This window comes from Hesperophylax consimilis, chromosome 27 (genome assembly GCF_061612785.1).
Source record: "Hesperophylax consimilis isolate HC1 chromosome 27, BYU_Hcon_1.0, whole genome shotgun sequence".
Taxonomy (NCBI): Eukaryota; Metazoa; Arthropoda; class Insecta; order Trichoptera; family Limnephilidae; genus Hesperophylax; species Hesperophylax consimilis.
The window spans coordinates 2,835,121-2,960,361 of NC_142862.1; the positions used below are offsets into that span (position 1 = coordinate 2,835,121).

Consider the following 125,241-nt stretch of genomic DNA (forward strand, 5'->3'; position numbering starts at 1 on the left):
CGTTTTTAATTTTTTTTTTGAGAATAGCTAATATTGTCTTTAATGCGATAATATATATTTTTGTTTGAAAATAGCTAATATTGTCTTCAATGAGATAATACATATTTTTGTTTGACAATAGCTAATATTGTCTTCAATGAGATAATACATATATTTGTTTGAGAATAGCTAATATTGTCTTCAATGAGATAATACATATATTTGTTTGAGAATAGCTAATATTGTCTCCAATGAGATAATACATATTTTTGTTTGAGAATAGCTAATATTTTCTCCAATGAGATAATACATATTTTTGTTTGAGAATAGCTAATATTGACTTCAATGAGAATATATATTTTATGTAAATACATTACTAACTATCACGCCGTTTCCTGCATGTGTAGGCAGAGAGGACAGACCGCCAAACAGTTTGGTCTTGGCACAGTCTTTGCTTCAGCCACATTCATACATCATCGTCTCATATATATACCCTTCTGTTATTCCGACTATTGACATGACCCGACTCTTGGTTTACATGATCATGCCATATCTTTCTCAGGCGTCCTCGATTTTTTCCATCATTCACATTCGCATCATATATTCTCCTTAAACTCCTTTCTTCGTTGATCCGCTCTACATGCCCTAACCATTTAAAGCTTACATCAACCTTGAAATTTTTACGGATCCCTACATTTTTCAAGCAGTCATGCATAATGACCGGTCGGTGGCTGAGTTGACATCGCTTTTGGATCCCACCCAGGCGTAGTGTATTCAATTCCTCGGCTGGAAAGTCCTCCATCACAACACAAGCAACATTTTCCGCTTAATGAGCTGGTAGTTGGAGATTTTCAAATATTGTCAAGTTATTCGTAACCTGGAAACGTTATTTAAAAAAAATAAAGTAGCTTCAACACACATACGCCTCAGGGATCTAATTTCTACAGCATACCAGTTCAATGCCTTACTGCGATACATCATATAAAATTGTCATATTAAAAATGATCTTAGATTAATAACATCCAAATGATGTGATTTTTTCGGGTAACTCTGTACAACCCTTGAATACGATGGAACCCCCTCCAGCCAACTGCGATTATTTTCCTTCCTCCCCCTCCCCCTCCACCACACCCCACCCTCGAGAGGGTAGGTACCTAATTCCCTCTCGGCTTTATTCCGCCTTTTACTTTTTAATATCGTAAATTTGATTGTCTGGGAGGGTTCTCCGAAAAAAATGTGCAAAATGGCAAAGAACGTTATCCAGATAGAAAGGAACAACTACCAAGTATTTAAAAAAAGATTATAATCGTCATTCCTTTAACCCCTTAAAGCACATATCATTAGTTGTGAGATGGGTCAAGGTACCGCCGCCCCGGAACCATTCATTAGTAACCAACACAGGTCATACTAATTGATTCGCTACGTTTTATTACTTGGCAGGGGTGCTCGTGGGGTGAGATTTGTCTAGGTCCTGGCAGCGGATGCGTTTGCCCACCTACTGTGTGAGAGACTGGTTGAGGAAGATCTGATGACTTCTCTAGCAGGACTCCCTCGATCCATCACATTGTACCACAGTGGGAGGGATGGATTCATACGTCTGACTCAGGGCTTTCTGTGTGGAGCACATATATATATATTTTTTTAAACTCCGAGGATACTCGCAATACTTATAAATATCAATCAACTCCTTAAATCATATCCCCTGAACGTCTTATAATAAGTTGTAATAATAATAAATACCAACACAGACCTACCTATCTATCATTTCATTCGTTAAGAGAATGCAATCCTAATTTTAACTGGATTACGAATAATTTGAAGAGATTCTTAATAAATTAGCAATTTTTCATATCAGAAAGTATCTACATCATGAATTATTATAAGCATTAATTACTCGCCTGAAATGTCCATACAAATTGAAAATATCTTCCGGGTAAAAATAAATGCCGCCAACGGGAATTGAACCCGCACTGAGCTTCGTCGGCTTATTCCCAACACGCCAAATAATTCAATATGTACAAGTACTTCAATCGACAATTGCTGCGTATTATATTTTTTCACCTGTAAACAACCAAATTTATTTTTGTAGGAAAGGCTTTGTTAGTGCTGAATTCCCCACTAGATGGCGTTGAGATATATTATATCTACATTTGTTTTTGAAATATTTTTACTTTTTAATGATACACTAATGTAAATAAGATAAGGTTTTTATGCATAGCACAAAGGATAACAAATTATTATAAGCTTTAATTACTCGCCTGAAATATACATACAGAAGGTGCGAGTTCAATTCCCGTGGGTTGCATTTATTTTTACTCGGGAGTTATTTTCAATTTGAATGGACATTTCAGGCGAGTAATCAATACTTATAATAATTTGTTATCCTTTGTGCTATGCATAAAACCTTGTCTTATAAACATCAGTTTATCATTAAAAAGTAATCTACATCATGATTCATTATCAATTTTATTTTCTAATATTAAATATCTATACGACACTAATACGCATGTTATTGACTTGGTCTCTTTTTCCAAGATTCTGTGGAATCAAAGAGTCTATCGCAGTGTGTATTTGGCTAATCATTTCCACTCTTTCTGTGGAACTTCGGCTCATTGATTGGAATCATTGGAAAGGAGGGAATTCAGAGAGAAACTTTTTCAATTTTATCGAAATGTGATAATTTGATAAAATACGTATTTAATATGAAATTTTTATCATTTTATTTTATATTTATAAATGTAGTGGTTTTATTTTTGTGTAAGTTAAATGTACGCCATTGATTAAACATGAATTAAAAGGTTTCCAGATAAACTTTTAGTAAAATACCAATATATTATCAAGATGTCGGAACACATGTTCATAAAAATCCTTATATTTTCGCATTTCTTCCTTATATATTATCAAGACAAACACAGGTGCATGAACACGTATTTCGACATATTAGAATTTTACTCAAATTTTATCAGGCAATCCCGTTTTTAATCGGATTACCAATAATTTAAAGGGATTCTTTTAAAAAATAAGAAGATGCTAGAACGATGACGTCACATACGACCTCTCTTCGGGACTAGTATATATACACCCCTTACTAATAAACGTGGTTTAAATTTTACACAACTTATAAACAAGTTAAGTTTACAAGTTTACAATACATTAATGGTTATTTATCAGTTGTTTATAATTTAATTTCATGAAATAAAATTAAATCCTTTATTTAAGCTTAAAATACCTACAGACTTGTGATAGATAATTAAATTAATTTGATGGCATCCATGGTTGTGTGTTTACGATCCTTAGCTACGAATCCGGAGGTCGCAAGTTAATTAAATTTCATTTGATCGTAATTTGTGATATTTCACAATTTATTAATTTTAAATAATACATACCTAGTACATTTTTGATTGTTAGAGACTTTCAGTATCGCCCTGGTAAAAAACCACCATTCAGAATAGAAATGTTGCTTGAAATGGCTGTAGCCGTGTTGCGTGACAAGATCTGAATAATCAGGTACTTTCTCCGCTTCCTCTTCTCATCTCAGTCCCCTCTCCACTGCGTTCAACCTCACGACTATTGCATCCCAATTGGGGATGCAATAGTCTCACTGGCTTCGGATAGTTGGGCGCAGTTGGACCTACTCATTGGGATATTAACCATTTCAACAAAGTCTTAACAATAACCTTTAGGTCTCAAGAAATTATTTTAATCTGTATGAAGTTACCTACTAAGTAATGCATAGGTAATTCTATTTGTAGTTTTTAAACCAGGCTTCAACAACCCTCTATATAGCAGTCAGAAACAAATCTGCGAATTTCATGACGCTGTAGTTCACGGTTTAAAAGGTGTTGCTGCTCCAGCATTTGAGATTACAGATTTCGGCTACAAAGCTTTTCTACTATGAAATATGTTTCATAATAGAAAAATGTCACTAAAGTTAAAGAAAAGTTCCAATAAAATTTGAATATTCATTTAAAGTTTTAGAAAAAAGCCAATAGGTGTCCCACATTAAACCCGTTATTGAAGGCACAGAAATCTATTTTACGTGTTATTATGAAGAAACCTTTCAGATATTCGAGTGACGCTCTCTTCAAGGAATTTAATGTACTAGTTGTCCGACAGTGCTATATAAAAAAAATTGTAATCCATGTTCATAAAAATAAAAACAAAATGAAAACAGCCGAACACAAACATCAAACCAGAAGTAAGGGAAGGAATGACCTTTCGGTTCCAACAAGCAACAGAGCGGCTTATCAAAAAATATTCTCATATCTCGGTCCTAAAATGTATAATAAAATCCCCTCTCAGCTGAAACTGCGTGAATTGTCATTCTTCGGTCCAAGAGTGACAAAATGGTTGTTGGATCTAGGCAGGACTGATTCCGAAATGATACTAAAAAATTTAATTTGAAATCACGAACGCCTCTATGTATCTTTTTTATGTATCTTCGTTTTAACATACTTATTTTAGCTAGTTTTAAATCCTGTATTCGTCTAGGATAACTTGAAACTTGTAAATTTGACTGTCCTGAAACGGGAATCCTTCCTAGTTGGACAGTCAAAATCATAAAATGTAATCAATATTATATTATAAAAAAATAAATAAATATACATTAAAATCGGATACGTTTATCTGAGAAACTATCTAGGTTACAGACCAATTCTATAGAACTGTGTAATCATTCAAAAATATTGAAAAAAAATGTTGCAAGATAATATTTTCTATTCTCAATTTAAAATATGATATAGACAAAAATGACGTATAATAATTAGTCCCGGTAAGACAAAGATTCTGGGCTCGTTTCCCAGTTGGGACCGTTACATTTTTATGGGTGTTGTTCTTTTTCTTGTTTCGTTTAGAATTATTATTATTATTTTTTTTTTTTTTTTTACAGTATTACCGCACAAGAGTCCCAACTGCTTCCCGTCTGGAGCCAGTGAGACTATGGCATCCCCAATTGGGGTATGTTGTGAGGCTGAGGGTATTGGGGAGGGGAGGGAGATGGGGAAGAGGAAGGTGGGGAAGTACCTGGCTATTCAGATCTGGTCACCAAACACGGCTAAAGCCATTTCAAGCAACGTTTCAATTCTGAATGGTGGTCTTACACCAGGGCGATACTGGTAGTATCTTCCACTCTGGAACGTGCCGCAAATATACTATATATTATTTTAATTAATTAATTGTGAAATAACACAAATCAATCAAATAAAATTTATTTGCGCACGCCGGGTTCGAACCCGCGACCTTCGGATCTGTAGTCAAAAGCGTATACCACTAGACCACGCCGGCCGTCGATTATTATCTTCTTCAATAAAATTTCATTTATTTACTAACCCTTTTTAAACCAGCGTGAATTTAATTTCTTTGTATTTCTAGATTATATTAATAAATGTATGTAATCGACGTCGATTTTTGTTTTTCGTATAAGCACTTACATAAAATTCGAACGCGAGTAAGAACTTTATAAATAACTTTTAGAGGGTAGGTACTTACTTATGATAAATAACTCCTTATAATAAATTAATAATAATAAATTGCATTTAATTCTTCGAATTATCTCTTCTAATACAATAAATCGCATATAACCTCTCATCTTATACACTTCTCCTTCTCCGTTTGTCCCCGGTGTGGTGAGGGAGAGGGGGGGCAAGCGGGACACTGGTCGATACGTCACAGATGTCTCACTTGAGAAGGATTGCGCCCCCACCCCCACAAACACCACCCCAACTCCCCCCAACCCCCGGCCGAGAGGGGACGTGCGGGCAGCCGTCATTGTTACAGATCTACGATTAGGGGCGTTTTGCTTTCATCAAACAGAAGATGAAAAATAAAGAAAGGATTTTCTTTTCCATATTATAATATCATAGAATTAGCTAATCTATGTATATATGTATTTAAACACGAAGAAAAGTTAGTATTGCTAAATTGTTAAGAATCCCTTTAAGTTATTAGTAATCCGGCTAAAAACGGGATTGCAGGCCCTTAACGAATGAATTGATATGTTTCCTGTTAAACTTTTAGTAAAACAAGAGTGTATTATCACGATGTCGGAACACGTGTTCATTAAAATGTTAATATTTTCGCATTTCGACTTTATACATTATGAAGACAAGTGAATGAACACTTGTTACTATATTTTAGGAATTTACTAAAATTTATTATTTTATTAAAACGGTCCGCAATCCCATGTTATAACCGGATTACCAATAATTTGAAGTGATTTTTAATTAATTATCAATACTCATTATTCTCCGCGTATGTCTGTGGCAGACGGCGTGGCATTGTTTATTGTGAAAATCTATTGTTTTATTTTAAGATTGATGAAATTTTGCAAACTTGACCTATAAAACAAGAGAAAGGTCATCCCCTTTTTCCACCCTCCAAATCAGAATTTTGATGAAATTTTGCACACTTCAAAATAAGACGAAAATTACTCTCCACGTCTGATTTACAAAATCTTCAGCAAGGTTATTAATTTATTTATTAATTTTCATTTGAATACATAAACAAAACAGTAAAAATATTAACATTCAAATATTTATTTTTAACTTTGAAAACTTTAATTCATGGTGGAATCCCTTTAATGGTTTAAAATATCATTATAACTTTCTTCCATAAAAAAGGAAGTTTTATTTTTTGAACGGATATTACAAAACCACCTAATCATGATATATTTAATGTTTCTTTGCGAGATGAAAATATGTTCGTCGTAGCGAAATTCTTGTAACCGGAACACAGCGTTCAAGATTTTTGTTGTACATAACACAAAAATATTTTTAAGTTTTCACTGTTAAAAAAATCTTCGTCATACCGTCCTGTAACGCAGCGTTACTCTATGGGTTTTGGATTTTATCACGGATTTTTTCTAAAAATATTTGATGTGCATAATTTATTGAAAAATGTGTTAAACGTATTTAAGGATATATTAAATATTTATGAGTATGGTAGGCAATCTTTACATCGTGGATATGGCAGGGTTAAAACCGGGACCTAAAACAACTAAAAAATAAATAAATGCCCGTAAATTTTCATCGTTTTTTTATTAGCGCTTATCAAAGAGCCAGACATGTATCGTTCTAGCATGAAAGTCAACAACTTTTTCTTGCAATAACAATTCGAAGTACCAAAACATAAATTGTAATAATAACATCCCTATCGACGCAAGAATAACCATAGATAACGCAGCGTGTTGCTTTCACATTATTTTTCCAAGGCGACTAAACGTCATCTCCATTACCATCACTAAAGTATGGAAGACCGTAAACTGGCCGTCCCCCGCTAGATGGCAGCATGTGTCTCGATCGATTGCTCCCTAGTCCCTGGTCCCTACTACTACTGTATTAAGACAACTTAGCGATGGATTTATCCAGAAATCTGACGTTTACATTATTGCGAAAGGGGGTGTCTGGAAATCTAATAGTCGAAACGTTTTGGTAGAACCTTTTCGATGTGAAACATTTTTTGGCGCTCAGAGGGGTGAAACCGACTCTTACTTAGCAAGCGTGGCAAGACGGGATGACGCTCTTGCACTTAAATGGGATGACGCTCATGTACAGATCTACGATTTATTCAGCAAGCATCATTAAGCATAATTAAATTAAGCCAAGTACCTATGTCCCATTAACACTCTGTATTTTAATAATAATTAAAATATTACTTTATTATCAAAAATATTTTTAAAAAAAACTTTTTTACTTCCTTTTTAATAATTATCAATGTCGATGTTTAACATCTACCGGGCCTTTCGTCAGGGCTATTAAGTGTATATTAAAATATTAAATTTGTCGATTTTTGTTACAAATAAAATTTTGAACCGATAATCAATTTTATTGACCTACGAATATCAAATTTTCTTAAAAACCATGTTTTTTTTCATCAGAAAAACAATAAAAAACGGTAAAGATCACACTTATTGCTTACCGAGTTGAAAGACAAACAATGTCGTCAATTTAAATGAGACTTTTTCAATTCAATTTAATAGAATTAGAGCAACTTTGGCCACATGGACACCCCCACAGCACACTTATACTACCAGTTATCTCTTCAGTGGTCAGAATAATAATATTCCGCAGAAAAAAAGAGAATTTCATCGGCAAGATGAAAAAATCAATCCGTAAAAAATAACTTTAAAAAAAAATTAAAAATGGTTTGACTGGGGATTGAACCTTCCTACCCTGGTACTGGAATCCTCGCCAGATGACGAGCATGTAGGATTGACATTTATTTCGTATACCTATCAACTGCTTTAATGTGATCCTATTTCAGAAAAATGCGTATATGTCCACGTATGTGTACGCACCACAAAAAGTTGATAGAATACATTGACATCGACAACGAGTCTATCTACCGAGTTGCAGCTCGATCAAATATCAGAAAGTAGGTTAATTTCCGCTTCCAAGATGAGCATTCAATCATTCTTGAAAACAAAAGCGAAATTCAAAAAGATATTTTTAAAAAGGAACAACCAGATAAAAATTCCATCAGTATCTAGTAGAAAATTCCGCTGGATAGATTATCTTCTTCTTTATTCTATGGAAAATATGTTCAAATTCACCCCCATCTACAATCAAAGCGGAACACCACGTAATCCCTAAATATTCCCAACAGATAAATAAATCAATTATCTGGCGGGGACTCACATCCAGATGTTGTAAAACAAAAACACAATAAAGGGCCGCATCACAATAACATATTAAAGGATCTGGGACAAAGGTGGGCAGTTAATTCGGGATTTCACGCACGTGCGCCGCGCGTGGCGCCATCTTGCGCGCGCGACGTGACGTATAATAACAAACGCGATAAATAATAATAACTAAGTCCACGCGTCGCCCCCGCTCGCGAAGTGTTAACTGTCATCGGCATGTTTCCGAACTGACCCTTTGCTAGCGGACCAAATTGTTATTGATAAAAAATTGCAGTACCTACTTATCTACTACCTACATATCTTTTACAAATACACATTTTTCAAAAACATTGGAACGTAAATAGGAGGAAAATTTTATTATCTATTAGATTCATTGCTTTCTCATTGTTTTTTTTTCCCCAACAGCTTCAAGCCGTCTGGAGCCAGTGAGACTATGGCGTCCCCAATTTATTGGTGGGTGTTACTATGTAGGTATGTTATGAGGCTGAAGTAGCGGGGAAGAGAAGAAGAAGAGGGAGAAGTATCTGCCCATTCAGATCTGGTTACCATACATGGCTAAAGCCATTTCAAACACCGTTTCAATCCTGAATGATGGTCATTCACAAGGGCAATAGTGAGAGTATCCTCCATTCTGGAACGTTATTTTTGATTAATTAATTATCGACAGATAATTATTACAGATTAATTTATAAAAATATACTTGAGCGCTCCAGGGTTTGAACCCGCGACCTCTGGATTCGTAGTCGATAGCCTTACGCCTCCACCACGGAGGCCGTCGACGATTTGAACGATTAAAAAAAATATATTAACTAAAGTATTTCTTTAATTATCACACTTTTAAAATAATATCATAATTCTCTAAAATAATATTAGATATCCTTTTTTCTGCTTTCTTCTTTTTTTCTCTCCTCCTTTTTTCTATTATTTTTTACAACAATTTTCTGTAAATTGTATTTTATTTTTCTTAGATTTTTTTATATTGTTAAAATAGTAATTAATTACGTTTCTCCACCTTTTTAACACGAGCGTTTGCTCAAAGAAAAGATGTGTTTCTTTGCTCTTTCTGATATTAAAAAAAAAACAACTTTGTAATCTGTATACATTATAACTGTACCTATTTAAACCAATAAATAAATAAATAAAAACTTCGCTCCATTCGGCACACCAAGGAGCGTATCCAACAATGAACGCATTTTTTTACGACCACGACACTCCTCACAACATCCCCAAAGAAGACATAACGGAAACCTGAGGACCACCAGCACGGCGTTAATATTTGCCATTTATTTATTTACATACGGCATAGACTAAATACGACATCATAATATAATAAGTCATATTATAATACATAAATATCGTTACCTGTGTCAAAATACTATGTTTTAACGAATCAATTCATTGCACGTGCCACTGGGGCCATTGTGGTTGAAGGGACCTGGATATTCAGATTGGTTCACTTAGAAAAATGTAATGCCATTTGGAGCAATGTTTAGTGGTCTTTCATCAAGGCAATACTGAGAGTATGTACATGCAACTTAGGGAGGGTTGTTTCAGAGAATTTTAACAATTCTTCAAATTTCCGTTTCTGTCAAAGTTCTGTCAAAGAATTTTTCAAGTTCAGTTATTATTTCAGTTTTTCAAGCGACTAGCCCATAATGATATAAAAACAAAACTTGAAAAGGACTTTCATGGAACCCGAAAATGAACGTTGAAATTTTATGAATTATTCAAATTCTTTGAAACAGACCATCCTTAGTCTTATAAAATTACTGTAACCAAGTGTGAAAATAAATCAGCTAGCATTTGATAGGTCCCTCAGGCCTGCCGTCACGTCTCAGGTTCGAACCCCGTAGAAGTAGAACGGGGGGCGTCATTTGCAGATGACGACCAGTTAATACGGGGATATCCACCCTATGAGACTACCGCCGATAGCTCCGTTGCCCTCCTCTCCCTCTTTCTCGTTAAATACGTGTGTAACAGAAATATGTTTCAATGATCCTCTCGGTAGCAGGATCGTAATAGTGCCTTCAGTGATTCGTGTATTATTTGTTTTTGATTTGTTCATACTTGCATACGTTTGAACCATGTTCGTAGAAGCATCACTAAATGAGAAATCGGGCGTAAAATGTTAAAAATCACAATCACGGTTGAGGTCACCAATTATTATTTGACTTCATAACTATATCCTTATGTCTTCAAAAGAATTCTACGTAATTATTTGTGTATTTATTATGAAACTCTAGTAGTTTTTTTTAGTATCTATATAATATAATATATTTAGTAGATCTAAGTAATGAGGAATAGATGGTAATATATGTAGATGCTAGGGAATTACGACAAAGGAATGAGGACTAGGGAATAAGGTGTAAGAAACGGGGACTTTAGAATTTGGATTAGATAAGTACTAGGGAATGAGGACTAAGAAACGGGGACTTTAGAATTAGGATTAGATGGGTACTAGGGAATGAGGACTAAGAAACGGGTACTTTAGAATTAGGCTTAGATGGATAATAGGGAATGAGGACTAAGCAACTGGGACTTAAGAATTAGGATTAGATGGGTACTCGAGAACGAGGTCTAGGAAACGGAAACTTTAGAATTAGGATTAGATAAATACTAGGAAATGAAGACTAAGAAACGGGGACTTTAGAAATATGATTAAATTAGTACTATGGAATGAGGACCAGGAACGGGGACTTTAGAATTAGGGTTAGATAGGTACTATGGAATGAGGACTAAGAATTAGAATAGAATTAGGATTAGATGGGTTGATACGCCGCTTACGTTAATTTGCTTGAAGAACAGAAAACACCTTTACGCGTCGCGTTGAGGACAGTTTAAAAACTTTTGGGATATCATTTTTTTTTAGTTTTACAACCGGTAGGACATTAAATTAATCAAAATTTTCTCTTGCTTTTTTGTGAAATTTAAAAATATTTTTTGTGTTATTACTATCGGATACGAGTTAGTTTTATAAATGCTTCCCCATGCTATTACACCATACTGCAACACCGACTGTACCAGAACAACGTATACCATTTTAATATTTCGAAGTTTTAGGATTTTTCTTAATCGTGTAAATATATAAATGAGTTTTCTAATTATATTTACACAGTTCTACGTGTTTATTAAATTCCATATTACTTTCTAGTGAAATCAGCACCAAAGGAAATCGAACCTACAAACTCTAAACTCTAACAGTCAAAACGTTAAAAAGAGACAAAGTTACAACGTTAAACGCAAAAAAAAATCAAAATATGTTTTTGCAATAGATATGAAGTTGAACTTGCGTATTTTATACCGTCGGTAAAATGATATGCTTTGATAGGGTATTTGTCCATTAGTCACAAATTGTTTTAGGGGGAGTTTATTAGAGTTTCCGCAATCCCAACCCCCAGTCCCCTTTTCTGTGATGGGCACCTTATGGTTAACTCAGGGATGGGAAAAACACCCTCGCCTATTTCGTAATCACATCCTTATGTATGGCGGTGATTATTCAATTACTTATCTTATATATTTCATAATTATATTGTAATGTATCTTTCTGCGCGTACCTATCGGTTATTGGTAAAACGTACACAGAGAAAACATATTGATAAAAAATATTGCTAATTTATTGAAAATCTAGTAAAATTATTCGAATTCCTGTTGAAAACTGGACTGCATACCTGTAACGAATGAATTGACAGATTTTCTAAAATATACTATCAGCTAAACACGAATGTGTTGTGAGTAGGTATGTCGGAACACGTGTTCCGCTATATTCTGAATTTACTGATATTTGGTTGGGAAATGGCTTGCCATCACGTTTTTAACGGGATTTTAATAAATCAGCAGTAATAATTTCCATTTCTCACCCGGATTTTTTTAAAAATATATAATACTAGTTGAAGTCCCCGGAGTTACTCGGGCTTTACGAAAAAAATTTCAAATTCCCACAGTAATTATTACTAGTATTTTCCTCTTATTTTGAACGTCAAGTGTGGAAAACTACATCAGGAAGTATAAAAAAATATATTTTAAGCCTCTGACATTTTGAAATGTTACTTCTCATATGTCAAATTTCAGAGGGAAAATTGCGCGAAAAATAATTTTGCATTACATTCAATTCCAGATAAATTCACTGTTTTTAAATGTATTTCAAAATAAAATACTGTTTTCGACAGCTGGTAATGCAATTGACATATATATTTTTTTAAATATATATTTAAAATTTACAGTCACTTCACTTTTATCATTTTAGAAATAAATATTTATTTAAAAAATTGCAAACGGTAAATGTTGTTTCGTAGAATTATATAAAAATTCTATGGTGTTCAAATCGAAAGTCAAACATTCAAACTCTCTTTCTCACAATGTTTAAATCGTATATTTTAAATATATTTACAAAATGAGATAGCATAACTTTTATGAGATCGTATCAGGCTGGGAGATATAAGACTCTGGGTGTGTGTGGTCCATGAAGAATATCTTCCTAAATTGGCCAAGGGCTTAAGATGATTTTTATAAATCTCATTCAAAAGCTAACTCTTGTTTTGAAGGTCTGAATTTCTGAATAAAAATGGAGAAAATAAACGAAGAAAAGCCACCCGCCACAGACAATCATTATTATATATGTAAATAGAAGAAATATGATCAATTGATGATTATATATATTTAATTTAAATTCGTTTATTATATATTTTATATCAGATTCATATTTGTTACACTGCTTACGGTTGGAATCGACCCTGAAACCTCGCTATGCAACGTTAAATTACGCAGTAAACGATATTTCAGCTTATCAGAGTTCTTATTAAACGGTTATCAATGTAAAGTAAATAAGACGTCGCTAATTAAGAGAGCTATTAACAATTCATAGCATCAATGTTCGTGTTAAACGGTTTTCACTATGAAGTATCTAATTGATTGCAAACTAAAATGTTATTTAACACCTCATAATATTACGATACCGACCAACAAATATTTCCCACGAGTTATGCGACATTAAAATATATTTGCCCAACGATCGCAATATTCACATAAATGTTATATTCATCAGAAATAGCCAATGGGACTTAGAAATCCCCAAGTGGGGTACGTTGTGGGGATGAAGGTAGGAGGGGAGGGGAAGGAGACGGGGAAGATTAAGAAGTACCTGGCTATTCAGATCTAGTCAGTAAACACAGCTTAACCCAATTCAAGCAATGTCACGATTCGGAATGGTGGTCATTCACTAGGGCAATAATTTAGAATATTTTCCACTAGAGACTAATGGCATCCCCAACTGCGGTGTAGAAGATTGCGAAGATGAAGGTCGGGAAGTACCTGGCTATTCAGAACTAGTCACTAAACACGGCTTAACCCAATTCAAGCAATACATACTTTACTTTTTTTACTTTAGAATATTTTCCACTCTGCGCAAAGAAAAATGAGTATTGCCAATAATTAATCTTTGATATAAATTGTTGGTAATCCGGTTAAAAACAGAATTTCAGGCCGTAACGATCATCATCATCAGGAATAAATTATCGATGTTGGAACACGTGTTCATGAAATTCCGAATATTGTCACATTTCGTCATGATCAAAGAAAACGCGCGTTCATGAAGACGTGAGTCCAATATATTAGAAAATTACTAAAAGTTTATCAGGAAATGGCCTGCAATCCCGTTTTTAACCGAACTACAAATAATATGAAGAGATTCTTAATAAACTAGCAAAACCCATTTTTCTCCGTGCAGGACTGTGGCATCAACCTGACCATTCAGATCTAGTCACTAAACATGACAACCCAATTCAAGCAATGCTTTGATTCTGAATGGTGATTTTTTACTTTCCACGGTAATATCATTGCAATTTAACCTTCATAAAGTACATCGCACTTACAAAATCTATACTGTGTAGATAATTTGTGCCCAGTGTAATGACATACATTTCCACACTTATCTTCCCGGCGTGGTGCGAGCGTGTAAGTGACAGATACTTACGTCGTCCGCACGCGCGCGATTATCCGCGCCGCTCCCTATTATCCGGCGAGTCTGCAACTGACTTCAAAGGCATTTAAAACTCCCCCATATTTCGCGGGGCGCTGGGTACCGCAGAACTAAAACGCCAAAAATTTAAATATCAATATCATTATTAAGTATGCTTGTAAGTAACGGCCTTCGTGGTCGAGGGTTAATGCTCTCGACTAGCAAGTCGAAAGTCGCGGGTTCCAATCCCGGTATGAGCAAGTAAATTTTAGTTGATTTTGTAATACCATCATTCAGAAATGAAACGTTGCTTGAAATGGCTTTAGCTGTGTTTGGTGACCAGATCTGAATAGTCAGGCACTTACCCACCCTCCTCTTCCCTTTATTCTCACCATTGAAAAAATTACTGTTTTAGAATTATCGGATTCTACCGGGCAAGGCCGGGTGTCACTTTATCCGATTGTAAAAATTAGTGTTTTTATATTTGGAACATCTGTTGACATTTTATGGGCTTAGAATGAATATTCAAATGTATCAAGGACTGGCGCAGACCCGTTAAAAATCACGGGAAATTATAATTGAAGAATTTGTGAGTATTTTTAAAAAAATTGCCTTTAGAAAAAAAAACATCATCATACGTTCAGAAATTTACCTTTCGAATGAACACCGTTATTAAAACTTAAAATTAAGACTGCTGCCAAATTTTTAAACAAAAGAAATACACACTTCAAATACGTATATATAATTATAAATTAATAAAATAATTTTGGTACGTACTTTATCGCTTGTCTGAATCGTTCCAAATTTTGAAATTCAATGCAAATCCCGTTGAGAGAGGTCATTGAACCAGAGTTACACACAGACACAGAGATATGCCACTTAAATATATTGTTTTTAACAACTTATTTAAGCTAATACATCTTATTGTAGAAAGAGAACTTTGTAATCACACCAAATGATGGAAGCATAAAAATATGGTTAATATTTTAGTAATTAAAAATTGAAGTATGAGAATTATGAAAATGGCGGAAAGTAATGAGGTGACAGTAGCTCAGTTGGAAGAGATGTCAGTCCAGGTAAGACTAGACGATCTGGCCCAATGGAACAAGGACGTGCAATGAAATCAGGCTACCAAAAAAGGACAAGGCAAATACTCAGAATAGTATACTATATAAAGGGATGAAATACTATAATGCACTGCCGGAAAACCTAAAGTCTGCACAAATTGGAAAGTTCAAGATGTTGTGTAGGAGCCACAACAAGAAAGAAAAAACATAGTATATTTATATGTAACAAATTAACTAGTAATTTGTAAACTTAAATTTACAAATTACTAAAATAAAATTAATAAATAAAATAAAATAAATAAATACAGTTAACTTTTATTTAAATTTCTTTGTTTCTGGTTTCGTTTAGTTTTATTAGTATTTTCTTCTTAAAAATATATATATTCAAGTGCATAGGGCTATAAGTGCTTGGACAATATTTGATCTCTGCATACCCACAGGGGAAGATGAAGATACGACGTGTGTTTGAGAGAGCAGTGGTAAAGTGATTTAAAGGGCTTAGGGTTCGAAAAGTTTGCGCTCAAAAAACGCGTGTGTTTCGTATTACGAAACACCCTTGCAACGTTAAAAAAAACTACTACGAGGGGGAATAATCGTTCTACATTAGACCTATTTAGTATATTGTTTGCTTTGTGGTTTGTGTATTATTTGTTGATTGTAATGATTTTAGAGATTATCAGTAAAAAGTGGTTTTGCGAAAGCGGTGCTCAGAAACACGTGGATTAAAGATTATATTTTGTCGCTTTTTCAAATACATCTAATTGAAATTGTATTCGGTGATGAAAGAATGAACATCTTGGAAGCATAAATTAACCCACTTCTCGACATCTAATCGACCTGAAACTTGGCAGATAGGCTCGCTGTGGCTCCCAAATTCAATGTTAGTAGTAGCTGGTTACTCTTGAAGAACCAGCTATCCTCTATATAAGACGCCCAGTTTCTTAGAAGCCAGATTTTCTTGGGCTTCTATAGAGCCCCGATACTAGACCAGATCTGAAATACTTACTCCAAGCATTTCAATTGAGTCTTTATTGGGGAGGGTGCTTCCATCAAATTGCACCAGACAGTCCTTGATCTCCCTCTTTGCTGAAATCAGACACGCTTGGGTTTTTGAGACGTTGAAACTGCCCAAGTTGGCATCACCCAAGGCACGAACCTCCTCGAGGTGGTGGTCAGCTTTAGACCATGAAATCCCCAGTTTTTGTGGGGCTGAAGGTAATGGGGAGGGGAAGGAGATGGGGAAGAGGTAGGAAGGAAGTACCTGGCTATTCAGATCTGGTCACCAAACACGGTCAAAGCCATTTCAAGCAACGTTTTAATTCTGAATGGTGCTGAGTATTTACCACTCTGAAACGTGCCGCAAATCTTAATATATATAAAAATCACGTGTCACTGTGTTCTTACACGCTAATCTTCGAAACTGTCCAACCGATTTCAATAAAATTTTATGAATGCGTACGGTTGGTTCCAGCTTGAAATATAAGGTAGTTTTTGACCCGATAGGTGGCGCTGTTGTCGAGATTTCTCATCCAAAAATACATACAACCACAAAATTTAACTTCCTTACATAAAACTCTTATATTATAAAATGCATTCCAAATGGTTGAGTTAAATTCTGGTTTCTAAATAGTATAATGGTTTCTTGTCTAGATAGTATAAAATAAAGTCGCTATCCGCGTCTGTCTGTTTGTGCGCTTAGTTCTTCTAAACTACCCAACGGATTTTAATAGAGTTTTCACTGATCATTTAGAAAATTTCCTCTGAATTGTTTAAATATATAACACAAGTATATTATACTTATAGAAAGTAGAGAAAAGTCCATGTTTTGTAAACAAGTCGTAAAAAAGTATTTATTTATATTGGCTATTACATTGAGATGCATAGAAACAATGTACCAAGGAATTGTACAGATTAAAAAGGCCTACAGGAATGTCTGTGATGGTATATGTCTATCTCCTAATATATCTATCTCCTAATATGTCTATCTCCTAATATATCTAATCTCCTAATATGTCTATCTCCTAATATGTCTATCTCCTAAAATGTCTATCTTCTAATATGTGTATCTCCTAATATGTCTATCTCCTAATATGTCTATCTTCTGAAGATATTGAGAAAGACATTAGCAAATTCGAAGCACTGCAGAAGATACACTAGTACACTACATATTATTATAAATCAGTAAATTGTGAAATAACATAAATTAGACAAATAAAATTTACTTGCGCACGCCACCGCCGGGATTTGAACCTCTGGCTCGCTAGTTGAGAGCCTTATCCCTCGACCACGGAGGCCATCTGTGGCCTGAATAATTATTAAATAATCTGGAATAAATACCATTATTGTTATTATTAATAATTGTCCATCCATCATCGCAGAACACCCACTGTCCCTGCAACTGCATTCCGATCAATCAACAAAGAGAATCTCAACATTGAACAATATCCGAACATATCTGATAATTCGATACTTTTCCTCCATTTGTAATAGTGTTGCCATACGTGTTTATTTGCTGGGAAGGCATTCAACAACAGACTAGAACTAGCAACACTGAACACTGTATGACGAGACAATATTCTGCTCAACTCCAGGCTCTGATCATTGTAGTTCGGCACCGTTTGGTGTATAGACCTCCCTCATATCATGTGCCACCAATTTGTCTTAAGTGGATGCAGCAAGACGATGAAAATTGATATAATCATTTTAACAGATGACTACACTGAGTGGTGAAAAGTCTCTCAGAGGTAATCACCAAACATACTAACTTCGATTGTCTGTGATGTGCAATATGTGCATTATTCCCGCTCGAAATTATTCACGTTCAATGAACTCAAATTTTGCTTTGAATTTATGTCTTTTTTCAAAATTGAATGAAAAATAATTCAGACAAACGATTAAGTATGGTGACCGGGTATGTCATCAAAATGACAATTCAACACACCTCCAAAAGTGATATAAAGTCATGAAAAGTGATAAAACAAAAACTAGGTTACATAGGTAACTATTAAACCCAGTTTTTGTTTCATCACTTTTCATTACTCTATGTCACTTTTTAAAGGTGTACTGAATTTTCATTTTGATGAAATATCATGGAACCGTTGTGAGGGTTTAGGTAGTGGGGAGGGGAATTAGATGAGGAAGAGGAAGGTGGTGAGATACCTGGCTATTCAGATCTGGTCACCAAATACTTTTCATACGCATGAGTTATATTTTTAAACGCGATAAAAGAAATTGTATTGTTTAAAAAAAAGTTTGCAAAAATTGGTTTGTTTAACACAAATCTTCATCGTAATAGGGTTCAATATAATACCGTTATAAGTAAAAACACAGTGTCTTACACAGTATGGGATATACGGCACTGCAAGTGGTTTAGACGTAATTTATTAGTGTGTTAGTACTTTTAGTGTCTTTATATTAACGTACACAGGAGGCCCTGACGAAAATAATTTCCCTCTTGGGATAATCTTTGGGGATGCTTTGTGGAGGGTCTGTTTAAGGAAAGAGAGGAGAGGAAGTTCTGGGAAGGAAAAAGGTATTATGGGTGGGTAGGAATCTACCAGGAACGATCTATCCCTCCCCCAGTAGGCGCAAGGTGATAGGTCAATAGAGACCAGTTGGAGAGGTCGAAGGGTCACCCCAAACCAGTCTCTCCCGATCTGGCACGCCATGCAACTGATGGGCAGGCACATTCTGAACACACCTCACCCGATGAACCCGGGCACTCCTGCTAAGTCACCAAACGTGGCAAACCACTTGGGGTGACCTATAGGTCTTGGCTATCCAATAAATGGTTCCTGGGGCAGGGGTACCCAAACCCTACTCCCAAATTGTAATGTGCATTATTTCTGCTTGAAATTATTCACGATCAATGAAATCAAAATAGCTTTGATTTTAAGTGTCATCAAGCTTTTCAAACGTTCGCTTTTTTTAAAATATTATTTGCAGACTGATAATTACAACGCAACGCATCCTCTTTACTTCTTTCACCCCCGGACCACCCCAAAATCCTGCCTACCTACCTCCTTGTACATCATACATCAACTAGGGGAGAAGGAATAATTGATTGAAACACGACTAAATGAATTGTTTGAGGGGTGAATTAGGAACGTGGCACTATATTGCGTATTATCCGATATTTCTTCTTATCAATGTTCGTGCTAAACGGTTTTCAATGAGAAATAATAGATTGCTAATTAATGAAGATCTAAAAACAAAGCAATAATAAAACTATTAAAGGATTTAGCGAAATTTAAATAAACTTTAAAATACTAAGAAACTGCTTGTTCATTGATGGCGCGAATTTAATTATTTTTGAAAAAAAAAAACACTTTCTAGTTATGCTTCAAAATTTAAGAAAAGTTAAGATAAATAATTGTTTGTTTGCGGCTGTACATACCATAGGTATATGAAAAAAAAAAAAATTCCATTTAAAAACTCAATTCTTTCAAGGAAAGGCTTACAAATACAATAATGTATGGGTAAAGTAATAAAAATAAAATAAGCAGTAATTGTTGATTGAAGTACTAGTACATATTGACTTATTTGGCGTGTTGGGAATAAGCAGACGTAGCTCAGTGGTTCAGAGCACCTGACCGGACATCAGAAAGTGCGGGTACAATTCCCTCGGTGGCATTTATTTTTACTCGGGAGATATTTTCAATTTTTTTGGATATTTCAAATGACTAATTATTACTTATAATAATTTATTATCGGTGATTCAATCCATTATTGTATTTGTATGCCTTTCTTTAAAGAATTGAGATTGTACAGCGACAAAACTATTTATTCATGTTCATGCAGGATATTGTTAATATATAAATTATGTTACTCGTTATTTACATTACATTATTGCGATGCACAACGCCGTGTAATATTTTAAATTGAGCCGCCATCAATAACAACCCTTACGTAGATGGCGATAAGGTTTAAATTCCCGCTTCACCATCCGCCTGTTTTGATTTATGCAAGAAAAAAACATTGCCAAAAAGTGCCTTTTATTTTATTTTGTGGATGTTCAGACATAATATTTAATTTTTTTGCAATCATTTTATAAATAACTTAATTTTCCACATTATACAATAAAATCATAGTCGAAAATGGGTTCGTAAGTAGGAGATTTTGAACTTTAAACCAGTTTTCATAGGCCTATACATCATTTTTTTCTGGGCTTATAAAAAGACTTATATAAAAAATACTCGATTATTTCAAAGGCCAAGATGTATTCTACTCGCAGTATTTAATTAAAGCATCTGAAACATTTTTAGGCGACCAAATTTTCAAACCAAAAACACATGATTTTGCATTAGTACGTATGGCATCACCTCAACTAAAAAGTGCTGTGTCAAGATTTTAAACGATAATATCAGTGGCATCTGTAATGAAAAAGCATTATTAGGAAATTCTTCTATATACTCTATACTCTAATACACCCCTGTTTCATAGATAAACGTTTGGCTAATTGTTTGACATAGACAAGCCTCTGTTAGAAGTTGGAACTACTTCTGTGATTCGCGACTCCGGTTACAAAGTGCTCCGATACAATGAGCATAGCAAACACTAGCAGACACCATACACTGGGTTCGCACTGTACACTAGGCTGGCATGATGTAGCTACAGTTCAGTAAACTGGCGCCATATAGTAGGTTGACACTGTGTAATAGGGTGGCACTATGCAGTAGGGTGGATCATCGAGTATGCAAGTTTTTTTTAATAAATATCGTCTTCCCAAAAGTTGCAATTTTGTATATGAATACCGCACAAGAGTCCCAACTGCTCCTGGGGCCATTAAGACCATGGCGTCTCCAATTGAGGTATGTTGTGAGTATGGTAAAGTGGGGAAGTACCTGGCTATGCAAACCTGGTCACCAAGCACAGCTAAAGCTTTTTCAAGAAACGTTTCAATTCTGAATGGTGGTCTTACACCAGGGCGATACTGAGAATATCTTCCACTTTGAAACGTGACGCAAATATACTGTTTAATGTTTTTAATTATTAATTGTGAAATAATACAAAATATTGAAATAAAATTTACCTGCGCACGCCGGGATTTGTGCCCGCGACCTACTTAATTATAATCCACATATTTCGTGCAATTCTCAATGAAATTTTTTTCATATTTTCTTCAAGCATAAAAATGTGAATTATTAAGTCCAAATATCTATTGAAAAAATAATCTTTGATGAACGATTAAAACGGCCACCATCTTAAAACAAAAACGGAAGACACAAACAAATTTATAGACAAATAAAATGCAAAGCGGTCGAGTTAAAACAGGACAGTCAATAATTTAAAACTTCACCGATCGCAGTTTGTACATTGTCAGTAATTGAACTAGGAGACCTCTTTTGAGACCCCTGACGTACCCACAAGCTTTGATGGCCCACCCTACTAGACAGGCAAACACAACAGGCAAACATATTAGATAACCGAATGTTTGTTCTGATGTTAACATTGTTAAACTATGTACCTACTTTACTACTGACATTTGCAAAGTTTTGTTTGCTAGCCAAATATTTAATATAAGTTTGTCTCGTTACTTATACACGGGGTTTGGTAAATCGTGGTTGAAGCGCAATTGCTGTTATTGGCGTTAGGTTACCGTTTTGTGGAAAACATCCATTTATTGCAGACTAAAAGAAGTGTTCGATATTAAAAAAATTAAAATTATTTATTTTTCTTTGGTGCAATCTTCACTCATATATGGAATAATAGGATGGGGTGGTGCGCTTCATGCACATATAAAACCTTTACAAATAACTCAAAATTATATCATCAAAGTTATGTATAATCGGAAAAGAACATTTTCAACAGATGAGTTATAAAAAGAATCTAAACTATTCTGTCTCCGTAAACTATTTATTTTGCAAACTATGAAATATATCTTTAAAAACAAAAATAAATTCGAAATAAATGAAAACAGAATCAACCTTTTAAATTAAAATGTATTTTATGCTTCCCAAACGAACACAAAACAAATGCAAACAAACTGCAGTTTCATTGGACCTCGTACTTTCAATCTTTTACCGAAAAATATTCAAATGATTACTAAACTTCCTCAATATTTAAAAGTGTTAAAATTATGGCTTTTCAATACAGCAGTTGAAACTTTTTTTATTTAATTTGTATCACTTTATGTTTCTCATAAACTATTCACTTAATATTACACTAAACACTTACAACTTCACTAACACTTTTTTATGCAAACCGCTTAGACAAATTGTAATCTTATTTTTGTTTTATATGCCCACAGTTTGTTTCTTTCTAGGTACAATAATATAATGTATTTAACTATATTACCCACGCACAGGCTGCGCCTTAGTGGGTTCCCATTATTCTTATTGATTTTTTAAATATGTATGCAATTAATGTAAAAATTGGGAAAAATAAAGGTATTAAAAAAATACCGTTCCTAAATATTTCTAGGCAACAATCTCTTTTTTTAATGTTAGTACCGCACAAAAGTACCAACTGCTCCCAAATTGTCTCGAGCCAGTGAGACTATAATATCTCGAATTGGTGTATATTGTGAGGCTGAAGGTAGTTGGGATGGGGAAGAGGAAGATGAAGAAGTACCCGGCTATTTAGATCTGGTTACCAAGCACGGCTAAAGTCATTTAAGACTACGTTTTGATTCTGAATGGTCATGGTCTTTCTTCAAACAACTCTTATCTTGACACACATTCCTTGCTTCCTTCACATTCATACATCGTCTCACACATACCTTTCTGTTAATCTGACTCTTGGCACATTCGCATCATAAATTCTCTTTACACTCCTTTCTGCGTTCATTCGCTCTACATGCCTAAATCATCACTACATCTTAATCTTACTCATTACCATCACGTTTACATCAGTCTTCGAATCTCCACATCTCTCACACGATTATTTGACTTTTATTTTTTAAATTATTAATGGAATTATAGACAGACCTGATTTAATGAGCCTAATCACCTTCGACATACAACGACGTAAATAACAATAGGACCGAGTCATTTTGATACTCGCTTGTAGCTAGACTGCATGCAGTTGGAAATGCATTAGCAGAAATTGTAGATATGTTCAATTGCACGGAATATAGTTACAAGAAGGCTATAATGACAAGCCTTAATAATAGTTATAATTCGTGACTTCTATATAATTTTAATAGAAGATTTTACTTCACAATTCCCTTATGGACGCATAGTATAAATAAATAAATCATACGTGGTTTTATACAAACATTTCTACATCTAATTGAATCTACTTTCATCCTTTACATAAGTAAATAACATGAAATTTCGTTGTAGGAGATAACCTCATAGGCCAAAATAGGAACTATCAAATAAAAATCAGAGAATTTAACTGACTTGATTAAAAAAGCGTCAGATAAAAAAATCCTAAATAATTCCCTTGCATATTAATTCCAAAAATAATATGCATACAATTAGGTTGGGGCTGTTTTAACCCTTTTTACCGCAGTGGAGGGACACGCCGTTCTAACTGCCCCACATTACAACCCTTTATACTTTTGGCGTATTTTTAGCCACATTTGTATAACAGTGCCCAATTGAATGGCCATAAACAACATTGACCACATAAAGCTACACAGACCTCCGCATTTATTAATTCACACGCCAAAAATTAAAATAGTTAAAAGGTACCTACTCCAAATTCGTAACAGTAGGTACCTACCTATTTAACGGTGCAGGCTGCCAAAATATGAATTAACAAAAAAACTGTTATCCAGAGTTAAACTTAAAAGTCTTCTTTTCTGACAATCACATCCTTAAAACCATTACAATGACGTTACTAGCCAATTTAAATAAATTCAACATCTACACAATCAAATAAATTTTTGCCACGTTCGTACATGGTGGCGACACAGGGATACAGTGATGCTGGTATATATACATCGAAATCCAGCCCTCCATTACAGACTACATATTACGACGATTGGTGGCTGGAAGTAATATGTCTTAAATTAAATTTCCGAACAGAAAAAAAATCATTTAGCCAGAACTCAAAGTAAGAGAGCGCATGATTATTTTGCTTAAAACATCAACTCGCATACTCTTTTTTCGTCTCACAAGAGATTCATACAAAAGCAAGGAATCTTTTCACCTTTCTACCTAACTTGTATTAACTACATAAAATACTTAAGTTGAGTTATCAGGATGAAAAAAAAACAATTGAATTGAACGGCAGACGACTTTCAAATTATAATCGCGGGCGGCGCCGGGCGGCTCGTGATAAATATTTATGGAGCTATATGAAAATGAAAATAAAATTTGAATAAACAAAACATGGCGGCGAGATTCGGAATTTCCAAATTTGAATTTTAAACAGAGGCGGCCGCGTAATTGTTTTTCAAGAGAGGGTTTTTATTAGAGGGCACCGGGTACTTTCCCGGTCGTGGGTAGGTACCAACTTGCAATGAACTCTGTGGCCACAAAAAACAATAAACATATTTGTAATGCATTGTCTATGGTTATTGTTTATTGGTTTTATTTTTAGTTTGTTTGATTCCCGTTCGGGGGCAACGTTTGTAGAAAACGAATTTAACAAGGTTAGCTCATCGAGGGTGTAGAACGGTGATTAGCTAGAAAATTAGACTTATTTTTTTAATGATAAACTAATGTTTATAAGACAAGGTTTTATGCATAGCACAAAGGATAACAAATTATTATAAGGAATAATTTGTCGCCTGAAATATGAATACAAATTGAAAATATCTCCCGAGTAAAAATAAATGCCGCCGACAGGAATTGAACCCGCACCTTCTGATGTCCGGTCAGATGCTCTGGACCACTGAGCCACGTCGGCTTATTTCCAACACGCCAAATAATTCAATATGTACTAGTACTTCAATCAACAATTACTGCTTATTATATAGGAGATATTTTCAATTTGTATTGATATTTCAGGAGACTAATTATCGCTTATAATACTTTAGAAAATTAGACATAGCTAGAAGTACGTTTTCAACTGGAAGATTTGCATTTACTGCAGTACAAGTGGCGTCAAGCGATTCCAAATGTTATTCTAATTATTATATTAAAACTAGTGTTCGGAATAAAAGGGAAAAACCCAGAAATATTTACAAGTTTACTTTTGCATTGATGATGTGCAATCGAGGTTATTAGCGCTTTGTATGTATTGCCTTTGAAGACATTCAAATTTTCATATTGAAAGTTTCATTTATCATGACAAAGGATAAGACAGGAAAAGTGTTGGGAATAATAAATTGAATTCGTACAAAGAGTCGCACATGGTGGTACGCACTCTCAGCATCGCCGTGGCGAAACAAATCCTAGAAATTGGCTATTGGTATAGGTAGGTATTCACTCTGCACACATCGTTATTGCTCACCCCTTTTATTTCGTCATATTAAAAAAAAATCATAAAGTTAACATTTGCCGCATAATATTTTTACGTCATTAGCACGAATTTCATCACAAGTCATCGTCGAATATGGGCATCGATATTATATATAATTTTATTACCTATTGGGTCGTGGACACGTAACACAATGGAGATGCCCCTCTGCACGCATTTTTTCCGCATTTGTGTAAAAAGCCCGTCTTGTTCCATTGTAGATTTTGACAAATCACTCGTTTCCCGCCCAGTGCTGATGATCGATTGTTTGTCGATCGGCTGACGAATGATTTCGGCCATATTGTGTCGTGAATAGTGACATTATTGCGTAAAATAATGATAAAATAGTGCTGTCAGCGTTGAAAATACAAATTACCACCCAAGATATAATAGGTATGTAGGGTAGACCATAAATCAACTATCTGGGTAGACGACAGTACCTACCTACTTCTTAATTTTACATTGTTCCTATCTACGCGTTTTCTTTAGAGACAAACATTGCAGTGTTACAAACCTGGCAATATTAGAAAAGCCCTTAGCAGGTGTGAGTAGTTTATTTATGATAAGTACCATCATTTGCGCCAAACATTTCTTGTGCAATGATGGAGGACTTAGCTAACAGAGGAATTTAACCCAAGACGCTTGAGTGACAGCCAGACACATTTGTTCACTAAACGGCCATTATAACATACATTATATTATACTTTTTCATGTAACATAAAGTACCTACCCAATATTAATATGTTTTGTATTGTTTCACCCGCCATGCTTACGATTTATTGTGGTATCAACTATTATTGATTCAAAAAGTTGATGTAATACCCACAAACCTCTTTTCTTCTTCCTCACTATTTATCATAACATTATCGATCGATTTTTATTTAATAAACTAAAATTTGTATTAGCGATTTTAATTTAGAAATTAAAATATTGAAATCGAAAGAAAAATGGATTCATATGTTACTGTAGCAGATCTGCTTTCAAATTTTTGCGAGTTATAGCATATACCTGATCTGCGATTGAATCTAACATCGTAACAAGAGATGGAGGGCTGGCCCTACGTATTTTTGAAAACAACTTATTTATTCTTCAACAAAGACACTCACCCCCTTGCTTTTGTAGCGTAGAAAACCACTTGGTAAAATTTTAACTAATGGTGCATTACTGGCATCGTTAAAACCTACCTTCTCAACTTTAAAAAAACAAAACATCATCAATAATTTATAATAAAAATAACAACATAATACGCCATCTGTTAAATTTAATGTTTCCGTGACAGATCGGTTCAAAGCCACCGACCCACCGACTGACATCTATTAATCAAAACCCGAATCACCGATTGACATTTGACAGCACCAACCATTCAAACCGTTTGTCAATCGATGATTTTGGCCGTTTTTTAATTGATTCAAAAGCGTATCGGTGCCATTTTTAACAGACAAATTAGTTCAGTAGTTATTACTTGCAAAATGATTTGAAAAATGATAGATTCCGTCCGATTTGAAGGTGATATTTTTTCTGTAGTGAAGACATAATTAGGTTTCAACCACAGACATAGGAATTAATAGACGAGAAGATAATGGCGAGGGGTAAAATCAACTGTTGAAGAACGAAGGGAGTAAGGCTGACTGTGATTCGTCAATAAATCAATCTGACAGTAAATAGACATCTCGCATTATAATATCACCATTTACTTCTTAAAAGTAAAATCTGCTTTTGAATGAATAGACATTTTTACATGGGAGCGCAAATTACTCGCCACGTTATGAACAAATTTGCGAAGTCCAAATTCGGCAAAAAAATTCGGTTCTATTTTCAGAGTCGAATATTTCGTTTAAGTATTTAGTTAAGACACTTTTATAAATGTTCATAATTTACTTCCCAGCAACCAACCAGCTTTGTGTTTCGCGTCCAGACGTTTCTCGATGTGATAGTAACAACTGATTCATATTATACGATGTGAATATGCTTAAAATAAAGTAAAATAATGCTTATATATGGAATGTAATACGACAATTGGGTTTATTCTCTTTTTCAAATCTATTTTTACAAGTTTTCATAGTACAAGTCAACATTTTGCCGTGTTATTTCGTAAAATGAACCGATGATGCCTCGACCATAGTTCGCACAAGAATGATGACGTCACGTTTTCAAATTTCACTTGAGGCCATACGCGGCGAGCACAGCCGGCTCCAATGGAACCGGTATGGGGAGTGGGGATGATACGCTTTTAATCACTTAGGGCAGGTCTACTAATATTCATATGTCTATGGTTTCAACCGATTGAGAAAAAAATCGAAACGTTACAGTTTACTTTGCAATAAATAATTATTATGCATGCTGTCTCCCCAAAGGAATTATAAAAACAGATTCATACCACCAAAATTAGTCGTTGTCCATTTTCTCCTCAAGTCAATTTATCATTATACTCGTATACAAATGGCTTCCGTGGTTGAGGGGTAAGACTCTTCAACTAGCAAGCTGGAAGTCACGGGTTCAAATCCTGGCGTGCGCAAGTAAAATTAATTTGAATATTTTGTGTTATTTCACAAACTACTTACTACATATATAGTATAGTATATTTGCGGCACGTTCCACAGTGGAAGATACTCTCAGTATCGCATTAAAGAAAGATCACCATTTAAAATTGAAACGTTGCTTGAAATGTCTTTGGCCATGTTTAGTGACCAGATCTGAATAGCCAGGTACTTCCCCACCTTCCTCTTCCCCATCTCCTCCCCCCCCCACTACCTTCTGCTTCACAACATACCCCGATTGAGGATGCCATAGTCTCACTTGGCTCTAGACGGTTGGGAGCAGTTGGGACTCTTGGGCAGTTTCGCATAAATATATATAAATATGTTAATTTTTTATTTTTAAATCACATATCTTCCACCATTCATTCAACAAAAAGTTCTAGGTTGAAGGAAGATAGGTAGGTATCTACCCAAAAAGTTAGTTTTACAGGTTTATAAACATTTCTGTGCACCTAATCTAACTTTAACACAATATCTACGGCAATAGGGAAGTATACAGGTTAGTAGCCGAGTGGGTAAATGCCTCAGGTTCCCGTCCAGGCTTAGCGGGTCCAATCCTCTTAACTGAGTCCTTCACCATTGCACAAGCAACATTTTCCGTTTGTCCCGTAGCAGGAGTTTTTCGGTTCCATGATAACTCAACACAGTAACAATTCAACACACTTTTAAAAAGTGATATAAAGTCATTAGAAACGGTGAAAATTTTTTTTTTTAACCTAACCTAACCTAACCTACTTAACCCCGTTAATAAAGTTTTTGTTTCATCACTTTCCATGCTTTTATTATATAATCAAAGGCTTTTATATAACTTTTTAAAGATGTGATGAATTATCATTGTGATGATTTATCCGGTCACCGAGTTTTTCACATATTGTCAGGTTATTCGTGACCCGGGAAAGTTTGTCTTTCTTTTCAAAAAAGAAGAGGAAAAAGAGGCACATTTTTATATTTGTACTGATAAGTTTGGACATTAGAAGTACCTACTTGTCATCCATTTATGATCTTTATGCCATTAGAATACAATGTAAAACATGAAAATACAATGTAAAACAAAAAAATATAAGACCAAAGCAATTAATTAGTTGAACTTGTTAAAACTGTTATCAAATTAAATTGATTCACCAATTAATCTGCTCAAGTTTACTGTTGTATAAATTATTGTCTTTAGTAGTTGCATCCAAAAAACTATGTTTTATTTTATTTTTTATTCTTTATATTGGCTTTCACCCATTAAGAGTGATCTTGGCCATACATTACAACATTATTCTTATTAATAAATACAACAAATTACAGGGTAAAATTGATTACATAACATAACATAACGTTACATAAATAAACCTAACATAACATAACATAAACATAACATAAACATAACATAACATAACATAACATAACATAACATAACATAACATAACATAACATAACATAACATAACATAACATAACATAACATAACATAACATAACATAACATAACATAACATAACATAACATAACATAACATAACATAACATAACATAACATAACATAACATAACATAACATAACATAACATAACATAACATAACATAACATAACATAACATAACATAACATAACATAACATAACATAACATAACATAACATAACATAACATAACATAACATAACATAACATAACATAACATAACATAACATAACATAACATAACATAACATAACATAACATAACATAACATAACATAACATAACATAACATAACATAACATAACATAACATAACATAACATAACATAACATAACATAACATAACATAACATAACATAACATAACATAACATAACATAACATAACATAACATAACATAACATAAATATAACATAAACATAACATAATCATAACATAAACATAACATAACATAAACATAAACATAAACATAACATAACATACTAAACAATGTTTCTAATTTTCTTATATTCAATAAAACAAAATTTCAAAAATTCAAAAAGATTTGTAAGACAATTGTTTTTTCAAGCTTTCTTCAGACAGGTAGGTCCCTTGTATGGAAAAGCTTAGTCCAAGTTAGCCATCCAGTCACAGTAAAGCTTGCTTGAATAATACATTTTATGCAGCAGATTTTCAAAATCGGAAACGGAACTTACAAACAAATTAACAGACAGATGAAATTCCAAACGGTCGTGTTAAAACTGAGCTTCGCTATGCTCAGTCAATTATGAAATAAAAATTGTAATAACTAACCTATTGCTATCTCTTTCCAGGTGAAAATATGGTTCCAGAACCGCCGCATGAAGTGGAGGAACTCCAAAGAGCGTGAACTCCTCGCCAGCGGGGGCTCGAGGGAGCAGACCCTCCCCAACAAAAACAACCCCCACCCTGACCTGTCCGACGCGGAAACTGACCGCCCAAAACTGTCTCCAATGTCCCCTGCTTCCCCCAGCCAAGAACAACAAACCCCAGAATCTGAAAACGTTAAGAAAAATAATAAATACATTCCAAATTCAAACAATCAATTCGATTCTCAGTTTGACGGGTCCAAACTCTTGAATAATGAAGATGGAGTCAACTCTTACAGGCATTATGTATCGGCCGACGGTAGCGTTTCGGCGGGAAATAACTTCATTGGCGGCAGGAGTTATTCGTTAATGGCCGCCGATGATGCCATGGCTGATGATTATGATAGTGAGAATGCTAGCGGGAGCGACGAGGAGATTAATGTCACATGACCTGTGTGTTAAATGATCTGAATAAGTATAATAATTAAATACTTAGTTAGTAATTGTATAAATATAAATATCTTACTTTTAAGATGTACGTAGGTATCTATTGTTATGCTAACACTTGTAAAATATCATGTTATGAAGTAATCATTATTAGTAACTGGTACAGTCTATCGGGACAGCCGATTATTTGGGCCAAAACCCAAGGAACAGTAAGCAATCGACACCAAATGCCAAAGCAAAACCTGCGCAGAAAAGTTCCGCACTGAAACCGTGCTGCAAACCATTAACATTACTATAATGAACATAATTTTCTGCGGAGGTTCTTGCAGCATTCGGTTGAAGTCAATTGCTTAGTGACCCGTGGGACGACAGCCTAATACTGATTTACTTAAATACGGTTATCTGGGACACCATTCCGTTTAATTGGGACAAATTTCAATATGAAGTTGATGCAAAACGTGTCTCAGCAAATCAATTTTAGTTAAGAAGGGCGGGCATGCAGTTGTGGCGTTGTGAGGGAAAAGGATGCACCACGCTACGGAAATTTCAAGTTATTCAGCCAGCTATTCGCCGTCCGCCGACATTCGTCAACGTAAAGGTGTTCAATTCACAGTACACTGCCCCACGTGTACGAAGTCATTTTTTTGGGCTACTGTTATTATAAAATGTAATTGTTTGTTCATGATTTTTTTGGCAACCCCAATATTTGGGAATAGCTTGAAGTCAAAGGAGGTAAGAGGAACATAGGGAAATATTTTGTTATTCACTAATGCAGAACTTATTACAAATATAGTTAAAGCCATTCCAAGCAACATTTTTGTATTTAAAAAAAGATAAACACTCTCCCCTTACTAAGAAACTTATTAAGAGCGATACTGTTAGTATTTTCCACTCTGGAACATGACGCTAATATACTATACATTTGTGTATACTATTTTAAATGAATAAATTGTGAAATAACACAAATCAATCAAATAATATTTACTTGTGCATGCCAGGATTTGAGCCCGCGACCTCGAGACGCGTAGCCAAGAATCGTAATCACTTAATCCGAAGGTAGTCAGAATGCCGTCTAAATGGTTTCGGTTCTGAATGCTGGTCTCACGTGTGGCGGTTCTGTGATTGCATATCATGTGCTCAAATTCATGTTAACAATGAATACATCGATGGTCTAGCACACACGTGTGTTAAGTAAAAACAATTACTGGTTTTGTATAGCATAACAAGATTACTTACTTTATAAATAGACGTTTTGTGGGAAATTTACATTACTTATTTCACCTAGACTGGATAAAAAGCGGATATTTATATTAATTAGTTGCATTACATATTATAATTAATGTGGTTCATTCTTATAAATTGCACTTAGCACATGTGTGCGCTAGGCCATCGATATTATATAACTTTCAAGTCAAATGTTTTCTTTGTTCATCCACTCTAAATGTCCAAACAAACTAAGCATCTGCCATTACTCATCAGCAATCACCTACTCTTGAACAGATCAAACAGTAAACTCGCCAATTACCAGAAATATATGTGTGTATTTAATATCATCTGCTAAACATAATATTTATAAATGTAAATGCTTAGTTCATAATTTTGCCACTAGATGTAGATCAAAGCACCAAATGAGGAAGTTGAGGGTTTATCACACAACATTTTTGTATTTACTCAAAGAAATTCTTATTTAATGGTTGTACTAAAACATTATGAGTTATTAAAATAATTCAAGCTTCTAATTATATCTAATATCTATGTATTCTATTGTGAACTATTCTACATTAAATAAATAATAGGTATTGCTATGTTAAAATATTTATATACGTCTTAGTCCGTCGTCCCATGGGTCAGTCAGCAATCGACATAAACCAAATGCTGTAAGACCCTGCACAGGAAAGTTCCACGCTGAACTGAGCTGCAATCCGTTACATAGCGAACCTAGTTTTCTGCATCGGGTCTTACAGCACTCGATTTATGTCGATTGCTTACCGATCCTTCAAACGACGGGCTTAGTTTACCAGTGTAAATAAATAACACCAAACCATTTGTACATTTTAGCTTAAGTTATTGTAGTCATAATTATTACTATACTCATTAGTGCTTTACTAAAAAATATTATTCTCAATGTGTATGTATAAATATTTTATATTTCTGTAATAAAATCACTGAGTAGGTTAATTAAGGTGATCTCAGATAAATTAAAATCTTTTATGCTAAACAGTAGACTAAATTATGGCATTAAATGTACAAAATCGCTACTAATCATTGCTCAGACTTTTTTTTTATCTTACATCTCACGAGAGCTCCAGTCTGTACAGTATAAAGACAGGGGAACTATATAGTAACCCGGTTGAGCAGCGTTGTGAGGCGAGTTAAGGTAGGGGCTTTAGGAAGGGATTTATTAATGCAGGTCTTGAAGAGGTCAAAAGAGGCAAAAACGTATCAGAGAAACGACCACTTCTCAGGAAGTCGACATCAACTGTGAATGTGAGATTATCTCAAATCAAAAGAAATCATGTAAAACACAAGAAGAGTTATACGGATTGCAATTAACTGCAGATCGACATACTTTACTGTACAGTCAGGCATCACTATTATGAATATTGATTTTACCAATGAAAAATAAAAATCAACTCTGGCTTTATTTGGACTAACAAACGTTGGTCTATTTCACTTCAAATAATTCCTCGAAGTAAGATCTGTGCTGATTTAAAATAAAAAAGATGTTGTCAATTTACATAAGTCCTTTCAACTCCTAGGCCTCAGATAGGACAACACAATTGAATATGTAAATAAATAAAAAACTTTACATTTAGATGAACAATTTTACAAAACTGCGCAAAAAAAAACTTTGTATTTATGTAGTATGTTTTTTTAGCAAAGCTGATATTTATCAAATTATTGATGCTATTGTAGTTTTTCAACGTCCATGAACTCACAGGTTTTACTGCTTTTAATTATAAAAATACAAACCAAACACAATTAACGATAGCAACTTGAAACTAATTGTCAGCGAAGTAACAAATATGTAACATTGTTCCTCTTTTGGCCTCCTGAAACATGAAACATTTTGACAGCGAATCAAAAAAGATGACAACTTTAGTTCCTCTTTTGCCCACCTGCATAAAGAGGTATACATAGCTGTAATGGCACGTTCCCACCTCATCTATTCTATGATCTACAGTAAGAACAGGCTTTCTGTGCTATAAAAATAGACACCCGATGCTGAATCAACATCGACTTTCGTTAGTTTGTTTCGTTACCTCATTCTCAGTATCCTGGAATATAGCTCCATTATTTCAGCCCCTTCTGAACAATGCCGTATTCTACAAATAGAAAAAGGACAAAACAGGTTTATGCGTTTTTTTTTTTGTGAACACCGCACATGAGTCCTGTTATACAGGGTGTCCGAAAACTCGTAGTACAAGCGGGAAACTGGTGAATCTACATCACATTTGGAGTCGATTTTGTAGTATATTTTTTTTTATTTGAGCTTTCGTTATCGAGTAAATCGAGTTTGAAGTTGATTTTTTTTTTTTTTTTTTTTTAATCAAATTCTTATAAATTATTACTGAAGATCAAAGTACCCAACTAATTAAAACTATTTAAAAGTAAAACAAATGAAGAAACTCGGATTTGAAGCATTATTTTGAAATCACCCTTCATTTAACCCGGTGTAATCATAAAATATTTCTGCTCTGCAGGGTTAAAACATCTGTTATTCAACCCTAAACACCAGAAAAAACTTTAACCCTAAAATAGCCGAAAAATATTTTTTTTTGGTTTTTTTTTTTTTTTTGAAAATGCTCAAATCAAAAAACTTTATGTTTTTTTGGGTTCCCCATGTGGTGTAGATTCTCCAGTTTCCCGCTTGTACTACGAGTTTCCGGACACCGTGTATACAGACTTGGTGGTACTGTGAGGATCTCAATAATTATATGCGTGTGCGGATAGAATGTTTATTAACACTTTAGAACGGATTGTCTACTACTATCTTCTTAGCTGTCGGTTGGGAAAAGAGAGCGAGCAGATGCATCCATCATCTTTTATACGTCGATCTGTCATCTCGCTCTTACACATTCAAAAAGCAGGCGTACCACCTAAAACCTTTCTTACAAGTCCCAACTGCTCCCAACCGTCTGGAGCCAGCAAGACTATGGCATCCCCAATTAGGGTATGTTGTGAGGCTGAAGATAGCAGGGAGGGGAAGGAGGTGGGAAAGGGGAAGGTGGAAGAGTATATTTGAGAGAATATACACACTATCCATTCTTGTTATTTTTAACGTTACCTACAGACAGATTAGGAACTATCTTTTGACGTATGTCACAAAATAGTAAAACTGTCTTCATGACCTTTTACACTTATATGTACCTCAAATTTGTAATTTTCTCCATAATATATTGGTGCATAACCGTTTTATGAAGAACATGAATAAATTAATTAAATAAATATAGAATCAATCATAGAATACAGCAGGTTTAAACGAAATAAAAAAAGAGCATTGTGTAAACTTGTGCGCAACAATTCCTTTCCATTTTCAAACGGTTCGTTCTATGAAATAGATCTGGTGGGATCCCAGCTTAACCAATGGAATGCATAATGTTGCACACAAAGAAAATGAGTAGTATCTACTTACTTAATACAATCCGTATAAAGTAAGTACTTTTAATATATTATTAATAATTGCAATTCTTCATAAGCATTATTGTATGCACCGGTCAAAGAAAAATGCACTCAACACATAATACATATGACCATTTTCACTTTGTATATTATTCCCTTTGATAAAACTTACAGTTCTCTCGAGCAAATAAAATATTTTATTATAATAATTATTTCTATGTAAGTACTTAATTCTTAGATTTTGGTTGTATGTATTGTATAAGAATGATTATCAGAAATGTAAAATAATATTATTGTGGTTAATAAATGTGTCTATGTCGGTTTAAATAAATAAAATATTTGAAATGTATAATTTGTTATGTGTTTTATTTAAAGCTATTGATAATTTAAAAAAAATCAATGTCTGAACTCATAATCTTCATAAAAGGCTTGGATTTGACCTCCCCCACAAGCGCTCTTTATTGACTATGGTCCCTCATCATTCGTCTCCAGTCCTCAGTCCTTACCGTCCTGCTTCAATCCTCTTCCCCGCATTCTATCCACCTCTCCCTCGGTCGGGCATGAATAATAATTAAAATGTTTCTGCTTACGTTATTTCACCATATTTACTTTACCATATTTATTTAATTTACCAACTACCCAAATACTATGCTTTTGATGTAGTCAGTTCAGTCAATGTCCAAAGAAGCAAAGCTAGCAGTCCACAAGGGGTGCTGGCACCTACCCTGATGTACGGCAGTGAAGCATGGAACTGGCAGAGGAAGGATGAAATTAGATTGAATGCTCTAGAAATAAGATGATGCTTTGTGTAGTAAAACCATGAATGATTGTGTTAGAAATGTAAAGATTTGCAAAGAATGCAAGGCTCATCTAAGCGTAATGAGTAAGATTATGAAAGGGACGCTTTGATGGTTTGGGCATGTAGAGCGAATGAACAGAGAAAGGAGTGTAGTGAGAATATATGTATATATTTTTAAAGCGAAAAGCTCCCAACCGTCTGGAGCCAGTGAAACTATGGCATCCCCAATTATTGGGGTATCTTGTAAGGCTGAAGGTAGTGTGGAGGGAAAGGAGGTGGGGAAGAGGAAGGTTGGGATTCAGATATGGTCATTAAATATTGCCAAAGCCATTTCAAGCAACGTTTCAATTCTGAATGGTGATCTTACTCCAGGGCGATACTGAAAGTATCTTCCACTCTGGAACGTGCGGCAAATATGCTATGTATTTTTTAAAATGAATTTATTGTGAAATAACACAAAATAATCAAATAAAATTAACTTGCACATGTCGGGATTTGAACCTGCGTCCTCCAGCTTGTTAGTCGAAAGCCTTACCCTTCGGCCATGGAGAAAGTCTATATAATGTGAATGGTAGAAAAAATCATGGACTCCCAAAGGAAGATCAAATGAACGAGATACGTCAAAAATCAACAGGAGAGTATGTATAAGACTAGTTATTTAGTTAGTGTTAGTTGGAATGCATTCAATCTCTTTTCATTGGATTTCTTTTTGCAACAGGAAACTTACAAAAGAATGATCACTAGCCAACAGATGCTACTACTGTTTCACTGTTTGAGATATTTTAAAACCTCTTGCAAAGAACCAATCTCTATAAAGCACTTATCAGACCAGTCTTAAGCTACAGCTGAGTGTGCTGGGCCTTAACAAAGAAAAATGAAAGCATAGGTATTAGAAGAACTTTATGAAGAGTTGTTAATCAATACCAAAATTCATATAACTGAGACAGCTCTGCTAGGTAGGACTTGTAGCAAGGATGTAAGATAGCTGACCGCCAAAGAGGAAAAGAAAATATTATATCTTTATTTAAAATTCCTCCTACTAGCATCATTATAGTTGGTGCATAATGCTTGTGCAATGATAGAGGATCAGGACCGCCGCTAACCGCCTGAACGCCTGCATGTAAAACCGACCATGCCACCCCCAACTGGGAATAGATTAATTTCCGGTATCCTAGAGGGGTAATAATGGCTAAAGAAATTCTGAAATTAGAGAAAAACAAGATTTCAATACTAATATGATCATTTTACATGTTGGTAGCACTAGGCCCAAGGCTGTAATGATTAATGATAGTGAGTTTGAACATTATTACATCTCTGTATTTGCCGCTCCCTGAGCGTGCCGCCCATGTGCGGTGCACGCCCTGCACGCCCACTTAACACGTGCCTGAGAAGGACCTAGCTAGCAGAGGATTAAACCCGCAATATCTGGATGGGAACTCACCGCTTTGGGCTACTGGGTATGTAACTAATCCGTATCTTTCAACTCCCGTCAGATATAGATGAAATTGTTGACCGATGTAAAAGGAATCGGATTTATTTTAATTTTATCATTCACTAGGGAGTGTCACACCTGGTATTACCGGTATACAATGGAAGCCCTAAGTTTAAAGCATGTCTCCACCATGAAGGATCTTCGAATCAAGTTTTACAGTAGGCTGACTATTTCATGCTCATATTGAGATGGCTTGTAGCACTTCATTGAGAAAGCTGGACTTTGTTCTATGCACTGCAAGGAATTTCAGAGATATCTGGCCTATCTTAGTTTTATTTAAATCCTTAGTAAGGAGTGTAAACTTACAAGTGTAATTTGGAGTCCACACCAGGTAAAGTATTCACTTATGTTGGAGAGAGTTCAGAAGAAATTTTTGAGATACGGCTACTACCCGTGGCTCTATCCCACTGACTTTCTTTTGGGTATGCTCGGAATGAACCATCTGCGGGTCGGAATGGATGTACACATTACTACACACTTCTTCAGACTGATTTGTGGATAGTTTGAAAACTCAGCTATCATGGAGAGCGTTAATTTCAATGTTCCCAATGGTTACCTCCATCACCAATAGACTGTTTAATCGCCCAGTTTGCAGGACTAACTTGCCAATGGTCATGCCTGTGGGGAGAGCAATCTTGCTGTAGAACAGAATCAATTCAGATATCAACATATTTAACATCAATGAAGCTGCCTTTAAAAGGCAAGATCTGCTACCACTAGTATAGTTGATATACTACCTACTTTTTGTATTAAACTTTTAACTTACTACAACTCTTCTTCACAAATGTATTTAAAAACACACTAAAAAGAACAATTTTGTAATGTTTTTAGAATAATATACTGAATTGAAATTTAAAACTAAAGTAAATTAAGATGACTGTTGTTGTGTTCCCACAAACAGTTCTCCAACTCTTCGTCGAAGGAGATTTTAGAGAATAAGTTCTTTATATTAAATCAGGGATTTATTCAATACTTCGCGTATTACAAGAGTGACTCCGATGGTCGACCTAACTAGGAGCTGGCTAAATGCAAACACCATGTTTGTCTGGAAGCAACCTAACTGGCCCTGGCAACTACTGACTACTAGCTGCCATCTTGCGGACTTCCAAGCAAGCTCTTTGCACTGCCCTCTATGAGTACATCTGTGAAGCTCTTAGCTAACTCACTTCCCAAAAACTGTTAAGTGTCTTTGGCCGTTTGGTCAACACATCAAATTGTAATGGGTATGCTTTGAATAAAAATAAGCAGGTAAATTCAATAGGAGGAGGAAATCCATAATTGGTTTTATTTTGGCTATACTACACATGTTCAAACTGATGACTTAGAAGCCCGACATACCTCCCTGTAATCGGTGACAATATCAGGTCAGTGGTGGGGAGCGCCCTAGATCGCTTCCTTGATTACCGTGTGAGAAGAGAAATCGTTGCAGTAATTATTATTCCCCTCAACTCCGAAATCAGGATGGGCGAACCCACAATATCAGGTTGGAGAGCCTAAGTCACCCAGTTTGTAATGAAATCTATTTGATTTTAGAGACGGTTTGTTTTTTTTTCGATTCTCGCTTTTTTTTCGATTCCCCTGTTTTTGGATTAATGGAGTCACCATTTTGAGTAACTCCTCAAAACACTCCATATCCATTCTTAAAAAATTCTTCAAGACTACTGGCTCCAATACTCTCTTTATAATCATGTGGCTTAAATTACAAGTTCTTCACTCAAATCTTCTTTTTCTTTTTTTTTTACATAATTGCACACTAGAAAGTTCCAGAGCCAAATCTTTTTTGATGTTTGGAAAAGTGTTGGCGCCATCTTGATCGACGAGCTTTTAAAATGTAATGGGTCTGCTGCACAATCAGTTTCACACTGCGACAGGGTGTGTGTGTAGAGAAGACGGTAATTTTATCCCCACCACAAGTCTCTCTATATCGCTACAGATTGTAAGAAGCTGTGTAAGGGCCTTTAGTGAAAAGGTAAGTCAGTTTTTTGAATAATTTTTTAAGTTTTCACAAATGTTTGATCATCAGTCAAAGATAAATAGGAAGTGGAGAGCCAATAGGTATATGGTATCATATTATCCTCTATTTGCGGTAAGCATGTATCAAACAAAACGGCTGGTCCTGTGCAGGCGCAATTGGAGCAGTCCGCTCCGGGCGCCGACTTGCCAGAACGCCAAGTAGCTACGGAACCAAGAACCTAACCTAACCTTACACCTAATATAGAGCCCCTGAGGTTTTTACAAGCGCCAAGCGCCGTTTGGCTCAGGACTGGCCCTGCAAAACAGGATCCTTTCTGCATTACATAATTATGACATAGTAATCTGTGTAGCCGGGGGCGTCGCTCCCGTGGATATTTTGGATTGAAAAAAAATAATTTACTTACAAAAAAACTATTAAGTAGCTAGGTACATAATTCTTTTTTGGTCTCCTGTACAGAAACATTTTATGGACTTGTACAAAACAAAATATTGTGTTATTATTAAATAAAAGCAGTGCAGTAAGTATAAGGAGCCATAAATTAATTTTCCATTCCCCTCTAAATTTATTATAAGTATAATGTACAAGGTAGGTACCTGCCTACAGCCTACCCACAAGTAAATAATTATTATGCATTAGTATCAATGATGTTGGAATTTTGGGAATAATAATAAATTATTTGTTGGATGGTACAAATGGACCCAGATCGTGTAATTAATCAATTTGTCGAAAACTAGAGAGAATTTGACGTCTCGAGATAATAATATCACGAACCAACGAATCGGCGAATTAAATATTGATTGACTTTGTATTCGAGCTTGCGCAAAAAAACGGCCTATTACGAAAGAATTTTACGAGACAACTTAGTAACAATACTCGACCAAAAATATCTTGTTGTTATCATAAAAAAGGGAATGTATGGTACTTTTTTACTTGGTGTCTTGGTATTCCAGCCAATCAGTGGCCTCGCATCGGTCGAGCATCGAACGACAAGCCTGTCAAACAAATATTCAAATACTCTGGATAACGATACGAGAAGCTGTCTTCGGTTCGCATACGTTTGAGGGATCGTCATGTTCGGCAGCGCCGTCTTGCGGAGTGTATTATTTGTATTTTGTACCGAATCGACAAAAGATTGTTTAGTTTTCTAATTTTATTTATCGTGTAGGTAATACTATGTAAATAATTTATAGAAGTAGGTAAGCAAAAATGATCCCCATTGTATAATATTTTGGGCAGAAAAAATTATACGAATGTTGTTGTTTTGGAAAATTTGAACAATTCGTCAAATTTCAAAGTTCATTTTTGGGTTCTGTTAAAGTCCTATTCAAGTTCTGTTATTATATAATTATAGGCTAGTTGATTGACAAAACTGAAATAAAAACAGAACTTGAAAAGTGTTTAGGGAAATTGTAGTCAGTAGGAAATTATCGTTCGCTACGTTCAGAACCAACTTTTCCCTGATGATGCACACTGTAAGACTGTTCGTAATATTGACTAAATAACAACACGGCAGTAATCCCAAAAATCAGTAAAAATTTATAATCGCTAACACAATACGAATACGCCAAATAATAAAAAAAAAGAATGGCCGCAACTGTAAAAACAAATGAAATTTTGATAAAAAATGAAAATGCCACTTTTATTATCTCCCCCGACGTAAATAGTTGTATTTTTTAGTAATTAAGTTAAATCTAAGTTTTATTTCAAAAAATTATTAGTATTAAGCGTGTCCACCTACTATGAAAAATTACTTAAAAATCAATCTTTAAAATCCTTTTGTCGTTCTGCAACGATATTCTTCCATGTTCGTGAAGTTTTCAGTTCTACTCCGTGTCGTACGGATCGCTGTTATAACAGCTGAGCTTCAGTCCAGCTGCGAGCTCTCCGAGTCGTCATCCAAAGTATCAGTTTGAGATAATCAAGATGGCGACCGTATTCCGCACCCGTGTCTCCGGTAGCGACTGAATCACTTTTATTGACATTTCTCAGAGCGCAATGAGTATTTAATAAGTGTTAAATCGAAACATTATGTTGTCGTTATGAAATGCAGTGCCGCCGCGGGTCTGTCCGAGTGCCGCTAGCTCTGACACAAAAACAAAAACATGGCCGGAAAAATATGTATCTAATCTAAATGCCTTTTCTGGTGCCGATTTTTAGTGTAAAATGTTCCCAAACAAGGTCGAGCATGTGGATTATGACTTCCTAAAGACGGACAACTACGAAAAATGGAAGGGCACGTTCTCAAACTCCCTGGGAAAGGTAAAAAATCCCTTATCTTGTCCTTCCAAAATGTTCCCACTGTCAAAATAAATACAATGAAATTCACCGATTGATCGGATTTATTATTATCTCTAGACGCCGGTCTTTCCAGTGGTCGGTTAATCAAAACCAGAATACGAGATTAAACCAAAATACCATAAAATGTACAGGAAAACTACATTCCAGACTAGTCGTTTTACCGAATGAATGTTTTTTTATGGCAGATTTTGATGCGACCTAATATAACTAGCGATATAATGATAACTTCATCCATTCTTCACTGAAATATCTACAACATTTCGCCTTATTATTCCGAAATAACTATAAGTTGATTAAAAAGTACAAATTTGTACCTCTCCAATGGCCGAAGGTTTATTTATCTATCAATGTCACCAGCGACAGCTGTATTACCATTTTGTAAAGTCCATCAAACTTCGCAGCTGTCGTAATGGAGATTGACGTTATGAACATCTTAAGTACATTGGTAATCATGACAAACAAATGAACCTTCTGTCAGATTACAATGAAATGGCACCTGTTTTCAATTTTTATGACATTTTCAAATTAAAAGTAATACATAGTACAAAGTTATAATTCTTTTTTAAATTTATATTTATTTTGTATAATTACTACACGCCAAATATGACATCAACACTATAATAGATTGTCAAGACCATTAAAAATATACATCTGTACAGCGCCCTTTAAGTGATGTTTCACAAAAACGGTTGGCTGGATGCTTCTTGCGTTATAGTAATTAACACCACTTACATACCAATGGCAGTCGGTGACTTTGTAGAAGGGATGCTGGACAATAAGTAGGTATATATCTACTGTCAAATATACAGACTAGCCCACAAACAAGATGCAATTACTGATATAAATGGTAATGTCTAATTAACTCTATAAATCCTTTATGATCTGCAACATCAATTACATATCCTAAATTAAATTACTAATTGAAGTATATTCAATGCATCAAAAATGTTTAACTACAGTTATTAAAGCCAAACTGTTGAATGCATCACGCAAGCATAAACTAAAAACAATCCACTCGATTTGTAATAAGGTATGCTATTCTGTGCATTATACACGTAAGCATTAAAATCGTTTTTCGCATGTTGGATGCTCTAGCCAAATCCGTGTTTGGCCTTGAAAGGCCTAGGCAGGCAGGAGTGAATACGCTTGTGCGAAATTCGAATTCTTTGCAGCTTTTTAGATACTAGGGACAAGATAGCATCCAAACTGTTGCTGGTTTGTGTGTACGCAGTTCATAGATATTCAAACATTCGCGTTGTGTTGTGTGTGTTAAGCGTGGCGAGCCTCTGAGTACGCTGTTGCTAGTATGTTTGTATTGCGCTGTGCATTTGCGCAAAGATATTCAAGCATTGAGAATGTATATGTATTTTGATTTGCTCCATGCATCATGTAAATTACTGTATTTCTGTTTACGGCTAGAAATTTTTTTAAAGCTTTTTGTCTCTACAGTCTAGAACAAGGGATGCGGTGAATCCAAAGCTTGCATGGAGCGACCGCGCCTGCTATAAAGATTGCAAATACACATACATGTAACAAAATCTAATTTATATTGTAGTTTTATACCAACGTACATAATTATGATAATAAATATCGTCCTTGTTTAGGGAAAAGTCACCAAACCACACTTATTTTTGAGATACTGCATTTTAAAAGATAGGATGTCAAGGTAAATTCAATCATAAACCAGCAAAACAATAGAAAAAAGTGATAGCATTATTTCTCTAACATTAAATTTCAATGTCTCAAAATTTGGTTTGTGGTGTTGTGACTTTTGCCCGAATGGCGGCAATATTATGTCTATTCTCTGTTAAATATTATGCTAACGGTCTGTATTGTTATATATAGTAACTAGATCTGAATAGTAGACTCTTACTTTTTCCTTCCTTCCCCCTTATTTCTAACATTCCCAATATTGAAAACTGAAAAAAATTATTGTGACCAGATCTGAATAGCCAGGTACACCTAAACCTACCTCTTACTCATTTCCTTACACTCCTTTAACCCACAGGAGCCAGCAATATTATTCAATACATAAAAATACATTTTTGTTAATGCCAAAAATGAAACAATACTAGATTTTTTTTTTTTTAATTTTAAAATTATTAAAGAAAGACAAACATTCCCGGGTTACGAATAACCTGACAATATTTGAAAATCTCCTACTATCACCAAAGTAAGCTGAAAATGTTGCTTGTGTTGTGATGGAGTAGCCAGCCGAGGAATTGAACACACTAAGCCCGAGTGGGACCCAAGCGCAATGTCAACTCGGCCACCGACCGGTAATGATATTTTATTTTTGTGTTTAACAAACGCAGTACAAGTAATAACCACAGGCAAAATTAATGTATAAGGTCGACACTGCAATTGCTGTGCTTCGTGACATGCGCGGGCACAATTCTTTAACACTGCAATTGCAGGGCTCCGACTCCTAAGGGTTAAGCAATACAACATACCCTGATTGTCGATGCCTTAGACAGAGGCGGCTCGTGACAGAATTTGCCAGCAGTGCATTTCACAAATAATGGTAACATGTAAAATAGGAAAATAAAGTGATTTAAAGGGAACTACATACCCAGTACAAATAATTCATTTGTAGAGAAAATCCATTCGTCGCTCTTTCATTTGAGAAAATTCTTCAATTACAAGATTATCAAAGTCTGGTATAGACGAGATCATCATTGAGACGATCTTGGGACATAGTATTCCTCAGAAATGTTTTTACACGTTTCAACGTAGAAAAACACCTTTCGCACTCGACAGTTTTGTCATCGGAATAGTACAAATTATTTTTAACAGTTTCACTATTTCACTAAAACACTCCACCAAGTTACACTTGTAAAATAATTGTAAAATTGATATTGCTCCGTCAGCATTCGCAAAATCATCTCTAGTTTGTTGGGAGTAAATGAACTTCGGTTACTTTTGATAAAATCAATGTTAACCGCAATGTTTTCATTAGCACTCATTTTTAAAAAGCTTTTTGCAGAGCAAAACTCGCAAAAACCGTCAAAACGCCGCGTCAATCGCCAAAACTGAATACTGTCAAGTTTGCAGATATGTAGATCGCGCCGGTAACGCTAGAATATTATAACATTGTTAATTAGTTCGAAATATGTCAATCCTAACTAATGCATTCCAAACGTTTTACGCATGTTTAAGGTATTTGATAAAGATCAGGATGTTTCGGCGCATGCGCCGATAATGCACCGACCACCTTCTATCTCCACTGCTCTAACACATCAACAGCCGTTATGGGTCTCTACCTGTCTCGCTCATTTCACGGTTCCGGCCTCTAGAGATAGTGCCTATAGAAGGTACATGGCATGCCTCGGCAAAGCGAAATATGCACGGGTTGATACCTATATTACATTGTTTTTCGCATGCGCGGGAGTCTAGTACAAACTTTGATTGGTAAGAATATTATGATCTGGCGGGAATTCTTCGTGAGTGGATATACGATTTTACATTTCTGACGTATATCGATGTTTGGCAGTGCAGTGCACAAATGCACTAAGGCAGGGACCGCCTCTGGCCTTAGACGCACTGGCTCCGGACAGTTGCAATTCTTGTGCAGTACTCGCATAAAAAAGGGATTACTTACAATCAGAGATGTACTTTATTTCAAATAAATCCATTTCAAATGGAAATGCAAAATGCAAAATGGGTATTTTCCATTTTGCATTTTAAATGCTTTTCTAAAAACCATTTTGCATTTTAAATGCTTTTATCAATGCATTTTCCATTTTAAATGCTTTTTTGCAACATTCTTCCTACTATCTCCACTCATCTTTTTTTCATAAGCCCCAAATATCAGTCGGTTCTCAACCTCGCTATGAGAGATAATTTACATTTGTCAAGTTGCTCACTGGTAGAAGCCCTGGCAATTGAGTGATACCATTACAAAAAAATACTGAATCAAATACTGAACATGGGGGCATGACGCTGTAATAAAATGTTAGATAGCAGTTTCTATGTTTTTACGTTGGCAACATTTGTCCCGCGCAAATTTTTTGTGGTTCATAATCCGTAGTCGTGGCATTTTTTGATTTACCATCATGTAATATGTTTGTTCAACATTGATGTCCATTATTAAATGACAAAACTGTTTAAAAATTCTATAATTATTTTAATTGTTTGACCTGAGAAACCATTTTGCATTTTTAATGCATTTTGAAAATAGGTATTTTGCATTTTGCATTTGAAATGCTTTTCTAAAAACCATTTTGCATTTTGCATTTTCAAATGGAAAAGTTTAGACCCATTTCCATTTGAAATGTTTTTTCAAATGGTTTTGGGTACCCATTTTGCACATCTCTGCTTACAATCCCCATTCAGCCATTTGATTTAATTAATATCATACTCCGAATAATAATACAGAAACATATTAACTGCTTATAGCGGTTTAAAGCCAATAAATCTGCCTAGATTTCACCATTTATCTCAATTTAGGTGGCAGGTGTGGGTACCGCCGCCCCGGGAACAATTCATTGCATAACCAACACTTCTACATAGGTCACCCCAAGACAACAAGGGTGCTTGGGTTCATGGGTTGAGGATTATCTAGGTTTTGGCGGCGGATGCCTGTGACGGGCCGGATTTGTAGAGACTTATTGATCCAGACCCTCGACCCATCGGTTGCAACGCAGCGGGAGGGATCAATTCAAACGTCCGTCATTCCTGGACAGACTGACTCCCAAATTCATACCCTCTCTTTCACAGATCTTCCTCTCTTTTGCAAGTTGATTGAGATGTCGATTAACAAGCTAAGGCTATATTTGCTATTTTTGTGTCATTTCTCTTTGGTGCATGTTATTATTGTTCAATGGCTTTTGTGGGAACTCTTATCTCAAAATTAGCTCTCAATGATAAGATAACTCTGTCAAATTATGATAGTTTTCTAAGAATTTTCAGGCAAACCTAATTTGATCTACTAGAGATTACAAATTATGATCATTATTTGGTATTGAAATATCCAAAATGTGCTAGGTTAATACATGAATGTTTATAATATATAAAGTATTGGTTCCTACAAAGTAAATATTTCAATAATCATGAATATGTACAAAGTAAATATTTCAGTAATCATAAATATTTACAAAGTAAATATTTCAGTAATCATAAATTAAATATTTCAGTCATCTTAAATATTTACAATGTAAATATTTCAGTAATCATAAATATCTACAAAGTAAATATTTCAGTAATCATAAATATCTACAAAGTAAATATTTCAGTAACCATAAATACAATATATTAACGTTAATCCGGTGTTGTTCTGGGTTATGAACGGTTTGGAATAAAATTTTGATGTTGTGAATTCTAGTGTATCTGAAAACTGAGTGCATTTTAAAAGTAGAAATAATAGTATTGTAAAGAATTGAAAAAGTTCTTCGTTCATCACATTCGTCACATTTTTTTTTTTTTTTAGCAGTGGTACTTATTCATTTATTTGTTTTGTAAGAAACAAACAGCTTTTATATAAAATACAATGATAGATATAAATATACAAGTTAACTGAAGTCAAGCCACAGAAGATTTTACCACACTTAACCACTCAGAACATTAGAACGTCAAAAGACGTAAATATGATAATAGCGGTCAAGACATTAGAACGTCTTTTCACGTAAACGCGCGAGATTTTACAAAAATCGATTTATTTCCATCACTAGTATACGGATTGCCATGATTTAAAAAACAGAGTATCGATAATGAATAACGCTACGCGTCTGTATTCAAGAATATCTATGGAATGTAGAGGTGCATTATCTAAGTCGATTGGATCTGTCATCTTGTTCGTTCATAATTTATTGCGTTTCTAAATAATTTATTAAAAATATTTTAGTTTGGACGGTTAATATTTTGAGGTGACTAATAGTTTTTAATTATATTTCTTCAATATATAAAGTGTTATTTCTTTATGATACTCAGAAAAAAGTACATTTTTCACAGCTTTGAAATAATGGTCAGCGATTTTTACATATTTTTGAAGTTTTCAGAAAATGTATATTTAGAAACGCAAATATTTACGTATAACAATACAATACGATAGTGAATTTCATAATCTTTCCAAAACATCTTTTAGAATGAGGCTACGTTTCCCAAAACGTGAGTTATGAAGCTTTTAACAAAACTCGTAAATATCACAAAAATTTTCACGTTTTGACAGATCGCAAAGGAACACAAAGTAAATAATAGTCTTTGTCCGAGAGGTTAATTGATTCATTGGGCATCTCCGACTTTTTATACCATTCGCTACTGTATACCACATTGTTACTTTTAAAAAACAACATTAATCCAGACTTTAATTCGACTCTGTATCTCATTCCAGTGCAGAGATAAAGCGTTAAGTCTTCCTCGAGCGTCCCCGACCTATTCTACGATTCAAACCACTCTCTAAACACTCCCGGCAAAACTGGTTCAGTAGTTTTTGAGTATATAGGACATATACATACGGACATTGCCATTTATTTATTTAGATTAAAACTAAGATTTTTGCTGTGTTAGTTGTACTGATATATAAATGTGAGGGTCTCTGAAAATCAAGCATCATCAATTCAGCACCGGTGCCTGCCAACAGCCAGGAGACATGCTAAATGCTTGTCCAACTTTTGTACACAGTTCACATCAATTTTATATTTGGTAATTTGTACAACTAAGTGTAAGGCCTGAGAGGTACAGCGTTCTGCGGGGCAGGCGGCGTGCGGAGCGTGCGACCATTGAACGTTCGCTGCCTTTCCTCAGTGAACAGACATCGTTCGGTGAAAACAGCCGTAATTGAAATTGCCATCATGGCTTCATGCAATATTATCGATATGTATATTTAGAAGACAATTCATTTTTAAAATTTGACTACGTCTAAGGAAGGTCAGAATTAAATTGTAAAAATGAAGAATTTTCTACATTTTTTAAAATTTCACGGTTAAATGAAGACAAATTTCACAAGAATGTCCTTGTCAAACCTTTGATCATATATCAGAAACGATTGATTTGCATTTAAATCTTATTATTAAATACTACTAACTTCCTGATCCATACTACTAAGATTCCTGCATTATTTCTTCCAACGTTGTACTAAAAAAAAAATCTTTTTTGAATTATGTGTATTACAGATTTATATAATCCTATTACAATAAACACCTACTAAAAGCAATTAAATACAATGTAAAAATACCAAAATGATGAAACTATCTTAAATAATAAATAATAATATTTGGATGATTTGTTTAGCGCCGTTTTTGTGCAAAATCACCCCAATTAACTATAAATTTTATTTTGTTTATTTACATATATATTTTTTAATATTCATATTTCATTAAATCATAACTACAAACACTAAATATTCTTCATCTTGATGCTTACCACTCTTCTAGACATAAGTGCCAGCTTCTATAGAAGAGAAACATTAAAAAATCAAAAGCAGTGAAAACTAATTTTAGTTAACTTTAATGATTATGCTCTGTAAATTGATTAATTATTTAATAAAGAAAAATTAAAAAAGTGCACTAAAATATTTAACAATAATATATTTTAGAGTCTATCATACCTCTTGTCATGCTATGCTAGGCCCGAACGTCCGTTCTGCCGTGTAGAATATAGAGCAAGTTGTGATGTCGACCCAGGCGGTAGTTGTTCAGAACGAACAATTTATAGCATTCCAAGAGGAATGGGGCTGTCAATAAAATAGTTTGTTATTTTAAACCCTGTTACTGTAAGGGCCCCATTAACACAAACTGATGTCTACCTGGATGCGCACACCCCGCTAAACGCAAGCAATCATACTCTCCATCGCTCAACCGGCCGTCACTTGGGACACTTACATGTGGTTGATTCTGGTTCTTGTCCTTGTGTATTGTGTGTTTATCCGTAGAGATTGAGTTTTGAAAATGCCCAGGAAAAATTACTTTTTTCCCTGTCACCGTTTTACATTTAACACAGATTGATCGTGTAATTAAATATTTGTATAATTTGTCACAGTAATAAATAAAGCCTAAAATAATCATGGTATTGAAATCACAAGAATTCAGACTTTTGTAATTTATGGACATAAGCACTTTTTATATGAATTTTACTTGTGGTGTTATTCTGAATTCTGGGAAGAACTTTGCGTGGTATGGCTACTATCAGAAATGTAATGAAAATGTTAATAGTTGTCCTGCTACCCAATTAACTACTTGCAACGGGAAAAAAATCCAAGTTGTAATTGACCATACTAGTAAAGCTCTTAGATATTGATCCCATAGGGCTGGGTGACTTATTGGTTGGTGCTTATTAGGTGAAGGTACCCTACGTAAGCAGCTCCCACACATTTCATCGACACCGGTTCCGTTTCAAAAAACAGATTTATTTTCTGTGAGGATTTAAAAAAAAAAGTCTTGTATCATCTGGGTTATAAAGGGTTAAACTATGTTGTGTTTACATCTTCTTTTATTGTCTTCACCTATCGGAGGTTGACTAATGTCAGGGCAATCTTCGTTGTGCAGACTGCAGCCCGAAACAACTTCTTTTGTATGATGGGATGGGAATATCTAGGTCTGCGAGCAAATCTAAGGTCTCAAGAGTTGCCTTGTCAACCTCATTAATTCCGCCTGGGAAAGAATGAAGCCCGCATTCATTGGCCGTATGTTTGGTGGTCTGTCCCGCACCGCATTCACACATCTTCAAAACCCCACCTAACTAACCTATTGAGAGGGTCAGAGTTTAGAAGCGGTGAGAACCCAGGCTGCCTCTCAGTGGGGTTAAGTTTGAGATGGGCATTTCTGCAGAACTGAAGAGTGCAGTATGAACCAGTATAAGAAGGTTGTGTGTATTAACTGTGCTGTTCTATCTTCGTCAGGTGCTGGAGCAGGTGCACCCGTCTCTCAATGCCGCGGAGGAGGCCCTGCTCTACGTGGAGGAGCTGATCCTCACTCTCATGGGCAAGCTGTGCGGAAAACCATCACCGCACACTGTGCAGGTAAACCTACAAAACACACCCCCGTACACTTATTCTGAATCGTACATTCGGCAGAGTATTTTTTCTTGCCTAATCATTACTATATTAAATATAATTATATAAATACAAATGTCAAATTTCTTTTAAAAATTATAAATAACCATGTATTTTCTTCCCTCTTGGCCACAATCAAAAACAATATCAATGACCGTCTACTAAGAATCTCTTGTGCGAATGTGGCGAGATTCCAGATATATTTAGCGATAGCCCCCAGAACTTTACAAAATTTTTTGAATCTCTTGTTTTCACTTGACCTAAACTTCTTTGTCTATTGTTTTTGCTGTTGTTGTTTTACATACATTGTTGTACAACATTATTGGATAGTTGGTATTTAATATTTATATATATTTTTAATGGTTATCCTCTGTCTGTTGTGTACTTTATAAATTAAATTAATTTATAAACTTACGAGGGGCGGCTGATGGAAAATGAGCTTAACTAGTAAAAGTTGACCGATTTCAAAATCTTTCTTTTTTTTTCAATGTAATCTCTTTTTTGAACATCAATGCATTTCTCACATCGTTGATACAGCATCAAACCGGTTTGGCTATTATAAACATTTGTTGTCATGTCAAAAATGACATGGCGACGCTTGGATTTATATATAATTTATTTTATTTTTATTGAATACAAAAAGATTTATAAATTATGCGCACAATGTCTCTATAACTTTACCCGTGTCTGCTACAGGATGTGGAGGAGCGCGTGGGCAAGACGTTCCCCGTGCCCATCGTGCGCTGGGCGCTCGGGGAGGCCCGAGATGCCACCGACAAGACCAAGAAGAAAAAGCCCGTGCTGCCCGTAGATAAGATCCACCACATGCTGCAGAAGGTATGCTTATTTCTTCATTAATTTTTTGTACGCGTACACCAAACTTTGTGACGGACACCATGGCCGCATTGTTGCTTTGCCATTGTGGTTAGTCAAATAACTGCTTTTCTGCCCTGTTCTAAATAACAAGTATGTTACTCTTATCAAGGCGCTCTCAAGGACTTTATTTATTTTTTTATTAAACAAAGCAAATATATGTAAAACTAATCTAGAACCTCAACTCCCCCTGAACGGCAGGAATTAATAAAATGATTATGGGTGTGTTAGCATTTATGATGTAATTTGTAGATGAAGTCTGACGACAACATATTGGAAACAAACAAAAAGAAACAGCGTGGCTCTTTGCATGGTTGCCATTTAAACATTCTCAGGGAGGGTCCCAGTGGTGTATCTACATTTAAACATTCTCAGGGAGGGTCCCAGTGGTGTATCTACATTTAAACATTCTTGGGGAGAGTTCAGTGGTACACCTACATTTAAACATTCTCAGGGAGGGTCCCAGTGGTGTATCTACATTTAAACATTCTTGGGGAGAGTTCAGTGGTACACCTACATTTAAACATTCTCAGGGAGGGTCCCAGTGGTGTATCTACATTTAAACATTCTTGGGGAGAGTTCAGTGGTACACCTACATTTAAACATTCTCAGGGAGGGTCCCAGTGGTGTATCTACATTTAAACATTCTTGGGGAGAGTTCAGTGGTACACCTACATTTAAACATTCTCGGGGAGAGTCCTAGTGTTATCCCTGCATTTAAAAAATCTTGGGAAGAGTCCCAGTGGTATACCTACCTACATTTAAACAGTCTCGGGAAGAATCCCAGTGAAATACCTACATTTAAACATTCATGGGGAGAGTTCAGTTGTACATCTACATTTAAATGTTCTCGGAGAGTCCCGGTAGTATACCTACATTTAAACATTCTCGGGGATAGTGTTATCCCTGCATTTAAAAATTTTTCTGAATAGTTTCGGTGGTATACCTACCTACATTTAAACATTCTTGGGAAGAATCCCAGTGGAATACCTACATTTAAACATTCTTGGGGATAGTCTCTCTGGTACTCCTACATTTAAACATTCTCGGGGAGAGTCCTAGTGGTATCCTTGTATTTAAAAATTCTTCAGAAGAGTCCCAGTTGTATACCTACCTACATTTAACCATCTCTCTCTTTAATCCAATTTAGCTAAGCTTGTTATGTTTGTTAACTAAAGATGTCCTCCGACACTTAATTTGAGAGCCTTGGTAGCACATGACTGTATTTATCAAAATATACTATCGGCCTCTTCCTGTTTAAATGTAATAACAAATATGATTGATTAAAAAAATATCTTGAATCCGTTTCTAGGAGGTGTTCATGTACAAGATAGACACGCTGGTGACATCCTTCATAGTGGCCATCGTGGAGTACATAGCGGCGGACATCCTGTGGCTGGCGGGCAACTACGTCAAGAAGATCGGCGTGTCGGCGGCCGGCGACGGTGGCTTCCAGGACATCTCCAGCACCGACATCAAGACCTCCATGAACGCGGACAAGGTAGTTTCAACCAATCACTCTAACCAATAAAACAATTCATTAACTAACTGACACAACAACAACACAACCAATTATTACTAATTTTTCAGCTTTGTAATTATTTTACAACCTAATCTAACCCAAGCACTTCACATAACAAATTCATGAACTAACTAACTCTTCAATTTTGCAACATTTCTCCATCTTGAACACATTGTTTACGGGAGATGAAGAAACACGTTTTTTTGCATATTTCGTAATTATCTTAATTTGAATAAAAAATTGTCAACACAAGGTTAGAAATTAGAAGCAATAGTTCAAAAGTTTAGCTATTTTATGTGAAGAGTAATTTTTCTTACTAATTGTTTTTAAAAAATTACCCATTTTCATTTTGGAATGGCGAACAAACCCCCGCGAACAATGTGTTAACCCAAAACATTAAGGGCCATCTCAAAACATTTTTCGAAACTTTACGCCGATAGATGGTGTTATTTTCAATATCGTCTAATAAAACACTTTTAACACGTTATGCTTTATAATATTGAGATGAATTATTGGTTTGCGAACGTATATAAGTAATATTAATCTGTATAAATTTTTTATGGTACCTATAATTACATAATCGTAGAAAACGGCTGAAAAATACACAATTTCATTGCAAAAAATACGTACAAAAGACATTTCACGCAGCTCCGCGCGCGTTGGTACAGGAAATTTTTATTTACCCAACCAAAACCATTTGCGAAAAAGACTCCATTTCAAAAAATTTACGATGTTTCGCATGAGTATGAAAGAGACACGAGATAGAGGTTTGTTCAATTCACTAAACTAAATCAATGCCTGGGAAGATTAAATAATTTATAAAAGGAGCCGGCTAGGAACAACGGTATGTGTGCCGGGAGCTGGCGTTAACTGGACCTTTTTTTTAAATGCCGCTTTTGCTAAATGAACATAATCATACCAAGCGATGTAGGTATATACCTACATAGTAACCATGTATTCGCGCTTTTGCTTGCTCACAAATATTTCGCGAATAAGTCAAAAGGTTACACTTTTTCTTACATTTCTATGGGGCGCATTCATCAAACCAACGAAGTGGTTAGAATTGCCAGACGGAGAAACAAATTTGTCATATGCATAAGTCAGAAAGGGCTCTCGTAATATCAAGCATCTAAATAATATAGGCATTGTTTTGAAATCAGCTCGCCACGTGCGTCGTAATATATGAGTGTCCACAAAGACGATGCCTACAGTGTGCATATGAAGTCGCCTTTTCACATTAAAAAACTTTTTGTATTTTGTAAATGGGTATATTTTATTTTCACAAATGACAAACATGTCATGTAAATAATAGTAAATCCTTTATAGGGCAGAAAGGTGATTGAAAAAAAAAACTTTTTGTACAAATATCTTATACACGGTGTCCATAAACTAGTTGTAAAACTGCCATCACAGTAAGCGGAAAGCGTTGCCTGGGTCGTGATGGAGGAATTAGCCAGCTGTGGAATTGAACTCACGATGCCTGGCGGGAACGACGATAGTAAAAGATTTTTTATTTACTTATTTATTTATTTTTTATTCTTTTCACATATTCTGTCCATATTTCTTTTTTTTGTAAGATCCTTTTTCTTTCAATGTTTGTTTTAATATTTTGTCCGATAGCTTGAATTGGTCTACTTTGTCCAATTAATTCATCATCTTTCTCACAGAGAAGCAGTCCTGGATTTCTCCACAAAAATTAATTTTAGGGGTCTCGTCATTCGAACACTTGTTTTCTTTATTTCCGCGCCAGTGTTTGTGGGAACTAAAAGATATAATATAAAGGCATTAAAGGAGTATAATTTTTGAGCAACATTACATATGAATCACCCTATACCAAACGAGCGACATGGGTCATAAAATAACAAGCGTGATGGTTAGTTAGTTAGGTAGGTACCGAGAAAATATTTAAAAAATAATAAAATATTTTGAAATAATTTCATAATACTTACCTGTATTCCGATTCGCCGTGCTGACGTTTCATCCCGTTCGCACTTAAGCTGCTGCCACACGCAAAGCTCACATCAACAGATAATATAAAGCACAATAGCGCTCGCCATACAATCCCATACAGACCCGACACACGTAAAAATATAACGCGCTATAAGTGTGGTTCTGAACTTCGCTAACCGAATTTATTTTACGTAACCGCTCCCGACGCGATATTTGAAAAGTTATGCGTCCCCCTCTCCGCCGTAAAAAGGAGAGGGGGTCATTTTAAATTACGGAGCTACCAACAAAGTTCCGTGTTCCCTTTGACAGCCATGACATAAGGAGCCTAATAATGCATTTCTTTTTTATTATGTTAGCTCATATCGTCATGTGTGCTAGTAAATTTAGGAACATAAAAAAAACTTTATTTGGCAAACATACTTAACATATATTTAAAATATAAATATAATCAATATTTGAATTTGAAGTAAACAAATTTTCGCCCTTTCAAAATTAATCATATTTTTAATCTCAGTATGTTTATATGGTAATATCATTCGGTTTTTTGATAAAGTTGGACGGCTTGGACGAAAGTTGAGCTTATTTTACAATAATTTATTATATGTCGCTTTCGTCGATCGGCGTGCGAACTGCGAATTTCCTGATTCGACGGAGAGGTTATGTCAGGTTATGTGAAAATGCGCTATTTACGCGCAGATTGTTTAAAATCTAAAAAGTTTTTTAAATAGCATTTATAACTTATAACTATATAGTTGGCGGCATCTTCATCTGAGGATGAGCTGTCCAACAGATCCAGCAATAGGCGACAAGTATCATCCATTTCGAAAACGTGCTCAAGCTGTCAGTAAGTAAAGTTGTCACTTTGACAAATGAAATTATGTTCCTCGGCCGCTCTCGAATTCAACTGACCCCCTCTCCTACCATAGGAAGAAATATTTGATAGCGTCGTGTGTCGGTAGAAAAGATGATGCGCTGTACATTAACTTTTGATGTGAGCTTTGCGTGTGGCAGCAGCTTTAGTCTTGGATTCACTCTTTTCCCGGAATACTGATGATTCTTATAAAGGGCACGCCTCATTTTTATGGAATAACAATGCTGTACAAAATCGAAAAAAGTCACTTCAAACCGCGGCAGACAATGACTGTTGTAGCCCAGCTACACTACTCGCGAAGTTGATCGAAGTTGACCGAATACGATAGTGTGGGCACGAACTTCGCTTCGCTTCGGTCATCTTCGCTTCGCTTCGCCCGACTTCCGATTGTTGTCGGTAAATGCGCCCGAGTCAAAGGACTCGAAGTTCGAACACGAAGTTTCTGCCCACACTACTCGGTTCACTTCAGTTCGCTTCGAGACGTCGTGTTTGGTGGTTGTGCGTGCGCAGAGTCATAGTGACTATACGTAATAAAATATGGCTTCTACACTGTGGTCACAGGACCTAATTTTTTTGTTCCTAGAAACACTCCAATCCGAGGCGGTTATTTGGGACCCAATTGAAAGGGACCATAAAGATAACTAACTAACTAACTAACGTTGAATAAACTTGACGGCCGGCATAGTCCAGTGGTAACGCATTGGACTGCCATTCCGAAGGTCGCGGGTTCGAACCCGGCGTGCGCAAATAAATTTTATTTGATTGATTTGTGTTATTTCACAATTAATTAATTAAAATAATATATAGTATATTTGCGGCACGTTCCAGAGTGGAAGATACTACCAGTATCGCCCTGGTGTAAGACCACCATTCAGAATTGAAACGTTGCTCCAAATGGCTTAAGCCGTGTTTAGTGACTAGATCTGAATAGCCAGGTACTTCCCCACCTTCCTCTTTCCCTTCCCCACTTACCTTCAGCCTCACAACATCCCCCAATTGGGGATGCCATAGTCTCACTGGCTCCAGACGGGAGCAGTTGGGACTCTTGTGAGGTATTCACTATAAAAAAAAAAAAATAATAAATAACCATCACGCCGTTTCCCCGCAGGGGTAGGCAGAGAGGACGGACCGCCAAACAACTCGGTCTTGGCACACACTCCTTGCCTCATTCACATTCATACATCGTCTCATACATACTCTTCTATTATTCTGACTCTTGACATGGCCCGACTCGAGTATCTGATTCACTTGATCGTGCCATGTCTTCCTCGGGCGTCCCCGACTTCTGCTACCATTCACATTTGCATCATATATCCTCCTTACACTCCTATCTTCGCTCATTCGCTCTACATGCCCAAACCATCTAAGCGTCCCTTTCTTAATCTTACTCATTACGCTTACATCAGCCTTGCCCTCTTTGCGGATCTCCACATTCCTCACACGATCAAACATGGTTTTACCACACATACGCCCTTGAGGTGATTTTTCACAAAAACGGCGCTTTACAAATTATCCAATTATTATTATTATTATACGCCTCAGGGATCTCATTTCAACAGCATTTAATCTACTTTCATCCTTTATTTGCCACTTGAACGTCCATGTTGCCTAGTGCACGGACTCCGAGAGACTGAGCTACTCGCGAAGTTGCACGAGTGTGTGGGCACGCACTTCGGACTTCGGCTAACTTCGTCGAGGACTTCGTCGAAGCGCCGAAGCGAGTAGTGTAGCGGCCGCTCAAATGAATGAGAGAATGTGAATTGGCGGGCGTCTAGCTAGTGATAGTTACAGATTTAAGAAAGTTCTAAATAATTACAACCGCTCTCACTATAATTATTATACAGTTAATTTTGCCTTTTTTACTGCGTGCCAAAACCGCAAATGTTCCTTGCGACGAGTAATACTGGAACATTCGTAAAAAAGCAAAACGAACATTCTATCAGAATAACAAATCAAGCCGCGCAAATTGACATTTTTACTACAAATTTACTGACCACTTTAACACCGTAGGAATGGGCTAATAGCGTGCACGTGAAACATATGGCTCGCACATATGTTTGTCTCCTTCTAACACGGATTCGGGCATTTCGGCTGGCGGTGCCCGCATAAAATAATTACTTTTGTTAATTTAATTACTTGGTTATTATAAGTGATAGAACAGTGAAATTTTCGTTCGCGATAAACTCATTACGAGTATTATTTTTCGGTACTAAAATAAATAAAATATTATCTATAGTTTTCAAATGTGGCTGAAAAATAGATTGTATGGGAATTGTCACATCTGTTTCACCTTAACTGATTTTACAGCTTTGTGAATATTTAACAAACCAATTTAACAACTTAACCTGACATAATTAACTAATTTAACATACGATAATCATTTGACAACGTTTTCTGACCTTATTAACAAAACTACATTTTTTTTTTTTTTTTTTTTTTTTTAAAAAAGAAAGACAAACATTCCCGGGTTACGAATAACCCAACAATGTTTGAAAATCTCCTACTACCACCACAGAAAGCCGAAAATGTTGCTTGTGTTGTGATGGAGGACTTAGCCAGCCGAGGAATCGAACACGCGACGCTCGGGTGAGACCCAAGCGCTATGCCCACTCAACCACTGACCGGTCGACATTTGGTCGATATTTGTGTATTACTTAATTTACAGTTTTATGATTACAATAAAACCGCTTTATGGGGTTCTCAATTCAACCCTTCATGCCTCTGTCTATTCTCCAGTTCCCTGAAAGAACTATAAATATGAGTTACACTTATTTTAATCTATTTATTTACATCTTAGCTCCTCAGGCCTCTGGCATATTTTGTCAGAGGGTCGGAGTATTTCTGCTTTGCGATAAATTGCAAATAATTGTAATATTTCTGAATGTATCCAAAAACTAAAAATTGTTTTTGAAAGGTGATGAAATACACTTTCAAATTTTATTATTAGAAATATACATAATTTTTTAAATGTTAAAATGTTGAATGTAAACTTTAAAAATGGCTCACCTTACGATTTTTCTAACCAAAATTACTGACAATGAAAAATAAATGAAATAATAATTTAATGAAAGACAACGCATTATAAATGTTTTAGTCACCTTACTTTTTTGTCGTTTCATATAAAAATAATTCATAAAAAGTTTAATTTTTTTTATTCAAATTGCGGTCTGAACCTTTTGTTTCATAGAGGTGTACATTTTCATTCTTCTGTGGCTAACTTCTAGATTTAAATACAAAGCGTGTTGTTTTCTCTTTTTAACACCGTTTAGATCATATTTCTTACCATGAGAGTAAGGGAGACAATGATTTCTATGAGACCATATTGTATTACGTTATTATTGTTGTTTTTATATTATTATTATTAGTTTTACTACATATATGTATATGCTTGTGTTATTGTATATGTCATATGTTCTTATTTTTATTAATGTTACAGGCTGTTACCTAGTTTGGGGTATTTAAAAAAAAAAAACACGTTTATGGCTACAACAACATCAATAATGCCATTTTATATCAATATTAGCACTCTATTACTCAATCAGGAGTCGACACTGCTTTGTGGTATTACAAAGTAATTCACAAAATTTCCAACTTATTGCAATTTACAGTACAACCTCCATAATCCAATCTAACGAGTTTCAGGGAATTTATACAGTACTTGCTGAAGTCCGGCTTTATGCAGAGCTTTTCGAAATCAGATGTAGACAGCGACCTTCCTCTTGAAGGTCAAGTGTGCGAAATTTCATCAATCAGAATGAAACTAGATTTGTATAATAAAAATCAAATTCACGCCGCTAGCCACAGACATTCTTCTTTATACAGGGTGTCCGGGTTGTTGTAATTGTTTGTATGGATAAAATAATAATCTACTTTGAAAAAATATTTATGTACTGAAAAAAAAGCAATGGTATATCGAAAAAAGTTGTTCACCTTTTTTACTTCTACCATCATGTAGAATCACCCGTCGAAGTTGGTGCACTTTACCCTCGGACACCCTGTATAAATAGATAAACCCAAGTTCTAACACTGTTTATCTGAAATATATTGAACAATAATTGAAAAAAATATGGCATGTTGTCTTATTTTTGACAGTTAAATAAATGTTACAAAGCTTCATAGCTCTTGATGGAAACGATCTTGTAACCTGAAAATAGTTGATAGCATAACAAGCTGTGTAAATTTCATGACATTCTGCTTTATGGTTATAATTTGGATTACTTGAAGTTGTGATTAATTGGGGCTGAAATACGAAAAGACAAGCTGTGTAAATTTCATGACATCCAAATTTCGGAACGGACTTTCTGCTTTGTTATGTATTTTGATTAGTTGGGGCTGGAATACAAAAAGACAAGCTGTGTAAATTTCATGACATCCAAATTTCGGAACGGACTTTCTGCTTTGTTATGTATTTTGATTAGTTGGGGCTGGAATACAAAAAGACAAGCTGTGTAAATTTCATGACATCCAAATTTCGGAACGGACTTTCTGCTTTATTATGTATTTTGATTAGTTGGGGCTGGAATACAAAAAGACAAGCTGTGTAAATTTCATGACATCCAAATTTCGGAACGGACTTTCTGCTTTATTATGTATTTTGATTAGTTGGGGCTGGAATACAAAAAGACAAGCTGTGTAAATTTCATGACATCCAAATTTCAGAGTGGATTGGTTATAATTTTGATTACTTGAGGTTGTGATTAATTGGGGCTGGAATAAGAAAAGAAAAACTGTGTAAATTTCATGACATCCAAATTTTAGAATGGATTGGTTATAATTTAGATTACTTGAAGTTATGATTAATTAGTTGGAATACGGAGAGTTGTACTGTGTTGTGATTATTATTCAAACATGCAAAACTTATTTGATGGTGTTAATAATATAATGCTTTACTGTTTTTATGTGAGCACCAACTAACTGCTTTTTAAGCTTATATTTCAATATGATATTGCATTATTGTTTATAATTTTGAAAGATTGGTTTAGGCTCAGTGAGACGTTAAGGCGATGCATCTCGATGTGTAACATTTGAATTTGGGCAAAATCAAGTATTCCTTACGCAGATGTCGATAGGGTTAAATTACCCACTTACCACCAACCGCCTGATGTATGCAAAAAAAGAATCGCCAAAATGCATGTTTAATTTTTTTTTGTGAAGTTCATCCAGAAATTAATATTAGAATGTTTTACGATCGTAATATAAAGGACTTAATTAATATTAGAATGTTTTCCGATCGTAATATAAAGGACTTAATTAATATTAGAATGTTTTCCGATCGTAATATAAAGGATTTAATTAATATTAGAATGTTTTCCGATCGTAATATGGAGGATTTAATTTGCCATATTATCAAATAAAATCATATTGTAAGTAGGAGATTTCACATTTCAAAGCCTTTTTTATAGGGCTGATACTTTTCTAGGCTTATTGGTGTCGCGTATCTGGGACTCCACTCTATTAGTTGGTGTTGCTGGAATAAGCCCTACGCAATGCACCCAAAGGACCAGTCCCAGAACTATGTTCATCGCAACATAATATGGAACAATTAATTTCAAATGCATCCGCTAAACTTGATAGACAGTATTCCCCTATGTTTTAACCTGGGCTTCTGGAACATAAGAAAAGCCCAGATAGGATTATAGGATAAAAAGGGAACTCACCCGTCGCAGTTGGGGCCTGTCTGCCAGATTCTGGATGCACTCAAAATATGAATATTAAATTATATTTACACTAATTTATTCCACTATTGTGGTTATGTTATACGTCAATCCTCCCTGTCTGAGGTACTACTTTATACTGAGCCATAGATAAACCACTCACTAGATCGATACCTTCGGGCTTTTTGTTTGAAACAAATTGGTCCTAAAAAACCATAGATATGCCAATATATAGACTGTAAAATTATCATTCGGAGCCTACTTATTATACTATACACCAATGAAAAACTCTACAATTAAACCGGTCATGGTGACATTTTGGGATGGGTTAGATAGGTAGGACAATTGCAGGATTTGAGACTTCCTATCCAGCAAGTCTGCGAATGCACACCTACCAATCCCATATATATTGCGTGAATACTGCTACATTATAGCAACAAAGCGCAAGATGTGTTCCACTCGCAGTATTTAATTAAAGCATTTATAACATTTCTAAGCAATCAAATTATAAACCAAAAACATTGGTTTTGGTTAGGCTCTGATCTTCTCAGCCCACCCTTTGGGAACAAGGGTAGTTGGTGAGAAACTAACTAGATCAGTAAAATCTTTGACTCTGGAGTGAATGGATATACACGATATCGCCCTAATGAGAGACTTTTGAAACATCAATTGAAATGGCTTTAGCAGCTACGTGTAGTAACTGGATGTGAATTTACCATCCTTCCTCTTACCTTATTTCCTTCAACGTCACAACATTCCTAATAGGGGGCGCCATAGTACCACTGTTTCGGGCCAGTGGGACTCTTTTTGGGATATTCACATTTGTCAGTTGCTTGCTGTTTCAATAAACCTTAGAATCGAGGAGCATTGAGTGCACTTGATGCGTACCTTCACAAAACTGCGCTGCATACACAAATTAACTGTTATCATTATTATTATTCCTCGAGAATTTCTCTTTGATATGGTTTAAATTCTAATTTAGTGTCAGAAACTAAGTAATGTTTTGCAGTAAAGAAAATGGCTTTTGATGAATAAATTTTAATTATGTTAGTATGTACAAAACAATAACTGAAGGTCAAAAATGACCTGAGGCATTTATTTATTTGATAATATTCTTACTAAACTGTAAATAGCTTTATGTTGTAAAGCCCAATTTATCTAGGCCAGTATATTGCCCAGAATATTGTACAGAAAATTGTACGAAAAGTCTTTTGATTTCATTCAATCAATTCATTCAATCTTGAGAGATTCTTGGCAGTAAACTAGCTCGTTTATATTGGGCTCAATGTTTTTTCATCTATATCTACTATGTACATTGTTCTTTTTCACGCCAACTAACCAAATCGTCGCAAATTCAGCACAAGGTATGTACATTCGCTTTTGAGGCAATGTTTTAACACATTGACCGACACTTGCCGGAAAACAGAAGTTCGTGATATGACACAAGCTGTCACACATGTCATATCGCATGACACAAGATGTAAATAAAAAATGTAATCCTTGGGTGTGACACTATCAAGTATAGAAGTGTACGCATTGTGACACAAATGGACATGGACACAAATACATAATTTCACTTCTCTGTCCGTCCCTGACTAAAAGATGTATGTGCACATTGTGTCATATCACGTCTCCTCTAAAACGACATCAATTGTGTCCATGAATATGTTAATGCATAAACGATTGCGTATTATGATTGTAAATAAAAACAAATGGAGTAAATGCAAAAGCGCCCATCGGAGTTGGCAGAAATATCTGGCACAAATTACCGATGGTTAGTAGTATCAACATCACTGTTGCTACAATCTTTGGTAGAGTCTTGCCAGTTGCTAAAATTCTTGCAATATTAGTTTTTAATATAGTGCATAAATTTATTGATAGCCCATTCCCCTTGCAATGATAGATCACATGTGTCTGAAAACTTCAGTCATAGTAATCACGACAACTTGTTAATGATATCACTTTGCAGAACAGAGGTTTTAGCACATCATAGCATGACAAGAGGAATGGCTCTATAATGAAATTCTTAAAATGGCAAATTATATATTTAATTACTCGATTTGAGATTTTCACCCCCTAAAAGTGTTATAGTGATTTGTTTTTGGGGTATTATTCCGTGTTGCATTACCTCCTTCTTTAGCTAACGTTTCGGACAGCATTGCAGTATCCATCATCAGGGCAGACTTCCATACTGACGCAACACGGCATAATACCCCAAAAACAAATCACTATAATTTAATTACAAATTTTTTGATTAATCTTCCAAAAAAAATGTTTAAATGTATGATTAATCTCTATTACAATAATTTTAATTGAAAAGAAACGCATTCACTTCTTCTGTCTCTCCTACCGAGAATTCGGAGCTAATCTCCACACCATTCGGTCATCCAAGTTTAAACTTGCCAAGTGTCGACACTCATTTTGTGCGACATTATGTTTATGTGACATTTTTTTCGCTCGAATACCTCTTCTATTATTATGTCCTTAAATATTTTGCATTAATTACCAGTCGTCCTGTATATCAATGAAACCTTTAAATACTGACTTTCTCATGCGTCCCAATATTGAATATTTTTGATATAAAAGTTATCATGTGTAAAATAAATACTTCAATGTAGATATGAATGTAAATTTGATGTTGCTAGTGACTTAATACATTTTGGTTATAGCTCATTCAGCACACGCCCTGTCTCTCTCACAATACTTGCCTGACTTTGCATATCTCCTATTGGATCTTGAAACACGCCCACACCTCATTTCTTGTATTCATCTTTATTTTATGCCCACTCAGAAAGAAACCCAGAAGAGAAAGAGAATTGTGTTGAGGGCGTGTCCGCATACCCTGAGTAAGCTCAATTGTTCCTTACTTTTGCTAAAATTGATCACATATCAAAAGTCGAAAGGCCTTTCATTGGGCGACATCACTTTTCTTTCAAATCTGTATTGATCGAACTGGGGATTGTCCGTTCGGTGTTTCCCTGGTTAAACACAGTGAAGACAAGAGACAACATAAAAAACACTCCGTTAACACAACATAATGCACATGATTCCAGGCGCTGATGGAGATGTTCTACCAGGAGCAGGTGGTGAGGCGCGAGAAGACCGCGCGGGAGGCCACCTTGGCGCGCCCGCTGGAGCCCTCGCGCACGCCCCGCGCAAGCCTCACCTACGAAGATCTGGTCAAGGACCTCATGAGCGACGAAAAGCACTACCTGCGCGACCTGCACATGATCATCCGTGTCTTCCGCGAGGAGCTCACCAACAACATCCTGCCGCCGCATTCCAACGTAAGTATTCCTTTTACAGAGACAGTTTGCCAAATGTAGTACCCGTGAGCAGTCAGGCCATTGCCCATTGTACCTCATTCCTTTAACAGTAACCTGGTCCCTTTGATAAAGTTCACCACAGTTATCATTGGATATACGGCTGTCTCCTGGTTCCACAAAGAGTCTTCCAAGGTAGCTGAGCTTATTCCCGTCGGGGCCGAAAATCAGCACCGTAGGTGAATTGGAGTCTCTTCATAAACCTGGTCCGCCATCAATAGGTTAAGGTGCTCCCATAGCCGCTGTGCCCACATGATGCACAGATGGGGCCTTAAAGAGTCGGCGATGTGTGAATGTGGTGCGGCCCACCATAAGAAAGAAGAAGAAGTCTCTTCATCCTTTTTACATTTCCTGCATCTATTGTTTTCCATTCCCAACAGCTGCATGTGTCTAGACAACTACTGTCTCAGGAGGTGGTAGTGTCCTGTTAGTTGTCCTACCAGTTCCCTCAATAAATTTCAGTCCATATAGAGTAGTTGCCTGGTTCATCTAGGATCTGGTCCATTTATGAATACTTTGGATTGTGTCATTCCAGGTTCCCTCTCCCTTTCCTTCTAGTGCAAGGAATTGATCCACCATTCATTGGTGCGGCAAGCTACGGTCGGCATGGCTCCTGCAAGCGGTGCTTCCACCCTTCCTTGCTAGTCCGTCAGCCCGCTCGTTAGCTTCAATATCATTCATTGTGTTACATGAGGTGGTGCAGCGCTGAAAGATCGCCAGGGAGCACACCAAATCTATTATAATAATTGTGTTTTCTTGTTTCCAGGATGTGGAGTTGATCTTTGGCAACCTGGTGGAGATTTATGAGCTGACGGTGACCCTTCTTGGCTCTCTCGAGGATACGGTGGAAAGCGCCTCCGAAACTCAAATGCCTCACATTGGGATCTGCTTTGAAGGTGGGTTTCTTAATTTATTTATTTTTCCAATAACATCAACATTAATTGGTATGCCAAGCTCCCGCAATACAAATACAAACCCCTCTTGTATGCCAGCCGTAAAATTACGTTTTGTGCGCCATGTGACAGTCATTTCGTAATTACTCACTGGTGTGTTGCAAAACAACGTTTCTCTAAACTGTATTATCATGCAACCCGTGTCGAAACACTTTTCTCGGACAAAATTATTTTGACTAAAAGCCCCGTAAAGAATTCATTGCTTTTATTTTTAAGGACAAATGGGTTGGAATGAAAAGTCCTTGCTGAATTTATTGATACATATTTGACTGTCAATACAATAAAACATTATCTTACAATGTTGTGCAATAACAAGTTATTTGTGTTCCAGAGCTGGCCGAGGCGGAAGAGTTTGACGTGTATGTGCGATACGCACGCAATGTAACCACTCAAGAATCACGCGAGGCACTACAGAACATTGTGGATAACCCAGAGGTAAGATTTTGCTACATTCATTATTATAATAAACCTTACCCATTCGAAATTATTTTGACTGAAACTGACCACAGCGACTGAATTTATTTTGGCGCTATCTTTGATATCGCAGTATCTCACAAATCTTTCCATTCTCACACTTCAGTATCCGTTTTTCGCACTTTAGAAGGGGGAACATCACTTGTACTCGCCACTGACGTCGAAGATTAAAGTATTCATTTCCACTTGTTTCTGACTCCGAATCTCTGGTATCCTCCACAAGATCGTCGAGGCTACAGTCTTGGATATCTGATTCATAAGACTCTGCCAGAATATCCCTGATTTCATTAAAATTCAATCTTCTTTCAGCCATGTTTGCGAAGCCTATGCAAAGTAAAATCACAGACCGCGGGAATAACCCATAAACACTTTGGTTTCGACCTTAAGTAAAAGAACCCTTTAACTTTAAGCTATCTTAGTACAAAAAACAACCGTAAGATGTTAATGCATTCTACTTTTTACGTAAAAATAAACACACCTTAAATTGTGGCGGCTTGGACGGAATCGGTTAATCACTCGAGCGATGGGTGATACTGGGGTACTGCGCTTTAAAGCCAATGAATCCACCTAGATCTCACCGTTTATCCCATATTTTTAGGTTCTGTTCTATGGCCAAGTGATCGCTCAAGACGTTTTGAAAATTTGCCATAATATGCCTAAAATCATTTGAGTGGTTAAAACAACTGATCATTTTTTTGAACAGATTACTTGAAGTATGTTAAGAGTGGAACCTGTTTGTGTCGAATACTTTCTTATATACGTGGGAAAGAGGAAATGAGATGTCAATTATTGATTTTGCAGTAATTGACTCTAGGTTGAGAGCTGTTACCGAAGACTAAATAGTTTTCAGAGGGGCTGAGGTTGAAACTGACCACATTCTGGTAGTGTAGAGACTAAACCTCTTTCGCGGTTGGTGCTCTAAAGTGAAAACGGTATTAACTTCAACAAGAGTCAATAGAAAAACTGCAAAACGATAATGTGAGAAGTAAGGATGCATAGTGGGATGGTGAGATTAAAGAAAGAAGGAATGAAAGCAAGGTTATGTCTGATTGCAGCTTGCAGTGCTTCCGGTGAAGAGAAGGATCGAGCAAAAGAAGTGTATAAGGGATGTAAGAAAAAGGTAAGAGTTGGAGTGAAAGAACGAAAGAAACTCCTGGAAGAGGAAGAAGGAATCAACATGACAAACCACTTCCAAGAAAACATTAACTTATTTTGGAAGGAAGTCAAAAGGTCCCGAAGTGGTCCAGAAAACGGAAGCATGAAAGTGATTAAATCGAAAGTTGGGAAAATGTTGACAAATGAGGAAGAAATAAAAGAGAGATGGATGAAGTATTTCGAGGAAGTCTTCGAAAGCGACCTGAGTGACAGTGATTCCAGCGGCGAATCAGACATGAATGATGAATGGGTGAATCTTACCGAAATCAGCATGGATGAGATAAAAAGATCGATTAAATGTAAGAATGGTAAGGCGTAATCGGTTTCGATAATATTGCTGCTGAATATTTTAAAGGAGATTGCCGTGTAAATCTCACATGGTTGTGCAATCTTTTTAACCAATGTTTAAATGAGGGTTACACGCTTTTAGATTGGAGAAGGGCTATGATCATGCCGTTATACAAAGGTAAAGGGCCACGTATGGAACGTGGGAATCATAGGGCTATTAGCCTGCTAAGCTCAGTTGGCAAGCTGTATTGTAGAATTTTCCTCTCTGCCTACCCCTGCGTGGAAATGGCGTGATGGTTAGTTAGTTACTGCACAAAAGTCTCTACTGCTCCCAACCATCTAGAGCCCGTGAAACTATGGCATCCCCAATTGGGGTATGTTGTGAGGCTGAAGGTAGTGGGGAGGGGAAGGAGGTGGGAAAAAGAAGGCTGGGAAGTACCTTGTTATCACAGCTAAAACCATTTCAAGCAATGTTCTGAATGGTGGTCCTACACCAGGGCAATACTGAGAGTATCTTCCACTCTGGAGCGTGCCGCAAATAAAAAAGCTTAAATTACTTAAAAATCTTTATTAAGTTGTGGGATAATATGGGAATAAATTATGAAATAATTAATTTATTTGCCCACGTTGGGATTTGAACCCCACGACTTTCAGAGTTAGTCGAGAGGCTTGCCCCTCGACCACGGAGACCATTGTTAATAATAATCATACAAACCCCAGCTGCTTCCTTGAAATGGCTTTAGCCATGTTTTTTGCCCAAATTAGCCAGGTACTTGCCAAACTTCTTCTTCTCCATATCCTTCCCCTCCCCACTAACTTCATCCTCACAACATACCCCAATTGGGGATGTCACAGTCTCACTGGGCCTTTCGCTTTATTACACCAATAATTATTTTATAAATATAAATTATTCAGGTATAAATGAATCAGATACATAGGAGGGAACGTTTTGAAGTTCGCGGAATGGGGGGTAAGGAGTGGAAATAAATTTATTTTTATTTTTCAATATATTTACCAGCTACCCTAATACATTTTTCGGATCTTTTAATTAAATTATGTATACCCTCAAAAAAAAATATTTGTCTAAAAAATACTCCGAAACTGTATACTTCACTTCACTTGAAAACTTTTTCCCACGAAGTTCTTTTTTCAAGTATGGAAAAAGGTAATAATCACTAGGAGCCAGGTCAGGACTGTAGGGTGAATGTGGCAAAATTTCGAAGCCCATCTTCTGCAGGGCAGCCATCGCAACACGGCTCTTGTGAACAGGCGCGTTGTCGTGCAGAAGGAGGACACCTTTGGTCAATTTTCCCCTTCTTTTCTCCTTGATGGTTTCCTTTAATTGGTCTAGAATTGAAGCGTAGTAAACTCCGGTAATCGATCAACAGGATTCCTTCGGAGTCCCAAAAGACTGCCGCCATGATTTTCCCAGCCGATTGTGACACCTTAAACTTCTTGGGTGGTGGTGTGCCTTTCTTGTGCCACTGTATAGAGTCCTGTTTAGACTCAGGTTCATAATGATGAACCCAAGTTTCATCACCAGTAACAATTTGAGCCAACACTCCATCTTTGTATTCCTTACAGAGGTCCAAAAATGCACGAGAACACTCCACGCGCTATTGTTTTTGAAGCGGCGTGATCATTCTCGGCACCCATCTTGCGCTGACTTAGTTATGCCAAGATGGTCGTGAAGAATTTTGAAAATGGATGTATCTGATACTCCAACCATTTCTGCGAGCTGTTTCTTCTTTAGTCGGGCATCTTCTATTGTTAATATTTCGACTTTTTGAATAATTTCCTGAGTGGTCATCTCGATAGGCCTTCCTGGCCGTGGGTCGTCTTCAAGCGACTCCCTGCCTTGTTTAAAGAGGGTTTGCCACTTGTAAACCATAGTTTTACTTGGACAAGAGTCCGTAAATGTAAACGTATGACATCTCTTCCAGTATGATCTGAACTGATTTTCCTTGCTTGGTAAGGAATTTTATAACAGCGCGGAACTCGATTTTCCCCTTGATTGACTTGTTTGGTCTACGATAGCTCATAGTCTAATGACCTAATTATGATAAAACCCGGTATTTATACTAATAATGAGTTTCTCAATTAGTACCTAATTCAGCGACACCCCCACTAATCACCTACCTATTCCGCGAACGCCCCCTAATTAATTACGCCCCCTCGTATCATATACATCAATCAATGATTAGATGATTCTAAATATTTCGCTATGTGTTAATCAAGATATTTTTAACAGTTAGTCAATCAATTCTCATTATAACTGTGTAGGTATTGGGCATTTCCGTTGGTCATTAATTCTGTGGTCACAACATTACCATTGAGGAAAACATTCTGCCTCTGAAACTTGGAAAAAAACTAAACTAGTTGTCTTTAGCATTTGTTTGTTGTTGACTTATTTAGCTACTGGGTGGTTCTAGCTGTGTTGCAACTTTAAAATAAAATAGATACAATTCTAGAGTTGTAGATACTCTTGGGATCGCCCTAGTGAAAGAATTAGAATGATTTTAGCCATGTTTGGTGATCAGATCTGAATAGGTACTTCCCAATATCTCTTCCCCATGTCCTTCGTTTCCCCACCCACCTCACAACGTCATAAACAAAGTCTGTTTGGTTTTGAAATGAGAATATGTTTGGTTCCTACCGGAATGTCATTTATCCAGCTGCTACCTTCCCCTAACTGTTTGAATTATGGAACACAGCAAGAAAAGCATCCTAGTTAGAGACCAGCTCAGGTACGCAGGCTCCATAGAAGCTGGGTTTACTGTACAGGGTCCGCATATACTTTAATATAACTGCTAACCCTGTACAAATTACAAGTGCACCCCACGGTTGAATTTGGAAGCCACCTCTAGTCTGGAGCCCTAAAATATCTGAAAAAACCCTAGACTCTGTGCAGAAACTGGCAGTCCATTTGATAGATTCTCCTATAAACAGATTGCAATCTTTAGACCACAGGTGGGAATGCTGTCCTTGTTCTACCGGTATCTCAATAGAAGATGCTCCATGGAACCAGCGTCATTGATTCCTTCGGCACCGGTGCACAGTCGGGAAACACGCCAAACCCGCTCCCAACATTCATGCACAATTCACATTTGTCACATGAGAACTGATCTTTTCTACGACTCATTCATGAGTGCAACACCTCGGCTGCGGAATGATTTGAATATGAAGCATGGTGTTTTCTCTTTCTAACCCTGTTTATATCATATTTCTCACCACAACGATAAGGAAAACACAAAGATTTCTGTGAGACCTTATGAATTGTTCCCAAAAGTGAGCAAATTAGCCGAAAGAGTTGAAATACGATTGTATAATACTTGTAAATTAAGAGGCCGCAAGTGGTTAGTTTTATTTTTACATTTATCAACGCTACGTAGTATTAAATTCGACTCATGTAAAATTCTAATTACGGAAACTTATTCAGAACAAATAACCCCTCCCGCGTTTTAGGGTCAAATATGACCGGGCGTCCATATTTTATAAAAGTATTGCTATCTTTTTTTCTGTCATGCGGAAATACGTAATTTTTTTGACGTTAGAAAGAGAAATAATAATTCTTTCTAGTTTGCCTCAAATATGTATACTGGATGCCATTAATAAAATCAAAAAAAATGGCCAAATGAATAATTCATATTTCGCGTCGCTATCGTAAAAATTGGTCTGACTTTAAAAATTATTTTTTATTATATGAACGAGATAAAAGTGTAGTAACAGTTTTCTTACAAATTGCTCAAACTAAATGAATGTGTTTTTGAAATATCGAGTTCTCTCAAATTTTCTACTATTGGAGTAAAAAATTAGGTAAAAACGTGGTTAACGTTTTTGATAACATCTTTCACGTTTGATATTAATATTTTATAATTTGGAAATGGTAATATTTATTTTAAATGCGTTCACCGGAAAGATAATTTTATCTGGTTTCTAAAACAATATTTGTTTTTAAGGAAAATTAAAAAATAAAATGTATATAGCGCATTTGAAATACACAGAAAAGGTTTCAAATTGAACAAAAGTTTTGAAATTACTGAATGGTTAACATAACTTGAAATATGACTATATATCATAACAGTTAGACTAATCGTTAGATAAGACAAACGATAACAATATGGCGCTTCTCACAAATTTCTTCACGTTCAGGTAAATTTTTTAGTACATTAGCACATTTTCAACGTTACTGTATAAGGGTTCTTTGACTGCATCGCGCTATGCAAGTTCGTGCTCTATGACAACGTTAGAATTGCAAACCCAGCGTCATTGTTCTCAGTTGTGGTTTTAAAATAGGTTTTTACTGTCCATCCTGTGATGTACATAGATTATTTAAACCACACTGATAACAATGTAGATATCTTAGTGGAAATTTACTGTTATTCATTATTATTTGTTCTTCCTTTCGTCGAGCGTATTAAGGTAGGCACTAATCCTTTAAATAAGCTTTTAATGTTTCTCATTATTATGTTTTCTTTTGTAAAATTCTTAGAAATACAGTGAAACTCTCTAAACCCTTCGTCCCACAGGCTCGGTAACGGTACGAAATCGATAAAAACCGGAGACCCGCATAGCGAAGTAAAGTTCACTACGGTTTCCACTGTGGGATTTTTCCGTGCCAGTGGAACAACGGGGCTTAGAAGGTTTTACAAGGTACCAGAAAAAACTCATATTGGATTATTTGGGTCATTTTTGAATTTCATTTCAAGAAACCGAAAAAACAATAGTTTTTAAGGATAAAAACTTCTTATGTGGAACTTAGGTAAGTTTTGCTGTACTGTTGTTTAGGGACGTGCTTGACTTACTTTCACCAGTGATTCCTGACATTATTTGGAGTAAAACTTTGATCTCCGGTGACACCTTTTTGATGATTTTTTTTTTCTAATTTTTTTCTTCAAAACTAAACCAAAAAAAAATTCTTCCAAATTTCATCACTGGTCGCTCATCCGAGCAACAGCCCAACACCTCACACCGCCCGTAACTGTCCAATACCTACTGATTTTTTAAATTGAAAAAAAAAAACAAAAAATGTCACCGGAGACCATAATTTTTTTAACATTTTTACAGTCAAGTAAACACCCTGTATATAAAATATAAAATTTCGCAGTTTTCATTCCAAAATGGTATACAGTGAAACTCGGTTAAGAAGTTCCCACTTGGGAAGTTTTCAGGCTTATTTTGTTTTTTCGGTCCCTTGAAATTCCATCCAAAAACCGCAAAAAATACGGTTATGAAGTTGTAAAGTTCGGTGGTGAATCCATCACAAACGAAAACTAGTGGCAAAATATACCTGAAAATGTCCCTTTTTCCTGCAAAAGATAAATTATAACTAAGTGAAGTTATTCTCTGCATCCCATTTACAAGGTTTTAGAAGTTCGGCAGTAAAACCATCATAAACTAACGTCACAACATAGGTATCTGAAATTAACCCTTTTTCAATAGTCATAAAATGCACTGAAGCTGATTACGCAAGTTACACAGTTGCAGCTTGGGATTTTTGTTTGCTATGATTGAAAAAATATGAAAACAGCCAGAAACAATAACACTAATAACTATGAACACAAAACTAGTAAAAAAAAAAATTCTTTTGCAAATATGTAAAATTTGGATCCCATTTAAGAAGTTTTTTTTGTCCGGTTAACTTCTTAACCCTTCAGTACTTTCATCACTTTTGTTCAGTTTGCAATGTTTTCTGTGTATTTCAAATGCGCTATATACATCTTATTTTTTAATTTTCCGTAAAAACGAATACTGTTTTAGAAACTAGATAAAATTATCTTTCCGTTGAATGCATTTAAAATAAACATTACTATTTCTAAATATTACAATTTTAATATCAAAAGTGAAAAAAAAATTACAAAAACGCTAACTGAGTATTTCTCAAAATAAATGTACGTAACGAAAATGTAGTTACGAAATAGTGTTACGAAATAGTCATAAGACGTAACTAAATAGTAAACATAAGGCTTGTTTACACAATGGCAAATTTTATTTTACTTTTTTTATTATTTATTCAATTTAATTAGTTGTCGTCTTTTTTAAATGTAAGTAATTATCCTTTACTTTTTTTTATTTATTGTACATACTACAAACATACATAAACTCACGACCCAAATATTTGTATTTTGTTATACCAAAGGGGTTTAAAAAAAAACAAGGGAGTATAAATAAATGTTTTTTAATCAAATTATCAGCTCCCAAATTGAAGTACCTAACACAATATTCAACAAATCTTAAGAAATTAAAGAACAGGCACTGTTTAAACTATTAAAAAATTAATAACATACAATTATTTAGTTTGAATCACTATCCATTAGCGTTTTATAAATTTCTTCCTCATCTTTATAATAATTGAAATCTTTCCGAGACACATTTGGTCAGTTTTTCAGTCTTTGGTTTATCACTCCGCTTTGGCGCATGAATATAGTCATTTAGTGATAGAGATTTAGAGATAAGGCCCTTACAAACCACTTTCTTTTTTGTATGAATATTTTCCAGTTTTTCGTTTTTAAGATAGTCACTCCACATGGTTTATCTTTGATTTTGTTAGAATCTTCATTTTCACTATATTTTCACATATTTTCAGTATCAGTGTTATTTTCTATGGCATTATTATTTCCTATTATAACATCTCCGATTTATTATATAATCCAGTTTCGATGGGAATAGCATCATTATTAGTCTTAGTTTGTTTATGCAATAATATTTTCAGAATATTCACTTGCCTTTTCATCCGATTACAGCACTGTCTTAAATTCTTATTTCGACTTTTTAATCGAGTATTTTCTTCAGTCAGCTTTTGTAGTCTTTCCTTTAGGATTTTTTTATTATTTTTTCTACGTTCAAATGTATTATTGTCTTGTGTCGTAGGATTAGCCTTTTTCTTTCTTTCAGCTCTTTTATCATTGGCTTGTCTCCACTTTGCCCGTAGCTCTTCTTTTTCTTCTTCTGTAAGAATTTATTTTTTTATTTTTGATATTTTCTATAACTTTTGTTAAATGCTTAATTCGGATTTCCTCATATTTATTTGTATTTTCCTTTTTCAGTCTTTCTCTGTAAGCGTTTTGCTTTTTGGCATTGGTTTTTGGGGGCATTCCTTAAAAAAAATTATGCTGTAGTTATGGTTTTATCAGAGTAAATAAAAATAAATTTATATTTAAATAAGCTTTTATAAAAAACTTAAGGCACTTATAAATATTGTATAGAGCGCCTGTAGAACGGATAGTGTGTATGAGTGCCTCACGCTTATTTAAAATAAAACCAGTATTGGACGGCTCAGCTTGATCTTCAAGTACTTGTCATTATGTATAATGCCATATAATCGCGATGATAAAACATACAAGTCCGACGACACCTGCTCTGCCATTGACCATCAGGAATTTCCAGCGCATCCTATGTATTACAACCTACCTACTTTCCAGCGCCATCAACAGATCTGCTCTATGGTATAATAATATTTATTTTTTTCCTATTATATCTAAATACATATGTATATTTGTGCATTGTGCATAATATATTACATTATTACTAAACTTACATAAGACTTTCATAAAAATGCTAGACACACTTACAATATACTTACTTTTCTTAATCACGTTGTAACTGTGTACACTCAGCTTTACATTGAACTTTTTCGTTACGTTACGAAATTCATAACAAACGTTACGAAATTGTAATAAGAATTTATGTTATAAAAAGTCAATGGTTTGATAAAATTTAAAAGTGTTAATATGTAAGCTTAGCAATGTTCGTACCGCACATGTTACAAAAAGATGAGTAGAAAAAGACTTACCGTTTTGTGAAAAAAGGCTAAAATATTTTCTGTTACGAAATAGTGGTCCCACTAAAGAAACACGTTATTACTGATTTTAACAATTAATGTTATGGCGGAGAAGTCAGACCAACAATTAATCAGAAAGAGGCTAGTGTTGCCCATGTTAAATTTTACAAATGGGTTAAAAAATTACGGTGGAAGTACTAATAAAACGTAACTAAAGAGTAGTTACTAAAAAGTAAATGGTGATGTCTCATTTTGTTTTTTGTGCATAAATTATTAATTTATTATGAAACCCCATAGAAAATTACCTTTTTACAGAAACTACATTTAATTAAGACCCTAAAACTTACAAAAAATCACATATTATAACGTTATTATCGCATTTTATGAAGTATAAACAAATGAAGTGGGTAGGGTGGCAATTTTATTTTGTATGGAAGGTAAAAATCGATATTTAAAAAAAAATTAAAATGTTTGCGAATTGATACGATTGTAATGTTTATTTTTCGATATTTTAAAGCCTAATATTTATTCTACAAAATGGTGCATATTTTTTTTGTATGATTAATTAAAAACATGTGAAATTTTTGAACTGTTTGTAGGCACACTTTATTTTTCCAAAATGTACACTTTTTTTGAGAAATACTCAACTACATTTTTACTTGCTAAAAATTGAGCGAACTCGATATTTCGAAAAACATTCGTTTTGTTTAGGGAATTTGTAAGAAAACTGTACCTTCACTTTTATCTCATTCATGTAATATAAAATTAGAAACAATTTTTAAAGTTAAGCCGATTGTTTTTTATTTATTTTTTTTATTTTATTTTATTTTTTAATTTTTTTTATTTTTTATTATCAATATAAAGTTTTTTTACAGGTTTTTTTTTTTCGATGTCTGTGTCACTAGGATAAACCTGTGTCGAGACAGACGTATTTGATACATGAATTAATGTTTACATATTTTTTGATACACAAAATATTTCATTACATTAAATGACATTGTGAAAAAGATACAAAATAATAAATAAAAATAATAAATGATAAATTTGTTAATCAGCATCTAGTTGGAGTACATACTTATGTTGGGATTTTTATAAAATTTTTGATCATGGATCTGTCTTGGCTGATGATCCAATACTTGATGTCTGTTTTATATTTCAAAAAAAATTCGTTCAGTCTAATGGCTAGTGGGAGAGCATTATATAGCCTTGTTGCAAAATATCTAAAATTTCTCTGGCCAAAAGTTGTTTTAGCGAAAGGGATTTGTAAGAAATTATGTCCTTTGGTTCTAGTATCACGAGCAGTTTGGATATTGTCAAAAGTAGTTTTGTGTTTGAAGAGGTATGTTAGTATGTTTTTAGCATAAAGTTGCCTAATGTCCATAACACAGATTTTCCTAAAGATTTCATCCGAACTGCTTGTGATTGGTAGTTTGAGGATAATCTTTATTATAAGTTTCTGAGCTTTAGATATTGGATCAATGGCGGCAGCGTTTGCTCCTCCCCATGCTATGATACCATATTCTATTAAAGATTGACAAAGTGCATAGTAGATTGTTTTGAGCTGGCTTAGGTTGAGAAAGTTGCGAGTTTGTCTAAAAAAGTAAATGAATTTTCTAAGTTTGTTTGCTGTAGTGGTTATATGTTGTTTCCACTTTAAATTGCTGTCAAAAATAATACCTAAGTATTTAATTTTAGTTACCTGTTCTAAATAAGGGCAATCACATATTATCGTATTTGTCAGGTTGCAAGCACATATTTTAATTTGATTTTCTGGGTTTCTTAAGGAAGGATTAATACTAAATTCAATGTATTTAGTTTTGGTCACATTCATTGTTAGTGTATGATTGTTTAACCATCTTTTAACCACAGTTATGCCCCTGTTAGCTTTTATGTATACATCATTCCAATTGCTTGATTTGAAGAGGAGAATCGTATCATCAGCGAAACTTACAATTTTGGCATCTATTTGAAGATTACATAATTCATTTATGTATATTAAGAACAAGGTAGGACCTAAAACACTTCCTTGAGGCACGCCGTAGCTAATTGGTAATTGATTGCTATTGCAGTTGTTGATTTTCACACTTTGCTTTCGGTTTGACAGGTAATCGCTAATAATAGCAAGTTCATCACCATTTATACCAATATTATATAGTTTTTGTAAAAGTTTAGAGTGAGAGATAGTATCGAATGCTTTGCACAGGTCTAAGAATATTGATATGCATTTTGATCCCTTGTCTAAGTTTTCATTTAGAAAATCGATAACTGTTGCCAGGGCTTCGGAGGTGCCTTTATTTTTCCTGAATCCAAACTGGTTGAGTGATAGTATGTTATTTTGTTCAAGGTATTCGATTAGTTGATTATTAAAAGTTTTTTCAAAGACTTTAGATAGTGAATTTAGTAATGTAATTGGACGATAGTTAGTTATGTCCGCTCTAGAGCCTCCTCTATGTATTGGGATTATGATTCCGTGTTTTAGTTTGTCAGGGAATCGGCCTTTTAGGATGCTTAGGTTAATAAGATATGTTAAGGGAGTGGTTATTTCTGATACAAGTTTTTTTAAGGCAATATTTGATATATCGTCCAAGCCAGTTGAAGACGAGTTTTTTAATGAGTTTATGATCAATCTAGTATCTTCATTTGAAATTTGTTTTAGACTAAAATGCAAGTTGTTGGGCAAATTTGTATTACAGCTTAGTGAACTGGAGTTAGTATGGTTTACATCGATATTTTTTGCGAGTTGTTCACCTATTTTTGAGAAGTATTTATTTGCATGATTAACAATAATATCGGGATTACTAGAAAAACTAAATATTTTATCATTTACTTTTAGTTGTTTTAAGTCATTCGTAGGATTAGGTTGAGAGTGAGTGGCTTCTTTAAGTGTTTTCCAAAGTTTTTTAGGATCATTATTACAGTTTTCTATTTTCTGTTTGTAATATATCTCTTTAGCCTTTCTTATTATTTGGGTACAAATGTTTCTATATCTTTTATAAAAGTTTCGAAGTTGTATATCATAAGGATTGTTAATAACGTTTTTGTGGAGTTTGTTACGTTTACGGATAGATTTAATAATAGTGTGGTTAATCCATGGCTTAATTGGTAAAATATTATTTGGTATATGTTTTATAATTATGTTTGTATGTTCGTTAATGGTAGTCTGTAAGTAATTGATAAAGTACGTCCAGGCGTCTTCTGGATTTATGGTGTTAAGTAATTCTGACCACGATTTACTCATCAGAGATTGGCGAACACAATCATAATTGATTTGAATGATTTTTTTCTTATTTGTTGTGTTTTTATGTTTGTCTTTTCTGTTGCATGTTTGTATGGAAAGAATAGTGGTGTAGTGGTCGGTAAGTGTAGATTCATATACAATAGATATTACTGAGCAGTTGGATTTGACCATGATGTGGTCAATGCATGAAATGGAGTCTAATGTAGCACGTGTGGGACTGTTTATGGTGCTTTGGAATCCATGGTATGTGAGCGTATTTAAGTATTCTTGGCACTGAGAATGTTCGTTTGTGGGCAGAATATTTATGTTGAGGTCACCAGCAATAATACAATTTTTAATATTACATAATTCAGTTAAACAGTTATTAATTGATTTTAGGAATGGTGAAATATTATAAGAGGATGGAGAACGGTATATTGCTAAGATACATGTGTCATTATTGAGAGTTATTTGCAAACAGTTTGCACCGCTGACTTGGATTTCCTTGACAGATAAACCAATCAGGTCAGTTCTGGTATAGACAACAACTCCATCATTTTGTTTAGTATGTATTGAAGTGCTGTAGTGATCATACCCTTTCAAAATTTTAGGAGCATAATTTTTTGGTATCCAGCATTCAGTAAGAATAATTATATGAAAAGAGGTTCCAATATTATCAAGTTGTAGCAAGAATTCGTCAAAATTCTTGGAAATTGATCTAATATTTTGCTGTAAGATTTGAAGAGAGGATGAGTGTGTTTGTAGTACATTTTTACAGAAATTAGGATTTGTTACGATAGCAGTGCGAAATATGAATTATTCATTTTGGCTATTTTTAGGATTTTATTAATGGATTCCAGTATGAATATTTGAGTCAAATTGGAAAGAATTATTATTTCTCATTCTAACTTCAAAAAATTAAGTATTTCCGCATGATAGAAAAAAAGATAAAAATACTTTTATAAAATATGGACGCCCGGTCATATATGAACCTCAAACACGGGAGGGGTTAAGAAAGTTTCACTGTATAATTTTACATGTTAACACACTTCGGATGGGTAAGGTATTTCTACCTGTTCGGTCCATTGTTGCTTAAGGAAGGGAAGGGTATTTTTACCTTTTGCGCCGGCTTCATTTCAATGGCAGAAAAGAATAAATTTTTCAATTTTTTTGTAAGAATATTATATGCCAATCTCTTTCTAAAGATCCCAACTATATGTACATATTTATCAAATCGCAATACAATTCTTCTTTTATATTTATATTCGAGTCTTTCGTATACATCTGTATTTCAACAAAGGGACCTTTTATTATTGAATTCCTTTTTTTTTTTTATGTGACACCTCACAAGAGTGTCCCTGCCTGTGCAGTGTACAGACAGGGGAACTATGTCACCACACGGTTGGGCGGTGTTGTGAGACGGAATAAGGTAGGGGCTGTAGGAAGGGATTTGTTAATGTGGGCCTTGAAGAGGCTCGGATTATAGGAGGGAGGAAAAACAGATGCCGGTAGCTCGTTCCACATACGAGCCGACTTACACAAAAACGAGTCGTAAAAACGGCCCGTTCTCATGAAGCCAACGTCAACAGTGAACGGGTGTTCAGTTCGTGTCCGTCGAGTTTCGCGCACGTGCACCGGTGCATCAGGAATCAATGCTGCTAGCTCCTTGGAGCAGGCTCCATTGAAATACCTGTAGAACAGACACAGCATGCCTACATTGCGTCTATGCATTAGAGAAGGTAATCGGTCTGTTAACAACGGATTGTCAATCAGACGGATCGCTCTCCTTTGCACAGATTCAAGCAAGGTTATTAAGTATTTTGGGGCACCAGCCCAAAGGTGGCTCCCAAATTCAATAGTTGGGCAGACTTGAGACTTGTACAGGGTCAGCAGCTGGTCACTGTTGAAGAATCTCCTAGCCCTGTACAAGACGCCCAACTTTTTGGAGGCCTGATTTACTCGGGCTTCTATGGATCCCCGATACTTGAGCTGGTCTGATATAGTAACTCCAAGCTCCAGGTATAGTAACTCCTGACACTTGACAAGCAATGATTAACGAAATAAGTAATTTTTCGGTCATTTTATAGCTTGCGTATGCTGAGTTAGTATGTAGAAATTTTTTATTGAAATATTTTCACTATTTTCGAAGATATAGCGATTTAAAACAAATTAAAATAATTTGTTCGGGACCTTTATTTTCGCTCGTCACCAGCGGTCTGCCAGCGCAAAAGGTATCCACCTGAAGTGTGTTAATATTCTTTATCTCGTGTGAAAATTCATATGTATTGTAATTTAAGTTAGTTGCAATTTTTTCTAAATCTTAATCTGCTATAATTCAAGTGTTGAATCAATAGATTGTCGATTTTGATAAAAATTTAACTGTTTCCTTTTTAGATGTCCATCCACACAAATTTAAATACATATTTTATGATTCATGATAAATATTATTAATGTGATTAATATTATTAATCACATTATATTATCATGATTCAAGCATATTGAAATTAGTGGTCACATTATATTCCTCCGTCATTTGTGAATATTTGTCTCAAGTGTCCAGTACTACTATCAACATTTTTTTAAGTATCTCCAAAACCATGTGGTTATAAGTTCAATTCAAGCCATGCAAATGAATTATTTTTCATTTGTGCGTGTCAAATTATTTGGTTATTGTGGTTGCCCATCGAAAGGTTTGTCTTTTGTGCTTTGTTTATTTATTTTTTTAAATATTTTTTTATTACAGATTTTTATTACCTATTACAATACACATCGCATAATTTACATTACTTTAAATAAATAAATGAAAAATTTAACAATATATTTTAGAGTCCTTGCTTAAAATTTAACAAGAGTATATTTTAGAGTCCTTGCCTAAAATTTAACAATAATATATTTTAGAGTCCTTGCCTAAAATGACTCTTGAAACCTCCAACGCCAATGCTGAAAATGTCAAGAAACCTAGACATTTCATTTAGCAGAACCATTCCTCTTGTCATGCTATGCTGGGCTAGAACTTCTGTTTTGCCACGTGGAATATAGAGCAAGTCGTGGTGTAGACCCTGGCGGTAGTTCTTTAGTACAAACAATTTATAGCATTCCAGGAGGTATGGGCTGTCAATAAATTAGTTGATTATCTGAATGATGTTACTGTAAGGGCCCCATTCCTCCTAGATTGGAGACATTCGCAGCGTATATTGGAGAGCTAATCCATGCGATGCATAAATCGCGTGTACCCTCCATGCATTCTCATATAAAGATATCTTAGAAACTTTAATATTATGGTTGTCTTCGGAACACGGTCTGGTTCATATGTAATATTATAATTATTTTTGTTCAGGAGCTTTCTGGCATTCAGCTCTGTCCAACATAGGCCTCCCTCCCAGGTTTGCGAATCCTGAACGGTTCTTATCTATCTGAAGCCTGCTGTCCGTTTAAGATCGTCAGTGCATCTCGTCTGTGTGCAACCTCTGCTCCTTTTTGTTGTTCCAATGGTCATCTGTTAATCGTGCCATATGCCCGGCATTCCACTCGAGGTGGGAGATTTTGGTTTTGTCGACCGTCTTAGACTTGCTCGTTATCCAATCGTTAGTTGTTAAATAGACACGTCCGGAGATTAACATAAAAAAAAGAAACAAGAGACAACACAGTGATTTTTAGTAAACTTCTCGAGGCTATCGCTAAATATGTCTGTAATTTTGCCACTACAAGATGGTTAAGTTGGTTCTTTGGCAAGAAATATAAAAAGTTTTTGGGATTTTGTTTATTTTTTTATTATAAAGCGGACGCAGTTTGATAGTTTCCGTGAATACTTGTTGGCCCATTTTATCTCATTCCTTTAACCTGGTCTATTTGATAAAATTCACCAGGGTTATCATTGGATATGTGGCTATGTCTTCTGGTCCCACAACATGTCTTCCCAGATATCTGAGTCTTGTTTCCATCAGGGCGGGACTTTGAGTGTCTTCATCTTCTTCACATTTCCTGCGTCTATTGGTGTGTTCTACTATAACAACTGCATTTGTCTCCTGAGATGCGGTTTCTTAGTAAAAGGTGTTTGGTGTAGAGATATCTTCCTAAGTAAGTTTGCATAAGGTAACCCTTACAAATCTTCTCTCAATTTTGCTGGTCTGTTTTTTTTTATATCTAGTTTTATAATTTGACCCAAATATATGTATTGATCTACATAATATAGTAACCCAAATAAATATATGTATCTGTTTATTGCAGTTGTCTGAACGCTTGGACACGGCTGGCCACGGTTTCCGCCTCGCCGTGAAGTACTACCTCCCCAAGCTGCTGGCCTCGCCCATCACGCATGCCTTCCTCTACTTCGACTATGTGGCCATGCTGCTGAAGCTGGCCCCCTGCACCGAGGATATGGAGAGCTTTCAGCAGGTACTGACTACGTCATCATCAAACAATGCGTCAAATTATCATCAAATCCATTGAGATCTTTTATTTAAGGCGAAGCTTAATGCCAAATCACTATTTTGATTAATCTTACATATCTTACACCAGGGTTATACTGAGGGTATCTTCCACTCTGGAATGTGCCGAAAATATACTATATATTATTTTAAACGAGTGAATTGTGAAATAACACAAATTAATCAAATAAAATTTACTTTCGTATGCCATGATTTGACCCCGCGACCTCCGGTTTGCTAGTTGAGAGCCTCACTCCTCGACCATGAAGGCCGTCAAATCCGGTTAGATTAACTTGGAATTTAAACTAACTGTGTGTATTATTTGTTTTTTTAGGTTGAGGGTCTGATGAGGCCAATCCAGAAATCTCTTCTTCTGGCACTGGGGAATGGTCCCAAAATGTAAGTTTTCATTATTACAAAATTGGTTATCCCGAATACATCAACATGTTATTATAATCTTTTATCATTCCATACTCAATTTTTTCAATTGTTTTAACTGTTCAATTTGTGGTACTTTCCAGCGAGGCCGCCAGCCGCATGGCCTCCAAGGCCCGAAGGCAGGTGGCCCTGGAGAAGACAAACGAGCTGGCCAAGCTGATAGACAACTGGGACAATAAGGACATCGTGGGACAGTGCTGCAACGAGTTCATCAGGGGTAACACTTTCTATGATCCATTTTCCTCCTTATTACTATAAGGGGGTATTTCACTATGTCGGGCTAAATATCTGACTAGCTATCCGTTGGCTGGCTTTAAAGATCAGAATAACTTCGTTATTCAATGGCGACCGTTTCACCATTGTTTCCGAGCTTCCGGATAAATAACACTCGAAATAGTCTGGCAACATCGCAAAATGTTTGCAGTTACTCCATCTACTGCCACGGCTGTCATGCGTCACAGTCCGCACACCATGTTATGTTGATTATCAGGTCATTTTAGATAGATTCGTGTCGAATTAATACATTGTTTCTTATTTTGAACACAATCAAATAATTCAGGATGGATCATACAAGCATTCAAATTCATTCAACAAAATTCGACTCACTTCTCCGCTGTCAAACTCGGAATGTTTTGACGCCATCTTTGATTCGAGGAATAGCGCCTAACGTGAGGTTCGAGCACTGATTAGTCAAATCGAACTTTAACCCGAGCGTTAGCGTTATTCAGATATAGTGAAAACAAAAAAATGACTAATCCGCGGATTAGTGCTTAGTCAGAACATAATCAGAGATAGTGAAATACCCCCTAAGACCATTTTATAATTTATAATAACCAATATTAATGTAATTTGCAGAAGACACCCTGGGCAAGGTGGGCCCCGGCCGTCGTGTCAGTGAGCGTAGGGCCTTCCTCTTTGACGGACTGCTGCTGCTTTGCAAGCCCTGCCCCGCCAAGCAGGACCTGAAGCTGAAGGAGCGGCTCTATATACGCAAACTGGACATCATCGACAGGCCGGACACTGAAGGTTCAAATAATTACATCCAATATTCTGTACTTGTCAAGTAAAGGGTACCCTCTAAGCACTGAACAAAGCTTAGATAATAGAAACGTAGGAGATATGGCACCGAGCTATGACATTTATTACTCTACATTACTGAAACAAAGACAGATGTCACTGTCTTTAGATGCGTTTTACAGTAGTGTAGGTGAATGATGAATGGTTCATGGCCCATCTCTCTTGTTTCTATTATCTATGGAACAGTTAATCCTTATAATTGTAATCTATGACCACTGAACAGATAACACCCATTAGAACTGCCTTCCATGTATATTTGATTTTAAACCAATGTCGCTACTGACTTAATACCTTTTGGTTCTAGCCTGTTTAAAAACACTGTGTCTCTTTTACTTGTCTGACATTGCATATCACCATCCCATTTGAATTTTATAATGATAATGAAACGCAGTTTTGTGTTGGAAATTTAAGGTCCGATTAGCCAGAATTTTGGATTACGAAACATGCCCACATCGCATTTCTTGTGTTCTTCTTTTTTCTGTGTCCGTTCGAAAGAAAACTGATGTCACCAATTTACAGAAAACCTCTCAACTCATAGACCCCCAACGATAAATGAAAGAGCTTATTTTTTGTTGAAATCTGCCTTTTTTGTTATTTCACAAACAGAGTCTTAACATAAACTGAACATAAAATTGGTTGCTTAGTTTTAATTAAACACCTTTATTCATACTAAGTAGATGTTAACTTCGTTTATTTATATCAATCAGTTTTTATCAATGTATAGTTCAATTAAGTAATAAAATACTTTCATGAGCATTTTGCTCGTGCGTCTTTTCGTGTAATGTTTTTAAGGCTTCGTCTCTTCATGGGTTAGTAAATTATTGTTTATTTCCAGAGTTGCGAAACTGCCTGGAGCTTTCTCCGCGCTACGGCACCTCGGTGGTCCTCTGCTGCAACGGGGCCATAGACAAGAACCGCTGGATGGCCGACCTGGTCATGCTCAACACCAAAAGCATGCTGGACAGGACTCTCGACAGGTATAATAATTGATTAATATCCCGTACAAGAACCAACAGAAGGATAATGCTCAAATGTATTTATAGCATGTCAAAAAGACGAATCACCCCGGCCAGTAGATGCTTCTACTTCTACTGTCTCACAAATTTCAAATGGAGACTCCTCTCTCGAAAGGACCAAATTTGATATCTGTAAAAATCAAACCCGTGTTAGGCTGTGCGCTCGTCCCTCACAAAGAATAGCAAAAGAGTTTAGAGTATTATTGAGAGGAAGATCTGAAAAGGAGCCTCGTAATGCCCGCAACAGACAAATAATAAATACCAACCTTCCAATAACGGTGTACAACAAAATGTAACAATGAAAACAAGAGATTCGAGAAATATTATGAAATTCTGTGGGCTATCGCTAAAATATGTCTGGAATCTTGCCACTACAGTGGATGGTATGTACATAGTCGCCACATTAATAATAATATAATATCTTTATTGTGACAAATTTTCAAACTATAACTATAGAAATACATGAAAGACTGTTTTGTGTACATTGGTTTATAAATTAGATGAGTATATAATTTTATCAACGGAAAGTAATATATAACCCTTTACAACCGGCTTCACACGAGAGTGAGTTTGTGTTTGAAGACAGAAAATAAATTTGTTTTTGTGTCGGTGTCAATTGAACGTGCGGGAGCTGCTTATTTAGGGTACTTTTAAGCGCACATGTTTCAACCAGTAAGTCGCTCAGCCCTATGAGATCATAACTAAGAGCTTTAACAATGTGGCCCATCACAATTTTAAAAATTTTTGCCGGTTGCAAAGGGATAAGCAGTAGGTAAAATAAATGTAAATAATAGAAATGTTAATGTAGTTATGTGTTAAGGTTTATCGTTCTCATTTGCACTAGAAGTTGGGAGGAAGGTTAAGTTGGTTATTTGGAAATTAAATATGGAAAGTTTCGGGGATTCTTAGTAGGCCGTGATTGATATTGATTTTGATTGTGGCCATATTCCTTAGTCTAACTTTTTTTTTCACACAAGAGTTCCAACTGCTCCCAATCACTTGGAGCCAGTGAGACATGATGGTATCCCCAATTGGGGTATGTTGGGAGGCTGAAGGTAGCAGGGAGGGGAGCAGGAAGTGGGGAAGGACCTGGCCATTCAGATCTGGTCATCAGGCATGGCTAAAGCCATTTTAAGCAATGTTTCAATTCTGAGTGGTGGTCTTACACCCAGGGTGATACTGACAGTATCTTCCACTCTAGAATGTGTCGCAAATATACCTTATATTATTTTTAATGATTAAATTGTGAAATAACACAACAAATCAATCAAATTAAATTTGCTTTGTACACACCGAGATTTGAACCTGCGACCTTCGAATTGCTAGTCGAAAGCCTTGCTCCTCAACAATGGAGGCCATCAGGATCCATGGTTGAGGAGCAGTTGGGACTCTCTTTGCAGTATAAACATAAAAAAAAGAATCATAAAAGTTGTACAGCGTTGTAAATTAATTCATATGTATGTACATACATGGAAAAAGAATGACTGAAGCATGTGACAATTAGATTTCATTAGCACTCACCTGACTTGGACTAATGCCAATGGCTTTCTTCCTCCCAGCATACTCCTGGACCTGGAGAAGAAGCACCCGCTGAAGCTGCCCCCGCCCTCGCTGTACAGGTTTGCCGTGGACGACTCTCCTGATAATATAGTGCTGGAGGAAAGGCAGAACTCGGGAGTTCCGCTTATAAAGGTACATCTATTATTATAATAACTAAAAATCATTATCTGCAACCAATTGAAAAAACCGCTTGTGTGGTAATCATCTTCTATTCAAAATAATTTTTAAACTAACTAACTAACCATCACGCAGTTTCGCCGCAGGGGTAGGCAGAGAGAACAGACCGCCAAAGAACTCGGTCTTGTCACACACTTCTCGCTTCATTCACCTTCATACATCGTCTCATACATACTCATCTATTATTCTGACTCTTGACATATTCACTTTATCGTGCCATGTCTTGCTCGGGCGTCCCCTACTTCGGCTACCATTCGCATTTGCGTCATATAATTTTTTACCCTTTATTAATTGGTATGTATTCCTATAAATGAAATCAATTATGTAAATTTACGAATTTACAAACTCAATTTATCGAAATCATCTGAAAGGTGAAAAATATTTGATCTCCTTTTATTGTTGTTATTGTTAATTGAAGATTTGACTGCCCTGACGCTATAAATTTGCCGTCATTACATATACCTCCGAAGCGTACTAGATGGAATATATTATTACACAGCAATAACTTTGTGTTCAATTCTTTTATATACCGGGCAATGAAATAGTAGATTCGAATTAAATTTCAACAAATTCAAAGCCAAATTAGTTCAGCACTGTTTAGTTAATGTGAATAACGAGTAATCACAATATCTTCCTAAATTAATTTTTTTTTATTACCTGTGTATATTATTCCATAAATTTCAAGGGTTCTATCAAGTTAGTATAACAATAACTTAACGAGTGTATTGTATTCTATTTTTTTTTTATATCTTTTTTTATTTATGTTATACTGTTGTTTACAACTTAATTTATAATCGTTATGTAAAAGCCCAATAGTTCTGTCACTGACAACTCTCCTAAATGACACGCTAAATTGTTAAGGAGGCCGTTTTTTTGATTCCGTTCTCCTAAAAATGTGCCTAGGGGAAGAAAAGGTTAAAAGTTATAAAAAAAATATTCTTTGCGGGTCATTTTATAAGTTTATTTTATTAGTTGTTTAACCCTTAGGATACGACCAACTACAATAGCAGTTTAGTGAAATCATGACTACCTTCAGATGCACTGCAATGTGCAGTGTATAGACCTAGGTTTTAGAAGTTTTGAATGCATTTCAATATTGTCCATGAAAATTCCTTAGTGACACGTTGACATTGTAGATGGCTGTCAATTATTTCAAATATAATTTTCAACATTATATTTGACTTTGAGATATTTACAAAATATTAGCCGTCTTCTAAGGGTTGAAGAAAATTGGCATTTACGACTGCTCACTGATCGCGGAAACCTGTCATTCTTGACTGTTCACTGGCTTGGGCTGATCACGGAAACCTGTCATTCTTGAGTGTAACTCAATCCTAACCGACATTGCGACGTTTGGGATTGTTTTACGCACGCCATTTCAATAATAACTTAAAATAAAAATATATAGGTGTTGAGTGAAAACCAAAGAAAACTTTGAATGTAACACTGTACCAAATATATACTAACATAAAAAACTATTATCTAGATGAATGTTAGCATAGTTTTACAATATACCCGGTTTGTTGTTTAGGAATTTAATTTTGAAGGCTAAAATACTCATTATCCATACATACACCAACATGTTTACAATCGACATTTAAATTTACACTAGCTGAGTCCACGGCGTTGCCCTGGCTTTACGCAGAATTTTTCGCAATCTCATACAGACAGAGACCTTCCTCTCGTTTTGAAGGTCAAGTGTGCAAAATTTCATCAATCTCGGAATAAAACTGTAGATCTATATTAAAAGCAAATACACGCCTTCTACCACAGACACTATTCTTTAAATAAATGGAAAATTTGTCCTGAATTCTCGTAGATCTGTTTCAATTTGAAACATGCCGTTTCCGCTGTTAAATATTTTTTTAACTTTGATTTACTGGATTTTTACAGGGAGCAACTCTTCTGAAACTCGTAGAGAGACTAACGTATCACATCTACGCGGACCCGGCATTCGTACGCACCTTCCTGACAACCTATCGCAGTTTCTGCCGCCCGCCCGAATTGCTCGATCTCCTCATAGAGAGATTCAACATACCGGACCCTAGTTTGGTATACGATGCTCCAGGTATGTCATCCTCTTGTTTAAACAATTTTTGGATTTATGGTTCTCGTCTGTTTATTTTCTATTCAATGACAAATAGGTTCAAGTCAAAGTCATTTAGCAAGTTTTATAAAAGAATGAATAATTCAAAATGTTGATTGATGAAAATAACAACTTGCTTTACACGCTGCTAAGCTCCCAGGAAAAAGAGGTGTTCAGAATCTAAGCAGGGCTCACCGGATCTAGGTAATAAGACTTCATACTTATATAGAAAAGTTTATTCTGTGTCCTAAAGGGTTTTTACTCTAAATGATCATCTTATTGATCTCTTTGTCATGGACTTGTCCTTGTGGTCATGGAAGCTTTTTCTGTTTCCTCCCTCTTATAATATAATAAGTATATATTTGCTTTAATATTTACAGAGAAAGCAGAGACGGTGGTCGCCGACACTGAGAAACTTAGCAAAAACTCATCGAGGGAAGATTTCAAGCGGTATAGAAAGGAATTCCTTCAGCCCGTGCAGTTCAGGTAAAGAATGATACTAATAACTCTTGTAATGCACAAGATGAAGCCAATTGGCAGTTTATCCCCACAGTCTCTGTTAACTGATGATTCTCCACCCATTTCAGTTATTGATCAAATTGTGATCAGCCGTCAAGCCTGATAGTTTGACAACTGACGGAAATTTTATTAAACCCTGCAGGGGGCTGAGAATCAGCGTTTAATGGGGACCGCTTTTAGGTGTCTAAAATTCAGCACGGTACTGATTGTTAATCATATTAATTTAACGAAGGTTGATGGATTTATGTGAAAATTTGCTTTTCTTTCCTCCCTACCTTAACCTTCCAGCGGACGCGTTGAGAAATTTCCCTTGAGCGGGCGCTTGTCGTAAATTTTACGTCATAGAGTTTTCTCCATGTATGTGGTGTTTTCTTTATACAAATTTTAGGGAATTTCTTTAAGGTTTTTGACGGCCGGCATAGTCCAGTGGTAACGCATTGGACTGCCATTCCGAAGGTCGCGGGTTCGAACCCGGCGTGCGCAAATAAATTTTATTTGATTAATTTGTGTTATTTCATAATTAATTAATTAAAATAATATATAGTATATTTGCGGCACGTTCCAGAGTGGAAGATACTACCAGTATCGCCCTGGTGTAAGACCACCATTCAGAATTGAAACGTTGCTCCAAATGGCTTTAGCCGTGTTTAGTGACTAGATCTGAATAGCCAGGTACTTCCCCACCTTCCTCTTTCCCTTCCCCACTTACCTTCAGCCTCACAACATCCCCCAATTGGGGATGCCATAGTCTCACTGGCTCCAGACGGGAGCAGTTGGGACTCTTGTGAGGTATTCACTATAAAAAAAAAAAGGTTATAAAAAATTATAATAGACTGTACTTTAAAAAAAAAATTTTTCATTTCTTAAAAAAAAAACGAAGCAACACTCTAAACGTGTTAGTATTTCAAAACAAAATATTTTATCGACTTATTTAGTCAGAATCAATATTCTCATCCTTACAATTGTTACAAACCACCTCAACTGAAGAATGGTTCTTGCATGTAAAGGTCTGGCAACGGCAACACTTCATTGATGCTGAGGATCTTTTCTTATCCAGTGCACATAACCGACAAACACCGCGCTTTGGAAAGCTTCTGTTTTCTTCTTCTGTTATCGGTTCAACTGCCCAACCGTAATTAACTTTGAGAAAAGCACTTATATCTTGCGGTAAATGTTTGACATTTGATTTGACTCTAGCATAGCTCGAAGCTCGATGCTTACGAATAAGTGGTAAGAGTGGGGGAAGCGATATGGCGCGTCTGTCGTAAATTTTACGACAGTGCGCCCGCTGGAAGGTTAACAATACAGTGAAACTTATAAGTTTTTCCGAGGGACCAAAATGAATGTTCACATGAAAAGTTATTTATTATGTGAGAACTTGTAGAGAAGTGCGTTTCATTGTAATTACCGTGCTAAATATGCGTGCCACGCAATAAACATGTCTAAAATATGCACATACAGTAGAACCTCCTAAATTCGAAATCCACGGGAAATCAAAAATCAAATTTCGAATTAACAAATTCCCACGCAATTCGAAATTTTATGAAAAAACGCTGTAACGCTGGACGCTGAAAATCGAGGTCCTCGGACGCCCCTTCAAATTCGGGTAGTATCTTTGGAGTAAATTCATAATGATACGAATTATTCCCGTGTTCAGCTGATTACCTCTGCGGTTGGCCTTTCAAGTTAAAGTAAATTTGTAAAAATACCACACATTTCCGCATATTTTAACTAATTTTCTAGGCCCTTCAAACACGGATGTTCGAAATTAATTCCAATAAATATGACATTCCAGTGTAAATCGATTCAGATTTACAAAATAATAATACTAATTAGGACGATGTATAACCACATAAAAATACATTTTTCGCCATTTTACCTCCACGGCTGTATTTCAGATTGAGATTTACGAAATTTTATGACATATTTTTGCAAATTCGAATTTTTTCGAATTACACAAACAAATTTTTATGTGCGGACAAAAATAAATTTCGAATTGTGAATTGACAAATTTCGAAATAAAAAACCATTTTTATGAAAAAAAATTTATGGGGATATTTTTTTGGCGAAAATTTAGAATTAAGCGTTTTTTCAAATTATCGGGGTTCGAATTAACAGGGTTCTACTGTTAATTATGATCCCAAAGGAGTGGGAGACTTACTGGTTGAAACGCATGCTCGTGAAGTTGCCCCACATAAGCAGCTCCCGATCGACACCAGTTTTATTCCTAAAAACAGATTTATTTTCTGTCAGGATATTTTCAAATTAAAACTCACACTCGTTTGAAAACCGTTGTAAAAGTATAATGCTCATTAGTGGAATATTATGTTGGAATGTACAAAATATAACGGGCTGTTTATGAATATAAACTACCTCTATAAATTACCTCAAGCGGAAAGGTGGCACTCTTATTCGCGACAGCCGTGAACAATGTGATTTTGGATAGAGATAACTCTCAGTGATTCGTCTATTCTGTTTATATTATTTGTGGGATGTGTGGATTGAGATTTGTTGATGGCCACGTTGAATTGTTTAGCGAAGATGTTGTGTAATTGATGAGAATTATTCCATTATTTTGTGCAGGGTACTCAACGTGCTGCGCCACTGGGTGGACCAGCACTACTACGACTTTGAGAGGGATCCGTCTCTGCTGGACGCGCTGAGGACCTTCCTGGCCAGCATCACGGGCAAGCCCATGAAGAAATGGGTGGAGAGCGTCATCAAGATTGTGCAGAGAAAGGTGAGAGAACTCTTCCTAAATGGATAACACAGTTGTGCTGTATTCTTAAATGAACGAATCTGTTGCATTACAAAACAGAACATTGAAGAAATGGAACCTAGAGAGAAGAAGGGAACCTAACCTGTTATTTTATCAAGTTCTGTTTTATCCAGTTACGGAATGAAACAATCTGATCATTTAGCGCAAAAATCATTGTTTTAATTATTTTTACTGAATAGGTGGGGGCTGTTTTTAATAAACTGCTGCGGTATGAGAACGTAAACTCAAGTAGAGTCCCGTTATACCATTTGAAGAAAAGCTGAAATAGGCCGAGAACTGGAGTTTAATGAGGAGCGTTTAAACGTCAATCAAAAGTGGTGGTCGATTTGATGGGAATCAAATGTGATTATTATTAGTTATTAGATGGTCAATTGAGTGCTTTCATCTTTATTGTGAATGTTTGTTTTCAGAGTGGCTGCCTCGACCAGGCCAAGCTGGGTTCGCCGCCCGGCGCGGGTGGGGAGGGAGCGGACGCCGGACCGCCGCCCCCTGCGCCCGCTCCGGCGCCCGTGTTTGACCGGGTGCCCCCGCCGCTCGAGTGGCAGACGCGTAAGCCCGAGCGCCGCGGTTGGCACATTCTGGCGCTGCACCCCATCGAGGTGGCACGTCAGCTAACGCTGCTTGAGTTTGACATGTACCGGACGGTGAGTGGATTCTTCTCTTTCGTACGGTGGAAAAACTGAAGCAATCTATATATTTTTTAAGTTATGGCTATTACAAAAATGATTAATATTTTGTTTGTCTTTTGCTAGGTCAAACCTTCAGAGTTAGTTGGCGCTGTTTGGACCAAGAAGGACAAAGAAACATCCAGTCCCAATCTTCTCAGAATCATCAAACACACCAATAATGTAAGTGCCTTCATTGACCTTTTTCAATTTGATCTGTTGCAATGTATTTCTCTTGAGTGAACTATCAAAATGCTGATTGCGCGGGAAATAATTTTTTATGACATCCTGATATATTCGGGAAATAATTTCATATGTTATTCAATTCCAGATAAATTTGAGAAATAATTTTGTATGTCATTCGATTCCAGGTAAATTCGCACATTTTTGAACGTAAATTGAAATTTTGAACACAAACAAAGATAAAGTTTTTAAAATTGCTTACCGATGGTTTTTATTGTGTAAACTGTAATTACCACTTTACACGAAACAAAAAAAATACTTATAATTAGATAAAGATATTATTAAATAAGTTATTCACTTCATATAATTTTTATTCATTATCATCATAAATTATTTTTAATTTTTCTTGAGCGTCTATAGATCTTTTGTATGCAAACTGTAGAAAACCTGGTGTTCTCTCTTTCTAACACTGTTTAAATCATTTATCTCACCGTAATACAAAATGAGTATGAATTTTCCATATCAGGCTGGGAGAAATATCTCCTAAAAAGACTATGGATGTTTGACGTCTGGGAGAAATTTATTCTCAAAATAAGGAAGAAGAATAAATAATAAGTTGAGTCCATTTTTATTATTTTTTTTTATCAATGTTCGCATTCAAACTTAAATACTGGTATTTTTTTTTTTTTTTTAAAGTTTGTTTTCATAATTAAATTAATTCTCAAAGTTTAAATTTTATTAAGCCCGCCAAAACGAGCGGAATCCGAGCGGTAAGAGGCGGGGTGTGGGTGTGACGTCATTCGAACTGTGAAAACCACGTCGCTTAAGCATTTTGTATGGAAAATTTTTTAATTCTTCAACGAGGAATTCCAGTAATTTTTTTACCAATGTTAACCGTCTATTAGAATTGATGTTATTAAAAAAAAATGAAAATTGATTAAGATTTCATAGTTAAATTAATATTTTAAGTTAGAATATTTGCTATTCCCGCCCGGTACGGTATTCCCGTCGATATTTGTTGAGGTGCCCCGCGCGAATTCAGGACTACTGCGCAGAAAAGTAAAGACCAAAAGTAAAATAACTGTTTACAGCCCAGTTCACTGTGAGACTTTTCTGGGCGGCCGGCGGCCTGAAGTGTATCACATGCTATGTGACATGTATAATAATAAAAACTTCGAATATGTATCTTTAGAAATCCATTTCATATAATAACAACAACAAATACGTACATATATTTGACATACCCAAATAAACGTTTGGCCTATACACCTCTCTCATCTAAACCGACCATCTCTCATGTAATAGAAAGAGATGCACCATAGTAGAACTCCAAGATTCATATCAAGCTAAGCAAATAATCATAAATAATAATAAATAAAAAGAAATAAAAAAAAGAAATAAACTGAAAAATGGCATCAAAGTTAAACAAGATCTCACGGAGCTGCAAAGGAAACAAATGACGGATGTTTGGAAAGAGTTTGAAACGAGAAAAGCGGATGGGGAAACAAACATAACAATTAAGTACATAAACTCTGTTCCAAAAATAATAAAAAACGTGCCAAAAAACTTAAACAGCACCTAAAATTGTTTGGGTACTACCAAAATGTTCGCGGAATGAGAACCAAATTACAACATCTCAAAATAACTTCTCCCACATTCCCACATGATATTTTGTTATTAACAGAAACATGGTTAAATGAGGACATCAATTCATCGGAATTAGGTCTCAATAAATACAACATCTATCGTCTTGACCGTAACCCCATTACAAGCAACAAATCAAAAGGAGGAGGTGTAATGGTGTGCATATCTAAAAACATTTCATCTAAAAAATTGCCAGTTAAACACAAAAGCGTTGAACAGATGTTTGTAATGCTAAATATTTCATCCACAAAAATCATTATCGCTTGTACTTATATTCCACCAATGTCAGATCTGCAAATATACAAGAACCACATCGAGGATGTAGAAACACTAAAATATAAATATCCTAAAGCCAAATTTATAATTGTAGGCGACTACAATCTTCCGAAAATTGACTGGTCTTTCGATAAGAACAATGAAGTGATTATTAACGAAACAGAAGTGCAGTGTGTCAAATCTAAGGAAATGCTTGATATGTCTTTTTTCCTAGGACTAAAACAGTTAAATAAAGTGCATAATTCTTATAACCGAATGCTTGACCTAGTATTTTCTAGTGACTTAAGGACAGTGGTAGAACAATCGGATGAATTGTTGTTACCTATAGACCAACACCATCCGGCGTTAGATATTATTATCACAAATGAGTCTAGAAAATTGCAGAAATTAAAAACTTCATCGTACAATTTTTAAAAAGCTGACTACCCAAATATAATTGATTATCTTGACCATATAGACTGGTCATTTCTAGAAGATGAAAACAATATTGTGAATCAAGTCCAACAATTTTATTCAATCCTAAACACTTCAAAAGAACGTCATGTTCCAAAAGTTAATTTTATTGCATCCCTTTACCCTACATGGTTTTCAAAAGAATTAAAAGAATTGATTTATACTAAAAAACAAACTCACCGAATATATAAGCAATCTAGAAACGTCGATGATTATATAATGTTTACTAACATAAGAAAGCAGTGCAAAGAATTGTCTAAAAAATGTTATAATGATTATATTAGTTTAATAGAAATGGAGGTTCATGATAATGTTAAAAAATTGTGGAACTTTTCTAATGCTCAGCGAAAAAATGATTGTAGTTTACCAAATATTATGTATCTGAATAACAATTGTGCGGATAATACCGAAGGCATTGTCAATCTTTTTGCAGATTTATTCAAAAGTGTTTATGATGATAATATTACTGATAATGAAATCCCAAATGATATATCACTTGAAGAATCACTTAACCTAAACCATTGTTTTATTGAAATAAACGCTATAGAAAAGGCTATAAAAGCATTAGATACTAATAAATCCGCTGGACCGGATGGTTTCCCTCCAATATATTTAAAATCTTGTGTTCGCAGTTTGACTTATCCATTATTTTTACTATTTAATAAGTCTTTGTCGTCAGGGTGTTTTCCAAAACAGTGGAAGAAAAGCTATCTTACGCCTATTCATAAAAAGGGAGATAAAAGCGATATATCAAACTACAGACCAATATGTATATTGTCCGCTATTCCCAAACTATTTGAATCGTTAGTCCTAGATGTAATATGTAAACAAATTAATAATATTATTGTACCCAACCAGCATGGCTTTATCACAGGTAAATCCACCCTAAGTAACTTGATCATATACGAAAATTACATAACTGATTCTCTTGCCTTGAAGCATCAAGTGGATTCAATATATACTGATTTTTCCAAAGCTTTTGACAAAGTTAGGCGACATATCCTTGTACAAAAATTAAGTATGTTGGGTATCAAGGGTAATCTGTTAAGTTGGATTAATAGTTATCTTAGTAAAAGAGAGCTATGTGTCAAAATAAAATCTGTGGAATCTTACATTTTCGAAGCCACAAGTGGGGTCCCTCAGGGGTCTCACCTGGGACCAATTCTTTTTTTGTTATTTATTAATGATATTGTTAGCATATTTAAAGATGTTGAAGTTCTTCTTTTCGCAAATGATTTGAAAATATATAAAACAATACGCAGTCTAGACGATTGTTATACTTTGCAACTTAATTTAAATAAACTATATCGTTGGTGCATCATCAACTCTCTGTTTCTTAATATTAAAAAATGTCAGGTCATTCGTTTTTGTAAAATACGAAATCATACAATTTATGAATATTCGCTTAATAATGTAAAATTGACAGCTGTCACTCAAATCAGGGACTTGGGTGTTATATTTGATGAACAGTTAACATTCAATCCGCATATAAATGAAATCACAAATAAAGCCCTAAAAATGCTTGGTTTTATATGTAGAACCGCATGTGACTTCAAGTCACTAGAATGTTTGAACACACTGTACACATCTTTAGTAAGAAGTCAAGTAGAGTATAATTCGCCTATTTGGTCCCCGTTTTATAAAGTACATTCCAACAATATTGAAAGGGTACAACACAAATTTTTAAGATTTATTAACTTTAAACTGAATATTCCAATCCAAAATATAAATTATATCCAACTCATGCATCAACTAAATTTGATTACGCTGTCAGATAGGCGAATTATCTCCGACCTTGTTCTACTAAATAAAATTATTAATTATAGAATCGACAGCCCTGAAATTCTTGCCACAATAAAATTATTTGTACCTTCCAAAAATACGAGACAAAATTCCACCTTTTTCTGTGACAATTTCAAATCTAATTATCAAGCGCACATATCGTTAAATCGAATACAAAATTTTGGTAATAAATTTGGTAATGTTGTTGATATATTTAGAGATTCCGTAGCAGTGCTTAAACGAAATCTACATAAACACTTTGCTGAAATGTATGACTTATCCACTCCATAGTGAAAAACCCATTTTTTAGCTTCTGTTTTTTCACTCTTTTCTTTTATGACTTTTTAACTTTAATATATATGTTTTAACTTTACAAATTAATATTGTAATTTAAATAACAATTCGAATATGATTTTAAGTCCCTATAAATGCTGATTAATTTCAATCCATTTATTTTTCTAAGTAAGTAAAAAAAAAAAACTGTTCTCCGTAATGGTATTCTGTATTATTTGTAAAACATTTATGTACTACAGATATAATAACTATTTTATTTATATATGTACGTAAACTTTTAAATGTCACATAGTTAATGTAATAACACTAATAACAATGTATGTAAAAGCCCAATGGGCGTTTAAATAAATAAAATAAAAAAAATAAATAAAAAATAGGTGATCCGTTGTACGTACAAGTCACGACACATGTGACGTCAGAATTCTTTCGACCAATCGTGGAGCGTATACAGTCTATTGCTATTGAATGCTTTTTCAAGAACGTTTAACTAATTCTAAGAATAATAATATAGAAATATATTTATATATTTAGAATCGATATTTTTTGATCTACATGAACATATTTTTTATAAGTCAAAATATTTTTCACTCAACTTCCTTATTGCTCTATGGGTTATTGCTTATCCCATATCAAGCCTCCTGTCAATCCGAATTTCATAATTTTTTGTAACCGGGCATAATAAATCACACCGACAACTATATTTTAAAAGCATCAGATTTGTATAAAATCATACCAATCATTTTATGAAGTATACAATATGTGCCTGATCTGCCGATCAGGTACATGTGTAATTCATGATATTAAATTTAAGTTATTACTTCATGCTCCGATGTTTTCTTTAAATTAAAGAAAAGGAAGAACCATTTAGCCTTCTACACATGAATAACAAACGAGGTTCACGAAAGAGAAAGTCATCGGTAATGTGCTGTTTTAAATAACGGTTTTGTTTTGGTTTCAGTTCACCCGCTGGATAGAGAAGTCCATCGTGGAGGCGGAGAACCTGGAGGAGCGCACGGCCGTGCTGTGCCGCGCTCTGGAGGTCATGATGGTGCTGCGCGAGCTCAACAACTTCAACGGCATCCTGGCCGTGGTGTCGGCCATGGCCAGCGCCAGCGTCTTCCGCCTCAAGTTCACTTTCCCGGTAAGTCTAGCAAGCAAGCAACCACTAACTGACCACTCTCCCGGTAGGTCTGGCAAGCAAGCAAGTAAGCACTGACTGTCCATTCTCCTGATAGGTCTGGCAGTTAAGCTATACTCTTACTGTCCACTCTCCCACGATATCCACAATTACACTCGCCCATCTGTAATTAATTATGCAGGGAGTTACTTTCCTTAAACGCGTAAAGAGACGTACCAAATCTACACAATCCCGTCATTCATATGCACCTTTCTGAGGTAAGTCATTGGTAGCAGTTTCTTAAGCTTTTAGCAGCTGTTTGCCATGTAGAGAAGTTATACATTTGCACTGATTTTGTTGTTGGATGAATGTTTGGAAGATCGTGTCTGAACACGTTATGTTTACCAAAATGAAACATTGTATCCAATGTTTTCCAATTATCTCATATTTGACCTATTGGCACGAACAGATGCTCCCTGCCCGCCTGGAGCGAGCCCTGGAGGAGTGTCGGGAGCTGAACTCCGACCACTTCCGGCGCTACCAGGAGAAGCTGCGAAGCATCAACCCGCCCTGCGTGCCCTTCTGCGGCATGTACCTAACCAACATTCTTCACATAGAAGACGGCAATAAAGGTAATGATCACTTTTTCCCATACACCACTCAACAAATCAGCTCAGACATCCACTTTGGCATTTGCTCCATTTTGACATCTTGAATTTTTAATGACAATTATCTTGTAACTCCGGGTTTGTCTCACAAACTCTTTAAATAAAATTTCCGGGGTCAACAAACACTTTATTTGTGATTACGATTAGCTCGAATTATTATTAGCCGGCGGTAGGAATTCTTTTGGACCTCGACCTTAAAGTTGCAATCGTATTTATTTAAGTCTCAATAATATATATGGGAAACCTCTTAAAATAATATCTAGGATATCACAATAACATAAACATGTAAGCTACGGAACCATCACATACTAAATTTACGGCCATCATTCAGACAAAATATTAAATTAAATAAACAAAACTGGAGTGAGAGAGATATACTTATCGACTAAAAGGCGGGAGATCACCTTCCAGCTGCTGAGAATCGGGGACTTATTTCATGTTTCTGGATGAACTAAAGATATAGGAGATTTCAATGGAAAAAATAATAAGCCACATTTTAAACCTGGGTTGAGTACCATTTGACATATATTAATTTTTTTCCGAATGTATATTCTGCAAAATTTTGGTTTGAATCTTGGGTGCTGCTCAATGCTCAATCACATACAGTAGAACCCCGTTAATTCGAACCCCGATAATTCGAACCCCGATAATTCGAAAAAACGCGTAATTCGAAATTTTCGCCAAAAATATTTCCGCAGAAAAATTTTTTCATACAAAATTTTTTTTAATTCGAAATTCGTTAATTCGTAATTCGAAATTTATTTTTGTCCGTTCACGAAAATTTGTTCGTGTAATTCGAAAAAATTTGATTTTTTTGAAAATAAATCATAATATTTCGTAAATCTGAATCTAAAAGTCAGCCGTGGCAGTAAAACGCCGAAAAATGTATTTTTACGTGGTTATACATTGTCCTAATTAGTATTATTATTTTGTGAATCTGAATCGATTTACACTGGAATGTAGTACTTTTTCAAATTTAATTCGAATATCCGAGTTTGAAGGGCCGAGAAAATACGTTTTACGCCGATATATGTCGTAGTTTTACGAGTTTACACCAAATATCTGATTTAAAAGGGTCGGCCGCGACGAAACTCGGCCCCGAAATTTCGATTTACGCGTAAATATATCGTATTTTTACAAATTTATTTCGAATATCTGAATTTTAATGGGCCCGCCGCGACGGAAATCGGACGCAAAATTACAATTTACGCGGAAATATATCGTATTTTTACTAACTTTACTTCGAATATCCGAGTTAAAAAATATGGCGCGACGGAATACGGCGCGACGGAATACGGCCGCGAATTCTCGATTAACGCCGAAATATGACATATTTTTACGAAATTACTTCAAATATCTGAACTTAAAAGGCCGGCCGCGACGAAAAACGGGCGATGAAATTCGATTTACGCGGAAATATTTCATATTTTTACGAATTTACATCAAATATCTGAATTTAAAGGGTCAGCTGCGATGGAAATCGGCCGCGCATTCTCGATTTACACGGAAATATATCGTATTTTTGCTAATTTAGTTCGAATTTTTTCGAATTCGCATTTAAAGAGCCGGCCGCGACGGAATACGGCCGCGAATTCTCGTTTTACGCGGAAATATATCGTATTTTTACGAATTTAAATTCAGATATTTGAAATAAAGGGCCGGCCGCGACGGAAAATTACCGCGAATCCGATTTAAGCGGAAATATATCGTATTTTTTACGAATATCTCAATTTAAATGGTAGGCCGCGACCAAAATCGGCAGCGAAATCTAGATTTACGCGTAAATATATAGCATTTTTACGAATTTATTGCGAATATCTGAATTTAAAGGGCCCGCCGCTACGGTAATCGGCCGCGAAAATAAAGAAATAATTGGTATTAATACGAATTTACAGTTAAAATACCACCGGGATTCGAAGAGGCGGCCGAGAAAATCGATTTTCGGCGTTTTTTTTTTTTTTTTTTTCATAAAATTTCGAATTACCTGGGAATTCGTTAATTCGAAATTTGACTTTTGATGTCCGCTGGATTTCGAATTAACGAGGTTCTACTGTACTAGTTAATAAGTCAAAAATATATAAGTATGTATTGATTTCCTTACCTACCTAATGAGTTTATTGTAGACTGCACCCATAGATAAAACGAAGAGAAACATGGAATGGCTGTCAATGGCTGATCAAAGCGGCTATGCAACGAAAATTATGCTTTTAAACGAGGTCCCACTGTGTTTAGATGAGTTTTGTATTAGTATGGGTAAAGGATGAAGGCGATAGGCATTGTGTGTATGTATGATTCTTCTATATCTATGATTGTACCTGTACTTAACTAAATATAATCCCATTTGTGCTCATAACACTTTTGTAACGTTTTAAGCAAACTGACATACTGTGTACAATGTTACTTACCATGTTCCCTCCTGCAGATTTCTTGCCCAACTCGGAGCTGATCAACTTCTCCAAGAGGCGGAAGGTGGCGGAGATCACTGGAGAGATCCAGCAGTACCAGAACCAGCCGTACTGCCTCACCGTGGAGCCGCGCCTCAGGGTGAGTTCCAACACTCCATTATGTCGTTTCATCATCTTGTCCTGTGTTATCTTGGCATGTTGCCTCCAGGCGTCCCTGTCCCTCCATCCATAGCAAGCCTACCTATCCTCGCACAATCTCTGGAGTTGCTTCTCCATTCCTTTGTATCCAAGAGCTGTATATGATGTATGCCATTATTTCAGGGTTTTCTGGAGACCTTGGACCCTTTCCCTGGCAGAGATGATAATGAGATTAGGGACTATCTGTACAGCAAGAGTTTGGAAATTGAACCAAGGCATGCCAGACAAGCACCCAGATTTGTAAGTATATTTTTCCTTTATTTGTTTACCTTCGTAATGGCATATTTCACTTAATTTGTTAATTTGTAAACCCTGAAATTTATAGTACAGACCTTATCACTGATCATAACTTTTGTTGAAAAGGGAATAAGGCGGTTAACCACTATAAGTATCACCCGTCCATCTGCTAACGAAAGTTTTACCCACACGGCTATCGCCTCTTCATTAGCCAAGTATTTAATTATGTAAATATTTACATTTACGTACAGTGAAACTCGCTTATACAAGTCTAGTACATCATCGACAAACGTCCTTTTCCTTTCACGTGTCTTGTATACCACTCATTCGGAGCAGTATAAGAAGTTACCACTTTGCTTAAGAAGTTTGGTTTTTCAGTCCCTTGAAGACTGAGTTGGAAAATGGCACAATGAATCCCACATATATGGTTTTTACAAGTTTTTTCATTCCAGTCTTTTGGAAAACTTCTTTTTCACTATCAGTGGCGGCTTGTACTCACAAAAATTGATAGTACCCTAAAAATATTGCCAATCTATCCCTACATCAGATCAGATAAACCTTTACTGGTGAAAGATACTAGCAATTGGCAATTTTGTAGCTTATACTGACCTGCTGGAATGATCTGTATGCGAACTGTAAACTAAAGTGGAGAAAATTTAACCAAAGAGTTTAAGAGCGCTGTACACGTTTCGTAGAAATTTCAATACTATGGTCGACATCCACTCTGTGCGCATATAGATAATTGATGTTCCCGGGTAACGTTTCTCGATGAGCGATATGGTATTCGCTCGCACCACGTGACTTATGACACGTGATACAAAGAACGAATATTCGAGCCCGTTGAATTTAACTTAATACTTTTATGGTATTACTTTTATTACTCTTATTTGCTTTGATTTTCGATGATACTATTATCTGTTGATCATTATTATTTTTAGATTTACTGAAATTTTGGGAGTGCGTTGCTCCAACGCTCCTTAGAGCTAGCCGCCACTGTTCAGTATATGTGCAAACTTTTATTTAGTGCAAATTTGTGGATTAAGTGATTTTGACTACTTTGTTATTGCAGACGACCCACAAGAAGCCACTCAGATAACTAACTTTTGATGACTTGCTTAATTGTATGACAAATAGACAGCCTCCTTTACCTGTGACACTGAGATAACATTCTCCGTGTCTTAACATTTCAGCCGCGGAAGTGGCCCGAGCTGTCGCTGAAGTCTCCCGGCATCAAGCCCGCCCGAGCGCGCCACGGCCACATTACGACCAATAGCGCGCCTGCCGCCGGCATAGTGAGCGGAGACTCTACCGGGGACGATCAAAGCAGTAAGTGGCTTCCCTAACCTAATCATTATGAACTCGTTTACGAGTTGAAGTCTATCACCCATCATTGGGAAAATGGTGAATTTATTTATAGGGGACAATCCTAACAGTGATGTCTATATCAGCGATGCCGTGGACTGAAGTATCAGAGGTGTCCGAAACGTCAGTGTCGACCGCTACCAAATTTAACTTAGGTGCCTCCTATTTCAATTCTTATTTATCTAATAATAAAAAGGAGACGGATTAAAGTAGTCCGTTAACTTTAAAAATATTATATAATGATAAAATACTTTTTATCATTATATAATATTTTTAAATTTAGGATTCATTAAATAAATATTTACTATGCAATAACTATTCTTCCCTTCTTTTTACAGGCACATCCCAACTCTCCCCAACAACCTCCGTGTGGGACGGGGGCTCGGTGGCCTCCTTCGGTTCCATGGCCTCGCTGCAGCAGCAGGACGAGGAATTGTCTCCGAGGCCTAGAAACCACCGACCACAAAACAGGTACACTAACAAAAACTAAATTTAAATAATTGTGTGTTATTGGAAACAGAAGGAATATAATGGTGATGTTTTGAAAATACAATATGTGCTTAATTTTTAAGTATGAAAAACGAGTAAGTCAGAAAATGAGATTCAAATTTGACCCATCCGAGTCCTTACCAAACATCCTTCCGCACATCGCAAATAATAAATCTTAATGTTTTTTAAATTTATCTTTTTTCAGGCATTCAAGTATGAGCTCCATGTGCACGTTTGGCCCCGAGTCCACCTCGCCTCGTCTTCCGTCGACTTCCATCACGGAGCTCTCCTCGCGCATGTTGGACAACTTCAGCAATGCCCCGCCGCCTGTGTCGCCCCGCCCTCTATCCACACTGCCCCGCGCGCCCCTCAACTCCCCTCGTCTTCAGAACCCCGCTACCACCGCCCCCAACAAGGGCTCCAACGACGCCGGGGCCATGTCGCTGGCGCGCGAACAAACCCCGCCTCCCCCACCTAGATCCTTCCCCTCGCCAGACCACCAAATGGTCGAGTTTAGAAACCCCAACGGTCCCAAATGGCCGACTTGGATTTCAGACTCCGCATTTCACAATGATTCCTTACCGCCCAGATTACAGAATATGTCCAGCGAAGAAAAACATCACAAGATCGTCAACGATATCATTTCCAACGCTGGCGGTTCAACTGACCCTGCGCAACGCACACACAAACCTCCCGCACTGAGCCCGCGTAATCCCATCGTCGACGCAAACTCTTTCTATGGCACAAACAACAGCGTCTTGCACGTCTTTGAAAACGCATACAAGAAGCAAATGAAGACCAACGGAGACTGTCTAAACAACACTTCCGACGGTGACATGAGAATGGGGGGAAAACCACCGGCAATCAGCCCGAGGAATTGTGTCAATCGGATGAGTAACGACGAAACGGCCGCGAGAAACAACTTTAATATGGAAGTCGACCGGACGACAAAACCGACGCTCTTGCCGAATAGTCGAACCAACGGAGAACTGAGCAGTGTCAGCGAAGGCGACAGTGAAGATCCTCCGTTGATTTTGCCACGGTTGCGCGGTCTTTCATGCAGCACTGTCGAGTCGATCAATTCTGCCAAAGAGCCGATATATTCAGGAACTAATACCTTGAGTTCCACCGGTTCCAGTATAACTTCGAATCTAAGCAGTATGGTTTCTACAAATGTGACGAATTCAAACATAACGGTTTCATCTAGTGTGATCAGTTCCTCGGTGATTGGTTCGATTAATGCGGGGACTGTTGGTGCGGGAGACGGTTGGAGCAATGAGGAAGAGCAGCCTCCCACTCCGCCGGAACGCCCGCCGGCTCTTAGTCCCAGGGGCAACATTTACGGCAACAGCGGGCTGACGAAGCAGGGAAGTGTGGACGGGGAAGATTCTTCAACATCTACACACAGTCAGAGCCCCAAAGTGTGCCCGAGTGATGTGTTTGCTAATTTTGGAAGGTAGGTTGTATTATTTACATATATATGTAACTCAATTCGGAACTAATGAAATGTTGTTGCTGATTCTTTGTTCATCAACTTCTATAAAAGCTTGTTAAATAAGTGATAAAGGAGTGGAGCAACTATATTTATGTAGCTCTTTCTCTGTTATAAGTTATAAGGATCGTTCAATTAACTTAGATCATGTTGAAGACGATTCAAAAAAGGCAATATAATATAACTGTTGTTACAAAATAATACCAATTTTCTCAAAAATAATGCAAAATTTGCCACAAATCATCACACAAAACAAAGCGAAATTTTGAAATCCCAGCAATGAATTGATTCAGGTGATATATGATTTTTCCAACAGGTTCATGGAGACCTCTCCCAAACTGCTGCCCACACAAGTCAGCAATGAACTCTATCACCAGCCACCGCTGAGTCCACACGTCAACGTCCCTAACTCCGTGCAAAACTACGAAAGGTATTTTTACAATCCAATCAAATTAATAGGGTGTTCACAGCACTGAAGTTATATAACGTACTATAGTTTAGTATAGTAATATGAGGACCAAATTTTACTTACTCTAATAGAGAAAGTGCAAAAGAAGTTTCTAAGATGGTATGATTTGAGATTTTCACGGCCAAAAGTATTATAGTGATTTGTTTTTGGGGTATTATGCCGTGTTGCGCTACCTCCTTTTTTAGCCAACGTTTCGGACAGCATTGCAGTGTCTACCATTACACATCTACCCTGATGATGGACACTGTAATGCTGTCCGAAACGTTGGCTAAAAAAGGAGGTAGCGCAACACGGCATAATACCCCAAAAACAAATCACTATAAAATTTTCTAAGATATTTATATCTTGAGATTTCCAGTATTATCCCTGGTTATAGCCTCTCTGTCCGGTGTGCTGGCTATAAAGAGCCTCGCCGATAAAGGAAAACTGCTTGCTGACAACAGCACATAATCTTCTAAACAGTCCTGATATTATTAAAAAAATTTAGTTTTTTTGTTCCTGACAACTTCACGCTAGCTTGCAGTCACACGACTTTTGTTGTTCTGACATGCAGAACTAACCTACCATTAGTAATGCCGCTCGGAAAAATGATTTTGCTTTTAAATAACTTGTCCCCTGACTCAGTTATTTATCAAATTGTGATGAATCAAGGTCTCTCCCGAGGTAGATGATATAATCCGTCATAGTAGCGCTATCTGTCGGCACAGTCGCATATGAATTACAGGGAACTGCATACAAAGGTGGGGGAGTTTCCTTTAGGGTTGCGACGAAAGGGGTAGGCGTGACTTTCTGACAGGACAAAGGGAATTACAGATAGGGGGCGTGTTTAGGTTTTGATTTATATAGCATCGACCTTGGAAATATTCCCACAAAATGAATAGGTGAACGAACGGGGCTAGGATCAAGGTTAAATCACTTGACATTCTAGGAGTTCACAACCTTTTTTGAACGCATAACTGCACTCGGACGGAGCGAGATTTGGTGGCAACAGGCCTGTTACTCGAGGTTAAGAGAAGTAAGAGGGTTGCCAATTTCAGACACTTGAGAGTGTTGATTTTGGGAAAATTTCGAACATGGTTCTGCGTCATTTAGTCGGTAATAACCATTATCGAAAGTACTTAATTTTATACGTGGCTTATGGAAGACGAAAATACATTAAAATTAATGTATAGACGCTTGGCAGAGGAATTATGACCGAGTACATACGGGTTTGTTGTGAAGGGAACTTGAGAACTCTGATTGATTTGAAACGAGTTGAGGGACGAAGAGAGAAGATAGGCGTGTGACAGAATCATTAAGGCCAACACCCATAATTGCAGAGAGGAATCGTGAAAATTCAGTAATAGTTCTTAAAATGAAACTGGCCAAAGAAATAAACAGGTTATCAAACCGATGCGATCTCGGACGAAAGGCAAAGGGTGAGCGATATGATGTGTACTGGGACATTTCAACTAGAACAAGTACCGAAAAGGCCTTAGGAACTTGGAATAATCAGTGGAAAGTGTGATTATTATACTAAACTACGAAAGGGGAAGGTGAATAAATGTGCAATGTAAGAGGCGACCTTACGCAAGGGACTTATCATACGGAGGAAGGGGAATGGTTGTCAGAAGTGATCGATTCGGGAGGTAAAGGGAGGAACGGACGTGTACAGCATTCAATTCGACAAAAGGCGAGTTGCGAGTTCTATTTTCACACGGAAGAAAGAAGATTGGAGGTAGGCTGTAGGATATATCCACGAAAACGGAAAGTTAAGAGGAAAATTTTGATTAATTACGCGTAAGAGGACGTCTTAGCGCACTAAAGGAAAGGTCATCAGAACACACATCACGGACCAAATAGGAACGCGAAAAATTTAAATTAGAAAAACAGGTCAATTTTGACGGATTATAAGGCACCTGCAGGATGGGGCAAACTTCAGAATTTCACCAGTACGGGCCTGTGTTGTGAGACAGCAGATGCCCATTTTTTCTGAGAAACGCAGAAGGGTAGGTCTGATAAGTTTTAAGTCACACAGAGGATAGTGTGCGAGAAATATAAGACCGTAACGCTTCAATAAAGGTTGGATCGCAATGACAAGCGTAGTTAATTACTGCTATAAAACATCATGCGCGGGCACAAATCGAGATAGTTTGTCACAAGTCGCCGAGGACCTTTTAAGGGAGTATACGCGCCGCGCTAGGAGAAATTATCACTTTGATAACTTATCCCGGACTTAGAGATTTTCTGGTCAAAAACATACAGTTCAATTCAGTGTTTGAAGAAATTAGACTCAGTGTCCTTGACGTAATAATTAAATTCAGGTTGAAAGGTTTTATTGGTTTAAATTCAGTAATTAAAATTAATAAACGCTAAAAATTCCTTCTCGAATAAAGTTGAACGCGATTTTATGTTTTAAATAAAGTCACGGATTATAAACGAGTTGTAATTAAAATTAATAAACGCTAAAAATTCCTTCTCGAATAAAGTTGAACGCGATTGTTATGGATTCAAATAAAGTCACGGATTATAAATGAATTGTATTAAAATTAATAAACGTTAAAATTTCTTCCCGAATAAAGTTGAGCGCGATTGTTATGGATTCAAATAAAGTCACGGATCATAAACAAAAGATTGTAGTCAAAAGATAATAAACCAAAAATATTCTTCTCGGAGAAAATTAAACGAAAGTGATAAAACTTTAATTGGGGGCTTCAATGGAGCCTCGGATCGAAGTCAAATTATAACTGAAATCTATGTACCTAAGTATCTTGCTACCGCGCTTTGGGCTCGATCGAAGCCGTGTTACAACGAAATTTTTCAATAACTACCAGGTTAGGGAGGAGATATCGAAGCACATTCGTTACAGCCGGTAGAGAGGGTAACACAATAAAAATTAGGAAAATAAGGTTGAGGATGTATCAGGTGGAGGTAAAGATATTATGTATAAGCTCAGGGTAAATCTAGTGATATTCGCGAACACCCCGCCCAAAATGGCAACGGTTGTGTAAAACCCAACCCGGATGTTGTTATTTAGCGGATAGGGACTGGGTAAGTGTTTTTATTTCCAATTCAATTCAACCAAATTCCCAGATGGACTTGGAACGCGTGAAGCTGATATTTGCCGACTGACAGTTACTACTAATCCACTTTAATATGTACATAAAACCAACATGTCAATTTTCAGGATTCCCCGACAATATCAATATAATTACCCTCAAGCCTTACCCCATTCCCAAATTTACCCCTCGAGTAAACTTCATAGTTGGGTAATGTCTGATAGCGTCGCTGCAAATCCGTTTCTCACAAACACGGACTAGACAGAAGGATTTTTTTTCTCACGCTATCACGTGAGAGGGGTTGTCAGCGTGGACGGATCGGGCCAACGAAGCGCTGGATGGACTACACCCTCTGACGGAGCCGTGTGGAGTTATTGGGCACGAAAGTGGAATGGAAATAGTGATGCCAATTGGTAATGAACGGGAACATGGCCTGCAGTTGGGGCGTGTAGGACGAAGGCACTTTGGACGTCTGTGAAAATCCACGTGGAGGGCGGCGGCGTGAGATGACGTGGGGATAAGTCCGCAGCACTATCACATTATCCAATGATGTCGACCGAGAGGCTGATGTAAGCCAACTGGAACGCTCCCTTGGCGGAATTACAGCAGCTTCTTTGAGGTGAACTGTAGGTCTGACGGCACGTGGGAGTTTGAGCTTCATCAGGCAAAACCTACACGACACACTTATCGCGTTAGTATCATGATATGGGATGCAATTACCTTCCCCATCTAGACTCAGTAAAGTAGCTCGTCCGGAGGAATGGGCGTTGGAGCGATTTCGGAAGTGGCGTGATGACTTAATTCGCTTTCTCTTGGACGTGAATGGATCCGACAGGTCAGGGTATCTTTATGAAATGGATCGCCAGCTGTGGGGTATAGTCTAGCCACGTCGGAGTCAGCGTTTGATTTCTGATCACCATCCACCGTTCTCGTATTTGGTCAGCGGAGGAGCCAACGTAATTTGCAAAAAAAAACATTTCGATCACATAGTTTACCCTTCCTCTCCCCCCCCCCCCTCTCGTCCCTTCCATATAAAAGATTAAGTGTCGAATAACAAAATTAATATATGTAAAACAGAATGAAGGCGACCCCGGAGCTGAGATGGTGAAAACCGTCGCACTATGCATGTCAATACCATACTATACTAATTTGTGCAATAACGAAACTATTTCATGTCCTCGGATTTATTTAAGGTAGGAAAGAGCTTAAAAGGAAAGGTTTACAATTGATTACTACTGTATTAGAGTTAGGGGTACTGTAGGAGACGAGAGTAGGCTAAACGCGCGGTCTTATAAGAAAGTTTTAAAATTTCAATGGTAAAGGGATCATTCACTCTAATTTAAACGAACCAGGATTACCACAAATATATGCATTAATAGCCCGTTCATATCTCATATGAATTTCAAAACCAAAAAATACACAACGCTGAAAAAGAGGCATTATTGCGAATTAAATCTTAAGATCTTCTGCCGTATATTCCATACGGGGGTCGAAAGACTTAGCTAGGGTTTCTTCTTAAGGTAGTCCTCTAAGGGCGCCACCAACAGCTTAGGAAAATCGAAGGGCAATGACCAGGATGTTACAACATTTTGCAGATCGGACAGGAGAAATAACCATTATTTCAATATAGGTATAAATGTAGAAGGATGGAACCATTACAAAATGAACATTCAAAAAATTTATAATTGTAGTATTACTTAACTAAATATGATGTATATGTTTTTAGATATGTAAACTGTTAATGTACATTTAAAATTAAAATAAACCCATCCAAGCTTGTTGTAAGCATGTCCATTTGCTCAAAGAAAGGTCAAATTACTTTCAATGTAATTGAAAGTTGTGCGAAGAAATTGAAATGTTTTCAAATATTGAATTTCATCAGTTCACAAGTGGACAACACGATCGGCCCAAGATCTATACACAGTTGACATTTGTCACATGAGAACTAGTTGCTTCTACAACTTGTGTTCAAAAGCTCGGCTGTGGAATGATTTGCCGGTCACTGTGTTTCCTCCCTCCTACAGCATGGGTCCCTTCAAGACCCAGGTTCACTCTTTCGTTACCTCAAAAAAACCCCAAAGATAACATTGTAAGACAAAGAGTGCATAATCACGCTTCTTGGGATGTTCTGTTTTATGGTAGTGGCAGTATTGACCTTACCAATCTCTTTACTGATGATCTTTACCAAAATACTAACAGTTGAATTTTTGCACGATCAAGGCACCACGGCGTGACAGTGAGCACGGCGGCCTTCAGTTTCCCCAGCCGGCCCGCCGTGTCTCCGAGCTGGCAGGGCTGTCTCACCACCCCCCGCCCCTCCCCCACCATGACACAGTCGCGTGAGTACTCATTCCCAGATCAACATCATCCATTACCATCTTGAAATATCCATGTAACTGTCAAAAAACTATTTAATTAGAATTAAACAAGAGAAAGCACTTAATGGTTGATACGCAGAAACCCATTTTGTTAGGAGGCGTAACCAGTTAATGAGCAGGCATATCATATCTAAATCCACAATAATTTAATCCTTTCTTTCAAGAATCCAACTTGGCTAGTGTAAATAACTTGGGCAAAGCTGCGCAGTACACGAAGAGCCAAGTGCATTCTTTAGCGAGCTCTACATATTTCCAAAGTATGAAATGATCTGTATAAGAATGGTGTATTTATTGTATGGTGTGCATTATTTATCTGTTTGTTTCCAGTGGGCCCCGTGCCTCACACGCCGCCCCCCCTGCCCCCGCGCAGGAGGAGAGACTCCACCCCCCTGGCCCCACAGCCCTCCCCCACTGCCACACAGGTAAAGAACACTCACATAAATTAATGGACGGTAAACAAAACTACTATGAGATTTGACTAGACTTGCAAAAAGGAAGTAAATCCTTATATTGATGTTTCTCCTCCTGTGAAATCCACAGCTGCTTGCGCATCTAATAATCCACTTCTTTTCACTTGTTAACAGAGGAGGCTAGCGTTAAGGAGTGTTGGAGCTATGCACTTCCTAAATTTTGATCAATCTAAAAATAATACATGATTGCCAACAATGCAATAATGCCACCAAAAAACAGTACTTAAAGTAATGCTATAAATGTTCAAGGAACCAAAGGGGAGTGGAGAGGAGAGATGAAGCTCTCTTCCCTTGTGGGTCTTCAGGGAACCAAAGGGTAGTGGAGAGGAGAGATGAAGCTCTCTTCCCTTGTGGGGCCTTCAGGGAACCAAAGGGGAGTGGAGAGAAGAGATGAAGCTCTCTTCCCTTGTGGGGCCTTCGGGGAACCAAAGGGTAGTAGAAAGGAGAGGTGAGACCTGGGAAGACACATTGTAGAACCAGAAGACATAGCCACATATCCAATGACAACCCTGATGAACTTTATAAAAGGAACCGGGTTACTGTTAAAAGAATGATGTATAATGGGAGATAGCACAATGGGCCTATGGCCTAAGTGCTCACGGAAACTACATATATGTAAACCATCTCCGCTATACAGTAGAACCCCGTTAATTTGAACCCCGATAATTCGAAAAAACGCGTAATTCAAAATTTTTTGCCAAAAAAATTTCCGCAGAAAATTTTTTTCATACTAAATGGTTTTTAATTCGAAATTCGTAATTCGAAATTTATTTTTGTCCGCGCACGAAAATTTGTTTGTGTAATTCGAAATAATTTGATTTTTGCGAAAATAAATCATAATATTTCGTAAATCTGAATCTAAAAGTCAGCCGTGGCGGTAAAACGCCGAAAAATGTATTTTTACGTGGTTATACATCATCCTAATTAGTATTATTATTTTGTAAATCTGAATCGATTTACACTGGAATGTCGTATTTTTTCAAATTTAATTCGGATATCCGAGTTTGAAGGGCCGAGAAAATACGTTTTACGCCGATATATGTCGTAGTTTTACGAGTTTACACCAAATATCTGAATTTAAAGGGTCGGCCGCGACGAAACTCGGCCGCGAAATTTCGATTTACGCGTAAATGTATCGTATATTTACGAATTTATTTCGAATAATTGAATTTCAAATGGCCCGCTGCGACGGAAATCTCGATTTACGCGTAAATATATCGTATTTTTACGAATTTATTTTGAATATCTGAATTTTAAAGGGCCCGCCGCAACGGAAATCGGACGAGAAATTTCAATTTACGCGGAAATATATCGTATTTTTACTAACTTTACTTCGAATATACGAGTCGAGTAAAATCGGCCGAAAAATTTCGATTCACGCCGAAATATGACATATTTTTACGAATTTACTTCAAATATCTGAACTTAAAAACTGCCGATAAAATTCGATTTACGCGGAAATATAGCATATTTTTACGAATTTACATCAAATATCTGAATTTAAAGGGTTGGCCGCGACGGAAATCGGCCGCGAATTCTCGATTTACGCGGAAATATATCGTATTTTTGCGAATTTATTTCGAATATCCGAATTTAAAGAGCTGGCCGCGATGGAATACGGCCGCGAATTCTCGATTTATGCGGAAATATATCGTATTTTTACGAATTTAAATTCAGATGTTCGCAATAAAGGGCCGGCCGCGACGGAAATCTACCGCGAAATCTCGATTTACGCGGAAATATATCGTATTTTTACGAATTTAAATTCAGATGTTCGCAATAAAGGCCCGGCCGCGACGGAAATCTACCGCGAAATCTCGATTTACGCGGAAATATATCGTATTTTTACGAATTTAAATTCAGATGTTCGCAATAAAGGGCCGGCCGCGACGGAAATCTACCGCGAAATCTCGATTTACGCGGAAATATATCGTATTTTTGCGAATATCTCAATTTAAAGGGTAGGCCGCGAAAATCTAATCTTTCTGTACTTGTATAATTTTTAAGATTGGTAGTTAATGACACGGTTGTGTCATTAACTACCAATCTTGGATTAAATTAGTGATGGATTAAACAGAATATGAAATTAATAAAGGTCAGGTTTTTTTCCCTTATTATTATTTTTTAACTTTTGTAATCTGTTCCAGGTACAGGGTGTTCCCTTGCCACCGCCCCGCGGAGGGGGCTCTCCCCCCCCGCTGCCCCCACGCCCCGCCCAGCCCCCTGCAGCTCTCCTGCGCCCGCACCACTCTGCCATCCTGCAACGGCGACATCACACCGCCAACAATAACAATAACAAGTAGGTTCATTACTAAATCAATGGCTTAAAATCCGTTTTCAGAGGAAGTAATTTCATTATTAAATCAGTGACTTAAACCAATTTTCAAAAGATTGATTTTGCCTCCTTAGCATAAAAAACTACTCATTTCATAAAATCCCGATTTGCAATTAAACAATTTACCCTTTTTTATTTTCAGTTTCCCGCTGAGCGAGGGTGGCCAAACGCCCCGATTGCCCCCCAAACCACCGCCCACCACCGTCTTCCTGTCACCCAGCGTTACGCACGCCACACACGAGAACCAATAGCGCCGCAACTCTGCAACTTAAAGCTGCAACCTACAACACACAAATACTAATACTTGAAACGCATCAAACCATTAAACTGACGTAAGTGCAGTCTCGCCGCTGCAACAGAGAATATAACAAATACCCTCACTCTTATTAAGGTTCTAACTTCCAATAAGTAAGTTATGATAAATCAATAGTTTTGTTTTAAATCTGTTAAAGCTATTGCAGTTGACATGTGGCACAAATCATTTTCAAATTCATACTGTATGACTTCACAAGAAACTTTATTTGCTCCTTGGTTATTCACGGATTATTTACCTCACCTCAGAGAATACATTGCCCTCTTCCTTTGTGAAGATGGGGCGTCCAACTGGAAATATCACCAATGGTTGGGGTAACATTCTGATATTTATAATCAATATGCATGCTTGAATAATGATGATGAAAATTTTGATGTTGTTTCTTGAGAAATACACCCAAAAGCTTCTCTAAAATGTAGTTTATTTTAAAACAGACTTTTTATATTTTCTATTTCTTAAGTAATTTAATGTGAAAAGACAGTTTATTCCGGAATGGTACAACATTCTAATACTCCCCATTAAAATAAGGTTATAAAATAAGACTAACGCGTCATCGGTCGCTTTCCGCCTACAAAATAGCGCTGGCAACAAGCCCTCGTTTAAACGCCACCATGAAATGGCGCATTGTGTATATAATTATTGTAACAATATTTGAAACTGCATCAAACAATACTGTATTATGTATTTTTTATTGTACGGAAGTGTCGAAAAAACTTTGAAGTCGGTCCTGCTGCTTGGAAATCAGTGGAGGATTTAAATCTAAGGATATAAATGTACGTAAATAGCTGTAACAACCTATAAACGTTAAATAAGTCCTATTCTCCTCGATTTAGCCACACGATTCTTTTTGTCTAGGGGGCTACTAACAATACCTTCCTGGATAACAATACGGCTCAAACGCTGACAGTGGAGATGGCCGCCCGTCTTCTCAACATTATTTCTTACATGGTGAATGTTTATTTATTTACTACTTAATCCGTAATAATATAAAGCGAACAATGTGTAAAACAATATTCAAATGTATGTTTTCTACTGCTTGATGCGCCGTCGGACTACAGGCATTAATTTAGAAATGTGTCGTTTCCATCCCTTCTAGCTTCTACGTTTCATTTTTCATCAACTGTTGTCGTTTATTTAAGTATTCTCTGCTCTAATTTATGTATCTCTTCATCAAACTGACAATTATTTGTACGAGATGCATCTTGTCACGCAAAGATTGCCGTTGATTTTATGGTTTCGTACTGTGACAATTTCGCAATGTAAGTTAACACAATTATACCATCACATCTTTACAAAAATCATCACAAAAGACAAGCTGGTTAATAACTAATAAAGTTTGGCTCAAACCGTTTTAAGGCAAACTGACTACAATTAAAATTCGACAAAATTAAACTTAAACAATATTGAACTGGTTTGACACTGACAATACAAAAAGTATAATTAATTATTTTACAGTCTCTAAAAATCATTTTATTTATTAGCTGTACCCCGCCACGCGTTGCTGTGGCTCAGTCTGTCTGTGCAGATAGAGAAACAATAGCGCGTGTTGCTTTTACGTCCAACAGATGGCTTTCCATTTTTCCTTTTTTTTAACGTCATTAAACTAATTTAATCACTGCATTTTTTTAATATTAAGTACAGCTCGAATCATTGGCGTGATACATTTTCATAGTTAATATGGGAAAATATGTAACGTTCTGACGGCACATCGTTTGAAATGCAAGATGGCCACTTACTTTTTAAAATTGGCCGATCACTAAATGCAATATTACTTATGTGTATTTTGTGAATTTCTCCATTTTGCATCTTGGATCGTGTGCAATAATGATAGGAAGCATTCCGTTTCTGATGTAACCTGCTGCCTAACTTTAGTGTTGTAAAAAATATATAGATGGCAGTTTATTATTATTATTAAAAATTAATTTAAATCATGTGTAAATTATATTATTATGCTTTATATATAAATTATATGTTTAAAGATAGATAAAAAATTATTATGTATGTGTAAATAAGATTGTTGACTCATTATGTAATAATTTAAGTGATATTTTCTGTAAATTATGTGGAATAAAATTCTAGTGTAAATATTGATGATACATGTAATTAAAGGGTGAACAGATTATAATCGCATTAAGAGAACAGTCTTCTCATTGAAATGCTGTTTTCTTAGCTGGTAATGTAATACGTATTTGTAAAAAATTCACAATAAGCTAAAGATATCGTTGTATTTTTATTGCCTGGACGCAGGCACTTTGATTCATCCTAAGTTGGGATAGAAATATCTGCTTTATCCAAGCGATGTCTTAAGCAAATTAATGTTACATTAAATTAAGATATTTGGTCCCTTAAAAAACATCATTATCAAGTTGTTTTTAGCTTAAACTTTTATTCGTGTAAGCAGAGAAAACAGAATAAAATTATATTTACACTTGCAGACTGTTCTCTTAAAAGATGAAAAATGGCAAATTTGGGTACCAATGTCGTAGTTACTTCCAATTATATTATGTACATACAAACCTTATTTTTCTGACAACCTCCGTAGCGAAATGGCTGAACACTCTTATTTGGAAATTGCGGGTTCAATTCCAGCTTAAGTGCAGAAAATATATCCATGTAGGTTTTTAACAATTGGCTTCACAGCTTTTGTAAAGAAAATTGCAAATTTAATAATACAAATATATTATACACCTGAAATTTGCCATTTGTCCACAGTGATGTGAGTTTAGCTGGAATGTACCAATTGCGAGCTCTTATCAACATACGCTTGATTTTGAGTTAATACCAAACAGTATGTGGAAAAGCTGTAAAACTACATTGTTCAATTGCATTGTTTGTCACTAACTGGAATGGTGGTCTCGCAACAAGACAATACTGAGAGTATATTCTACTGAAATGAAAATTCTCTTGTGAGGTTTTCCAAGTGACCGTAAAAAAACTTAACCGGTCAGCAACGTAAGCAGATATACGCGATAAAATAACGATAGCAGTCAAGTACAATAAGCGTGTTTACACGTCAACGCGTGTGTTTCCACAAAAATCGTCATAACTCCGTTATTCTTCTAGTGACATCCCTAAAACAAAAAGTAGAATATTCGTATTGAATGAAGCTTCACATTTCTATTCAAAGTTATCCATAGAAACCCGTAAAAAGACCTACTCAGTGGAAGCAAATTTTACCCGCCAAATCGTAAAACGACGCCAAGAAAGCCGTTTGACGTGCCGACCCGCCTCGCAAGTTTAATTATTTTTTTAAAAATATATTTTGTATGAAATGGTCAAAAAGTGAAGTGACAGAATTGTTTATTGTACATTTGTACGATGAAATAAGTGTTTTTTTTTTACATTATCCGTGATTTTAGTATCGTTTTTACATAAAACATTACAGGTGAGTCATTTTTACAATTTTTTCATGTTTCCATTCTAAATTTAAATATTTACAAATGTTAATATTTATTTATGATACAACAATTTGAAAGCCTATTTTGTAACCTTTCTAAAACAGTTTTTACTATTCGGCTCCGTTCAGTAATGTTTCATTTATAGAGCTTTGATTGTGAGGCGGTAATAACACAACGTTTTCGTGAAATTGACATTTCGATAAAGACATTTTAGCTTCAAGTTCGCGAAAAGTCGGAGGGGTTAAGTGAGATTATTTGGGCCATTTTTGTATAAATCTTTTCAAGGCAGAACTTTATAAGGTTTCGCTTTATGCACCATTTCAATTTTTATGAGACAAAACCTCATCACACAGCCAAGAAATTTACTGCTCTGCCTTAGAAGTTGTAATCTTTTAATGTCTACAAGATAATATATGTATTTTTTTATAAACTTCAAATTTTGCTTTCTCAAAACAAGCTTTTGTAGTTTTCCGTTTTTTTTATTTTTTATTCGATAACTTTCAGGTTATAGTCCCGCCTGTACATAAATATAATTTGATGTTAATCTTTTAAAAAATTGTAAACATGAACTTGCTTTCGGTACATTCAAGTTTATTTCACATAACTGCATTTTTAAAGTGATAATTTTTTATTTCATGTCCGCGTAAAGCCGAGGTTTTTTTTTGTTTGTTTTTTTTTTTTTTTTTTTAATAATATCACTGTGTAAATTATGAGATGGTGTATAGATTTGTATGGTGTAATTAAATGTTAACTGAATATATTATGGCAATATTTAAAATTTTATAATTATATTATTGTAAACAAAGATGTTTAAGGACCACAATTAGCGATGGGTGTATGCGATGCTTTGATAAATTGACAGACAAAAGCGTGTACATAGTTACTAGACTTGCATCTGCGCAAACCAAGTTTGAATCCTGCAATGGTGCAAAATACTATTTTTTTATATCATAACATTCTGAAAATGCTCTCAGTATCGCCCAAAATTCATATTTTAACCTTTACAATGCTTAACGCTAAATGCTAAATGAAATCTATCATGTTTTTTAACAAGTTTTAGCGAAACTTCATGGATACTTTTCTTCCACGGGAATACGCGCATGTATCTGATATGTGTATCACGTGGAAACAACTTGTTTTGGCTACTGAAATCACGAGACCCGCCTCTTTTAATAACCGGTAATTTTTTATTGACTGTTTTGTTCCTAGTATATTGATCTAAAGCGCACGCATTGCTACAAATGACTGACACAAGTGAAAGCTACGTTTAAAATCTCGACGACGTTAGTCGGAACAACCTCGTGACCCGCCTGGTCACGGGAGATTGGCATCGCCGATAATTTTACAAAATGTCGGCAACATGTGCACGAACCTAGTGTACGAACTCACCAAGACACTTGAATCATCAAGTGTCAAATACCCGCGTTTCAAGATAAGCACATTCCCAATGATTGATCCATGGTCTTCTGCCAGTCGAATTCTTGCGTATTATAAAAATATCTCTTTTTAAAACACTTAGCTTACTTTTCCCCCAAAAATACATTGCTCGATCAAGTAAACCAAATATTGACTGGGCAGCGTCAAATCAGTTTTAAATAGTCAATATTATGAAATAATGATATTATGAAAGTGAACGAAACAAGATGCAACGACTGATGTTTGAAGCGTCTATCGTCTCAACAAGTACTCGTTGCTGGATTCAAACTCGATGTGTGTAAATTCTTGTCCAGAACTGTAGAAGATCTCAATCTGTTATTCTGAGTTGAAACATACAGTACGCATACAAACATATTATTATTATTATACAAAGAAAAACTATTGTACATTTTAGAAATGAAATATAATTGTTTATATATTATATCTATGTTAGATAATTTGTTATATGTAAAGTGCATACAGAGAGTGGCATAATGTTTCTTTTAGATGGTTTATATATATAAATGAAATACATATATTTTAAAATAAATGGATTCAATTAAGAACATACATTTTAAGTACTTTGTTTTATTTATAACTAGCTGTGCCCCGCCACGCATTGCTGTAGCTCAGTCTGTCGGTGCAGATAGAGAATCAATAGTGCGTGTTGCTTTTACGTCCAACAGATGGCGCTGTTTTTCATTAAGAAGCATCTTGTTACTTATCACAGGTGACATCTATATAATACAAAATTCCAAAGCAATCGGTGAAGGACTTTGGGAGATCTAAGATTTTGAACAAAGGAACATTTATTATTATTTATATATAGATACTAGCTGTACCCCGCCATGCGTTGCTGTGGCTCAGTCTGTCTGTGCAGATAGAGGAATAATAGTGCGTGTTGCTTTTACGTCCAAAAGATGTTTTTTTAAAATAGCATGTTTGCCCAACAGATGGTGCTGTTACACGGTGACCGGATAAATCATCAAAATGATAATTCATCACATCTTTAAAAAGTTATATAAAGTCAAGGAAAGTGATGAAACAAAAACTTTATTAACTGGGTTAAGTAGGTTAGGTTAGTTTTAAATTTTTCTTTTTTCATCGTTTCTAATGACTTTATATTACTTTTTAAAAGTGTGTTGAATTGTCACTGTGTTAAGTTATCATGGAACCCTGTTACACACTTGTCACAGGCGACATCTATACTATAATACAGGTATATAAAAACACGCATGTTCGAATGCAAAGTGTCAAAATTTCAAAAATTTTGAGAAAACGAACATTTACATTTTTCTAGAACTTAATCTCTCTTACACGGACCTCACAATTTGATGTTGTTCTTGCACAAATAAACCTTATAAAACCAACAACATTACTATGTGCAGAAATTCCAGATACATAAAATAAAATCTAACGAATTATACATCCTTCTGCAAAAACTGCCCAATTAAAAAACGAGGCGGTGGTGTGGCAATATATGTAAAGAAAAGAATTGCAGACCTGACAATCTCAGCACAGTTGAATAAAGCTGTAATAATTACCCACAAATTGACGCTTTATTCATTGATACGAAAATAAGTCATCTCAAAACTATCTAGTTGGTGTCTACTGCCCACCAAACCATCACAAACTCTCTTACATAAAATAAAAACAATAGCTAATTTGACAAACGTAATAATCCTGGGAGCCTTCAATTATTCAAAACCGGTGTCGTCAATTACAGTAGTGTGTAATTCAAACAGTTCTGAGGCCTTATTTGAGTATATTTATCTGAACAGTAACTAAATTATTATTATCAATAATTTTTTTAAGAATTGTTATACAGACCTACAAGATACAGGGACAACAATATATCTTTTGAATTTAGTTCTGTTCAACGATGAACATCTCATTACTGATATATATATAATGAAAATGAGTAGTGCAGAGAACAGAAATGGAAAAAATAACTATCTTGTGTCTCAATTAAAAAATTTTGAGTAAAAATTGATTTACAGCGGCCACAAAAACCATTTTATAGTAGTTTTATGCAGAAATAGATTGCTTCTAAGGTATCTGCTCCTACCATACTTTATAACTTATCCAATGAAACAGTTACCAGAGAGATATACAGGGTTTTCCAATAAGAGGTGTTATTTTGATATTCAATCGTAAAAGATCAATGGTTTCGTTGCTTGTGTGGCACGTAGCGCCGTCTCGTTGAAAGTAAACGTTGTCCAGATCAATACCATCCAATTCCGGCCATAAAAAATCATTAATCATCTCTCGATAGCGCAATCCATTCACCGTAACTGTTGCTCCAGCCTCATTTTCGAAAAAGTAAGGTCCAATGACTCCGCCAGACCATAAACTGCACCAAACAGTCACACGTTGAGGATAGAGAGGCTTTTCAACAATAACTCTTGGGTTTTCCGAGCTCCAGATGCGACAATTTTGCTTGTTGACGAAGCCACCGAGGTGGAAATGGGCCTCATCACTCAAGATGATTTGCATTTGATTCACTAAAGTGAATTTTAATAATTTCAATGCGTTGTTGAAGCGTGTATCGTTCCATTTTTATTAATGGCGTAGTTTCTACTTTTCAAATGTCAAAAAATGACAGCTTCAAAAGTAACATCTACCGAAATAGCGGGCTATTCAAAATAACACCTCTCATTGGAAAACCCTGTAGAAAACACAATTTGAAAACACCTTTGTCAATGAACTAGACACCATGTACCAACTATGTAATAGTCAAGTATTGTATGTAGATAGCTGTGTGATATTGAATTCATCCATCAGCAGTTGACAATATTTTGATGGGGTTGCGAAAAGATAGTGCTGGCCCTCATAATATTCCTGCTATTGTTCCCAAAAAGTATGCAGCTGCTCTCAGTCATCCTATTGCTCTGGTTATGCAACAATCTTTTTTAAATGGGAAACTCTCTAGGGATTGGAAAAGAGCTATAATTACACACATCTATGAGAAAGGAGACAAACCAAACCAGCAAATAGTTTTCAAAACAGACATAAATTTGACTAGTATCATTTACAAAACTATGAAACGGCAAAAATAGTGAACAAGATACGCTCGTTCTTGACCAAGCATGGATTTTTACCGAAAATTTACACAATTACCAATCTTATTCTTAGGATAAATTACTTGACCAACGAGTGACAGAAGAATTCTTACTGACATAATATATCTTGACCTTGAAAAGCTTTCGATACTGTTCCAACCAATAGACTATTGGCTAAACTTAAATTTCTAGACATAAGAAGATGACTTCTCAAATGGATCCTTCCTCACCGAGAGAAAATTACAAGATGGAATAAATTATAATAATTGGAATAATCTCATTGGCAATGAGCTATCAACTGCGCGAAATGTGACCAATGGTGTCCCCTAAGGATCAGTTCTGGGTCCAGTTCTGTTTATTTTGTACATCACAGATCTACATACTATGATAAAAGCGGATTCCAGCTGTTTCGCAGATGATACAAAATTCTTTGCCAACTACATCACAACCAACTGCAAAACGACATAAACGAAGTATATCAATGGACAAAGGATTGGCTTCTAAAACTCAATGTTGAAAAATGTGCTGTTGGAAAAACTATGAGAAATATTGGAAAAACTAACCCTAAGCTTGCATACAAACTTAATGGTACTTAATGGTGTACCATTAAGTTTGTATGCAAGCTTAGGGTTAGTTTTTCCAATATTTCTCATAGTTTTTCCAACAGCACATTTTTCAACATTGAGTTTTAGAAGCCAATCCTTTGTCCATTGATATACAGTCGAACTTGGTTATAACGATAACGGCAATAGCGAGTTCACGGCTATAATGAGCAATTACAAAACCATATTTTAGTTCAGGCTTATCTTCATATAATTGTTAACTGTTATAGCGAGGTGGATTCACTGATATACTGAGTAAATAATTTTGTCAACACAATTTATGAATACATGAATGGGTCGCTGGGTCTAAAAAGTAGTAGGAAATTATTCAAGAATTATTCTGGAAGTAAGTAGTAACAAACAAAGGGGCGGGAATTTCCTATCCCGTTAGGGACGGATTCATATTTTTTATGGCACCACCTGTGTAAGATTGTCGGCTATGTGAACCATTTGCTATCCATCGGACACAGTGTAAAATTGTCATAAAATCTGCAAAATTGTTACCTTTTCATATCTTCTTTTGTATTACAACTCAATTTTGTTTTAAAAACCAATAAATATGTTTGTGAAGGTACCTAGTTACGAGTACATCCCTGCACGGGGTAAATTTATGCCAGTGATGCACAACTTTTTCAACTTTAAGGTTTCTGTTGATCTTTGTGTTATACAAACCGGTTCTTCATATCTGATTTCGTAATAAATTAAATTTTAATTTAATTTAGTTACCCTGGCATACAAGAAATCTTCACCACCGACACAAAAAAATTAACAAAACACCTTTTGCATCCAACCCTAGGAAATACTTCCTTGCAAATAGAGTAATGGGTGAATGGAACAAGCTCGATTGGCTTCTTATTTGGAGAGAAGAAAGGATATTTGTAAATTTAAAACAACTCAATTACTGTTAAATTTATTACGAAATCAGATATGAGCACATCAGCAGA

General features: G+C 35.9%; 1 protein-coding gene across 1 annotated transcript; it reads left to right on the forward strand.

The window, feature by feature from the left end:
* The first annotated feature begins 42,056 nt into the window (after positions 1-42,056).
* On the forward strand, positions 42,057-121,272 carry LOC149410469 (protein son of sevenless-like). The gene is made up of 30 exons (XM_089648049.1): positions 42,057-42,387; positions 51,260-51,379; positions 52,109-52,249; positions 53,598-53,786; positions 65,336-65,569; positions 66,372-66,501; positions 66,890-66,993; positions 83,700-83,867; positions 84,234-84,298; positions 84,421-84,554; positions 85,193-85,363; positions 86,250-86,391; positions 87,990-88,122; positions 90,061-90,235; positions 90,634-90,739; positions 93,356-93,512; positions 93,962-94,195; positions 94,304-94,399; positions 99,807-99,989; positions 100,435-100,597; positions 103,056-103,177; positions 103,360-103,476; positions 104,664-104,799; positions 105,174-105,306; positions 105,530-106,780; positions 107,133-107,246; positions 112,544-112,662; positions 113,029-113,123; positions 115,319-115,470; positions 115,649-121,272. Exons 1-30 carry the CDS (start codon positions 42,292-42,294, stop codon positions 115,755-115,757), a joined length of 5,289 nt encoding a protein of 1,762 aa, XP_089504175.1. The 5' UTR covers positions 42,057-42,291; the 3' UTR covers positions 115,758-121,272.
* Positions 121,273-125,241: the final 3,969 nt, after the last annotated feature.

Excerpts from the sequence above, each read along its gene's own strand:
- LOC149410469 (XM_089648049.1), top strand. The coding sequence starts at position 42,292 with ATGTTCCCAAACAAGGTCGAGCATGTGGATTATGACTTCCTAAAGACG. Across the intron at positions 52,250-53,597 it reads TCCACCACATGCTGCAGAAG|GAGGTGTTCATGTACAAGAT; the intron begins GTATGCTTATTT and ends ATCCGTTTCTAG. Across the intron at positions 115,471-115,648 it reads GCCAACAATAACAATAACAA|TTTCCCGCTGAGCGAGGGTG; the intron begins GTAGGTTCATTA and ends TTTTATTTTCAG.